Source organism: Thermobia domestica, chromosome 15 (assembly GCF_964235325.1).
Source record: "Thermobia domestica chromosome 15, izTheDome1.hap1.1, whole genome shotgun sequence".
Lineage (NCBI taxonomy): Eukaryota > Metazoa > Arthropoda > Insecta > Zygentoma > Lepismatidae > Thermobia > Thermobia domestica.
Genome location: NC_137468.1, coordinates 168208469 through 168330364, shown reverse-complemented (window position 1 = coordinate 168330364; position 121896 = coordinate 168208469). Strand labels below are relative to the sequence as shown.

General features: G+C 35.4%; 2 protein-coding genes across 5 annotated transcripts; both read right to left on the bottom strand.

Annotated features, from left to right (window-relative positions):
* Positions 1-4831: 4831 nt before the first annotated feature.
* LOC145671346 (uncharacterized) lies at positions 4832-67348 on the bottom strand. Of its 4 annotated transcripts, none has more exons than XM_081740385.1 (3): positions 67279-67348; positions 41823-42274; positions 4832-6443 (listed from the first exon to the last, which is right to left on the bottom strand). In XM_081740385.1, the coding sequence occupies exons 2-3, from the start codon at positions 42194-42196 to the stop codon at positions 5699-5701; spliced, it is 1119 nt and encodes a 372-aa protein (XP_081596511.1). In that variant the 5' UTR covers positions 42197-42274; positions 67279-67348; the 3' UTR covers positions 4832-5698. The 4 variants fall into 4 exon arrangements, with proteins under 4 accessions (XP_081596511.1, XP_081596509.1, XP_081596510.1 ...); XM_081740383.1 differs by lacking the exon at positions 67279-67348 and adding an exon at positions 66843-67256; XM_081740384.1 differs by lacking the exon at positions 67279-67348 and adding an exon at positions 66858-67256.
* Positions 67349-111678: 44330 nt separating this feature from the next.
* LOC145671709 (uncharacterized) lies at positions 111679-112089 on the bottom strand. The gene has a single exon (XM_081740910.1). It carries the CDS (start codon positions 112087-112089, stop codon positions 111679-111681), a length of 411 nt encoding a protein of 136 aa, XP_081597036.1.
* Between the last annotated feature and the right edge of the window lie 9807 nt (positions 112090-121896).

Below are 121896 nucleotides of genomic sequence, written 5' to 3'. Positions count from 1 at the left end.
TCCCAAAGAAAGTTTGGAATAGGTAAAATTGGAACTGTGGACGCAAAGAAAATAAAAGATTACCCAAAGACATGAAAGGAAGTTGGTTGAATATAAAAGAACTAAGTCCATATCCCACTTCTAGGTCCATATTTTGATGGAAGGAAGGATGAAGCTCTCGTGATTGAGAAAGTAAAGTAAAAGCAGTTTCAAAGAACTATAAGAAAAGGAATATTATTGAATTTTACAAAAAACATAATTCTATGTTCGTTGGTCATGTTTCATTCTCTTCTGGGTCTGCTGAAAACGTTGCCAATAGCATTCTTTCTTATTTGAGTGAAACTGACATTCAGTTTATGAACTGGACGTAATTGTATGTGATGGCACAGTTGTCAATACAGGGTGGAAAACATACCAAATTGTCAAACAAATTAAAAGGCCACTATATTGGGGTGTGTGCCTCTTACACTTTAATGAATTGCCATTCTATCATCTGTTTCTTCATTTAAATGGTAAAACAACTGGGCTAAAATCATTTACTGGTCCGATTGGCACACAGATCAATAAATGTGAGAAACTACCAGTGGTAATTTTTGATGGTGTTGAGTGTGAGATTGTCCGAAAAATTTTTAACCAAAAATCAATAGCACCTGTTAGAAATAAGCTCCGCTATAAATTCAGGAAGCTGTCCTGAAGATTTATGTGCTCGTGAACCTGGCCCACTTTCCCATTCAAAATGGTTAACAACGATGAACAGAGTCCTCCGATTGTATTTAGATATCGTAAGCCCAAGAGATGAACACTAGAACTTAGTCTATTTTATCCTAAATTCTTTTATGATGCATTTCAAGCGAAACAAGTTAATTTTGAAAAAAGTTGTAGTTTCACTATATTCGATTTTGCTCGTGTTTTGCTATCTTATGGGGTATCAAGAGATGTGTTGAAATACAAAGTGGCAGATGCTGATGGTTCACTGTTTCCAAGATAGAGGGCACTAAACAAGTAAAAAATGCTCCAAACATACATATATTAAAATATTTGTAGTTACAGTTTTGAGAATGTGAAGAACATGAAACTTTATCGTAGTACACATAGTAATACAGGGGACAGGCAGATAGTGCAGGGGGGTCCGGGGATACGTACCCTCCTTCGAAATCAGAAACGAAGAAAAATTAAGGAAGAATTAAGCAAAAAGAAACAAAAGAAACAAGAATCAGCGTTAAAAAAAAGCTACAGCAAGCTTTTGGTTACTCTTACGAGAAAATTTGTATTACTTGAAATAGAAGGTGGCGAATGAGCGGGATATCCAGGAAAAGTCAAGGAATTTGAAATTTCTAGAAAAGTTGCGGAATTATTTAGAATTTCTTCTACTAGTCAGTGAAATTACAAACTTTGGAAAACATAATGCCGTTTCGTAACAGTGTGGACGTTCTTTTATCATGATTTTTTGTCATCGGTTCTCTGTAGTAGCAAATATGTTACTTCAGAAACAGTTTTCTACTGCTCCTTTAACTTGTCATTTAGAAGAGACAGTAGTTGAAGAAATAATAAAAACAAAAATGTTATATGGAAAAAAAAGTTCTGTTAACCTTTGATTCAACAGAGAAAGGAACACAGATGTTGTAAAATATTTTACAAGACATTATTGATTACGTAATTTTTATAATAGTAGATACCTAATTTTTACAATAGTGGATATGTACTTTTTTTTATAATAGTTGAGGTCATAATGAAAGGAAAATTAGTATACAATAAAACCTGCCTTCAACGGACCCTTCATTAAACGGAAAACTGTCTCAAACGGAAAAATTTCACCGTCCTATGAACTTTAGAGTATAAAACGTGTAAAAGTCCCTTCATTAAGCGAAAACTGTGTTATGCAGACAACGGAAAGAAAAATAAACCTTTCACGAAAAATTTTGATTTCCGAACTACAGCGTGTAAAAAATGTTTAGACATTCTCTGAGAGGGTAAACATATACATTACGCTGTCTGCGATAAAATGTTCGTTCTTTTGTTATAACTTTCTGGACAGTGCTGAACTTTCCCAACCACTACTCATATTCAACTCCCACAATTTGTCCTTAATCCCCGCAACTTAACAGGTTGACTGACATGAGCATCATATGTGGTGCTCACCTTATTTTTCTGTGGGGCCATGAGCACCATATATGATGCTCATGCCCCATATCACAAATTACTAACTTATTCAGGTTCTTGAGCATCATATATGATGCTCATTGTCACAAATTACTGTGAGACGATGAGAATGACATGGTGCTTGGCTCCTATCGGTACATTTTCGGGAGAAGCAAAATATCGCGACAAAAATGTGACATGACTATTCATAATTGAGCCAAAGGTAAGAAGAAATTTATGGTCTCCTGGGAGCAGTATCCTCAAATCACCTTGGCAGTCAACCTGTTAATCATACGGAAAGTCTGAAAGGAGAAGACGAGAAATACGGTACCGAGTTCGAAGAAGAGTGTAGAAATAAATGTATCAAGATGCGCTCAGAACTTTAAAAGAACTGCTACTACTTGCCGTACGGAAAAATTATTCTTATTTACTTAGTGTAGTTTCTCAGGCTAAAATATGTGCGAAACGTCGGGCAGCTAAGTAGCTATGTATACAGAAAATCTTGCTTGACTATTGAAAAAGAAAGAAAACATGTGCATATCTTGAATTTATTTATTCATTTCAGTGTGTGTGTGTATTAACACATACAAGAAAGAAGTACTGTAATTGAACAGGGTACGTACAACAATATATTTTCGCAAGCATGTATTTTTTTTTAAAAAAAAAAAAAGGTCTACCTCCATTATGCGGAAACCTGACTTCAACGGAAATTTTTGCGAGTCCCGCTCGATTCCGCTAAAGACAGGTTTCACTGCACAGTATCTGAATGAAGAGAGGAAGGAACATAGACATTGTAAAATATTTTTCAATACTTTCTTTTTATTCTTTTACTCGAGATTTCTACATAATTTATTATTAAAATATTACTAACATATCCTTATTTTACTATCCTAACAACAATATATATTGCTAGTAAAATAGTATATTGATTGAGCTCCTGGTGTCATAACCACATTATTTCATGTCACGCTCTCCCCATTACGAAATCCTGTCTAAACGACCCAATATTTTATGTTGCCAGTAAAATAGTTTAGAATAATCGAGCCCTTGGTGTGACGACCACATTATTTCACGTCACAGACCTTCCCCGTTTTACGAAATCCTGGTTACATGCCTGCAGGGGAACACATAGAAAAGTAAGAAACTAAGATCATCAATGTTGCCATCACTATGGCGGGTGCAAAATAAACGTCATTAACAGAAAAGTGAACTTAAGTTTGATAATCCTTTTGAAGTAGGAGAAAAAACCACTAACCTTTATTTTGTGACTGACGACCTTCTACCTTCCTCAGAACATCGGTGTATATTTCAGCTGGTGGTATGTTGCCCTTTCCTGTGTACGGATGTTATTGTAATTCAATGTTGTTAATATCGGCCATATTGCAAAAGGGCCCGGAGGATAATTGTTCAGCATGTGGGAAAATAACCTGCCGTTGCATTTCTCCTTGCACAAAAAATGTGATTTGGTGGTTCACAGTATGGTTCGAGTTTTCAAAGATGCAGTGTGGCTATGTTTCGATAGTGAAAAACATAGTCGAATAGTACATGTGTAATATAGATGTCTATGATAAAAACGCATATGTTCATCATGAAATACAAATGATCATACTAACAGATGAGTGATATACAAAATTAATGTTTACAATCTCATTAAAAGAAAAGCATGTTACTGATCCATATGCAGTAGTGGCAAAAATCAGTGTCAATCTGGGAAACCTGCCTGGTAGCTGAATTCATTTCAGAACATTGAATCTACGATGTTTATTTTATTTTATCGTCCTAGATGGAAAGTGTTGAGTCGTGTGTAAGTCGAACATTATTGTAACGGTAGCAGCTGCTGCTGACGACAAGAATGTCAGCAGACATTACAACTGTGTGTCAGCACCATAAGAAGATGAGTCTTCCAAAGTACCATCATTTGTATGGACGTACGTGCTGTAATTCCACACATGTTCATAAGGAGGTATTAGGAAAGAACCTAAAGGAAATCACTGTTGAGTTCGAGAAGAAACAGAATAAATAAGGAATAAATCTAATTCCTGGAAAATGAATATGCGCCACATGTCATAAAAGGTTATCCGTAGATGGCAAGTCAAGGGACTTGGTAACAAGACATATCAAATATGCTCAACATTTATCGGACGATGCGACATGTAGCAATGATGACATGTGTGGATGCAGACGAGCTGTATGATTTCTGACAATTGTCTTCAGTTACAAGTCCAACAAAACAGTGCATGATAATGATAGGACTACCACATTTCTGCAACAGAATACAAAACTACAGGTGCAATGGCATTGAGTTACACACCATTCAACACATTCAATCTAGTACGATACAATAAAACAAACGTGGCACCTACAATGTTCTGGAATGAGTTTTGCTACCAGGCAGGGTTGCCAGACTGACACTGGTTTTTGCTACTACTGCATATGGATAACTAACATGTTTTTTTTTAAATATAAGATTGTAAGCATTAATTTTGCATGTCATCCACCTATTGGTCTTATGTATTGTATGATGAACATATGAGTTGTAATCATAGACATCTATATTACTATTCGACTATATTTTTCACTATTTGAACATAGCCATAATGCATGTTTGATAACTCGAACCATACTGTGAACCACCAAATCACATTTTTTGTGCAAGGAGAAATGCAACGGCAGGTTATTTTCCCACATGTTGAACAATTTTCCTCCGGGCTCTTTTGCAATATGGCCGATACTGACAACATTGAGATAGAATAACATCCATACACAGGAAGGGGCAACATTCTACCAGCTGAAATATACACCGATGTTCTGAGGAAGGTAGAAGGTTGTCAGTCACAAAATAAACGTTAGTGGTTCTTTCCACTTCTACTCCAAAAAGATGATCAAACTTCGTTCACTTTTGCGTTAGTAACTTTTATATTTGACCCGCCATTGTGACGGCAACATTGGTGATATTGGTCTTTTACTTTTCTGTGTGTTAACACGTATTACTGTGTGTACTGTGTTAAAATTTCATGTTCCTCACATTCCTTTCATGTTGCACTCAATCATTGGAACGATGCACGAAGCTGGTAACTGAGGTGTGAATAAAGGTCGTGGGTTCCAATTCCAGGATGGTTTTATAAGAACTACACTTCTGTCAAGATCGTCAATGCCAAGTTTTTCAAGCAAATCTTTTTTTCAATCTAACGAAAGAAACTGAAGACAAGTAAAAGGGTGTATTTCAGTACAAACTAAAATTTTACACAATTGGAATTTTTTTTCTTTCAATTGACTTTTCAAGAAGTGTTTTTGTAGATGTAATACGCTACTACAAAACGTAAAATCTATTATTTTTATTTATCTATCTTGTCTATAGTTTTCCTACTAAGATATGCATATCTCTACTTGATCTTGAAGTTACTTGATTTTTTTCATTTACAACAAAACAAGAAAATTGTATATTTCCTATTAGTTTAGGGTCTTTGTGCTACCGCCAGACGTAAACAAAAAAATATATTTCTTTTGCATTTCATTTATCTGTCACAGAGACTAGTTTTCCGCAAAGCGTTTCAAACAAAAAATTTTTTTTCGGTCCACGCTAATGTTCATTGAGGTGCTTATTTAAAACGCATTTGTAAGTGAAAGCTTTGCCACACCATGGGCAGATATATGGACTTTCCATCGAATAATTAAACATGTGTTTCTTGAAGTTAGCGTTGAGAGTAAACGTCTTACCACACTGAGGACAGGTATATCGGCTGTATCCTGTATGTAAAATCCTGTGGCGTTCCAAGCTAGAAATGTGAGCAAAAGCTTTGTTACATAGAGGGCACTTATGTGGTTTTTCACCTTTATGAAGAGGCATGTGACTCTTCAAGTGACTTATCTTAGTAAACCCTTTACCACACCGAGAGCAAATATATGGATATTGTTTTGTATGAATAATCATGTGCCTCTCCACAGTACGTTTGTCAGTCATTTTGCCAAAGTAGCAGCAGGTCTGTAATCTTTCACTTGTATGAGAAAGTGTGTGTAATTGCAGTTTGCTGTTTCCAGTAAAACGTTTGTGAGTAACAAATTCAGAATTTGTAAGTAGTCTGCCACTTGTATTATTAACGATCTGTTTTTTTAACCTGAGTTTCCTAGTAAGCTTCTTACCATCCTCAGAATGCATTTGAGAAAAATCTGTTGTATCATTTGATATCTGAATGGATGAGACACGTTCTTGACCACAAGTGGTAATAGAAGTCTGATTTGAATCACTATTTAATGAAGCGGATTTTGTGAGGTCGTAATTTTGGTGACACGTTACTCCACATTCATACAAAAAGGATGATAAGGATCTGGAAAAATTGAAATACAGCGGTATGCAAGTTAGAAAAACATTGAGCGCAATGATAAAATTTCACTGACTAATTTCCACATTAAGTCTGTTATTTACTCCGGTTCATTTAATCTCAAGTATGCATATACTCTCTATTCAACAGAAGCAATGAAATATGTACTTCAGATAATGTAGGTTACTGATTCTTTAGTGTACTAAAAGAAATACAAATTTTTCTGCCATTTTACCTTTGTTGGAGATGGTAAAAAATTGTATTTATGTGAAGTTCATTAAAACCACACTTTACATTATATATATAAAGAGTGTTTCAAAACAACAGCAACAACGTTTAGAAGCTGGTTCCGGACACCAAGAGAAGAATAAAAGTACAGTCGGACTTAGGTGCAGAAATACTCCTTTGAGGGCTACGAGCAGCTGAAAATTTGTCTGGAAATGCAAAAACAGCTATAACTCGAAAACAAAAGATCGGATGAAGGTCAGACAAAAAGGAATGTCCATTATTTTTACTCATAGATTCTAATCATGCACAACTGCATGTGTAAGTGAGGTGCAAGGGTGACTGACAAAGAAACTACATTTCCTGGAGCATTTTACTAAACGTTGAATGAGGAAACTAAACAGCAATCAAATACATTATTTCAACGATCAAATACTATATGGTTATATTTAAACGAGCACCGTTAGAATTCGAAATAAGAATAGACGGGCATGTAGATCTACTTTCGTGCAGTTGAACATAACTCTCAGAGGAAGAACTGTTCACCCCATTGACACATCATGTTACTACCTGATTCCTCCTTTAGGAAAAATATTGAAATACATATAATGCATGTCACGTATGTTGATTACGTTTCGTAGGAATTCTCACCTTTGGTAATTAACATGAGTTTCCTGTACGAAAAATCCATTACTTTAATTTCTTTCAACTAGTTCTTGTTTTATAGTAGAATACATCTTTGGTATTCACTAGCTTAATTAATGTACTATTCTAATTGTGCGACATTTTTAACTTCCTTTTTATGTGTTACTTATGTTTTCCAAGTTTTTAATTTTTACTTCGAGATGTTTCATAGCCGCGTTTTGTTAGTGTTGCACTTCAAGTTTTTATGCCTTAATATTTTACCAGTGCTTTGAATCAGTGTTGTAAATATTAAAATTTCATTACTCGTATAAGTTTTCATGCCCTTATCGAATATTTCAATATTGGCGTATTTGTTTTCAATACTAGAACTACTGTTAGAATAATGAATATCCCTGTAATATTTCAATAAGGAATATTCGAGAATTCCATTAGTAGAAACATTCAAATATTAAATTATTTAACAGCATTACTCTGAATAGGTAAAAGTTAAGAACCATTGGCCACATTAGGCATGGAACAGGAGAAACAGTATAGTGTCCGTTCCTGACACAATGATTCCCCGTTCTGGACATGTTATTGTAATGTATACACGACTCTAAAAGTGCATTACCACCTGCCATTTCTCCCTTTCCTGCAATAGCAGGCAACCCAAAAAGCTCGGCGGTTGGGCTGGTTGCGAATTCGATAGGCGTTGAACCAAACATCAATTTTGTAACAAATATATCTGTGTGGCAAACTGCAAATAAGAGAATAAAACAAATTGTTAAAAATGACAATTTTATGATCGTGACGGAGTTGGATGACATCAAAAGTTACAAAATGATCTTACTTAAGCAGTTCAAACAAGATGAATGGTAAGAAACAGATATCAGTGCAAAGCATTTCTCTCCTCTCCCCCCAAAAACGAATCTCATAAAAAAGAAAGAAGTTACATAGTGTAAAGGTTTAATATGAAAGCTCCACCCAAAAGTTTGAAAGTTGACACCCGAAATGCAAGAACAACTAAACCGAAGTGAATGAAATTGTGCACAGATTTTGTAGACACAAAATGAGGAAATACGGGTTTCGTATTTTCCTGGAAAAGAAGCTTAGGTGGGGCACGGACCCTACAAACCTTTGATCACACTATATCAAAAGTGCTAGTAACAATATGTCAGATATGTGTAAAGACATGAAGAATTGCATCATAACTTTGTGTATGGACAATATGCAAAAATAAAGGAATACTGTTTGTTTTATTTTCTGCGGAAAATCGGTTTCAGGGGCAAAAGAACGCACCCCATACTTTTGAAATTTTACGCCCGAAGGGTAAGAAGTGAAACGAAGTGAATGAATTTGTGCACAGATATTGTAGACACAAAATAAAGTAATACGGATTCCGTATTTTCCTGAAAAAGACGTATAGGTGGACCACGGACCCATCCAAACCTTTGATCACGAAATATCAAAGGTCCTAAAACTATATGTCAGATGTGTGTAAAGAACATGACGAATTGCAACAAAACTTTGTGTATGGACAACATTCAAAAAATAAACGAATACGGGATTCTTATTTTCTGCAAAAAACGGTTTAAGAGGGCAAAATCTCCCATCCAAAATTTTGAAAGTTGAGCCCGAAAGGCAAAACGAAATGAACCGAAGTGAATTAAATGTGCACGAATATTGCAGAGGTAAGATGAGGGAATACGTGTTTCGTATTTTCCTGAAAAAAAAAATAACTGTTGAGTGGACCGAAGCGTTGAGTGGCGGGAGAAGTGGACCGAAGAGAATGAAATTGTATGTAGATATTGGATATGTAAAATATGGCTTTTCATGTTTCACAAGTGCCGTGTCTCCATCCGATTTCTTCAAAATTGGCAATATCAAGTAGAGCACAAAAAAGTATAGCGTATTTTATAGTATTTCAGGAGGCATCTTTAACCCTTACAATGTTTTTGCAGATAAACAAAAACACGTGTTGATTTATTTCCAGTTTGCTGTTGATCTTCGACACTTGAGACCTTATTTTACATAGAGTCTATATAATACCTACACACAATTTAATTTGCTTCGGTCCACTCCTTCCTGAGCTATTACGGTAATGTTTATTTTTTTGGGATAGGGCCTAGGCCCCAACACTGTTTTTCCGCAAATAATTTCAAAACACGTTTCATTTATTGTTTTGCAAATTGTCCCTATACGAAGTTTGTTTGCAATTCTCCATATTCTTTACGAACTTTTAACGCACGCTTATTTACACTTTTGATATTTCGTAATCAACGGTTTAGAAGGTCCGTGCCTCTCTCAACCGTTTTTTTTTAAAAAAATACGAAACACAATTATCTCGTTTTACATCTACAATATCTTTGCACAATGTCATTCAGTTCCGTGCACTTCTTCTTGCCTTTCGGGCCTCAAATTCAAAATTCTGGGTGGAGGCTTTTCCCTTAAAACCGTCTTTCCGCAAAAAAAATGTATTCGTTTATTTTTTGCGTATTGTCCCTACACAATGTGTCGTACTAATTCTTCATGTTCTTTACACACATCTGACATACTGTTATTATCACTTTTAATATTTTGTGATGAATGTTTTGGAGGGGTCCCTGCCCCACCTGTTTTTTCCAGGGAAATACAAAGCCCGTATTCTTTCATTTTACGTTTTCAATATCTGTGCACAATTTCGTTCACTTCGTCTGTTTGTTTTTGCCTTGCGGGCGTCAACTTTCGAATTTTGGGGTGGGATTTTTTGCCCTCTAAAACAGTTTTTCCGGAGAAAATTTTAAAAAACACGTATTCGGTTATTTTATATCTAGTATCTACCTGCCAAATTTTATCAAAATCCGAGTGTTACACTTAGGAAATGTTACTTGTCAGTCATTGTAGAATTATCTTCTCTGTTCCTCCATCAATAAGAAATTGTCTGACAAATAAGGGGTTTAAATGGATGAATCGAGTTGCGGGATGAGACGTAGTGCTACTGATAGAGGATGAAAAAATATGTATATGTCCAAAGTTATAAGGGCTGAACGTGATAAGAAACGGAGGGGGTCAAAATTGATGAGAGAAGGGCTATGCTATGTTATTGAAATAAATCAAATAGACTATTGTATCGTAAAAAATAGTGAAAGATTGACAATGCAAACAGTGGTAATTTCACAAAAGAATGGGCAGAGTAGATCACGAACCTCTGGCGCCATTTTGAAATCTGTGATAATTTTGTTAATGAAAGGTAGTGATGTGATATATCAGTTAGGGCCAGCATGTTCTCAAAATTCAATTATGAACTTTAGTGATCCTTATCTGTTCTTACTTGGAAGATTTAGGATAATCTTCATAGTTATTTACAAAAATCTAGAGACTGATACTCATATCTTGAAAGTTTGGAGTATCACGAAAACACATGTAAGTTGAACATAACCAAAGCCAAGAAAACTAACCGCGATATTTGATATCCAAGTTGTATATTATTACATTTCACTGTCGAATATCAAATTTCACTGTTATTGTAGTTTTCTTTGTTTATAGTTATGTGAGCTATTTCTTGTCCATAATACGACTAATAATAATAAAAGACTCACAAATCAAATTTAGTTCGTACCTTTAGCATTTCTTACAATCAATTTACAATTCTAGTTCTGTCTTTTGAAAATTATGAGCCCCATAGACTTCTTCTACCTTACAAATAGCAGTATCAGTAACAACCTATTAAAAAGGGTATCATAACGGTAACCCATTAACAAACTGTAAGCAACCCCTGTCAAATGAAATGAAGTATTTCATTTTAACGAACCACGATTATGCTCTTTAAGCTAAGGAAGACAATGATTAAGGTAAGTGAATGTTGATGGAAGATATGATGGAATGAGAATGTAGAAGAAAATTGGAGTACTCCGAGGAAACCCACCCAGGATTCGATGGTGTCCACCACAAAGTTTCTTGGCTGAGAATCGAATTAGAGGCCCCACGTACCAGAGGCAAGCTGTTTACCACTGAGTCACCGTGTTTTCCTCCAATCCCTAAGAGACGCGGGTATTCTTCAATTTCTTTGGGGTGGCCTTTGTGCTGCCCCGGCACCATATCGAGTTGTGCATTAATGGAAGCTATGGCTATAAATAATATACATTTCCTTTCCCCCGACTTCGATCCCACATTTTGTTCACGAGTTACGGCTGTTTTGGGCATTTTTCCGACAGGTTATTGGCTGGTCATACCGCCGAAAGGAAGCATTTGTGAACACAGGTTATCTTACCTTGGTGTCAGGAATCAGCTCCCAAACATTGTCGATATTGTTTTGAAACACTCTGTATATTTCTATCCTGTTTCTGATTAGCTCCTGTTTACCAATTAATTTCCAGTATTTCCAAAACAAAGCAAATGTGAACTAAATTCACTAAATCGCCTTTCTCCTATGCTTTCTTCTTGTATAGTACTTATATATTTATATTGTAGTTGACAAAGATTACCAATATTGATTGAAATATCTGGTTAAAATGCTACTAGAAAAATTCCCCCTTTAGTAGAGAAATTCCCTCCTTACATCCTACCGCAATATTAGGCGACATGGGATTAGGCAACACGAGAATTCCCATCTCGCCTAAAATGGCGGACATTTTTATCTTGGAAATATAAGTGGCTGATAAATCGTTTGGCGATGTGGGATTAGATGAGATGGGATGGAATCATCTGAAAAGGTAGGGGACGGTAGGTAGTGGCATGACATCACGCCGTCTCCCATGCCTATCTTTGCCCATTGTAATTTCTTAGGAACTGGGGCATGCCGTATACATTTTTTGGAGGTGGGGGACGGTGTCTCCCGCGTTCCCAAGCACTGATATTCCTACTGCTAAATATTAATTGCTGTGAGGACAGGAATATATTGTGATAATAATAATAATATCAATACTACTACTACTAATATTAATAATAATAATAATAATAATAATAAAGGATCTGAATGATAAAGATATTTTTTCAACTTTCCATTAGAATTCATGTGGGCTTTGTAATTCTCGATATATAGTTTTTTATAAGGAATAAGGCGGCTTCAAACAACAATTTAGGAAATATGATTTGTGTAACAGAAAAAAGCCTTATCAATTGTTTTACAATGAACTAAGCAACTGACCACTGACCTTGTATCTGTTTTTTAACAATGTTACAATGCACAGAAGCCACGCTTGCGGGCGGCTTGCTTTTTTGCCTGAGGGAAGCTTCAGGACTAAAATTAAGACTCATTCTGTCAATTAATGTGTAGCTATCAGAAAATCTGACAGGTCCGTTGCAATGCTGAATTTTACAAGAAAGGTTTCGTTCATCGGGTAGGAAGCAATAATACGTTGTAATTCCTTCCCCTATTTTGCACACTCTGATATTTAATTTGTATACTGTAGTGAGTTACAGAAACGAGAATGCTATTTTTAAGTGGCATTATCAAGAGATCTGACCATTATCACAATATATTCAAGATGAAAAATATTCATTTAACAGTCGTCGTACTTAGTTGTCTTCACTGAAATTCCCATAATGTGCTTTCTTTACTAATATGAGCTCCGACCTTCTTCGTGGCTAAGTGGTTAGCGTACGCGCCTTTTGTGAGACACGGGTTCGACTCCGGGCGAGAGCTCATGTGGTTCGCATTTCACGATTAATCAGTAGGTCCCGTCTCATATAGCCTCGCTGCTGAAAGGGACGATAAAATCAACTCAATTCATGTTGAGCACCATAGGAGATATAACTCCGAGGGGAATTTTGTCCCTGGAAAACCTCCCAAAATCATCAACGGTACCCACCTAGCAGCCAAAAGAAAGAATACAGGCTATCTTCCAGAAAATTGCGTTCGAGGGTAGGGGTTACACAGGCCCATATCCACGGGGAGTCTAGGGAGCGGGCTCACCCTAGATTTTTACATGAGAATGAAATAACGGATTGCATTATAATTCCACTTACCTTTCATAGCATTAAGAGCCGACTCGCTGGAATATCCAATGCACGATTGGGACATTGAAAGGTTTGAACATGAACCACAGAGAAACCGCGACGTGATTATACTTTGCGCATGCGAGGTTCGGTTCGGGTTATGAACCACTAACCTAATGTTCTTTATATTCCAGTGTTCCTTTCTTGGGTATTGTAGAGTTCGGATTCTAGGACTTACGTCATTGTACTCCTTAATTATTGTTCAATTGTTATTGCGCAAGTATTGTTTAAAATTATTCATTGTTCTTACTTGTTACTCTGTATAACTTAAATTACTACTGCTCTCTTTCCAAAGGGATTAACTTGTTAATCCTTTGCAAAGGGATTAAGATTAACAACTATGACATATTAACTATGGAATTAATATGAGCTCCGCAGAAGTGCGCTAGTGTTGTACTGTTGCAAGAAATAAGAAAATCTTTATTTGTAAAATCCTCGTGTAAGGATTCTCTAGATTGTTTTATGACTTTGTAAAACTGATTACATACCAACCTTTAATATGTATAACCCTTTGATTAAGTGTTTGTGAAGAGTTAACAGTTTAGTACTAGCTACTCATATAATCACTAGGATATGTACTTTTACTGTACATAGGGAACCCATTGCTACTATCTTAGGGTTGCAGAAGGAAGTAATAATTTAACAACCTGGTCTGAAATTAGGCAGATACATTTTTATTTTGTTTTCGTTTTCCCTTCTTTCCTCTGTGGTAATAATAATGTTCACTGTTGGTAACAATGTTATTAATACATTTAATACTCATAACGGGTAACAATACCTTTGTTACATAATACTCGATTTAATGTAATGATATAAACGGGAACACTCCCGTCAATACCAGAATGGATAGCCAGAGAACAGGGACATCCAGTAATAAATTATCATAATTCGCTGTTTGTAAGTTTGCTGTCTATATGTTCTTGTCCCTGACTGTTTTTTCAAAAAGGTGTTGTGTTGAAAGGCCACCTTATGATAAAAACAATGATTGTTGCATGTTGTGTTTCTATCTAGATATTCTATTTAGATTTGATGGTAATTCGTTACCGATTGTAAGTGGAGCACATATAGCGCAATCGTTTTGGTCTTGTTATAATGATTTACATGGCACGTCTTAATAAGGGGACGTAAGCCTACTATATGTAGTGAATTTGTTGATGATCAGTTAATGTGCAATATGAGCTCAGTGCTCCAGCAAGGTATTGGTTTATACATCATATATATTGTTGTTGTCCCGATCATCTTATAACTACTGTGAATGCATGAAATAAGTGTAAAAAGCCAAGAGTTGTAAGAATTTAGTATCTGTTTCATTCTGTTTTCCCACTTGTACTCGTTCTGTATACTATCCTATCATTGTAATAAACTCTACTATTCTGAAATTTCTCTCTTTTTTGAACTTCTCCTAAAGTAGAATAGATACTGGGTAGATTCAGGTACCGACAACGAATTAACTGAGCTACATTTTCGATGCGTTTTCTCTTTCAGCCTTACTTCATAGGACTATCCGAGATTAAATGCGGGATGTGATTTCTTTACAGCCCCGTCTCACAGTGGAGCAAAAACGCAAAAAGCTGGCCAAAATATAACTATATTCAAATTGAATAAAATTTAGTATTAAGGGGTTATTGACGTTGCTGATTACGATTCTGCAACTAAAGTTGAAAAACACAAAATGGCGGAATAAAATTTGCAAAAGTCGAAAAAGCCGTAGAAATGTTCTCAAAACTGGCGATAAAGGGGGTTATTGAGGTTGCTGATTACGATTCTGCAACTAAAGCTAAAGAAAACGAAATGGCGGAATAAAAGGAATGTCAACATACTTCGTAATTTTCACAATGTATCTTTAGCAACATTAACTTTTTTTCACATATTTTGATGAACAATTACTTGTTACTTACATTCTTATTTATTAGAAATGTATTATTACTTAAATGACACAAATTATTGGTATTTGATTCCGTTATAACTTCAACGGATTGTCACTGTAACATTAAATGAACAATAATTAACATCAACACGCTTCGTAATTGGCATGTTTTGGCAGCTACGTTTTTGTCGACAGCATTAATTAATATTCAGACTACCATTCTACAAAATATGAACGTGGTGTACCAGGTGTACATAATGTTTTCAACGCTTTAAGTTAATAAAATATATAAAAAATGTGAAAATTTTGCCTCACTTGCGATTCAAATTATAAATTATTACATCATTATTATTAATTCTTCACTTCATATACTTATTCTACTTACCAGTACGATATAGGAAAACTTTACAGATTTAAAAACTATGAACGCGTTCGAAAGTTACAACCGTTTCAACGGACGCGTCACAATTTTTCTATTGTTCTCTACACATTTGACCAGCTGAAGGGTCTATTTAAGAGTGGCTCACGTAGTCGGAATAAAGGAAAAACCCTATTCTATTTATGGATTTGGGCCCTTCTAACATCACTCTAGCCAACTAACTAAAAAAAATTCCTATATTACTAACTTTCGTTTTTTTACTTTTGGCCAGCTTTTTGCGTTTTCGCCCCACTGTGCGTCTGGTTGGGCGAAGAAAAAGAGAGAAGCGATTCCTAACTCCGTATAAGGCAATGAAACTTGGATTAAGCGGAATAGTATGTGCTCACGCTTAGTCACGAACACACACTGTGAGTTTCTATCACACGGTTTAGTTATGGTGGAACTCCAGAAATGTTAGTGTTCGGCCACCGGTACACAACCGGTGGCACGCTTTACAGCTAACCTCCACTAACCGTAACAGTTGGTGGAGTTTCGCCGGGCATGAACGGTGAGCTTTACCGCTACACCCCCAAGAACCCGTAACAATATATATATATATATATATATACAGACTGTCCCATAATTCGTGTGTAAACTTTAATTTCATAGTACTCAGAACTGGTAAAAGCTAGAACTGTGAAATTTGCAGGCAATTTAGACGAACGTCAGAAGATTTGTTTGAAAGCAAAACGAGATCGCGGGTGTTATTGTTTGCGGAGTTACAGGGTCAAAGGTTAAAATGCGATTTTTTCCTTATGGGATTTCAATGTTAAATAGTAGTCTCACATGTCATTTTTTTGAATATCCATCTCCGGTAGCAAAAATTGGTATATCGACATAAATTCTGATCCGAACCAATGTGATAACGAGAAATGTGGGACATATGCACAAACGATCTACCGAACGTCGTTTTTAGCAAAACGAAGAAATCAGCAATATCATCAGAGGTCAAAGGTCACGTAGTTCAAATGTCATATTTGATGTGTTAACAAACAAGAAACTGTAACATTGGAAATAATGCTTTGAAGTGCCATAGAACACATGCATAAAGATCCTTCCAACGAGTGTGCATGGGCATAGGGAAAAGGTCATCATAAGAGGTCAGGTCACACTTTTAAAATTTCATGTTGGATGTGTTAGCAACTATGAAACTGTGACGTTTGAAAAATGATTTGAGGTACCATGGAACACATGCATAAAGGTGCTTCGAATTGGTGTGTATGGGCATAGCAAAAAGGTCAACAATGTCATAAAAGGTCAAAGGTCACGCAGTTAAAATCTCATGTTTTTAAGTGTTAACAAGTATGAAACTGCGATGTTGGAAATAAGGATTTGAGCTGCCACTGGACATGCAGAAAGGATCTTCCAATTGGTGTGTGTGTGTGGTCAACAATATTGTAAGGGGTCAAAGGTCACGCAGGTAAAATTTCATGTTTGATGTGTTAGCAAGTATAAAACTGTGACGTTTTAATTACGGATTTGAGCTTGCATAGAGCACATGCAGAAAGGTCCTTCCAAGGTGTGCACCTGACCACAATGTAAAGGTCAATATTGCCATAAGGTGAAAAAGCCTAATTTTGTAATTCAGATCCTGCAGGCAACGGTAGGTATCTTTCTGTGATGTTTAAAACAATGAATTGAACATAGTATGAGTCCCACCTTTTGTTAATTATTTAGCTTTGCAAAACTGCATTCAAAATGTTTTTTTTTTCTTCTTTCTTATTGAAACATATTAATAGTACTTTGCAATTTACTCCACGTGATCTCCGTGATGTGCTAAACTTAAGTTCACTCTGTGTATAAGAGTCTTTGTGAAGATTTTTTCAAGAGTGTCTGGAGTTATCTGTTCAACGGCACGCTGTATAGATCGTCAAAGTTTAAGTGTTATTGAAGGAGTTTCATAAACTTGTTGCTTAAGAAAGCCCCATAGAAAGAAGTCGCATGGGGTTAGATCAGGACTTCTAGCTGGCCACTCAACATCAGTAACTATACTTATTAAACGGTTTCCAAACCTTCCTCTTAAAATTTGTAATGTTGCCCTAGTACGATGTGCTGGAGCACCATCCTTTTCAAACCACATATCATTGTGTGGATCAAGATTTAAGCGATCAAGTTCAGGGAAAAGAAATTCTCGCAAAATATTTTGGTATATAAGTTGATTAACGTTTCCTTCCAAGAAAAACGGCCCTATTACACCAGTTGCTGTTAGTTACATCCACACCATAATACCCCTTTGATCTGCACAGCGTTCAATTCATTCCGCCGGTGGACTGGGTTCCAAGAATCGTTCACGTGACGAAAACATCGTTCCATTAAAAAAAGCTTCATCTGACATTATAAGTTGAAATAAAAACATGGGATTTTCAGTTAATCTGTCTATCAACCAGTTACAGAATAAAATTCTGGCACCGAAATCATCATCATATTATTTATATACAATCTTCATACTGTACGTCTTACGTGTTAACCTCAAGCACACGCAATATCCTACTCAGTGAACTTTTTTTAACGTTGAGTGCAAACGCTCCGGCGACGGGTTGATTTACTTGGGGAACTAAGCACAGAACGAACCACTTTACGTTAGTAAGTGGTATCCTCAGTACCACTATACGTATCCTCGGTAGAGATCCTTACAGGTGGTCCTGCATTTCGTTGTCGCTGAGAAAGATGTTCCTTGCTAAAACAGTTGTTCCGAAACTGTAAAGATGAAGAATTTGGGTATTGCTTATTTTCATACCCCACAGTGCAAACGCCTTTCTCCGCGTCTGTGTAACCTAATTTCTACTAACAACTGTAGGCAAATCGGCACGTTGTTCCTTTGTTAGAGTATCCATTGTGACTTACACAATTACACACGCACACACCCACATACTTCCAAACACGTAGGTCTATGAGTATAGGGAAAATAAGAAATGCAACAGTTTTTATTTTCTTACACACTCACAAGACACACAAGATTCACAACACACTCACAAAACACACATTCATTTAATTCACATTTCACAAACTCATTTAATTTTAAGCTCAACTCCACACTCCACTGCCTCACTGTCTCTGTCCGACCAGATTATCATTCGACTAAGACCAAACCATCCTTGTGAACGAAACAGACTAATTATTTGACATGAGTCCAAAACATAAACAGATCGCGTTTATGCTTCATTCACGAATGGGGAAGCAATTTATTTCCAGTGGAATTATTTTTATTTTTTCTTCTCAATTTCCTAGGTAAGCATCTAGGCAATATTAAAGCTTCCATATTTATTTTTCATGAGAATACGGGACATCTTTTTCTTCCCTCAAATTTCACAACACAATGCATTGGTTGGAAACAGTTTATTTTCAATGCATTATCCTATTTGATATGGATACAAAGAAATAACGAACAATCTGTAGTACAGTCTGTTCTCAGGATTTTTTTTTTTTTTTGGAGAACTCCTGAGTGATTTGCATTTAAATGTGATATTTTCATTGGAAAATGCTACTCAAATAATATGTTTTTTTAGAATCTATTAGACGAAACAATATCGTGCACCCACTATGATCTAGAATGTCCTGCACACAATAGTGCGCATTCTATAATGACTTCCTAAAATAAAATATTCTTGTTATTTAAAAGAAAATATTTCCGAGAGCCCAAATAAACATTCTTAATTTTATGTACCATACCAACTAAATTAGTTCTAAAACATTGCCGTCTCATGCTTGCCAATATACGAACTATAAACTTCTTATTTCCTGACCTTTTATGACATTGTTGACCATTAATTTTGCATGTATTCCATGGCCACCTTTTTGCATGTATTCTATGGCAGGTCAAACCACTTTTCAAACATCACACTTTCATATCTGCTAACACTTAAAAACATGACATTTTAACTGCGTGACCTTTGACCTTTTATGACATTGTTGACCTTTTTGCTATGGCCAAACACACCAATTGGAAAGACCTTTATGCATATTTTCTATGGCAGCTCAAATCCTTATTTCCAACATCACAGTTTCACACTTGCTAATACATCAAACATGAAATTTTAACTGCATGACCTTTGACCTTGAAGGACATTCTTGGTCTTTTTCCTGTGCCCATACAAATCCGTTGGAAGGACCTTTCTGTATGTATTCTATGGCACGTCAAATCATTTTTCAAACGTCGCCGTTCCATATTTTCTAACACATCAAATGTGATATTTTAACTACGTGACCTTTGAACTTTTATGACATTGTTGACCTTTTTCCTATCCCCATACACACCAATTGGAAGGACCTGTGTCCTGTGCAGCATGCATGCGTCCTGTGGCAGCTCAAATCATTCTTTCTAACGTCACAGTTTCATACTTGTTAACACTTAAAAACATGACATTTTAACTGCGTGACCTTTGACCTTTTATGACATTGTTGACCTTTTTGCTATGTCCATACACACCAATTCGAAGCACCTTTATGCATGTGTTCCATGGTACCTCAAATCATTTTTCAAACGTCACAGTTTCATAGTTGCTAACACATCCAACATGAAATTTTAAAAGTGTGACCTTTGACCTCTTATGATGACCTTTTCCCTATGCCCATACACACTCGTTGGAAGGATCTTTATGCATGTGTTCTATGGCACTTCAAAGCATTATTTCCAATGTTACAGTTTCTTGTTTGTTAACACATCAAATATGACATTTGAACTACGTGACCTTTGACCTCTGATGATATTGCTGACCTCTTCGTTTTGCTAAAAACGATGTTCGGTAGATCCTTTGTGCATATGTTTCTTTCACATTATCTTCAACTGAATTAGTTGTGTACAATAAGCTGTTGAAAAGGGAGCTTTTTCCTCCAGGGTCACAGATGACCTGTTTGAGGTCACCGGGTCACGATTGCCCACATTTCTCGTTATCATGTTGTTTCGGATCAGAATTTATGTCGATATACCAATTTTTGCTACCGGAGATGGATATTCAAAAAAAAATGACAGTGAGACTACTATTTAACATTGAAATTCCATAAGGAAAAAATCGCATTTTGACCTTTGACCCTGTAACTCCGCAAACACTAACACCCGCGATCTCGTTTTGCTATCAAACAAATCTTCTGACGTTCCTCTAAATTGCCTGCAAATTTCACAGTTCTAGCTTTTACCAGTTCTGAGTACTATGAAATTGAAGTTTACACACGAATTATGGGACAGTCTATATATATATATATATATATATATATATATATATATATATATATATATATATATATATATAATTATTTTTCTTCATGTTACTTTTAATGTAACATCTGTTTATAAGAGGAAACGAAATTTTTAAATTTCAGGTTTTACCAAGGTTGCCAACAGTCCTGATTGTACCGATTTTTCACTTATTCGTCCCGCGTCCCGACCAGACACTCGTCCGGGCGCATATTGCCTCGATTTATCACCAAGCTAATTAATATTTTACAGAGCCATTTTTTACAAAATAATAACTTATTGTTTTACACACATAGTTTTGTGTATAGAACCAATGTAAAAAATTTGTCTTTTAGTTTGTCTCGTGAAAAAAATATCAGCTCGTCTTTAATTTACAGTTATTCCCTAATTGTTTTGAGTTGAAAATCCAGTCGATTATCATAGTATATTCCATGCAGCGCTAAAAATGTTGTTTTTGCAATTTCTACATAACAGTGACTGCTACCGTAGTGGCAGTAACACTAGCGCTCATTTCAGAGGGTGGCCGCCGCGCTAACTGTAAAAGATACTGTCCGTCTGCCAAATCTCATACCACTGTCGGCGTCTTCTGATTCACGTTTCGTTTGCCGCTCAATCGTATTGTTTACCTTAATCTGTACTGTGCAGTATTATTCTGTTCTTCGACGTTAGTTTTTAGCGTACATACAATGATCGTTGATGATGAAGGCAACATCAATAACGGAACCAACCACATGGAGATTTCGGAGAAGGGGGCTCCAACACCGATTGTACCGTCCCCGGTGTTGCGGTTTTTATTATTTTCTGTGGAAAAAGGGTTTTAGGGGGCAAAAGCTCCCACCCAAAATTTTGAAATTTGAGTCCCGAAAGGTAAGAAGAAGTGCACCGAATTGAACAACATTGTGCACATACTGTAGACGTAAAATGAGATAATTGGCTTTCGTATTTTCTTTGAAAAAAGCGGTTGAGCGAGGCACGGATCTTCTAAACCGTTGATTACGAAATATCGAGAGTACAAATAAGCATACGTAAGAAGTTCCTAAAGAATATGGAGAATTGCAACGAAACTTCGTATAGGCACAATTTGCAAAACAATAAATGAAATCGTGTTTTAATTTTTGCGGAAAGACTGTTGAGGCCAAGGCCTCAACCGAAAAAAGTAAAGATTACCGTAATAGCGCAGGAAGGAATGGGCCGAAGCAAATAAATTGTATGTAGATATATAGACCAGGGATGCAAATAAGCAACGAAATTTTACTCGCCTAAGGAATAATCTACTAGCCCACATATCCAAGGGCGCCGATTTCTCTGCAAATCTGGAGGGCCCATTCAGATGCAGAAGATATATATGAGGATTTTAGGACAAATTGCATTCAAATTATGCCAAATATTGTATATTCATAAATACAGTAGGGGCCCGCATGAGCTTTGAGGGGCCCGCCCCCGGCATCCCCAGTATCGGCGCCCTTGCACATCTCACAATAGAAATCATTTACTTACTTTCGGTATGATATTAAATACTCGCCCGCACCGGTGAACCACTCGCAGGGCGAATGGGCGAGTAGTTATTTCCATCCCTGATAATAGAACCTATGTAAAATAAGGCCTTTCGTTTTTCTCAAGTGTCTATCCGTTTTGCTTCAAATTTGGCAGATCAACAGCAAACTGAAAATAAATCGACAAGTGTTTTTGTTTATGCACAACAACATCGTAAGGGTTAAAGATACTTCCTGAAATACTATAAAATACGCTATACTGTTTATGCTTGTAGTTGATCTAATCTGAAGAAATCGGATGGATACACGACACTTGTGAAACACGAAAGCCATATTTTACATATCCAATATCTACATACAATTTCATTCGCTTCGGTCCACTTCTCCCGCCACTCAAGGCCTCACTGCACTCAAAAGTTTTTTTCTTTCAGGAAAATACGAAACACGTATTCCCTGATCTTACCTCTACAACAGTTGTGCACATTTCATTCACTTTGATCCACTACTTGTTGCCTTTCTTGGTCAAGTTCCAAAAGGTTGGACGGGGGCTTTTGCCCCGAAAACAAAAAAACGTATTCGTTTATTTTTTCCCTATAGTTCATACACGAAGTTTCGTTGCAATTCGTCATTCCTTTACACACATCTGACATACTGTTACTAGCACTTTTGATATTTTTTGAACAAAGGTTTAGAGGGGTCCGTGCCCCACCCAACCGTTTTTTCCATGAAACTACGATACCCGGATCCTCATTTTACGTCTCCAATATGTGCAGTTTCATTCGTTTCGGTTCACTTCTTTCCTTCCGGGCGCCAACTCTCAACATTTTGGGGTGGATTTTTTGCCCCTTAAGACCATTTTTACACAAAAAATAAAAACCGTATTCTTTTAGTTTTTTGCGTACTGTCCATACAAAAAGTTTCGTTGCAATTCTTCATGTCCTTTACACACATCTGACATACTTTTATTAACATTTTTGATATTTCGTGATCAAAGTTTGGATGGGTCCGTGCCTCAAACAGCCACTTTTCCAGGAAAATATGAAACCCATATTCCCTCACATTATGTCTACAATATCTGAGCACAATTTCATTCCCTTCGGTAAATTCCTTCCTGCCTTTCGTACGTCAACTTTCAAAATTTTTGAGTGGGAGCTTTTGCCCCTAAAACCTCTTCTCCACAGAACATAAAAACCCGTATCCTTTATTTCTTTGCGTATTGTCCACACAGAAAGTTTTGTTGCAATTCTTCCTCCTCTTTATAAATATCTAACATTCTGTTACTAGCTCCACCTGCCCCACCCAACCATTTTCTCCAGGAAAACACGAAGCCCATATTCTCGTTTTACGTCTGCAATATCTGTACAAAATTTCATGCACTTCGGTTCACTTCTTTTACCTTTCGGGCGTGGCTTTCAAAATTTTGGTGTGGGTTCTTCTGCCAACTAAAACTGTTTATCCGAGGAAAATACAGGACCCGTATTCCTTTATTTTTTGTGCATTGTCTATACAAAAAGTTTCGTTGCAATTCATGTCTTTTATACACATCTGACATACAGTTACCAGCAATTGTGATTTTTCGTGCTCAAATGTTTGGAAGGATCCCTGCCCCACCCAACCGTTTTCTCCAGGAAAACACGAAGCCCATATTCTCGTTTTACGTCTGCAATATCTCCAAAATTTTATGCACTTCGGTTCACTTCTTACCTTCTGGGCGTCACTTTCAGAATTTTGGTGTGGGTTCTTTTGCTTCCTAAAACTGTTTCTCCGCAGAATATTAAAAAAACCGTATTCCTTTATTTTTGTGTATTGTCCATACAAAGAGTTCCGTTCCAATTCTTCATGTCCTTTACACACATCCGACATACTGTTACTAGCACTTTTGATTTTTCGTGATCAAAGTTTGGAGCGGTCCGTGCCCCACCCAACCTTTTTCTCCCAGGAAAATCCCAAGCCCGTGTTCCCTCATTTTACGTCTACAATATCTGTGCACACTTTCATTTACTTCGGTTCATTTCTTCTTGCCTTTCGGGTGTTAAATTTCAAAATTTTGGTGGGAGCTTTGCCACCTAAAACAGTTTTCAGCAGAAAATGAAAAGCTCATTTTCGTTTATTTTTTGCGTATGGCCCATCCAAAAAATTATGTTACAATTCTTCATGTTCTTTACACACATGTGACACAGTTACTAGCACTTTAGATATTTCATGATCAATTGTTTGGAGATGTTCGTGCCCCACCCAACCCTTTTTTCCAGGAAAATACGAAATCCGTATTTCCTCATTTTGCGTCTACAATATCTGTGCACAGTTTCATCGGTTCAATTCTTTGTGGCTTTCGGGTGTCAACTTTCAAATTTTTTGTGGTGGCTTTTGCCCCCTAAAACTATTTTCTGCAGAAAATAAAAAACCCGTATTGGTTTATTTTTGCGTATTGTTCATACGTAAAGTTTCGCTGTAATTCTTCACGTCCTTTACACACAGCTGATATACTGTTACTAGCACTTTTGATATTTCGTGATCAAAGGTTGGGTTCGTGCCCTATCCAACCGTTTTTTCAAGAAAGTACGATACCCGTATTCCCTCATTTTACGTCTGCAATACCTGTGCACAGTTTCATTCACTTCGGTTCAGATGTTCTTGCCTTTCGGGTCTCAACTTTCAAAATTTGAGTGGGGATTTTATATTAAATCTTTATATTATGTAACTTTTTTCTTTTTTACGAGGTTCTTTTTTTGGGGGGGTTGGAAGGAGAGAAATGTTTTCCTCTGATATCTGTTTCTTGCTATTCATCTTGTTTGAGCTGCTTAAGTAGGATCATTTTGTAACTTTTGATGTCATTCAACTCCGTCACAATAATAAAATCGTCATTCTTAACAATTTGTTTTATTCTTTTATTTACAGTTTGCCACATTGATATATTTGTTACAAAATTGATGTTTGGTCCAATGCTTTTCGAATTCGCAACCAACCCAACCGTCGAGCTTTTTGTGTTACCTGCTATTGCAGGAAAGGGAGAATTGCATGTGGTATTGCACTTTTGGAGTCGTGTATACATCAAACAATAAGAAACTATTCTTTTTTGCAGTACAAAGATATACTGCTCCGAAAATGTATCTGTCCCTCCGCTAGCTTCTCTTCTCAAAGAATTTTCGTATTTGCTGTTATGAACCCTCCGAATTTAAAATCCTCTTTAACTTTTTTTCGTAATATATCGGCAACTAGGATCAGCAATAGTCTACTTCGGCTTCCAAATACTCCTTTCGTCCTTCTGAATAGACTCGCTTTTCAATTCTAGATGTGTGACAATTCAATTGCGTTCTTTCGCTGAACATTTTACAGGTTAAGAAATACGTAGGTAGTCGACTCAATGATACAACTTACAGAAATTTGTAAACTTTCGTTGATTGCGTATACCTTGTAGAATTGGTCGTAAATAACTGTTCAATACTCTACAGCATAAAGGAAATTCACTTATACAAAATGCGCTAAGTAAATATCCTCATATATCAATTTGTAGATAAAAGATGAGTTCAAATTACTTGTACTATTCCTCGAGACCTTCCTCTCGCACATATTTTACCATGTGTATTTGAGCTTCTTTGCTTTGGTATCGGAAGCTCGTGGTTATTAGTGAACGTACGCACTCTCGGTGTTGGAGGTTATATGGTGCGGGTCCCACATTAAGATGTAAGTTCACGTTTCACATAGCCTTGATGCTGAAAGGGACGCCAAACTCTAAATCAATCTACTTGTGCATGATAGAAACGAATTTGCCTGCCTCCCTATCATTGCAAAACTGCTTGAATCACTTTCTTATCCTAAGTACGATTAATAATACTGAAGAAACAAAAATCGGATTTAATATAGTCTTTGTACACTATTCATGCAATTTGCGTCTTACAATTAAACTACAACAGTATTTCTCAGTCTCTTCTACGATTTCCTTTTTGGTCGCCCTGTACGCCTCCTTTTTCGTTAATAATAACAATATTAAAATGTATTAAAAACTTATATCTTAAAGACGATCCACTGATAATCTGTCCGTGAAGTATGGATGAATGCGACGCACCACTTCAGAATAACTGATCTAAGAAGACGTACTTACCGTTTCTGAACGAAAAAAATTCTGAATTTCATATTTTGAGCGTCAGTAATTTTGGTAGTTTATCACAATATTTCCTTAACCGATACACCTATCGAAAGCATCGTTTTTTCTCAAAGGTTGGGACGTTTTAGCTCAGCGATAGAGCGCTTACTTCTGAACTAACGAGTCACTCGTTGGGTCCAAGACGATGAAAGCTTATGGTGAACAACATCGTATCCGTGAGTTTTCTCAGGGTTTCCTGTTTTCTCTTTTACTATTATTCGAAGAAATCTTTCGAAATAATTATCTTGAATTTAACATGTTAATAAATAGACAAGCTTCGTATACGTGTTCAGGCCCTCAATACAAGAGAAAATACTTATCTGCGAGTAATCGAACACTTTTAGTTAGAGATGGAATCAATCCTAATAATTTGTGGAGTTCATGATAGGCTCTCTACTTTGTAAAATTTTAGCGTAGTTGGATGGTATACTATCCAGAATAATCTGAATTAATTCGTGGTCACTTACTTCAGTTTTTATGGATTGACATTTTTCTACCAAGGTCTACACGGAATCTGTAAGAGAAGGGAATTCATTTGTCTCATACTTCATATTTCGCAATTTTCGTTATTGTGCCCTTTCCAGCCGTGAAGAAAAATACTGCCATTTAAAGCAATCGATGAAATCCTGAATAGCTATGAAACGCAGGTAGTTCACTTCTGAACCAGGCTCCAGTTCCTTTGTTCACATCGTTGGGTGACAACTAATTTCTGTCTTTCCCTCAAACTAAACAAATCGATAGTTTGGGAAAGCTCTTGCAAAAAGGCTTTCCCTGAATCTTTATACTGACCCTCAAACTTCGGGAAGTGACATACGTCATTGAGAGTTATGCGTTCTATCGTGCTTAACGTTTCTGTTGAGGAAGGATAATACCAGTGTTGCCTAGGAAATTAGGATTAATACCAGAACTTTGACTTGCACATATGGACTGATTTATTGCTATTGATATCAAGCTTGATCGATAAGTACTTGGTAAGCTATCATTACTGTATATGTTACCTTGATTACTCGTAACTATCGTAACAGTCGTATTAGATACAGTAGCTGAGCTTAATAATACGGGCACCAATGACGGTTTATCATTTCCAAATTCTTGGATATTCTGGTCTACTATTTCATTAGGCAACGGCTGTATTATAGATTCTCGTTCAATTTTAAAAAGGCGCGTTTTAATTTCAACCTCCAGACTTTCGAGTCGCCTTGTATTATCTGTGATTTTCTTAGTATTATCTTTTTGTTGGTTTTGTAGTGTTGCTATACTTATATTAACATCGCAGATTTTTATTAATGCAACAATTGAACTCTCCGCCTTATACATTCGTTTTTTTCTTTTTTCTCTAAGTCTACTAACTCTTTGTTCAGATCACTAATGGCAGAATTCAGAACTTCCATCCTGAATTGTGTTAGTTCCTGCATAATGAGCTTGAATATCTCGTTATTATTAGTTTCTGATGAAAGCGTCGATTGACCACTCTGTTCTTCAGTTATAATCGATTCCATCATGATACGCAGATCATTACTCTTGTTCTTATCGAAATTTTTTTCTCTCTCCACTTTGGTTATCTTCCCCTACCTTTTGCGTTTTCTTCTTTTTACTCTCTTCCTCGCTGTTGATGACATCTCTCTGATTGCCAGTATTTGATTCTGTTTCAATATCTTCCGATTTATGTTGCCTCACATCCTTGGTTATTCTATCTCATAATTGACATTCTTTACATATCCAAATCGGAATGTTGTCGCTTCGATCCTCTGGAATTTCCACGCATCGATGATGAAAAAGGTTATTAAATTTCTCACAAATGATACTTTCTCCCGTGCATTGAATTTCTTTTTCGCCACTCTCTTGGCAGAAAGCAATTATCCACAGCACTTAAATAAGTCTTTATTTATTTTATTAGTAGTAATCAGTGGCGTATTTAGGGGAGCTTAAGCCACCCCGAAATCTTACTTACTATAGTAAAGTATATGAAATATCTTGCAGAATTTTCACATTTTCAGGCAAATCCTCCCCCCGAAAGTTAGCAAAGGCCCCAGAAACAAAATCGTAAATACGCCACTGCTAGTCACTATTTTCATAATATTTTCTAGGACCTTTAGATCCTTTCTCTTTTTTCTCATTACACTAACCAAATACTTTTTTATTTAAATTAATTCAATAAAATTACTTTATAACTACATTAACTAATAATCGTCACAGCAATTTCATTATCGTTACTATCACTAAAAATTCTGGCTGATTGGTTGCCAACAACTGAAATGCACCAGGCACAATAGTAAGTGAACGCGCTGATTCTATATGATATTTTTCATAACGTCAATTAAGAGTCGCCACTATATTTACTAGAAATGTGGAAAGAATTTCGTTTCAGAAGATTCCGGGTCTTCCTGACAGTAATAACAGAAGCACAACGATGAAACTTATTCACAATGCACGTTACCAGAGTAGCAAGCAAACCGTGACTCACTGTAGTTCGGAATATGACATAAAGTATCTTATTGAACTAACTGATTTACAGTACCTAACAAAATCAATAATTCGATTTGGAAGAAGCAACTATTCTGTATTATATAAGTACTGAACAAATACATAACATTAAAACACATTGCAAAGATCATACATAAATAAATGAAATAGTACAGCTACACATATTTTTACGTTTGATTATTTTCTGGAGCAGATCAAATTAACATCTTTCCGCTGAACTATTATCCTCTAGACGGTATGTTATCTCAAGTAACCAAAGTTGTGGCTAAATATGATTCTACAGATTATCCAAACTTTACTACCTCATAATAGTCTTATTCCAATTACAGCATCGAATGACAAATCCCAGGTATGCAGTATTATCCTTCATTATCGTATTTACATTGTGTAATATCCGCCATAGCAACAAACTTATAATCCAGCAAAGACCAAGTAACTTATGTATATATGTATTTTATTATATTTTATACTAACATTTATTAAATACATAATATTCATTTATCTTCATTAAATTATCCTTATTAAATTCATTTGATCCTTTGACTGAAACTTGGATAATTACTAGACGGTATGTTGTTGCACAATCACAGTAAGAAGTAAAATAGATAAAACCTATTTCCAAAATAATTATATTGTCTTCGAAGCATCGTGATCATAATTCCTTCAAGATCTTCAACGTTGGTTTTAGTCACATAAAGTAGTAATCTTAATTGCTCAAACATCGGTGCCAGTTATTTTACAGTAAATAGACTTCCAAATATATTATTTTCCATTCCAATTTGATGGGCAAATTACAAGAATTATAGGGTTAAATTCCAAAGTTGGGCGTCCGTTTCCAGCAAAATTTTTAAAATTCACAAGAAAGATATGAATAATTTGATCGTTTGTGTGCTTGATAATGTATAAGAGTCTCGAAAAATCTGTTTATTTGTTATATATAAGCGGTTATAAACATGGGACTATACGGCATGCGGAGGGAACTACTTGGCGCAAGGTAACCGAACAGATACATTGTGGGAAAGAAACGAGCATTTACGTTATCAACATGGCGAATGTACAAGGGCAATGAACTGACACCTTTAACATTTATGAAGCAATACGTTGATAACGAGCAAAATCTTTTAAGTTTGTGAAGAGCACGGATTAATGAACCTAATAACAAATTGCAGAAAGTGTGGAAAGGAGATAACAGCGAAAAAAACGTGGCGAAAGCGGACGCCCAACTTTGGAATAAATGCCGAATTATATTTTAATTATATTTGGGTTTTTCACAGCATTAATCTGGATAAAAGTCCTAATTCTACGTGCAGTGATATCGAGGAAGAAGGACCTATGCCCCAGGATTGATTTGCTTAGCTGCTCATTTTCTTTTTATATTACCACAAGTTAAACTGTTTTATTAACATAATTAATTATTTACATAATTATTAATTATATTTATTTGTTATCCAATTTTAGTATTAGTCGTCCTTTAGATGTTTAATACCACTTTCAAATGATAACTATTATTATCTAATTAATTTTATATGTAGTAACCTAGCTTGTTTTTTCCGATGATTGTATATATATTACCTATTTACTTTCTCTACGTTAATTTAATCATTTTTAAAATTATCTTCTTCTTCCTTTAATACAAAATAAATTATGAAGTTAAATGAAAACTAAATTATAGGTGCACATCTGGAATACGGTAACATTTCCATAGATTAACATAATTTTATTCTCTTAATTAAACATAAACAAGCAATAATGAACTTGTTAGCAGTGGGGCAAAACAACGTTTACACGAAGAGTTGTATGATTAATGGAAAAGGAGACGCCTATATAGATAACTTATAAATATTAATAAAAAAGGAAAAGTATAAAATATTTATTTGATAAATATAAAAGTAATATACAATTATACAAAAGAAAAGTTGGTGATCATGAGCATTTAAGGGGACAACTTAGTGCACATGCGTATTCTAATTGCAGCTTGAAACATATGAATGCAGAATCTGTTCTAGTTATATCCATTACTTGTCCGGATATGATACACATTTATTAAAAAAAAAAAAAGCTTACGAAACAACATTGTTCCGCAAACAAGTGTAGCATTTGGCTCCCAATTTGTATGAGTAACAGTGTCCAACTTCAACTTACCCTCTGATAACTTAGATCCATCGACTATGTTGTCACCGGAGGTAACGACTACGTGTTGTTACCCACATTTATAACCATCTGGCCTTTCTAGCTAACTTTCAGACTAATGTTTTGCCACACTTGTAGCTACCGGAATGCTTCCCACCTCAAGATGTATTTACGTACTATTTTAAAAACGTTTGTGAGGAAACAACTTGGATTTCACAAAGTAAATACCTGCGCTTACTTGTATGAATAATCATCGGCTATTTCAAACTGTTTATAAACGTTACGCAGCGCTATACAAACTGAAAGAAACTATGTAATATGTTATTTCTATACGTAAGCATTTACAATCTTGAAGAACCTATCAGTCTTAACGCATTTCATGTTCAACTGAAGTACACAGATTGCCACATTCATGACCACCCATGTGTTATTGCAAACTACCATTCTTGGAGCATCCTTTGACACATGAAATGCAAGAATATGTACTGCAATCTCTAAAATAATCACGTATTTATTTAATATCTACTTTTCTCAGTAAATGTGGTTCCACTGCAAATATGTAATTTGTCATTTCCCTCCTTAGAAAATGCAATTAACTTTTCTCGGCAAACGCTCTGCTTTTCCACGCCCAAAGTACGCACGCATTTAAATCTATATATAATCACTGCTTTTCGAATTTAATTTTCGGGCTCCCTTCCCAGGATGTCAGCAACATCGTACTATATACAAATAGTGTAGGTGCAGGAACCCGTGTGGGAACACTGGATTTTAACACTAATGATATCATTATATAGCTGATTGAGAAAAATTCTTAGGCGCCTCGTTTTCACATGCTTCCTAATATAAACTTTCGCTTGTTAAGAGCTGGTATACGCCGAGAGTTAGTCATCTCTTACAATAATTCAGGAAAGTTCTGGAGATCTGTCGCATCCGCCGGAGCCCATTTCATTTTGCTACGCTCGCGGTCCCAGCCTTTCTTGTTTACCGTTATTTGGAGCTCGTTTCTTTGTGAAGAAGAGCCCGCATCGTCTGTGCAATGTACTCGTCGTGGAAGTGTCAAGTGTGATAGGAGACCGAAATGTATTATAAAGCGTGCAAAAAATTCATATATAGTCTCTAATAAATGGAATTTGGGTATTAGGCATAATGTGTTCCAGGGCCTTCTATCTTTTCATTCTGGAATTGGCGCATTCGACAAACCATTTTATTTTTTTTAACACACGATACTAGTTGACTTCCATTGTTGTAGTTGCTTCTGAGCTTTTGGAAGTAAGCACGGCATATGACTATGGAATCCGAGGTCTTCCAGTAGCTGCAGTGAATCTTTAAACTTCGTTCTACGACGAATAAATCGTCTTCATTTAACCAGGCACGCATCTCTTCAACATCAGCATGTAGTATTTTGTCCGTAATAGCTGCATCAGAATCTTTAGTCCAGTAAGAAACCAAAGAGAGCACATACCCGTCAGTGTTGATGATCATGAGATAGACAAGAGGATGATGTTTGTGCATACTAAACAAGCGGCTCTGGAACGCATAGTTCGAGCTATTTTTGATGTGTAAGTTCTATCAACCATAATAACTGACACATTTCCTCCGTCCGCCATGATGCGTTTCGCCAATCGTGTGGTGTGCTCTCAAATGAAGTTGTCCCGTGTCATATGTTTGAATCCAGGATGTAAAGGAACAAAATACGTCATTAGAGCTTTCCTTCCTGTGTGAATTGCTCGTGAGGACTGTTGCTTTGTGATTGCGATAATAGTTCCAATGACTCCCAACAACAGTCCTGTTCTCAGTTTCACCGAAAAAATCTTAGCACCGTTTTGGAAGTTGCGTATTTCGTCTCTGACGTAAACAATCAGTTCACTGACGTAAGCAGACTTTAAACCTGTGACATTGTAGCAGTCGGCATCGGCCATTTTGGGATTCTTTGGCATCTTCTCGGAACAGCGAAGGCACACGAATTTTTTCGTTTCACATTCCGTTGTACATGTTCGCGAAACATGTCTCCTTAGTTTTGCGTTCTTCAAATATTTACTGAACTGTACACATTTCACTGTCCAGTGGTAAAGCGATCACATCTGGTGCTTGGGATTCCGGGTTCGATCCCAGCCCCGCCAAGTGAACTTTGTGGTGGACAAACACCGTATGCCTGGGTTTCCACGGGGTTCTCCCGTTTTCTCCCACTTCTTCATTCCACCATTTCATTCATTTCTCATCATCACAGTCTCCTTCAGCCTTGCTGGCATAACCGTGGGACGTAAAACTCAAAAGATTTCACTTCACTTAAATTTCACTGTGCTGAAGTGAAAAGGATAAATTGAGGTTGGTCTGGCAACACTAGTTCACAGAGGACAAATGGCGGAGTTACAAGAGAGACATAGTTTGTGTTGCTGTTAATGCTTCCTGTGTTCCATATAATATTTTGTAGAGGTTTTCTTTATAGCATATATTACGTAAAATATATTGAACATCATACACTGCTATTTTTCACTGCATCAAACACGCTCTGCGATCTTAAATGGTATAAAAGGTTATGGGCCCAGACCCATATAAGAGACTGAAATCGTAAAATTAAAAGCTTGCAATAAAACGCAGTGGTGGCTTAAAAAGGAAGTTTGGGTTGTAAGGAAAAGGAGGAAGCAGAAGTATTGATCTTTTTATCCAGAGCATCAGATAAGAAGATTCAGTGTGAAGAGAAACTTCGAATTCTTCTAGTGAATCTGTGCCGGACATTTCCTCTCGAGAGTGTAAAAGTAGCAACATGGCAGAACTCAAAGTGAAAATTGATAAACTCAGTGGACCCGAAACATGGAATAAATGGAAGTGGGAACTCAAAATGATGTTTACCCAATACAATTTAACGAAATATATAGACGGTACGTGTCCTTGTGCTGAACTGAAAAGTGATAGTAGTGCAATTGAAAAACAAAGGCACGCGGAATGGTGTCGGAAAAATGAAAAGCAGCTTCGTTAATTGCGAGTACATTAACACCACAAGTGGCGAACTATGTTTTAACTTACACTAATGCAAAAGACATCTGGGACAAGCTAGTCAGTGTTTACGAACAATCAAGTGTTCAAAGATTAAGTCTTCTGATGTCAGAATTTTTCAACATTAGGCGGGAACCTCATGTTTCAATTGCCGTCTATGCAGCCAAAGTTGAAAAGCTGTTTGCAGATATGAATACCGAGTTGCGCGCGTGAGGTTCACATGATATTTCGGTTAAGTTGTTACACGGACAGTTGCTATCAACGGTGGGATCGGAATTTCAAGAATTTATAAATGTGTGGGAGGCCATGGACGGAACTAAACGAACCACACAGTGTTTAGTGGAAAAACTTTGCACTATAGAAAAACGTTTACAAAGTAATGATGCAAATTCGGACTTAAGTGCTTTTTCAGCCAAAACTCAAAACGGAACTAAAAATACCTGGAAAGTGAAACCGGTATCGAATGCAAATTCGGTAGAAAACCGTGGAAAATCAAGAAAGGACCAAGTACAGTGTTATAAATGTGGAATGTACGGGCATTATAAGTCTCAGTGTTTAAGTAAGAAAAACGTTAAATTCAAAAGTGATTCGAAATCTAGTGATTCACCTCAAGCAAGCACAGCAGTGAATAAAAGTTCAGCATTTACTGTTTCAAGTGAGTGCAGTACAGACGATTTTATTTGTGATTCAGGTGCTAGTTGGCATATGACGAATAATAAACATTATTTTGTCACATACACTCCTTTTGAAAACCCTATACCAGTTGCGGTAGCAGACAATAAGAAAATATAAGCATTAGGGTCCGGTCGCATTAACATCAAAGCGTATGTGAATGGAAAATGGACAGATGCTCATATGAATAATGTATGGTATGTACCAGCATTGGCAAGAAACTTGTTCTCAGTGCACAGCGCAGTAAAACATAAAAATAGTGTCTGTATTAAATATGACAGTATCATCATTCGTAAGAACAATGAAATTGTAGCAACGGATAAGTGGAAATCCGAAGCTTACATAATGAACTTCCGTGTCGTGAAGCAAGCAATCCCAGGAGTTGTAAATGTTGCAACTTCCGAAAATAGCTTGCAATTATGGCATGAGAGACTAGGACACCAAAATAAACGTCATGTCTAGGAAATACTCCAAAGTATGAATATACCTGTAAAGTGGTCAGAGAAAGAAGACTGTTGTGATGGTTTCGCGTTAGGAAAATCACATAGAAAGTCATATAAATCTAGGGTTGACAGACCAAACGTAGTCGGCGAAGTGATAAACGCTGATGTAAATGAACCTATGTCTCAGTTGTCGTGCAATGGTGAAAGGTACTTTGTGTGTTTTAAAGACGATTTCAGTAAATTTAAAAGAATTTTCTACATTAAACACAAAAGTGATGTCAGTAAATGCCTTAAAATATTTCTGAACGAAGCAGAAAAGGCAGGTCACAAAGTTAGATTCTTGCGTTGTGATGGTGAAACAGAATTTAATAACAGTGAAGTGAGAAATACAGTTCAAGATAAAGGTATTTCGCTTGTCATATCTGCACCGTATTCACCCGAGCAGAACGGCAGTGCGAGAGAGAAAATCGGTCTGTTGTTGAACTTGCCAGATCAATGTTATCGTGTAGCGGATTGAGTAAAATGGTATGGCCCCAAGCTTGTGATACGGCTGTTTACTTGTTGAATTACACAGGTTCAACACCTATCACTGGTAAATCACCAAGTGAGTTATGGAATAATACTAAGTTACATAGCTTGAAACATCTAAAAGTGTTCAGAACAAAATGTTTTGTTCACATTCCGAAACAATTTCGTAAGAAATCTGACAATAAAAGTGTCTTTAGTTATATGGTCGGATATTTGAACCGGTATGATGGATATCAAGTGTATGTGCCTTCTTTAAATAAAGTCATAAAATCCCATGACGTGTTGTTTAAAGCAGAGCAGCTGAGTGATGTAGAACGCGTGGGGAAAGAAACACAACACGCTAACTTCCCAGAAGTACAGATGCCACTTAAGGAGGAAGACGAAGAGAAGCCAATCTCCAGTGCGAGTGACCTTCAAGGCGAAGTTGTACGTGACAGCAACGTGAGTACACAAGTGAAGGCCAGGCAAATGAATCAACAGACAATACGTCATATCAGCGAATTCAAAGAGAAACAGCCCAGTTGGATGACAAGTGGTGATTTTTTTTATTGGTGCTGCATATTCTGCATTAAGTACCGCTGATGATCCTGTTACTTATGAGCAAGCGATTAATTCGGAAAATAAAGCTGAATGGATTTCAGCTATGAAAGAAGAGATAGATGCCCTTAATGAAAATAAAACGTGGGATTTAGTTGAACGTCCTAACAATGTGAAAATAATTGATAATCGGTGGGTTTTTCGCACAAAGCTAAATAATGATGGGACAGTAGCTCGTTTTCGTGCAAGACTTGTTGCAAGGGGTCATGTTCAAGAAAAAGGTATTGATTTCGATGAAGCATTTAGTCCAGTGGTGCGTTATGAAATTGTAAGAACTCTCTTCGGTTGCAGCTAAAGAAAATTTGCTTGTTTACAATTTTGATGTAAAGATTGCGTTCTTATATAATGACATTGAAGACGAGGTTTACATGTCGCAGCCAAAAGGTTTTGAAGACGGTACTGACAAAGTGTGTAAACTGAATCGTAGCTTGTACGGTTTAAAACAGGCCCCAAGATGCTGGAATAAGAAATTCACGGATTTTTTTAAAAAACAAGGATTATTAGTGAGCACATCTGACCCGTGTTTGTTTATTCGAAACAAAAGTGGTCGAAAGTTATTTGTTACTTTGTTCGTAGATGATGGACTAATTGTAGGTTCAGATAAAGAAGAAATTTAAACATTTCTAAACGAATTACAGAAGAATTTTAAAATCACAGCCGGTATTCCAAACTCCTATTTAGGAATACAAATCGAAAGAAGAGATGAAGGAATTTTTATTCACCAATCAGCGTACATAAGAAGAATTCTTTAACGTTTCAAGATGGAAGAAGCAAATCCCGTTGGTATACCGTGTGATCGCAATCAAGCTAGTGATAGTAAACTTTTGGAAAACCCACCCAAATATAGAGAAGTCTTAGGTTCTCTAATGTATTTGATGGTGACTACCCGACCTGATATAGCATTTTCAGTTTCAAAAGCTGCTAGAGTGATGCAAAAACCCAGCGAAGCGGATTGGAAAGCAATAAAGAAGATTTTACGATATCTAAAGGGAACATTGAACTATGGCATTTTATACAAAAGAAGCAATGAGAAAGATACAACTCTGTATGGATACAGTGACGCTGATTACGCAGGTGATGTTTAAAGCAGATCTACCAGTGGCGTACTGATTATTTTTGCTGCAGCAGCAATTTCGTGGAAAAGCAAGCTTCAATCAACTGTAACACTATCAATAACTAAAGCTGAATTTGTAGCCTCATCAGAGACAGCAAAAGAAATTTTGTGGTTATCAAGATTATTAAGTGAGTTAAGAGCAATCAGAAAAGATGATATACCTGTAATTAGAGTGGATAACGTTAGTGCCATAAAACTCGCAAAAAATCCCGAATTTGTTAAGCGAAGCAAGCACATTGAAATCAAACAGTGTTTTGTGCGTCAGTGTTGTGAAGAAAAGAAAGTGCAAGTGTTATATATTGAATCTGAAAAGCAAATTGCTGATATATTAACAAAACCGCTTGAAAAGTCCAGATTTATCATACTCCGTCAGAGTATGGGTGTTTGTATGTAAAAAAAAAATCAATTTATTCTTTTGGAGGAAGTGTTGAAGTGAAAAGAATAGATTGATGTTTGGTCTGGCAACACTAGTTCACAGAGGACAAATGGCGGAGTTACAAGAGAGACATAGTTTGTGTTGCTGTTAATGCTTCCTGTGTTCCATATAATATTTTGTAGAGGTTTTCTTTATAGCATATATTACGTAAAATATATTGAACATCATACACTGCTATTTTTTCACTGCATCAAACACGCTCTGCGATCTTAAATGGTATAAAACGCTGTCTTCGATTTTGATGGCATTATGCCTAACAGACACACCTTGGATGACAACGTGCTAGTTCCACTATCGAAGAGTTTCGTCGTTATTACGACATTGGAATTGTAAAAATGCGCAATTTGCTAAATACTTTACACATCATTTTTTTCCTCTTGCTTCTCAGTGATGTCTTATACTAGCAACTTAAGCGTCGACTCCATACGTTTGAAGTTCTAGGTTCGATTTCCGCTGAGTTAATTAAGGAAACTTTTATCTGCAATACTGATACATTCTTCATCATTTGCAATATAATAGCATGAAAAAATATGGTTTATCTCAGCCTTAGAGTTGAGACGACTTTCTTTCCTGCACATGCTATAGAAAGGTGAAATACCAACAACACGTTTACAAAATGAGGTCATCTGTATCAGCCTTGATAAGTTCTGCCTGTAAACGTAATGTGTTCAGCAAACAATTGATGATCACATACAGTACATTTTTAGTATGGTTCAAAAATATGAGGGATGAAAACAAACATTATTATTTCCTAGTAATTGTATAAATGTTCATAATTTTCTCCTCCTCCTCCTACTACTACTGCCAGAAATAATAAAAATTATATATATTTATATATATATATTTGCAATTTCCAATACGCTCCACGTGTCCGTTCAACCAAAATTTGTAAATCTGAACAATTCTTTACTGTATTCGTATGCATATTTTGTTAAAATGTTGATCTGATGCATACATGATTCTAATTCTTTTACCCAAAGAAAGTGCTTACTATGTATCGTGATCAAGACGAAAACCTTAAGCACGAAGGTGGATCAACAAGTATTTGGCCTGATACCCTTAAAAGTAAGATCCACCCTTGGAAATTTAACATATTGTGTTGTAGTCTTTAGCCGGCTTACATGTGAAATCTCTAGTATCTATCCCACTTTCTTTTCTAATTACAGGTATGTGAATGAACCATTTTGTGCTACTTGCTGAAAATGAAGCCTTCTGAATACCCTGGAGTGATAAAATTCCTATTGATAAAACAACTAAACACAAAGCAAATCTATGAAGAATTGGTAAGCATGTTCCATAATTCTTCACCATTATATTTAATGTGAAGAGATGGTGTCACGATATCGAGCTTGCCAGAGAGTCATGATAGACGTAACACGTGCCAGTCGCCTATGCATATTGACGAATGAAGAAAACGTAATCAAGACCAATGATATTGTTATGGCTGATCGAAGAGTGATTATATGCAAAATCGTGGAGGAGACTAACGTATCATATGGCAAAATATTGGTCGATGTTCTATGCATGAAAAAAAATCTTCTCGATGGGTGCCAAGAATGCTGTCTGTATATCAGAAGAGGCAGGCGAGTGATTTGTTCCCGAGAAATTTTGACCAGGATAAAGAGTAATTCAGAAAAGTTTTACAAGCAATTTCGAATCATGGATGAGATTTGGGTCCATCATTTACATTCTGAAGCAGAGAGGACAGTCTATACAGTGAAAAAAAAAAAAAAAAAAAAAAAAAAAAAAAAAACATGGTTCGTCATGCAGTTGAAATTCCATGTTGTATCCAGTGCCGGGAAGATAATGGCGTCAGTATTCTGGGATACAGAAGAGATCTTATTCATTGACTATTTGTTAGGTGGACAGAGCACACAGGTGTCTATTACAACTTAATACGAAGCTTGCGCAACACCATCAAGCAAAGACGAAGAGGAAAGTTGTCAGGCAAAGTGCTCTTTCATCAGGACAATGCTGAGGTTCACAATTCAACAATTGCAATGGCAGTCATTCATGACGCTCGCTTCGAGCTGACACAGCACCCACGTTATTTACCGTACTTGGCCCCAAGTGATTTTTATCAATTTCTTAATTTGAAGGAGTAACTGCGGGGAAAGAGATTTGACAGTGATAACAATGTCATGTGTGCGATACAGGAGTATTTTGAGTCTCGACGAAAGTTTTTTTAAGGGTATGCAAATCTCGGAACATGGATTGGCCAAGTGTATTGAAGTCCAGGGAGAATACGTTGAGGAATAAAGAAATGAACATTGTATCTCTTTTTCTTTCTACTCTAGTTCGAAACCTTATTGATCCTAACTTGTATATTATTATGGACACGACTTTAACCCTACTATTATTATCAGTGTTCTGCCACATTGACAGATCCTTGCACCAAATCAGTCTTTCTCCATTCATTTAAATTCTTACAATTAGTTTTGTGGTGGGCCCGCGTAGCGTAGTCATTAACGCTCTTACCTTAGATGCGAGTGATCTTGCGCTCTACCTCAGATGAGGACACTGGGTCGTATAATTGTAAAAGCCTTTACAAGCCTATCATCCTGAGTGAGTTTTCCTGGATTCTTCTCGTTCGCACCAGGCAAATGCCGGAATGGTACCAAACATATAGGTCCCAAGCCGTTCCTTTTCTTCCGGAATCCTTTCACTCTTCCCTTTTCTCGGATAGTGTGATCGCCCAGAGATGTCATCCCTCAGACGTGACGGTCCAACTTGGTCATAAATGCCGAAAGCCAGAAATCTACATCGTAATCCTAATCCTAATTAGTTTTTGTTAATGTATCAGAATTTCGATCTTCATATCGACCAGGACCTATATGTTTGGCCCGTTATATATATTATTTGGAAGGTATATATCGACCTATAAACCTTCCTCCCTTCATTGTCCTTCCAGAAACTAATCCTTCTAAAGTATTTCTTCTCAGTCAACTCATTTTTAGAAAGTTTCCTAACCAATGTAATTTCATTTTTGCTCTCAACTTCGGTATTATTCGTTCTTAATTCATTCTTCTCAGAACTTTATTTCTTATTTTATATTTCCAGGTAATTTTTCTATCCTTATCCATTTTTCATCTCGACCTTTATTATAATGGATATAACTCTAGTAAAAAAAAAATGCAGTGAAAGTGCCTTGTTAGTGAGGGAAATTAAGCATCGATACTCCGGTTACCGATGTCTGTTATTGTTGTGTTATATGTAATTAATAGTAATAGTAAAACAATTTCGTCAACATTCCTACTGAATTTCCTATGTTTGGTCTCAAAATTCATATATGGTAAGTCTTATGGTCCTGGTAAATTTTTCAATGTTGTCGAAATTAAACGTTGTACGTTAACATTTATGTTTATAGATTTCATATATCATAATTTTAATAACGTTCTGCTTTCAGCGTTGTCAGATCGCTGAGCTGCTTTAGCTCTTGATTCATGGAAGGTATGACACCGGGTGGGCAATAGTTTATTTGTTGCAAGAATGCTATTTAGTTTCAGTTCTAAGTACATCTCTCTAATTTATTAATAAAAAATCTGAAACATACCTTCACGTCTAGAATCATATCGTTGTATTTTTATTACTAACCGTTCCTTCTCTATCATAAGAAGCTAAAGGATAAAAACATCCTTAAAACTGTATTCAATGAATATTCGATAGAAACGGCTGGTTGGCAGGGAAGAACGATAAGAAGGAAAGTACATATTTATGTATTTCACCCCAGTTACATTTTAAAAGTTTAAGTAATTTATATTTCTCTACTGTAAACGTAGCGCGAAACAGTTATCCTTCTCGCTTGTTACTGTATATTAATTATGTGTTGCGCGCATTGCATTACAAAATATAATCTATTTTGTTAGTTTAGTAAGATTCACAAACTTATAAGTTTTAATAAAGTCGAGAAAATAAGAGTCAAATTACATTGTGTGTTTCTCACACCTTCCAATGCTGCATAGGACAGAGGATGCAAACCCACAAAAGAAAAGTTAAAAATTCTTTGTGACAAATAATAAGCGAAACAAAAAGTAGAAGTAAAATAATACCTTTGGAATTCACGTCCATCAATTCCATGTGCTATTCTGTTAGTTAGTAACGATATAGATGATTCTGCAGGGCTGTCACCATTTTCAAATTTTAATTGTTCATCGCCACTAGTTAAATTAATTTCCTCATCCTTCATTTCAGGTTCTTGCTTTATCATGGAAAGCGGTTTCGAAGTTGAAGAAGTAACAGTTTCACACATTTTCGGTTTATCTTTTTGGTCCACTGGCAACTTGCGTTCCTTGATATTCGTTAATCCTGTATGCTTTTCTTCAACTTGTGTTCCCTCAAGATATTTCTCTTCCTCAGCTTTGCCGACAATTTCAGATAACATAGAAATTAATTCACAAGTAATTTTATATTCATCTCCCATCATGGTAATTATAATATCTACTAGGTAACAATTTATCCAAACGACTTCATTCCAAATAACAAACCATCACTCTTTCAAAACCTGAAAAAAAAAAAATACGGGTGAGTATTACTAACTCAGAAGAAAATTAGCAAATTGAAACTTACATAAACCAATTGATAAGTTAAAAATTATATATCAGTGCCAATTATTGTGCAACATCAATACAGGCTTATTTATACATAATACAATTATTTAGTGTTAATTTACAAGTAGTATCTACAGCAGTGTTAGGATTGTAAGGATCACCCCTAGGAGCAATGTGTCACTGTAGAGACTGTATGGCATAGCAAGGAGTATGTGTGTGTCTCTGATAGCAAACGTCAAACTGTAACGGATTTAATATGCTAGTTAAAATTGCAAACTTTTCATGTAAAATACGTAAAGAAATATGTTATCTATTCTAGCAGAATAATCACCCACATCCTTTAGCCTAAAAAGCATAATTTCTGAAACGTGAATCTAAAAGTCATTTAATTATTTTAGAATTTTACAAACCGAAACAATTATTTATGAGAAGGATGAAAGTAGCTTGAATGTTTAGATTATCTCTTGGCATAATTAATGTACTATAAGTTATTAGTTTTATTTAGCGGAAGCATTTTTATCAGCGCGGTTAATATTCCTTAAGTCAACTATTTGGATGCGACTTAAATATTGAAAGCTACTTGGCTTACACTAAGTGATAAAATAACGTTGGTGTAGTTGACTCATGATATATTGAATACTCTGATTTATACATATATATATATATATATATATATATATATATATATATATATATTTGTACATAAACAAGATAACATATAATCTTAGTATAATAATTAGTCGAACTAGTATTGGTTTCATTATAGATATTCGAGTCAGCAAAATTTTGACGATTATAACTGCCTAATAGAGGTCACGCGGTCTTAAGCCCGCGCGAAATTCAAAATTAGCCCCGCCCTCCACATCACGTGCTATGATGTCATGGGAACATATTGTCTTAGCCTCCACCCTCACGGGTAATTTGAAATTCGTCCCTCACCCTCTTTTATGACCAGAATTTTTGAAATAGGGGTGCTGTGGGTGTCTATTTCGTTCCTTTTATAGGTATAAAATTTGGAGATGATTATCCGCTTTGATGAATGCTTTCTTACGTTATATTGTTATATGATGGAGTATAGAAGTACATCAATGTCCCAGGATGGATATGTATAGCCTACCTTAACCCCTTGCTTGTGTAATTTTCGGAGTAATTGTCCTTACTAGTGATGGGCAGTGGGAAAATTCTCGGTGGGAAGGAAAATGAAAAATGGGAATATTCCTGGGTTTTTCCCTGGCATATAAATTTCCGGACAGGAATTTATTCCCATTTCTTTACTTTGTTTTCCATATTATAAGAGCCATATGACTAATTACTTTACTTGAATTTATTATCATTTACATCTGGGTTTTATATAATTTGGAGGTTTAAAAAAATTAAATTCGTTGACTGTAGTTTAAAAAACTAATGAAATTATTTTTTAAAAAATTTCCATTTGCATTTGCACTAGAAAGTAGAAAAGTACTAATTTATAAAAGATGAAAAGGAACCAGTTTGTAAAGTAATCTAGTGATTCTGTAGAGATAAAGTACTATCAATACACCCCGAACCATCGTCAGTAATAGATGTCGGTCTGTCTGTTGTGTCTGATTCGAATTTCGTTCTTTGAGAAAAAATCAGATATCAGATATTTCTTTGAATAAAGAAATCTGTGTAGTAGTAAATACATATACTTTTAAAATGTAATGTTTAGATATCAAAATTAGAATTGCTTCTCAGAATGTTTCATTAGTACCGGTGTTTCCGGATCTGTGTTAATTAGGATTTCATTGCTTCTTTTTACGAGTGTATTCATGCACCAAGCTTTGTTGGCATGTAACACGGAGTACAATGTTCGATTTTTTTTCTTTTTCTTTTTTCATTCGCTCAGCCGCGTTACTGTCAGCTGGTACCTTGAGCATTCAAAATCGGCGAAGTATCATCATTGCCAATGATTTCTCTCTTTTGGGTTTATTTATTTCATAATTTTGAAGAAGGGAGTGGATGGGAAAAAGGACGTTAAACCAAAACAAGGATTGGACAAAATATAAATAAATAGGAACAAAAAAGAAATAAAAATATCTAAACTTAATATTTGCTTAACTCTACTCTCATTTCTAGTCTTGTGAGATTTTGTGTGTTTTTAGTTTTATTGAGCTTATTGCTTGTGTGTTGTGTTTTGGTATTTATCTTTTGGTCATCTTCTTCTTTCTCCTTTTCTATAGGTTTTGACTCTGTATGTTTAGTTTATTTGGCTTCTGCTTACATTTCTCTCCTGTGTGTTCTATTTCACATTTGCACTATTTACACTGGCTTTTCACCTGTGTATTTTATTTCTTTTCACTATCCTACATCAACACTACACTAGTGATGTGTAAATTCCCGGGAAATCAAAAAGAAAATTGCATTATATTACTACATTATGATTTCAAAGTTAAATTCGTTTTTTATCACAGTATATTATTTCAGTTGTCTCCAGAGGATTCTTTAAAATGTATATTCTGAACGGTACTATGTTACTTTATCAATATTTTATTATATTTAGAGAGTACGCATAAATGTATATTTACTTACAATATGTTCTATGAAAGTAAATATGTGGAAAAAATCGCATAGTAAGTCACATATGTTTACACCGCTAAACAGTTTAAATTTATAAGTAAGTGGATTTTCTAAACTTTGCGCATACATATTTATGGTCACAATATGTGCAAGATACTGACTTATCTTTAGAATTTATCATTGCCACACATTTAGCGTAACATTGCCACACAAAACATTTTTTCCTACCTATTCTTCGAAATTTCATGCATTAATTTACATGTAAGAGAAGTTCGAGTACCTCTTCAGAAATTCGAGTCAGAGACGGGAGACAGACCGATTTGTATTACTAACGATAGTTCGGGGTGCATTAATTGTACTTCATCTCTATTTCTACATAATTTCTACATTACTTTACAAGCTGGTTCCCTTTCATTATTTGTAAATTATTACTTTGCTACTTTTTAGTGCAAATGGAAATAGAACTAATAAATCATATGATTAGTTGTACAAAATACAGTCACCGAATTTTATTTTTTTCACCTCCAAATCATTTAAAGCCTAGAAGTAAATCAAAATAAATGAAAATAAAGCAATTGTTTATACGATTCTTATAATTTGGAAGACAAAATAAAGAAATTGAAATAAATTCCTGCCCGGGAAATTCTATGACAGGGAAAAACCGGGAATATTCCCATTTTTTATTTTCCTTCCCACCGGCAATATTCCCATTTCTCATTCCTTCACTACACTACACTCACTACAGACACTGACACTGACTGCTTCTGATGAAATCACTAACCTTCATTAACTAATACTTACACTAAAAAACAAACTCTACACTTGTTTTTATCTAAATTTTCACATTTTTGAAGTTTTAATTTTCTTATGCTTCTATATAAGCATTTCGTGTTACTTTTGCTTTAATGCTTTAGTGTTCTCAGTTGCGTATCAATGCCGTTTCCACCCATTTGTGCTGGCTTGAGGTCCAGGTCTCACTCAGAGCACTTACGAGGAAGGTCCATAAACCGTGAGAGTTGAATTTTGATGAAAATTACTGACAAGATTCAGTTCGAGTTGCTAAGTAACGCAGTAATAGTCACTCGATACGCAAATGCTTCATTCAGCTGGTACACCGACGCCATCTTGAAATCCAGTAGGCAATGTCCAAGAATACGGGTGAAAGCAACGTGACGTACGTAACATGTTGACTTCCTTTTCTGACTTTCTTTGAGTGTAGCGGCCTTCATAATGAAGATATCGCTTTACTTCTTTTTATATTGGACAGATAGGAAATGCAGTTTTAAGGTGGTATAAAATACACATCAATCAATTAACAAAAACAAATTACATCAATGTGCAAAACGTCGTGACGTACACACAATGAAATGGACATTGAAGTCAGACATCGAGAAGAAAACGATAAATTTTTCTCTGCTGTTGCATGTGTATGCTCGAAGAAAATTGAGTGTATAGGTGACTACTGCTATGCTATTTCTGCATTGTAACCGAAGTTTTCGATGCATCGGTATCTTAGCAAAAAAATTATAACTAGCGTGACGTACGCACATATTTCGTGACGTACGTAACAGCGTGCACTTTGACTAGAAGATACAATTGTGGAGTGGAGACTCAAAATTGAAAGTCTCGAAGAGAGATTGATTGGAAAACCACAGAACAAATATAAGTTACTGATATTTGTTGATGATAACGCACAGTCGTTTGGAAGTAGCAGACATCGCAAAATTCAACATAGTATGAAAAATATAAAAATGTGCATAGAAATGTACAGTGTGCATTTTAATTAGTAATGTTCAAGTCCTTCAGGTACTCGTGAGCAAAAGTGTAGCGATCTCGTTTCTCACGGCGTTTTGGAAGAACTTTCTGGATGCGATTTCGTTCCACAGAATCAGTCATCTACACGTGGATAACAAAAGAATGTGTCTTTTCCCTGATCACTTTCACGCATGTATTTCACTCGGTGCATTCCATCACTTTCAACAGCAGTTACGTGTCCCACATGTTTTGTCTCGGTCCGACTACATACACCACTGCAACATAACTTCCGATTTTGATGTCAAACTTTTGGGAGGGAAGCTATTTGTCTCTGACATTTTGCGAAATATTTTTCTCAGGTTCATGTCGATCTGAATATGTATCACTTCCACTGGTGCTGTAAATTGCAATGTGCAATTGGTACGAGTTTTTCAAGATCGGCACTTGTGTTTCATATATCATAGCAACAAACCTTTTAGCAGAGCAACGTTTCTTGCGGACTTGATTGTTTTTAGTTGCTGTAAGTTCACGTCCATGAAGTGTATAACAAAGGGAAAGTCGTAGTTGGCTGTGTCTTGATGCAATATAAAAAGGTATTCAATTTGCTTGGTATTTTTGAGAGCGACGGAATGGAAATCACTAGCGTTTTTCATTATTATTTTACCTTGAAGAATACGGAACCAAACTTCTCTTTTCATCTTTGCTCCAACTCCATCATGTGCCCATCTTCCTTGATAGTTTTCGTGAAAGTTTCACTCTGTTGGTACAATTTCATTTAGTAGCTTTAGATAGACAATGAATTTCCGGTTTTTAAAATGTTGACTCGCTCTGTCGGTTCACAGGTGTATTTTTTAATGGGCAATTCCAGCAAAATCTTGAATCATTGAAGACGGCTACTTGCAAAGTACCATGGTTTTTCGTGTCAGATATAACTCTGTAACTTCGCTCTCCGTTGCTGAAGTATGCTACTGTGATGTAAATAGTGACAGTAGGATCGGCTGCGTTTGACCAGTGGGCGGCCATAACTTCGTATTGATGCTTAATTGCGTAATTTTCTGCGAAGTCTGTCTTCAAAACCACTTCATCTATATTTTCATTTCTTCTTTGAAGGTGCTCAGCTCCTGGTTTTGTCTTCTTATGTTGTATATGTGACACCGATACAGTAGTAACTGTTTCTCCAGTGAAAATGAACAATTTCTAGGGTGCCTCTCTTCAACTGATAAACTTCAACCAATTCCTCACGATTTTCCGGTTCACACAACACACCCTGGATGTATGTTTTACGTTCGTACATGTCATGCACTTATTCTTCATACATATCTCACTCTCTGTATCGCATACACTTTTCTCAACAAGCACGTTCTTTGTCATTGGCAGCTGGTTCCATTTCACTTTGGCGCCAATCATTTTTTGAATGTTCTCACAGTATGGACAAGCAAGACAAGTTATCCAGTTAGATACAGTAATGCATTCTTTGGGGCGAAGGTTTAGGAAACTAGTTTAACTAATAGGTATATTTTTGCAAATTCGTTAATGAAGAGCTTATGTGTCTCGCTGATGTAAAACATAATGCATCTTTCCTTTTTCCCATCATTGCTGTACATGAAAACGGTATCCTTTTCCCAGGGAGCATTTGGAATATATTGTCACTCTTGTAGAAATTAATTACGGTTGCTTTTGCCTTGCTTCTTAGTCCGATGCTTTTACATTGTTGTGTTTTCTTTTGTGCCACGCCAAACAGATCCACTATTTTTTAACCACTCTGAGTTTTCTTCTAGGGCTATGCTAACGATGCAGCATTCTGATACCCCATACTCGATCCAGATAGAACAGATCCTTCTCGGTTCTTTTCGCTGCGGACTTCTGCATGCGTATTTTTGTCTGTCGACGCACTTTTTGCCTTCGATGCTGACATTGTCTTTCAGTACTGCTGCATTCCATGCTTTTCTTTCTCACGATTTGCTGCTTTTTCTTCTTCACTTGACTTCTCTAGCGTTTTCCGTTGTGGACTTCTGGGGCTAACTCTTGCCATATTTATATATGGAAGTTGCAGAAAAGAAATGACAATGGTGCACTTTAACACACACCATAACTGAAATCAACGCTAAGACAATCCTGTCTCTAATGAACACGTAGCAGTCGATGCAGTGTTGCCATTTGTACTAACAATACTACTCGACTCAGGAACAATTAATATATATTGTTTCCACTGCTAAAGACGGCTAGTATCAGGCATGACTAGACATTATTTGCCGTTACGTACGTAACAAATACCGTTATGTTACGTACGTCACGCATTCAGTTCGTTGGTCACGTACTTTATTGGCTAACCAGATGTCACAAACGTTTGCGGTAAATTCCTACTGTTAGAAGGTATGATCTATTTGAATAATTTAACGAATGAAAGTTGTCCATGCGCTTTTCATTGTACAGGATAAACTTAACCCCCTTTTCCGTGCCGTACGTAACATACCACCACGGGTCTTCTCGATTTCACTGTTACTAGCGATGCCTACCCACATAAGGCGGATAATTTCTGTTTTTGCGTGGAAGGTAACGTTCCATAGACGACATTTCTATGAAGAATGGTGAAAGTATTGCACAGATGCTCAGTGGAACAATAACTAAGCTATGCATTTCCCTTTCATTTCAATACAGCACATTAATACACTTTCTGTTACAAAGAAGCTGATTACTTTACAATAAACAACAATTTCATAACAAATTCTGCAAACCATGTAACTATACTTCATTCTCTCTCGATTGATGTATAGCATGTTACGGTGGAAATATTATGGTTTTTGCCCTTCAATGTCCTGAATTGTTTGCTTTTACCCATACCCTTTCAGCACAAAAATGAAAAAGCTTTTGGTAGATGTGATTTAAGTATTGTAAACCGAAAAAGAGCGTCTAAATGTGGAAGTACTTTCACTGCATGATCGCCATCTTGAAAGGCACCATATTGAATCGCGATCAAATATGATAAATAGCAAGGGGATCATGTGGGGTATCAAATAGCACTGGAATTTACTCCTGAATCCATTTCCGTAACCAAAGTTTACATATCTGTTTTTACTTCAGAGTTAAGAGCTCTCTCACCCACAGGTACATGTAAAAGCTATCAAAGTTAGATTTGTGTTATGAAATGCGGTCGTGCGAGCACTTGCTGGATTTTAACTAAGGGTGTAGTAGTCACTTGATATCCTTCAATATTAAATAATTAAATATCTGCATCTTACCATCTTTAACGAAAAAACACTCACTTATAATAAGGGCAAGACTAGTTTGAATATCAAAACTGTGATAAATAATTGTAGCAGGTGTTCCTTAAATTCGAGGATTTATTAATTATTTAAATCACATATTTGACAATTCAAGAAATAAATTTTAGGACTTGTTTGTTCATTTGCGCTAACACTTGCCATGATATATTTGGCTCTTTTTTGTGTTTGAAATATTCTATGGGAATGTGGTGAATTTCCCCCAATATTCTACTCCGTGTTATTAAAAACTGACAAAATAGACTTACTAGTTCTCTTTACTTTAAACTATTGTGTACGGTTTTAAGACACACCACACATAATGTAGAGTGCTTTACTACAGGCAATTGCAACGTAGGTGTGCAGTGAAGTGTATGATGTCTGTCTTCGAAAGACAAACAGCCGTACTACAGCAATTTTGGAGAAGGCGGGAGTGTGACGTTCGGTACGAAAGCATTTGCTGGACCAGTAAAACATTCGTTCCGTGCATAAAATGCGAACAATTAATCCGATAAACGTAGTCACAATTTTAAATCAACCAGTGGTGGAAAATATAGTGTCATAAGTGAGAATGGGGTAGAGGATAAGACATTTGCAGGTACATTGCTTGCAATGATAGCAAGCAAATATGATGGTGACGTTTCTCTAACCGTTAGTGACACATTAGATGTAGACACTGACACAGAGGGTGGGAATCAAGATTCGACAAACGAAATGTATCTGGAACAGCTAACTAATGACAGTGAGCAAGTATGAGATGCCATCTTTAAGCCGGACTAAATCTGTCCATGTAACAGAAGCTGTCGTTAACAAATACAAACAAATTCAGGAGCACGTTGCAATATTGAAAAGGAATGGGAAACATAACGCTGTTGCAACTACAACGAAGAAATTCAAACATGGGAAAAGCATTGGTGCTGAAGTTATACCCCCAAAGACCACGAAATTTATTCAGCCTCTTGATATATACTTTTCTCAGCAATATAAGCTGGTAATTCGGAGATTTGAGGCTTATTTTCCACATAAATTCATTGTCTGTGGTACACCGAACAAGTGATATGACAGAATTTTCATAATGAAAATGCATTCTGTTGTGTATCATCAATTTTGTGCGCCAGTTCTGAAGGACATGCTTGCATATACATGTCAGAAATGTTGGTACGTCGCAAGAACAATAGTTGGTTCATTTACAAATGTTTTGGAGACTATGTTGCAAGTAGAAAATAGTCTCTGTGGTCATGAAGACTGTGTCGAAAGTGCATTTGTTATGTGTTTGTACTGCTGCACGATGCTGTGTGTTAATCACTTCTTATGGATCTCCATCATCACAACTGAAGAGCAAAAGGTTAGTAGGTTAATATCTGCTTATGTGCTCCAGTTTATATTATTTTTCCAATAACTTCAAGACATATCCTTGTAAAGTCATACGTGCCGTTGCATCTAACTTATATTACAGCATTTAAGTGCTATGACAATTGCAACACACATATACTCATATATATATATATATAGCGCGTATCGAAATACGTATAATTTGTTACAGAGCTGCTATTCCATTTTTACTACAGCCATTTCAGTTTAATTAACGATTTATCTCACTAGGCTCAAGATCTGATTGGTATAGTGGTTATTGTACATCAAGTGAGTACTACCGCTTCAATTAAAATCCTGCAAGTGCTCGCACGATTGCATTTCATAATACAAATCTAACTCGCATAGTTTACCATATTCCTGTGAGTGAGAGAGCTCGTAACTCTGAAGTGAAAACAGATATGTAAATTTTGCTTACATAAATGGATTTAGGAGTAAATTCCAGTACTATCTGATACCTCATATGACCCCCTTGCTGTTTATCATATTTGACCGCGATTCAATATGGCGCCTTTCAAGATGGCGATCATGCACTGGAAGTACTCACACATATAGGTGCTTTATCTCGGTTTACAATACTGAAGTCACATCTACCAAAAGCTTTTTCATTTTTGTGCAAAAAGGATATTCGTGGACATTGCCTACTAAATTTCAAGATGGCGTCGGTGTAGCAGCTGAACGAAGCATTTGGGCATCGAGTGACTATTACTACGTTACTTAGCAACTCAAACTGAATCTTGTCAGTAATTTTCATCAAAATTCAACTCTCACGGTTTATGGACCTTCCTCGTTAGTGCAGGCCCTGGCCCGTTTTATCCTTCGGCAGGCACGCCCGGGATGGGCCGTCTTATTGGCGAGAGTTGCTCTATGTTTTGTTTTTGAGACACTATCCTCGCTTCACCTCTACTCGTGCACTCACGCAACATTCACTCTTTCACCGGTGTCTTTTTCCAAACCGAGAGGCTGGAGGTGCAGCACGCATTCTCGTCCTCAGCGAAGCACAAAAATCGTGCTTGGGTTCCAGGAGTCTTTTCTCCGGTCCGAGGACTTGATCACACAATCTTCCTCTTGCGCTCATCCTTCTATTCTTCTTCTGTAAGTTTTTCGTCTTAGTTCGGAGTATTCATTTGTCAAATTTTCCAATATTTTGCAGTCTTCCTCTACTTCTATTATTTCTTCTATTATTAACTCGTGCTAGCGGTTTGTCTTTTATCTGAGTTCTTACTTCTAAAATTTCTTCTAATAATGGACACCACATGACATGGTGCTCAGTTCCTTCTTCTAACCATTCACATATTGGGCTGGCTTTTAACTTCTGTGAAGGTGTTGTTCGTATGGTCCATGGCCTGGTAGGTAATGAACCAATCCATATGTTGGATTTAAGTGATTTATTTTTAGTCTGTCGATGATGCTAGGAAAGATTCTATGTAATCGTTGCGCTCCACAGTATCCCTGGCATTCTTTATCCCATAGTTGTATTATGTTGTCATTAGTTTCTTTCTCATCTTTTAGATCTCTGTTCAAAGTTTCTCTAATTTTCCTTTTCTCTTCTTTTCTTAACCAGGAATCAGTTACCCTTTGAAATAACATAGTTCATTGGTTGAATATCAAGGATTATACAGAGTGCGCTATGCGAAGTAGTGTTAAAAGCTCCAGATATTCTGATCAATAGGTTTACTTGTGGTCTATTGCTTTGGTTTTCGTAGGTCTTATTTCTTAATAGTCTATCAATCCAAACGCTGGATGCGTACGCCATGATAGCTGACAAAATAGTTTCTTGGTATAGTCTTAGTAGTTTTAGTGATACCCTGCATCTGTTTCTTGCAATACTGGTCAATATATTCGCTACACTGTTTCCCCTTTTTACTATATATTTCAGATGTTCATCAAATTTTAATCTACCGTCTAGCATTATGCTAAGTTATTTTATGTTTTGAACTCGTGAAACTCCTACTCCATTTAATTTTATGGTCTATTTCTTTGTAGTTTTGTGCCGAAAGTCAGATACAGTGAAACCCGTCTATGTTGGCCACCATTGGTTCCATTGGAAAGGGGCTAAGGTAGACAGGTGGCCAACTTACAGAAAATAACTGCGCTTGGTGTATTTTTAGAATAAGGTTTCTAGTATTACTTGACTGTAAAATTTTAGTAAGCAATAGCATGACAGCTACTTATAAATAATGTATATAATCATGACAATATACAGTACTAGAAAAAATTACTACAGTATGTTTAATATACGAGTGTTCCTTCCTCTTCCTGAAAACTAATCTGGTATAATGAATTATTCGGATTGAAAACACAATAATACAAATAACCATAGAATAGAAATATATGTACGCAGTTTATTGAAATTGATACTGCAGCACAGTCAGTTATTCAGATTGAAAACAAGAAAAGCAAAAGTATAGATTGAACAGTTTATAAAAATTTTTCCAGTGACAAATATTTTCTGTAGAAACCTTTCGAAAAATAGCCAGTCAGTTATTAATAACAAATGTATTCATGTTGGTTCATTCTAGAGGTACTTTTCCTTCTTTTTGCATATTTGCAAATTCTAATTTTGTAGTTAACTACCTCTTGTTAAAGTTGTAGCACTAAATGGGTTTCCCTTGGAGCATAAGACGTGGAGAGAATCTTAAGGGAATCCGTAACCCTCTGCCTTTCGGCAAACCGTCAAGTAAAAAGAGTTAACAATTGAGATGATTAGCTTTAACCTTGACACTTTTCCGGAATTACTGAAGCTCCTCACCGATGAAAGGAGCCGATATAGCTAATGGTTTTACCAAAACAGACAGAGTAAACGAATACGTAAAACCATTTCCTGAATTCCTGTACATGCTTTTTCTTATTCACATCTTCCTTCACCACGCTTTTATCATTGACCACTCTGGCCATTGACCTCCAAAAACAAAACGTGGGAATCTATGCTTCTCTGTCTGCAGCCACAAATATAGAACACCTCCCTCTCATATGGGAATACGAAAGAGTTAAGAAAAATAACAAAACAGTATTTTAGGTGGCCAAGATACGCAGCTAAATTTATCATCATCATAGGGTAAACGTTGCTTCAATGCGGCCAACTTCCAAGCTAGACAGGTGGCAAACTTACAGAGTAATAAGTAACGAATGTCTTATTGGTAAATGCAGGTTCAAGACGAATCAGGCCAGTTTTTTATATACATACATTTTCAATCAAGGATGGAAACCATAAATTATAAAATACTCCTTCTATGTCAATGAAGAGCGTTAATACATATTTCTTTTCGTATATCTCTTCTTTGATATTATCTAGAAGACTATTTATTGCATCTTCAGTTGATTTTCCTACTCTGAATTTAAATTGTAGTTTGTCTTCACTTACGTTTCTTTATTTTTGGATTCTGTTTAATATAACTCTCAAAAATTTTAGACATATTTTTAAATAAACATATGGGTCTATATGAGTTTACTTTTTATGGAAATAAATCTGAGTTTTACGTCCCACGGTTATGCCGGTTACGCTAAAGGAGACGTGATGATGAGTAATGAATGAAATGGTGCAATGAAGTGGGAAAACCCCGAAAAAACCCATGCACACGGTGTTTGTCCACCACAAAGTTCACTTGGCGGGAGCTGGGATCGAACCCGGAACCCCAAGCACCAGAGGTGAACGCTCTACCACTGAGCTACCGCGGCCCCTATTTACTTTTTATGCATCCCTTTCTGGTCCCTTTGAGAGAATAAATAATTTTGATGTTTTCCACGGCTTAAGAATTTCTTGTTTCTTTATTAGTAGGTTGAAAAGCTTCGTTAGGTAGGGGACCCATAAATCTTTAGTGTTCTTCTATACTTCGTTTTTCATGCCATCTATACCCGGAGATTTCTTCTTTTTAAGTTTTCTAAAGATCTTTTCTATTTCTTCGTTAGTGACTTTGTCCGATTCCTGTATGTACATTTCCTGTATGTTGCTCACCCATTTTGTTTTTAAGTACTATGTTTCCTTTGTGCCAATATTGTTTTCACCTCTGGGAAAAAATTTGTTCGCTAAAATTTTGGAGTTCCTTCTCTGTTTGAGGTGTATGATCCATCTAATTTCTTGACTGTATGTAATAGTAATGGGTTTATTCTTTGTGTTATGAGTTTGTGTGGTACACCCCATGGATCTATTTCAACATTTTTCTTGAGATAAAGATCCAAACTTATTTTCTTAGCCTCTAATATTGCTTCTTTATATTTATTCTTTGCGTTTCTATATCTTTCTAAACTTTTTTCCTTTAGTATTGGGTTATAAGTTGCTTGATAACTTTTCCGGGCTGACGTTGCAAGTCTTTTTAATTTTTGTAGTTTAGGTGTCCAAAGGTCTTCATTTACTCTTCCTTCTTGACTTTCCGGAGTAGCCTCTTTTAAAGCTTTTTTTTTTGTTTGTTTGTTTGTTCAGTTTCATTATTTCCGTCAAGCTTTCATCTTTATTTATTTAAAGTAGATTTGTTCTTGAAAGTAATCCAGTTTGTCTTATCTATATTTAAAAAAAAATGTTCTTTTCCATTTTTTTCAAATTTTCATATCAAATAGTATTATTTCGTAGTGGCTGAGTGAGTTTATCTCCAATCTGCCAATTTTCAACTTTACTTGTTATTTTAAATGTTCCGCATGTCACATCAATATGAGAACTGCCTCTATCCCATACAAAAGTTCATCTGTTTCCGATGCTTGAGATTACAAGTCCATTTTGCATTACAAAATCTTCAACTAATTATCCTATCATCTGTATCCGGGGCACCCCATAAGATTGATTTTGCATTTGTATCGGCAAGGATTAATATTTCCGTATTATTCCTCTGCCATATTATCTCTTGATTTTTGTCTATGAAGCCACGTGTTTGAAAGCTGTATTGAAAATACGCATTTATTAGCCAGAATTTCATGTTTCCACACTTAACTTCAGCTATTGTTATCCAATTGTTAGTATATTGGGTTAGTTTTAGTACTTCAATTTCTCTATTGAAAACTATAACTGTCCTCCGTACATTTTTTTGAGCTTGCTGGAAAGGTTCTTAATTCCCCTTTTAGTAAATATGGTTCTTGTATTGCTACGATATCAATCTTTTCGATTTCTGTTAGTATTTTAAGTTCCATTGTGGCTATTTAACTTTCTTCTGCGTTATTCTGCATAATTTTCAAGTACTACTGATTTTTATCCATCCCTCGTACATGTGTAGGCATCCGTTCCTGATTTCGTTGGGTCGAAGTATACTCTACCATGCGCACGCACCAGTTGTTGGTAAAAGTTTTCTAGCGTAAAGTATATCCCTCGTCTCTCAATCTCATTCACTAGATCAAGTAACTCTCATCCGTTTGCTGGGAGATCGTAAGTTCCCAGTTCAATTCTGTCGGCTTCCTTCAAGATTGGAAATGTTACAGTTTTTCCATTTATATGAATATCTCTTACTATCTGTCTTAGTGCAGTCATTAAGATTTGTTTTTCTTCCAATTTTGCTAGCCTATACATATGGTTTATGTTTTCATATAATTGTATATTATTTAATAAGATTTCTTCATTTAATGGTTTTAGTGGAGTATTTTCTGTACTTGAAACTTCCGAATCTTGGATTTGTTCTATATGTTCTTCTTGATTTACAAAAATATATTTTTTTCACCGTAGACAAATGAATTATTAATGTTCGAGATCTGTTGCATACATTTATAATTCTCTTTGTCAATTTTTTTTTCTTATTTTCTAGAACAGTTTCCACTTTTCTTTTTTTTTACCTTGCTGTTTTTGCTAACTTCTCCATTACGTTTTCTTCAGTTTCTATTTTCGATTTTTCATTTTCTTTTGTATCATATGTTTGTGTTTCTTTATCTCTTTTTCCTTCTAGAAAATTTTATAATCTTTGTTTGTTCCTACGTTACTTACTTGGGCTTTTTCTCTTTGTATTTACTAATTCTTTCTTTTTATTCTCCATAGTTTATTTTAGAAATTATCTTTTCACTGGCTACTTTGTATGACAGGTTCTTCCGTTTGTGGGTTTTGACATACTTTGTCTCTTAGTTTACATGGTACACATATCTTTTTTCCTTTGTCTTCACATTCGTCGCTTTTATGTTGCAATGAGCCACAATATCTGCATCTCATTTTTCCTTTATTGTCGCAAATATTACGTAACATGACCGAATTCTTGGCAGATAAAACATTGTGGAACGACCAGGAAATCTTTTATTCTATGTGCCTCATAATCGATGTAGTCTTTTTCTTTTTCAACTAACAGTTTCCTTATCTTCGGTTCAACTTCTATCACCAAGTGGCACAGTTTTTCTTGTTTCTTTGTGCTCGAAACCTTGCTTTACTCTTTTTGGCTTCTTCCATTTCGTTTTCATCGAAATTCTGTTCGATGAAAGCTTGGAGTAGTTCTTCATCGTTTAATTTAGACAGTACCCCATATATGATCATCAGCGGGTTTTTCTTTTTAGTATCCTCGCACTAGAAGTTATTCCTTATTTCTTCTTTAGTCATTATTTTCCTAATGTCTTCTTTCGTTGCGGTTTCAAGTATTACCATATGTCTGGTAGTTCTTTAAAAAGTTGTTTAACTTCTCTTTTCGTGGATCAATAACTCCTGTTAATCTTTCCGCTAATTGCTTTGATGTCTGTTCTTGATTCGGTTTTATTATCAAGGCCGGTTTTGTTTTTGCTTGCATCTCCTGTATCTTCAGTTCTTTTTCAGGAGGTTTACTTCATATAGATAGAACAAATATCATATCTTATTAAATTAGAAACTTAATAGTACAAGTAAGAAAGACAGTTTGCCTTAAATCAACATTCAGTATATATGCCATCCCATACCGTGGCAACCTTACGAAATTTTCAACACTTTACGTATGTTTTCTGGCAGTTACCAAACTAATAACGTTTATAACGTTTAAAAATTTAATTAGGAAATAATATTAGTAATAGGATTAAGTTTAGAAAACCCACTTACATATAAATTCAAGCTATTTTAGCGGTCTAAAGTTATGTGGACCTTCTACACTAAGTGTTTTTCTATGTATTTACTCAATAAAACATATTGTAAGTAAACATACATTCACGCGTAGTCTCTGAATAGAATAAAATAACATAATCCCGTTCAAGATATACATTTTAAAGAATCCTCTGGAGACAAGAGTAATCAATGTACTGTGATAAAAACAAATTTTATTTTAAAACCATAATAAAGTAATATAATGGAATTATCTTTGTGTTTGTACATAAATTCCCGGAATAATCTCATTTTTGGGAATATTCTCGAAAATAATTTTCCCGTGAATTTACTTATTACTAGTCCTTACCTCTGTAATTTCTTTTAGAAAAATTCAGTTTTAAACAGAAATGTTTCAGAACAACTCTGGAACGCCTCGAGCAATTTTAACCAAACTTTGTACGCTGATGACCTAAGACATGCACATGAAATTTATGTGGACATGACACCCCTTGTACTAGGGGGAATGGTGGGGTGGAAGGGTGAAATGAAAAATAATTGAAAATCAATACTAGTGTCAAATCCATAGTTTTCGAGATCGCTTAGATGAATAGGGACACAGCTCATGCCGTGTAAGTCCATTCCAATCCTTCAGCGGGATGGATCTGTCAAAATATTTTCTGCAAATATATTCGCTTCAAGCACTATGAGGTAAATAATATCGTCTGTAATAAAGTTTCAAAAATTCCAAGGTATTACCCTCATCGTTTACATTAACTTTAAAACCACATTTTCACAAAACACCAGGAAAAGATTGCGTGTCCAGATTTTCCATTATTACTATTTGGCTGTTCGTTTTCAGAAATTTCTATATCCGAAGGTGATACATCAGAGAATGAATAACCTGAATCACTATCGCTAGACTTCATCAGATAAGAAGCAATATCTTATTCTACTAGGTTGTGTTTACTTGCCCTTCTTATTTACTTTTGTCACCAGAACAGGATAATTGCGAAAACGACCAACTAATTTCTTGTCTTGTCTTGAATCTCTTGCGAGGTATTATGATTGTCACGTTCGAAGATGGCCGAAATTTCCTGTTTCAAGTAAAATTGTTTTTTCATACTGTTACTGTAAATAAGAGGGCGAAGCAGCGCGTGTACATGTTAAAAATGTAAAACAGTTAAGCTGTCAAAAGTAATTGTAAATAGTAAAAACTGAAGAAAATAGTGAGAGCAAAGTTCCCAATATTTATCGTTTACAGCACAATCTCACTCCCCCCAAACTAATTTCTCCACGGAAACATACAAAAATATTTCTGCAGTGACACTTTTCCAATGAATTTTTCTTTCTTTCTCCTTCTTCTTCATGTACTACAAAATCTACCACAGAATAACTAGTCCAGAACATAAAAACTTTTGCCATAGAATTAAAAAAAAATCATGCTTTTCGCAAATGCCGGACTATTCAAACAAACACAGGTCAGTATACGCACACATTTCTCACAACGTAATATTAGGACAAACACAGAATGTATAAGAAGTAGTCCTCACGGATTATCCCGACAAACACAGGGCAGAGGTTAAGAACTAGATTATTCATAGGCCAACTTTAAAATTCTCTAGTTTCCTTCTACGGGTATGAATTTTGGGGATAGTTATCCTCTTTGATGAGCGTTTTTATACGTTATATTGTTATATGATGGAGTACAGGTTCTTGGAAAATTGTATGTTTAGCCCACTTTAAAATTTCTTTTTCCCTTTTACGGGTATAGAATTTCGGTGGTTTTTATCTTTTTTGTTGACGTGATAGTTGTATATAGGTTCAGGACATGAGTACCTTAATGCATCCTTCTCAAATTAGGGATCGTCCCTTAAATTTAGGCATGAGTACCTATTTAGCAGAACCATGGTTATGGTCCAGAATTACTTTCAGTATTTTGATAAGTTTTTGTTTCCTTTAAAGTGTAAAAAATGCCAAAAGATAGGAAACTTAGGGAAAAATAAACTAGCAAAACATTTCAAAAACGTTTGTGTTGTGAACGTAAGTATGCTAGATAGGAATTTACGCACTTCACACGAACTACACCTAAATACGTTTGGTAAGAAATATGTTTGTGTCAAAATAATAAAGGCTGGGTGTGAAATGGGGTGTAGTAAAGATAACAATGTTATACCGTTGTACTGGGATACATTGGTACACACCAAGGAAACTAAAGTAGGAAACGATCATTTTTTACCGTTGAACACAGGAATAACCTTGGAAACATAAAACCCGGTACAGATATCAATACAATGAAACACTCTAAACTAAATCAGCTTAAAGTATTCCATCACAATGTGCAGGGTCTTGGCAATAAGCTGGATTTTATGGATGTGTTAGTTGAGACAGTGTTATAAACTGCACATGTTATTTGCATCACGGAGCATTGGTTAAACTGTACTTATATTAAATCTGTAAAATTAAAAGGATTTGATTTGGTAAGTCATTATTCAAGAGTTAACTTGATTCATGGAGGAGTTTGTACATTCGTTCATAACAAGTTAAATGCTGATGAAATTGATGTATTGGTGTTTAATCTGGAACTTTACTTTGAAGTATTTGCAATAAGTCTCACTGATGAAGTGCCTATATGGAGTATTTATAGGTCTAATTCGGGTAACTTACGGGTATTTTTTAGAAATCTTGAACTTCTTGGCCATCTGTGTAAAAGATAAAGTATTATCATTTTGTGTGGCGACATAAATATAAATTACATGGTTAACAATAGTTAAAACTGATTTACAAAACCTATTAACTTCATTTAATCTCAAAGCTATTATTAATACACCTACCTGATTTGGGGAATCAGCACTTGAGCTAGTAATAGTAACCAGAGTGTGTCGTAACCACAAACTTGAAATATTCAACCCAGGTTATTCTGATCACGATGCAAAATTAGTTAGCTTATCACTTCCATCAACTAAATTACCGGTGTTGCAAAATACTACCAGAATTAAAAAAAGGTTATTTTCAACAAGTAACATTAGTTACTTTTGTTATTTGTTCGCTCTTGAGACATGGGATGGAATCTATTCAGCTTCCACTATGGACGAGAAATTTAACTCCTTCTTAGATCCATACTTGCACTGTTTTAATGTAGCTTTTCTTCTCATGCCAATTAGTAAATGTAATAAAATTAAGAAAAATTGGAGTACAACTGGTATTCGTAATTTCAAACGAAATTTAATTAAGTATGCTAAATTGCTTAATGATACAATTGTTTCTGATGTATTCAGAAATTACGTTAAAAGGTATAAGCAAACATATAAGAAAGTTATTAAGACAGCAGAGGTAATGCATAATTCGAAAATGATTAATAATTTTAGCAATAAAATTAAAACTATGTGAAATATTATTCACCAGTCGGTACATACAAAGAAAGGTGATACTTAAATTTGGAATCACGTCATTTTTGGCAATAAAAGAATTACAAACCCTGCTGAAATTTCAAATAAATTTAATAATTATTTTATAAGTTCTCCTCAGGTAGCTCTTGGTGCTCTACCCCACCAGCCTGGTACAAGTGGTTCTTCAAACATGCCTTTTTATCCAAAATGTATTTTTGTTACCCCAGTAACTATTGATGAAATATTAGCAATTATAACAAAAATGAGAAATAGCAGTTCTGTAAGTCTTGATGAAGTACCGTCCACTAATATAAAATAATCTGCTTCAATAATTGATCCCCACCTAACTCATGTAATAAATTTTTCCCATCAATCAGGTATTTTCCCACAACGGTCATCAGTGATTCCCTTGTTCAAAAAAGCCAGTCGTTACAATGTTAAGAATTATCGCCCAATCTCAATTTTGTCTGTATTTTCAAAAATTTTTGAGACGGTAATGTCAAATAGGATAAGGAATTACTTACATTCCAATAATCTAATATCATTATCACAACATAGGGCTTTAACTGGCAAATCAGCTGATTCTGCAATTTTGGATTCTTTTTAGTACCGTACTGTTATGCATGAAATAAATAATAAAAAAAATGAGCAATTGGACTCTTTGTTGATCTTACTAAAGCATTGGACACTGTAAATCATGATCTCTTACTTAAAAAATTATGTTTTTATGGTATAAGAGGGACTGCCAATAAATGGATCGAGTCTTACTTGAAGGATAAGTATCAGATACTTCAAATTACGAACGAAAATCATGACAAAATGCATAACTTTAGTAGTTATAAAGGTACAATACTAACTGGTGTACCTCTAGGATTAGTGCTTGGTCCACTGCTCTTTCTTATTAATGATTTGACACATGAAATGTTGCCTAATAAATGTGTTTTATTTACTGATGACACCAATGTTATTATTACAGGTAACTCACATGATATTGAATATATTCTAAACACTGCGTTTTCACGATTAAGTAACTGGTTAAGTAGCAATAAATTAATTTTAAACAACGATAATACTTCCTTGCTAAATTGTTACTATCGTCTTCAAAATAAATTTATTCCTTACGTAATGGTATATAACATAAAAGTCGACCTTCCTATTTCAACTAAATCTCTTGGTGTCACCATTAGTTCGAAACTAACTTGGAATGAACATATTTCTCAACTCAACAAAAAATTAAGTAGTATTTGTTTTGGCTTCCGTAGACTAAGAGGTAATGTCATAACAGAGGCTTGTTTCGGTGTACTATGCAAAATTCCATTCTTTAATAACTTACGGTATTATTTTTTGGGGTTATTCTACTCAATGTATTAGCACGTTTCGCTTACAAAAGAAAGCACTAAAGGTTGTGTCTGGATTGTCACCAAAATCTTCTTGCAAGCCCATCTTTCGAGCACAAAAAATATTACCATTACCTTGTGTGTATCTATATAAATTTTCTGGTTTATCGTAACACTTATTTATTGAAAATAGTAACGTCCATAAATACAATACTCAATTCGTTATTAATTTGCATGTCATCCCCCAAAATTTCTCGTTTTTTCAAAAAAGCGTGTATATTAACTGTACAAAAATTTTTAATAAGTTACCTGACTTTCTAAAGCAAAACAAATCATATTCTATGTTAAATTATGATCTCCACAAGTTCCTACTAGATAAATGTTACTACTTGGTAAATAAGTTTTTTGAAGACAGTGTATATTTTTTTTTTGTTAATTATGTTATGAATGTTAAAGCTTATAAAAGTCATAGTTATGTATGTATTACTCTATCTGTAAGTTTTTTATAGCATATATGTAATTATTTTCAATTTTGACAATTGTATGCGTACTCGAGAATACTCTCATTTGTATGCAAAACAGGCATGTAAATAATACCTAACTTTTAGTTTCAAGATGTAAAAGTTTATTTTTGATTCGTGAATCTCGAACCATAGTGTTTCAACGTCAAATAGTGTGTAATGTATCACCATACGGCAGAACCATAGCTATGGCCCAGGACTAATTTCGAAGTGTATAAAATTGCCAAAAAATTGAAAATGTTGCGAAGGGATAAGTAACTTCTACTGATCAAGGTTCAGTTTTGATTGATGAGCCCTGAAGCCAAGTGATTGTCAGTACTGTGTCCATGAAAAGATACATTCATTCATACTTTCTCTCGTTATATCGGTTCCTGTAGCAGAACCAAGAAAGTAATACAAGAATTTTTATTTAATTGAGGTGAGCAGCAACTCCATATAACCACCCAACACCAAATATTACTCTATGTAAAACTTACAAAAATACATTAAACAAAAATAACTACATAACTTAAAAATTATATAGATACAAGCGTCACAAATATTATATACTCCTCATTAACAGTGGGGTCACTACAAAAATTTTTTTCATTCGTAATATTTACTTCACTATCCTGCATTCAGAAATATATGTCTAACTTCAAATAAAGAGACATTCCTGAGAAAATAACTCACCTAACATAACATTAGCTATTAAAATTATTCTTCAAATCTCAAATACGGCATTCAACTGCGCACCAGAATATAGTCTCATCATACACAGAGCGAGTAATAATTAATAATCTTACTTAATTTCAGTATCCCCACACTAAAACAAAATCGAATATAACATTTGCCATCAAAAGTATTCATCAAATTTCAAACAGAACATTCAACTGCGCGCCACGTTTCAGTCACCACACGCCGCCCGAAAACGACCAGCAAGTACAAGCAGGCAGAAAAACGTGACATCCCTACTCCGTGCTATACAAGTCACTCTGAAGTAGCGAATGGTTCGTTCAAAAATCAGGACTGAACTGAACTATATCATTGAATCGAATTATTGAAAGAATTACCTAAAGGGAAGACTTGCCGGAAATTAATTGCAAATTGAACGTAAGTGGTGTGGAAATTTATTGCAATTCAGTTGACTGGAAATTCCATTCGGTTACAACTGAATTACTGGATTTAATTGCAATTGCTTTCCATACCAATTACTTTCAACAGACTGATTTATTGCAATTAATTTTCAATGATTAATGGAAAACTATAATGAACATTTGACAATTAGTTATTTCAACTGTAATTGGAACTCAAAATTAAATAATTCAATAACGAAAACCCACATGTTTAACTAATATCGTTTAGGTGACAACCACAATCGCGGAAACGCCTGTTTTCTTCAGACGCACATTGTTCTATATAAACGGCCTACCAGCTTCGATACGCCTTACACAGTTAGACAGTATTACTGCCTTTCAGTGGTATCTAGCATTGGTTAATTTTTGTCTTTTGTACTGTGATGTTTTGTGGCATTTCTCAGAAAGCTATTTTTACACGCTAATCGTAAAAGAATTGAAAATTTTCAAAAATTACATTCGGTGTCCTTTTTATATATGCTAGGTGGGGTATTGTAGTGTAGCGACCCTCAAATATTCTGAAATCAATGAAAGAATTACTTCTAAGAGTTACTTCGAGTGGTGTACCTAACTTGACCTGCACGACTAATATTACAAATATCTTGTATAGTTTCTTTGTTGGAATTCTGAGAGACACTATTACGAAAGTAGCTAAGTGATACTGGTGTTTTATTATTATTATTTTTTAATTAGTTAACAATGGTAAGGCTTATATACTTATTAATAAGTAACACTATATTATTTTGTTTGTATCTAGGAGTTACGCGGACTTACCCCTTAATGTCTACTTGGTTTTTAATTACTTCTTGTCTTACCTTCTTATCGAAACCTATTATTTTCTTTGCTTCCCCTGTTTTATGGGAGTATCATCTTTGTCAAAGAATACACACTTCTCGACAGTAACATTTTAATTTGCTCTTTGTCAACTTGTTCTTGACAAGCTCAATATAAAGGTTAATTTTCCATCACACCAGTGATAATCCCTTACTAATACATATTTTGAACACTGTAACAGTCGGATGGTCGTGTTAGCACGCTTCTGTGATAATAAAGTTTTCAGCACTGTTATAAGTTGCAGGCTAATGCATTCTAGGAACTGTATGGCGTGTACTCTGTCTGATCTCCTAGGCCGCGAGATACATTTAGCAGTTTTTTAGGGTTAAGTTCCAAAGTTTGGCGTCCGTTTCCAGCAAAATTTTGAAAATTTACCGGAAAAAAATTAATAATTTGCTTCTTTGTGTGTTTGAAAATGTATAAGGAGAGCGAAAGTTGTTTACTTTTTGATATAAGCGGTTCTATACATGGAACTATTTGGCAAGCGGAGGGGAACTTCTTGGTGCCAGATTAGTGCATGGTAGAATTGTGAGAATGTAAGGAGCATTTGTTTTGTAAACATGGCTGCAGGTATTTCACACACGCAGCCCTGCATATGAGGTAACATTATTACTATTAAAAGTAAGTAAAAGTCATGTCTTAATAAATCTAAATATAAATTGTAGAAAATATGGTAAGCAAATAACTATACAGAAGCGTGGAGAAAGTTACAATTTTCAATGTCGCTGTAAGCAACACAATCTACATGGCGGCAAGGTTTTAGAACACAGGTACCCCTTTTTATTTATCTGTAATAAAGACAGAAAACAACGTGCCCTGCGGGGCTCTAACCCGCCTTCACTCGCTGGCAATACTATGTATATTAAATATTAAACTTTCGTACAGAAAAGTACTGATAATTACGCTTCTAGCCATAAACTAGGCGAACGACCAACTTTGGAATAAATGTCGTTTTTAATTTTTTCTCCGAAGTGGATGTTAGAACAGTAGGAGTATTTTTAAAACTATAAATTTGTTGTTTTATTTATACGGTCTATAACTTTCAATTGACTGTTTCAATATTGCAGCGGCATTTTAATTGTATTTGCTAAACGACATAGATGAAAATAGAAGCAGAAAGGATTGAATAATTGCCGTGTTACAAATTAAGCATCAGCTATTTGGAACTAGCCTTTTTTCTTTTAAAAAAAAATTCTTTCTGCTTCAACTTTTGCCGATTTTCTTTCAGAAATATAATTAAATCATTACTGTATCGCTATTTATTTATGCTGGAGTTTTCTTTATTTCGACGGGATATCAAGTAACAAGCTCACCTCAAATGTAAATTTTAAAAATATGAGGATCCATATTCTCAATAGGCAATAAATTCTTAATCACAGTATATTACATGCATGCAATGTGATTAATATTTTTAATTCATTTTAAAAACACCAATTTTAATATTTATTTAATTATTATTTACCTGGCCAGACGTTACCTTATGATCTTCCATTTCTTTAAATTAAGTATGCTGGTTTGCCCACAATCCTGTGACAGATTGAGGAAAATCATCATTCATGTCTAAACATTCTACCGTATTCTACTGTAGTAGTACATAATTTGAAACTAATTTGACGCATGGAAAATATTTCTAATTTACAGCAAGTTTTCAATGTACAATAATACATAATATACTTCCATAGATTACGTTCTTCTAATCATATCTATTTTATTCCCTTTTATTCACTGTTACCAGCTTTTGAGTTACCAGTTACCACTGTTACCAGGTTACACAAGCTTTTGAAAATAGGTTTTTTGCTCATGTTACATTTTGAGATCTGAACAAAGCTTTTGACTGCGTAGACCAGTCTACTGTTGAACAAATTAACTAGTTATTGCATAAATGGCACTGGACTGACCTTAATTAAAACATATTTGGAAGACCGAAAGCAAGTTGTCTTTACAAACGGTATACAGTCTCACACAGTGTTGCCACAGTCCTAGCTCTGGAGTGAGTTGAAAAATAGTACCAAATTGAAAAAAAAAAGGCTGAATTCATTATTTTATACCAGTGTAATATATTGCTCTATAACACGAAACTAAAAGAGGGAAAGTTCTAGAACACTCTTCCCCCCTCTTCCAAGAGTCCAAATCAAGAAAGTGCTCTTTTTTAAAAAAAAATTAAAAAAACATCCAAATAGGAGGACCGGGAACAACCGTGCAAGTAGATGAAACTTTTCTCGCACGTAGGATGTATAACAGAGGCCGCAAATTAAAAGAGAAAACAGTTATCGTCTTCGGTATGTATTGTAGGGAAACCAATTACGCCTCTACTTCAAAGTACCACTAAACCAAAACGCTATTATGACCATATATGAAAAAATATATAAAACGAAGGACAAATCAATCACCTCCAAATTCGTGTATAAACAGTACATTATTATAAAATATTAAAATATAAGTTATTGCACCGCTTACTTCACGACCGAAGGAGGATAACAAACTGTAAGAAGCATATAAGGTGAGTAAACTGACATCTGTAACGTGAAATGTAGGAAAAGTCTTAATGACACTTTTGAAAATGTGAGAAGTATTTGTTAAATGGTGCTGAATTGGGTAGGATTGTACCAACTTTTCCACAAAAGGGGCTGAAAATGCCAGTGTGTTACCAACGGGCCGATGGATGACAAAAAGGGGTGAATTTCGTACGATTGTACCAAGTGTGGCAACACTGGTCTCAAATGAAAAGTCTAAAGTGTGGCGTTCCTCAAGGGTCGGTGCATGGTCCACTGTTGTTTACCATAATGATCAATGATCTACCAAGTTGTGTACAAGCTCAATCAGTATTGTATGCTGATGACTCCACTTTTGTGAACATAAACCACGATGTAGATAACCTTGTACATTTGACTAATAGCGTTTTAACTGTAGCAAGTAAGTGGTTGGAAGCTAATTGTTTTCATCTCAATAGATGTAAAACACAACACATGTTATTCGGCTTGAGAGAAGTTCCAAATATTAACATTACAAATAGTGTAAAATTTCTGGGTATTTATGTCGATAGTAGGTTATCATGGGAACCACATATTCAGTATATGGCTGGTAAAATATCTAGAGTTGTCTATCATCTGAAAAGACTGAAACCCTATGTATCGGATGGTTACGTAAGAACTGCATATTTTGCATTCTTTCAAAGTATTCTCTCATACGGTATACTCTTTTGGGAAAATGCTTCACGTATCAATGATATCCTATTAATACAGAAAAACGTAATTAGAATTATGACAAATTCACAACAAACAGCGCATTGTAAACCTTTATTTAGAAATTTGAGAATATTAACTGTGACAAATTTAAATATATATATATATATATATATATATATATAGCTATTTTGTTTGTGAAAAACAGACTACCTGAATTACAGTGCAGATACAACTTGCATTCGTACAATACAAGGTACAATAAACTCATAGATGTACCATATAAGAGACTCAATAAGTCGAAGAATAACTATGATGTACTAGGCATAAAATTGTATAATGGGTTACCAAGTGAATTATCTTCAAGTCCCATGAATGTGTTTAAACATAAATTATACAATTGGTTATTAGAAAGACCGTTTTATTCATTAGATGAATACTTTACGCAAATTAAATGTGAAAGTTAACATATTGTAATTTTGACGTTGTCTGTTGCCATAATTGGTTCAAGGACAATAAAACTATTATTATTATTATTATTATTATTATTATTATTATTATTATTATTATTATTATTATTATTATTATTATCAAAATATAGGTAAATTTTGCTCCGAAAGTCGCTAAAACTGGTATTTCTCGATTTTAAGCCTGAAAACGATGTGTCTTAGGTCGCGCCTCCATTGCTTCCGAATGCGATTGCGAATTCATGTGCCTCTACTAGGTACGAAGATTTGCGAATGCGAATCAAGTTGCAATATCTCTTTCAAAGCTTCAAGGTAAAATATTTTTGACTTGTTCTTTCTTTAAAAAAAAAAAGTTCTTTGGGGCCTATTAATTTCCTTTATGTGTAAAATAGAGTAAATGTCGCTCCCGTTATTATTATACTTCCGTGGTAGCCTGTACTATTTTCACTTTAAAATAAATTAACAAAATAAAATTAGAGATTACAAAATCAACCTACTTCTAAGAAAATTTTCTCCATGAGTTAAGAAACCCGTTTTTGCTATTTCAAACATATTTGTCAATAATTGAATCGTTACTTTCTTTTTTTCTTTCTTTTTTTCTTTCTTTCTTTCTTTTCTTTTCTTTTTTTTTTTTTTTTTTTTTTTTTTTGAAACGACACATGTCAGGGAAATTAAGTTTTGAGAAAAATGAGAAAAACTATTCTAAACCCTATTTTTCAAAGCATGAGGTTCGCAAACTACCGAATATTACAAAATGTGCCGATTCAAGTATATTAGAAGCATAATAACTTTTTTCCGATGTGTTATGTTAACACTGTGGTAATTTTCTCATCTTGACATGTGCTGTTTTACAAACAAACTAGGATTAATGTAAATTCTTTAACTCATAATAATCTCTATTGTACATCATTACAATACAATTCCTTGTACAATGTTATTGGGAGGTCACTTTGCAGGCCAGTTGACAAGTTCATCATAAAATTGAAGGTACTCGTGTGGTATGTATTGCAATACCTTCTTGATATCGTTTATTTTCTCAGTACTGATGGGAAATTTCGTCTCTGGGTACACTGAATGTATTGGTAGGATAACATGCAGTAGGTGTCTAGGTCCAAGTCGAAATGTATGCTTTACCAAGCTGTCGATGAACCCACTAGCAACGATAGCGTCGGGTACATATGCTGAATATACAAAATGCGAAAATTGTGAAATTTGGAAGGACTATTTTTCAGGCCTACTTGATTCTACAGACAAAGTATTTTCTTGAATAACGAAGGCCACCAAGACTTATAATCTATGATATCAGATACATGAGTCATTTTGACAACAGAACTTCGCTCTTTGTTCGAACAGATTATTATCTCCGCATTCTCTTTTGGCACATAAAGTCCATCATTTCTTTTCAAGACTCTTTTAACCATTGCAAACAGTCGATCATTCGGCAAGTATAAGTGTCCTCGCTGCGGAAAATACTGATTTGTTGACTGAAATCGACCTAGGTGAACTAACGCTAACAGAAACCTGATCACTGTATGATTCTTGTTTTGACCTATACAACTATCTGAGAAACCATGAAGATGTTTTACTGTGTTAGGGACGTTGTCATTGATAAAATCTAACACAAAAGATACAACTTCATTAGGTCCTTTGCGTCCTTGTCCTTCGTGGTACGTATAAAAGGTAGTTTTGTCTGTTCCCAAGGAAGTTACACAGAAAACATTCACAGTTAGTTGTCGCAGATAAAAAATATCTTGAACGGGTATTTCAGGTAAATACACGTTTTGCATAAAGTCAAATGAGATGGCTGCCACTGAACTATCTTGAGGGCACTGCCCTGTAACCTCTTGCATTTTCCTGTAGAGTTTGTTGGCACGTCTCTTGTACACCTCCAGCTCAGCACTTGCAGCTCGTTTTGCATTATCGTTGAGTGTTTTATTCTTTATCTTTACAGAGAGTTCTTCACAGCGAGAACAAGTGTCCACTTGACGGCGACCAAAAAACAGTTTAAATCTCTCCTTAAAGACAGTACGATACAAACTGTATGAAACTTTTATATCAGAATGTTTTTCAAGGAACAACTATGCATTAATTTTAAACTAAGCTTCGCACTTAAATACTGCACATTTTGGTTGGTGTAATGACCTTGCTTTGTAGGGAAACTACTTATGTGATTCATAATGGCTTCTATTATTTCATCTGGCTTTGCATTTGAAGGAGTAGATTTACCTCTCTTATCAATAACGGGCTTGTTCACTGCGGCAAGGTGACAAATACGACGTAGCCTACCTGCAGACAAGCCTAAAATGCTGGTAAATGCTTTCTTACATACAGTGGTTCTGCCGCTACTTCTACACAAACGTATTGTCCTTCGGTTTTTCATTTTCACCATGACAAGGGCGCCTAGTCTTGACTTGCTTTCGTGACACCAAGCCCTAAAAAAACTCATCTTGGTCGTCTGTAGTGCAAAAATTTCGAAACTGACGAAGAACATCTTCCCTGTCCCTTGCACTCACACGTTGAAAGCAATGGCTGTGACACTGACAGTCTCTCCCTGCTATTATTTGCGGTACAAGTTTCCCCTTGTAATTGGTATACGCTTCACCTTTCAGTCTCGCCTTTTTAATCTTTTCTCGCTTAGATAAAGGACGGGGTTCTGCAACGTTTTCCTGCATACCTGCAGTCATACACACTACTTCCGACATGTTAGCTAAAACTACAACAGTTAACAGTCTACAGCGCATTTTTCCGTCAGTACAACGTTTCAAGGAGAAAGTGCACATGTCGATGACATGTGACTTTCACCTAAAAACGAAAATTTTAATACCAATATAACAAGACAAAGAAAGTCTTGACATGTGCACTTATCTCACAAACTATTTGCCTACGTATAGCAAACATAGTGATGGTATTAATCAATTTCGGTCAAAACTTGACATGTGTCGTTTCAAAAAAAAAAACGATTCAATTACATGTATTCGTAAAATCATTATTTGAGGGACAAAAAGGAATTATAAATTGAATAAAAAGTGGCTGTTTGTGTATTAAATCTTCATATTTTAAAGACAAAATAAAAAATATACATACCTTCCACTCCACGTTCCTTGCTTAATACATCTGCGATTTGCCCTTAATTTGTTCACGACGCACAGTGTGACATTTTGATGATGCAGGAGGACAAAATCCATTTTTCAAGTTATTAATATACATATAACAGTTGGTTATTCGAATAATAAAATAACTACAGTTTATCAAAACAACATTTGTTTCCAATTCTGTTATCTAATCTAGACCATAGATATGCCCAAACTTGTCGGAACACTTGCTCAGTGGTTTTGCAATGCGCGTTCAAAATTCTGTGATGCGATTTCGCTTGCCCAGTATGGATCACACGAGTCGTGTAACAGGAAAAGGAAAGTGGGCATGTATTTGGTGGTAATATTAGGTCTGTTCTGAATTGTAGTGTTTCTTGGCTATTGGCAGATTTAGTGAACGAAAAACCGGGACACCAACCTTAGGCTATATATAAGGTCAGGGTTCCTACTCATTTGGTCAGAATCAATTAATTACATGTCTTTTCCAGGGTACTGCTCACAATTTTCCTGTTCATTCTACACACAGTTAACAGATCATTCTATACAAATGATCACTGGCGAGGCTTGAGGGGAGACAGGGGAGACAGCGTCTACCCGTTACAATTTCATGTGCATTAAGTTTAGGTCTTTTTCTAACCCAAAATTTCCTATGATTTCTTTTTCTTTCTTTTTCTTTTTTTTCAAGTTGAAACTAGATCTTTATGCTCAGAGACAGATCTTTTACCGTCTCGCGGAACCGTGAGCATTATCCCTGGGTTAGATCCATATTTCTTGCGTCAACCTATAGAAGCGTAGGAGTATGAGCTGTGAGCGAGGGCCAAGTAAATACTCGCCTTTAGAATCTTTCAGTAGACACTGGCCTCTCCTTCTTTTCAGGGTTTAAAGTTAGATGTTGCATTGGCAAATCTACCAAATTGTGTATTTCACCTTCACGAGAGTGAGAAGTAGAAGTGAGGTGATTACGGCGTTCTCTCTCTCTCTGGATGTGTTTACTTACACTCTATTATGAAATTCCATACGTATAGGCCTAATGCTTCGAAAATTTCTATAAAGTTTAGCGTCCCTTTTAGCAAAAGGTTTATATAACATGCGGAGTTACAGATTACGATGGAATTGGAACCACCATAATGCGTTGGAATTTTCAACGGTCTCCGAATAGGAATAGAACCCAGAACTAAGTGCGTTAATGGCCCACGCATTAGCCACTATACCAATGGAAAGAGCTGTTTCGAAAATGTTGGTTAACAGGTCATTTAAAGAAATTATTCTCACTTGTGTGCAAGTCACTGAATGGATTTTAATATGGTACCTTATAGTTATTTTCAGCGAATTTTGATGCTTGCAAACGACATTCTTTTCCATATTATTGCCTCCACGCTAAAGCAAGTTGAACTAGATTTTGGAAAATAAAATTAATGTTCTAGTTTTATGTCGCTATGCCGCTGCAGAAAACTGTCGCTTAGAAAATACAATTTGAATTTTACAACCGTATTAATTTACCTACACGGATATTACAGGATAAATTGAAGGACAACTAGACTCACTAATACACTGAATATATACGTAGATGGAGAGCAATGGTTGATTTAGGTATTTTGCGGAGTAGGTAACTTACGGTCGATGCCCCCCCATCCCGTCGTGTGACATTGCACTGCCTCCTGATAGGCTATCCACTAATGAAATTGTTTCAAAGATTGATTTTTTCTTCTACGGACCTTCTGAGGTTAGCGACCCTAGACAACTTGTCTAGTCGCAGATCCCACGCTGGTGGAAAGAATAATGGAAAGAAATTTATTCATGTGGCATTTTCTGGTGTCCTGCAGATTGGCTACTTATAAAACTGTGATCGAATCGATTAGGACTATGTAAACTTCGTAATTTTATTGGATGACGCACTTGAAAATACATATATCCTCTATAGTAGTAATGGCCTGACCTGAGGACACTTTTGGCCCCTGGGTCCCTGCCTCAGGACCCATGGTCCGTGGCCCGAGGTCAATGACCTAGGGGTACTTATTTCCACCCCCACTAAATTTTGGCAGGGGTACCTTGATCAACCCCCTAAATTTTGGCAGGGGTACATAAGACCACCCCCTTAAATTTTGGAAATTGTCAAATCTAAAAATTGGCTATGGTAGCCTAGGAACATAATATGTACATTCATGTCCAAAATGTTTGTCGCATATCTATAATTGTCTTTCTGTAAGAATATAATTTGATAGTGATTTTGCAGGGTACTCTTAATACTGATACTATGTGTATAATCGGGAAATTTATATTTGTGGTAAATTTCATAGCAAAAGAATAGTAAATATGAAAATTAGAATGAGTAAAACAAAATGTTGCTAAATGGACAAGAAAGTCCTATTTTCGTTTTATTGTTCTTATTTACTGCTCTTTTGACATAAAATTTGCCACATACATGTCTTTCCCAATTATACACATACTAACATTAAAAGAAATACTGGGCGAATTCGTTATCAAATTATATTCCTACAACAACATATTTATAGACATGCGACAATAATTTTGGACATGAGTGTACCTCTATTAGTGGGGCTTTTTGACCTAATTTATACTCCTTGATGAGGTGTTATTACCTTATATAGTTATATGGGCGTATACAGGGGACCATTTCCTTTCATAATACATGGGTATATTAATGCACCCCTTTAAAAATTTGGGAGGGGTACCTTGGCCCACACCTTAAATTTTGGAAATTGTTAAATTTAAACATTTGGTATAATAATATAGGACACTAGTATGTATTAGGGATGGCCAAAAATTTTCGGATCCGGATATCCCGGATCCAGTGAGATCCGGATCCGGACCTAGATCCGGATCTCGGATCTGGATCCGAAATTCGAATCTCAGATCTTAATTCGTATTCAAACCTACATCTGCAATTCTGATGATAAAATTGAATATCTAAAATTCGTTAAAACTTTTTTTAGGATTCATTGATATAGTAGGTTGCTATGCTTTTAAATGTTTCCATAACACGTTTGTGTTACCTTTGTTTATTTTATTTTAACCTTGCAATATTTACATGTTGCACTTTCTGTCGAAGTCTCTTTAGTAAAATGTTTCCAAGTTTGATTTCTTCCCATTTCAGAGTATAGTGAACTGTCTGAAAACTGATGTAAATGGTAACAAATTCTTCTGTTTAGCTCCTCTTCGAAACTTAATGTTAGCTTCACATTGAAAATATTTATTTTATTCTTAGAAAATAAACTTTCTTCTTTTCTCATATACAAATGAAATATCTTTTAGGTAAGGCTCTTCTAATCGCAGGGATAGTAGACAAAACAAACTCTTTATTAATAGTAGTTTCTGACTCACTAGAGTCCAACCATCAACAAATGTAATAATGAATATCTTTCACTTCGAAGGTATATACAACAAAAAATATAGATTGGTTGGCGTGGAACAACAGTAGATTTTTAAACATACACACGAGAATTTCAGGAGAGCGATATGGTTGTGTTCGTTGTATGACTTTATTACCTAACTTATGGCTTGCCCTTCTGAGGTCGGGAGTTTGTTGAAGGAGTAAATATAAAAGAGATTTCAGTTATTTTTTCTTCACCCTCGAGGCTTCTTTAATCATACATTGCAGGACGTAACCAAAACATATCCATGCATCGTATCATTGAAGCGTTTTGTGTTTTGTATATTAAAGTGTTCAAAAATATTTAACATTCGCATTTGTTCATGTGATCTCAGGTTCAATTCTCGGTGGGAACATACATGAGAAAATTGAAAGCTGAAACAATATGAAAATAGTATATAAAAGTCAGGAAATTGATATTAAAACTTTAGCTATCTTTTGGGACTGTAAGGCTAACCCACACGTTTCGTGAAGATATATTACGTCGTTATTGTTTATTTACTATAAGCTACCAGATACATCCTCAGAAGCCACTTTACACTGTAGAATCAACAGATGAAAACATTGGAAAAGGAATGAAAGGAAGGTCTCCAGAGCCTTAGAGCAAGGTACTAACCTAGCATTTGCCCAGTATAACTGAGGAACAATCCTGGAAAACCCTCAACCAGGGTGGCTGGTCTCCGAATTCGAACCCGGTATTATCCAATTGCGAAGCAAGAATCCTAACAAGTGGCCTGAGCTCGCTCCGTATTATTATTATTTAATTAACGTAATGTTTTAAAATTAGTGCAAATTAAACAGTACTTTCTTTATTGCTGATGTTATAGTTAATAAGCCTACATGAGACATCAGTCCCCCATCAAGAAAGAATACTAGAACTGGAATTCAGGAAGCGGGGATGAGGAGATTAATAACGATGAAGACACTATGTACGATGCAAAAACTGAGTAATTATGACTTCGTCACAGATATATTCACTTACATACGTCAATTAATATTTCTCTGATACAGTGCACTCTTACTTTCTATAGTGGCAGGAAAATGGCCCGCTTTTGTAAACGAACACACTAAGCACATGCGTATAAGCGCAATGTCCGTGCAAAGAAACAGGTAAAACTACAAAAAAAAATAGGGAAAGCGAGGGGAAAATGATAAACCGCCCATCAACTTTTTTAAAAAAACTAAAAGTAACTAAACTTAGAGCTACGAAAGACGCGAGACGAATTGAATTGAAAAGATTGTTTTTCCTTAGTGATTAGTTGTGCTAACTATGAACATAGATTAAAAAGAAAACAAGTAGCTAGCTCTGAGTTTCGCAAACTAGTTGAAAAGGAAATATTGGATAAAATTTAATAATAAAGAAGGTATTTATGATAATTAAAACAAACTAAATTCTTGGCACGACAGTCCTTTGGTTCCTACCAGCGGGCTTACGTTGAAAGTCCACTGTAGTCAACACACCGACAACCGAAGTCCCTAATGCCGGCTTTCTAGACTGTAGTCCGCTACCTCTTACTTAAGATAACTCCCCAATTGTCCTCACGATGCTGGGTCAACATCGAAATTGTTGAGTGCCTCTCCGGAAATTGAACCCATGACCACGGGCACCGAAGGCACGCTCTCTGTCTTCTATAGATTAAAAGCTATAGTTACCCACATTATATAATACAGAAATAAGTTCTGATTCTCGAATGGCTGCTGATGGTGATAGTCAAGGTTCACCGAAGCATGATCCCAAACCCAAACTGAGATATTGATGTCACTGGAATGCCTGAAAAGTCATTGTGGGTAAGTGAATTGAACACTTGTCAGGATGAAGGGCGATGGTAATGTGAAATGCGAGGCTGTCAGAGGTACTACTTATGATAATTGGATTTACAAAATTCTATGTTGCCATAAACCCTCTTCAAGAACAAAACTGTTAATCTTATCTTTGAAAATGTTACATACGGAGTTTTATTGCTATCATTAGCTTGCATTAGGAATTATCGGATTTATTTTAACGCTTAACTTTTACATCTCTTCTGATTTACGAATATTTAAATCGCGATTATCTCCTTAATGTCAATTAGTGATATTTTTAATCATTTCGAACCAACTTTATATATGGTTAGTCTTGTTATATGGGAATAATTGAAACAGAAACAGTCTATAGGCTAAGTCCAAAAGAATCTTGGCCGACCTCCGGATAAACCACGTCTTTCAGCAAGGTGAATTGTGACAATCCAATACCCACATGAGGAAATCTTCGGTTCAGTGTGAAAGCTTCCATAAGAACCAGCACTCTAATTAGTGAAATGTGCTTTGCTAATTTTTATTCAATGTGAAAGTACCTAACTTTATTGCTAAAAAAGAAAAGGCATTTATTTCAAACAAGTCGCCATTACAGTTTTCGTATTTGAACACAACACTCATGAAAAGTCATTTAGGCGCGACTTGCCCCTGGAAAACAATATTTATCTGTTTTTAGTTTCTCGTGTTCCCCAAAGTACCGGTACATGCGGAATTAGTGCAAGTGCCTTCCGCTCGCATTACCTAGGTAAAACGGCTACGATCTTGGTACTAGCACTTATTTCGGTTTCCAGATCTCAAATATTTGTCTTTCAGCCTGATTCTAGGTATGAATCCGAAATTTCAAATCTAGATAAGGGGCACCAAAGTTCATAGTTTATTCTAGGTGCTCATATTGTGATTTACTAAATAATTGACATCATGACATCTTTGAGGTTTACGTCCCACGCTTATGCCGGTTAGACTAAAGGAGACGGTGATGATCAGAGATGAGTGAAATGGTGGAATGAAGAAAGTGGGAGGAAACGGGAGAACCCCGAGAAAACTCACAAGCACGGTGTTTGTCCACCACAAAGTTCACATGGCGCGAACTGGGATCGAACCAGAGACCCCAAGCACCGGAGGTGAACGCTTACTAAATAATTATTAAATCTAATTGTAAGGTGTACATTTGATATTTTGAGCAGACTGAGAAACATAAATATACGTAAAAACTAGTCAATACTTGTCTTAACTATTTATGTTTTCTTAACTGTCAATGAAATAGGTGTATTGAGGAATTTTAAATATTCGAGTTTCGTATTCCGGTTTCAAAATAAATATGTGTGTATTTCATCTCGGTCCTGCAACCGGGTGGACCTACATTCGACATTCGAACTGTCATCCGGGTCAAATCAGATTTAATTTTTAATAAGGCAAGCATTTGATCTTTAGTGTAGAATGAAGGAGACAAATAGACTTGTCAATATTCGTCTTAATTTTCTGTTTTCTTTTTCACTGTCAGGACTTCAAGAAATTACTTTCGGCGAATTTTTGATATTCAAGTTTATCACAATTTGGGTGGGATGTGGGTTTGGATAAAAATCAAAATCTGAGATCTGGATTTCGGATGCAGATCCGAATTTCGAACCCAGATCCGAGATTCGAGATCCGGACCCAGATCCGGATCCGGCCATCCCTAGTATGTATCACTATAAATTTGGGTAATCCACCTCGTTCCCTTTTAAGGGTACAAAATTGCCAAAATTTAAACGTAAGCAATACGTTGTACTCTACCACGTGTTTGGTTTTTGGCCCAGTTTATCCCCTTGGATGAGGTCCTATTCCCTTATATGGTTATATGGTCATGCATAGACGTTCATTCCCTATCATAAGACACAGGTACATTTGTACCCCCCTTTAAAAATTTTGGCAGGTGTACATTGACCCACCCCTTTAATTTTGGAAATTGCCCAATAAAAACATTTGGTATTATAGTATAGAATCCTAGTATAGATCACTATAAATTTGGGTGGTCCACCTTGTTCACTTTTAGGGGTACAAAATTGCCAAATTTTAGTACAACCACGTGTTTGGTTTTTCGCCCAACTTATCCCCTTTGATGAGGTCTTATTACCTTATATAGTTATATGGTCATATAGGTGTCCATTCTCTATCACAAAACATAGGTGCATTGATGCACCCTTTAAATTTTTTGGAAGTGTACCTTGGCCCACCCCTTAAATTTTGGAAATTCTCCAATATAAGCATTCGGTATTATAGTACAGAACCTCAAAATGTATCATGAAAAAATTTGGATGGTCTATCTTGTTCCTTTCATGGGTAAAAGATTGTTGAAAATTAGTATGACAACGTGTTTGGTTTTAACCTAAGTTATCCCCCTTTGATGAGATCCTATTATCTTATATGATTATATGGGTATGTATAGGGGTCAATTATCTTACATAAGACATAGGTATATTAGTTCACCCTTTTAAAATTTCGGAACGGTACCTTGGCCCACCCCTTAAATTTTGGAAATTGTTTAATATAAGCATTTGGTATTATAGTATAGGACATCAATATGTACAACTATAAATTTGGGTGATCCATCACGTTTGCTTTCATGGGTAAAGAAATAGCAAAAATCAAATTTCGGAGGTTATTGACCCATTTTATTGTATTTGAAGAGATCTGATTACCTTATATGATTATATGGGCCTGTATAGGGATCTATTCTGTTTTTTAACATATAGATACATTGGTGCATCCGTTGAAAAATTTGAAGGAGTACATTGGTCCGCCACCTTAAATTTTAGAAATTGCCAAATGTAAACACTTAATATAGTACTATAGGATCCTAATATGTATTGGTATAAATTTAGGTGGTCCATTTTTCTTCCCTTTTATGGATAAAAATGTTAAAAATTCAAATTTCGGAGGTTATTGACCCCCTTTGATACGGTTTTATTACCTTATATCAATATATGAATTGTGTTCAGGGCTCTATTTTCTTTTATAAGGCATGAGAACATTGACGCTTCCATTTTAAAATTTGGCAGAGGTACGTTGGCTCACCCTTAAAGTTAGGAAATTGCCCAATTTGGTATAATAATTTAGATTCTTAATATATACCATTAAAATTTTCGTTTCCTTTCATGGGTAAAAGATTGTCAAAAATGTAAATTTTGGAAATGATTATTTCCATTGATAAGGACGAATGAGTACAGAGGTTTATTCCTTTATATTTTTATATTCCCTTTTAAATTTTGGTGTGGTACATAGAACCATTTCTTAAATTTTGGAATTATCAAATAATCAGTAAGTGTCCGTCTTATGGACAAATATTCAAATTTTAAAGGTTATTGACCTATTTTATCTTCTTTGATACGGCTTTATTATTGAATGAGTACAGGATTTATTACTTTTTCATAAGACACAAATGTATTTGTGTACCAATCTTAAATTTTGGGAGGGGTACATTTCTTATTGTTAAATCAATAATTGTTAATTGTTCTTAAAATTGGATAGTATCTCATTCTTTGGGTAATCATTGTCAAATATTAGTATGATCACGTGGTCAGTTATTGACCTATGATGGGATTAGGAGTCCAGAACATTGGTACATTGAAACTTTATAGGATAATTTGAGAATTGTCAAAATGAAATTACGTCTTTAGTTTTGATTGTTGCCGCCTCCGGACCAAATATAAAGGTAAGCAATACGATGTACCACGTGATTGACCTTGAAGAGGTAGTGTACAGGGGTTCATTCCCTTTGTTGTGGTACTTCTGATTACACACTTCTTGGAAACAGTTGGTTCTACTAAGGTAAACAATTGACAGACATTATTGACCTTATTGAACATATAATGATATGGTTAATTTTAAGACAGGTATATCGAGGGAAGTATTTTTAAATTTTGGGATTTGTGATAAACAGAATTTTAACATAAGGCTCGAAATTTGAAACAATGCTTTGAACTTTAGTCACAGCACATAGTCTAAGATCTTTGGTGATGGTTGATTTGCCCTTGAGCTTTAGATATCTGATAGCTAACCTTATGGAATCTTATGACTCATAGTCTAAAAGCTTACAACACTGAAATTTAGTCACAAAGTGATGTAATCTGACACTGGCAAAGTTATTGTTGATGCAATTTGATTGGATGATCACTATCTTTCGTGCAGTCTGATTGGTTGATCACTATCTTTCACGCAATCTGATTGGCTGATGATTTTCAAATCTTTGCTGGATTCAGTTTTAAGTTTTGTTTAACATTTTATCGATTACTGTTTAAAAATCTTAGTTTGAACATTTTCGTTCAACATTTTGCACTCACTGAGAAATATGAGCAAGACCGTTTATTTGTTAATCGAATAGTTAAAAACTGGATAAAGTTTGACGGTTAACCGTGAAACGTAAAATTATTTGTTTGAAAATTTTTAGTTTGAAAATTTTTGTTTAAAATTCTTCATGAAAAGTTTTTCCTTTCGAAATTTTTTGTTAGAAATTTTTGTTTGTTAAACTATTTTGTTTCAAATTTTGTTTGAAAATTTTGTTTCGAAATTTTTAGTTTCAAACTTTTTCGTTTCAAAATTTTGTTTGAAAAATCTTGTTTGAATTTTTTTCGTTTCCGAATTTTTAGTTTAAATAATTTTGTTTGAAATTTATGTTAAAATTTTTTTTTTCAAAATTTTTGTTTTAAATTTTTTTGTTTGAAATTTTTGTTTGGAAAATTTTTGTTTGAAATTTTTGTTTGGAAAATTTTGGTTTCAAATTTTTAAGTTTGTGCACTCATTGATAAAGAACCGGTACTGTTTAGAATTAAAACATCTGGCCACATTGTTTATCATGATGCAATAGTACACGTCAGAACAATAGTAATGCAACGTGATCAGTTTTGCATCGTTGTTGGAGATAGTATTCTTCATGGTTACTTGTCTGCAGTTTCTAAACTCACGTGATGTGATGAAATTATTTACCGATTTACAACATAATATACCTTATAGAATCTTAGTTAGCCAAATGATCCCTACAAAGTTTGGATTAAGAATCGTACTGAAGCTTGAAAATGATAAGGATATTATTTTACCAGCAAGATATTTATCCATGGAAGCTTCAAAACAAGAATAACTATTACGTTTTTAAGCACTGGATCTGTATCTTTATACTATAAAAGACTCGTTGGACGGAGTCATCAATTTGAATTTCGTACACAGCATGATCTGTGAATTTGGTTTCGTCAGCAAATGTGATGAAATCATGAATTCAAAGGTCAGAACATTCCTTTTGAATAACGTCAGCCGTAGCTGTATGCTGAAATCTTCAATCACAGAACACGGTCTATGAATTTGGTTTGGTTAGCATGACGTCACCAATAACTATGAAATCAGCAACTACCGCGTCAGCCCATGAAATCATTCGAACAAGTGCATTTCAGAAGGAAAGATGTGTACTTCTAATAATAAAGAATTCCTCTTCGCATCCTATTATCCAATAAACATATTTAAAACAAAACATGTTATGGTTGCTATCTGAGCTACAACGTTTGAACCTGTGATTCGATTGGGCAAAGCAGAACAATTTGGTGTACTACTGAACTCTAAAGAATGGCAAATATTATGTTCACGAATCAACCAAATGACTGATTATTTTCATGATGAGCTAAATGTGACAATAGTCAAATCATTAGTCTCAAATCATGAAGTTGTGCTACGTACAGTCATCGAGAAGAAGATGGTGCTGTTACGTTAAAAGAGTACATTCCATGATGTACCTAACACAAACGGAATGGAACAAATTCATCAATGTATTACAGTGTGTTACACATGCAGTGGAAGTGTGCAACAAAACAAGTATATTCCTGAAAAAGTACTATTTTGAGAAATGTGTCATGCATATTGTACAACATGTATCTAGATGTTGTGACGGTTGTCAACATCGTTCGTAAGTGCATATCTGTATTGATAAACAGTTTATTTGTGATCAAATGGACATTGGGTTTCCACCAATTGACATTGGAATAGACCTTAAAAGACTTCAGTTGGAATTAAAAGTATACGCTAAAGACAAACTAGTGCAAGAAGTTCAAAATACATTGTATCGACAATATCCAGATCCATTATCTGGTATGGATGTATGTGATTAACCAGTGCAGTGTAATAAAATGATCCATTTCAATGATTTGTGTTTTTTTCATTTCACGTACAACTCCATGTTCTGACCTGTACTATTGATAACCGCATCATGATGCATCATGATAATCATGCAACATGACAGACGCATCATGATAAACAATGTTGCCAGAGGTTTTTGTTCTAAACAGTTACGAAACGGCTCTTTACTAATGAGTGCACAAATTTAAAATTTTGAAACCAAAATTTTCGAAACAAAAAGTTTTTAAACAAAAATTTCAAACAAAAATTAAACAAAAGAATTCAATCAAATTTTTTTAAACTAAAAATTTGGAAACGAAAAATTTCAAACAAAGGTTTTTCAAAAGTATGAAACAAAGTATGAAACAAAAAAATTTCGAAACAAAATTTTCAAACAAAATTTTGAAACAAAATATTTTAACAAACAAAAATTTCTAACGAAAGATTTTGAAAGGAAAAATTTTCATAAAGAATTTTAAACAAAAATTCTCAAACTAAAAATTTTCAAACAAATAATTTTACGTTTCACGGTTAACCGTCAAACTTTATCCAGTTTTTAACTATTCGATTAACAAATAAACGGTCTTGCTCATATTTCTCAGTGAGTGCAAAATGTTGAACGAAAATGTTCAAACTAAGATTTTTAAACAGTAATCGATAAAATGTTAAACAAAACTTAAAACTGAATCCAGCAAAGATTTGAAAATCATCAGCCAATCAGATTGCGTGAAAGATAGTGATCAACCAATCAGACTGCACGAAAGATAGTGATCATCCAATCAAATTGCATCAACAATAACTTTGCCAGTGTCAGATTACATCACTTTGTGACTAAATTTCAGTGTTGTAAGCTTTTAGACTATGAGTCATAAGATTCCATAGAGTTAGCTATCAGATTTCTAAACCTCAAGGGCAAATCAACCATCACCAAAGATCTTAGACTATGTGCTGTGACTAAAGTTCAAAGCATTGTTCCAAATGTGGAGCCTTATGTTAAAATTCTGTTTGTCACAATTCACAAAATTTAAAAATACTTCTCTCGATATACCTGTCTTAAAATTAACCATATCATTATATGTTCAATAAGGTCAATAACGTCTGTCAATTGTTTACCTTAGTAGAACCAACTGTTTCCAAGAAGTGTGTACTCAGACGTACCACAACAAAGGGAATGAACCCCTGTACACTACCTCTTCAAGGTCAATCACGTGGTACATCGTATTGCTTACCTTTATATTTGGTCCGGAGGCGGCAACAATCAAAACTAAAGACGTAATTTCTTTTTGACAATTCTCAAATTATCCTACAAAGTTTCAATGTACCAATGTCCTGGACTCCTAATCCCATCATAGGTCAATAACTGACCACGTGATCATACTAATATTTGACAATGATTACCCAAAGAATGAGATACTATCCAACTTTAAGAACAATTAACAATTATTGATTTAACAATAAGAAATGTATCCCTCCCAAAATTTAAGATTGGTACACAAATACACCTGTGTCTTATGAAAAAAGCAATAAATCCTGTACTCATTCAATAATAAAGCCGTATCAAAGAAGATAAAATAGGTCAATAACCTTTAAAATTTGAATATTTGTCCATAAGACGGACACTTACTGATTGTTTGATAATTCCAAAATTTAAGAAATGGTTCTATGTATCACAACAAAATTTAAAAGGGAATATAAAAATATAAAGGAATAAACCTCTGTACTCATTCATCCTTATCAATGGAAATAATCACCTCCAAAATTTACATTTTTGACAATCTTTTACCCATGAAAGGAAACGAAATTTATAATGGTATATATTAAGAACCTATATTGTTATACCAAATTGGGCAATTTCCTAACTTTAAGGGTGAGCCAATGTATCTCTGCCAAATTTTAAAATGGAAACATCGATATTTTCATGCCTTATAAAAGAAAATAGAGCCCTGAACACATTCATATATTCATATAAGGTAATAAAACCGTATCAAAGGGGGTCAGTAACCTCCGAAATTTGAATTTTTAATATTTTTATCCATAAAAGGGAACAAAAATGGACCACACAAATTTATACTAATACATATTATGGTCCTGTAGTACTATTTTAAATGTTAACATTTGGCAATTTCCACAATTTTAGGTGGCGGGCCAATGTACTCCTTTAAATTTTTGAACGGATGCACCAATCTATCTACATCTTTAAAAATAGAATAGACCCCTATACATGCCCATATAATCATATAAGGTAATAAGACCTCATCAAATAAAATAAAATGGGTCAATAACCTCCGAAATTTGATTTGATTGGGCAATTTCCAAAATTTGTTCTTTACCCATGAAAGGAAACGTGATGGATCACCCAATACCAAATGCTTATATTAAACAATTTCCAAAATTAAAAGGGTCGGCCAAGGTACCCCTCCCAAAAATTTAAAGGGTGCATCAATGCACCTATGTTTTGTGATAGGGAATGGCCATATAACTATATAAGGTAATAGGACCTCATCAAGGGGGATAAATTGCGCCAAAAACCGAACACGTAGTTGTACTAAATTTTGGCAATTTTGCACCCCTAAAAGGGAACAAGGTGGACCACCCATATTTATAGTGATCTATATTAGGGTTCTATACTATAATACCAAATGTTTAGATTGGGCAATTTCCAAAATTAAGGGATGGGTCAATGTACCCCTGCCAAAATTTTTAAAGGGAAGCACAAATGTACCTATGTCTTATGATAGGGAATGGACGTCTATACATGACCATATAACCATATAAGGTAATAGGACCTCATCCAAGGGAATAAACCGGGCCAAAAACCAAACACGTGGTACAACGTATTGCTTTCGTTTATATTTTGGCAATTTTGTACCCCTAAAAGGGAACGAGGTGGATTACCCAAATTTATAGTGATACATACTAGGGTTCTGTACTATTATACCAAATGTTTATATTTGACAATTTCCAGAATTTAAGGGATGGACCATGGTACCCCTCCCAAATTTTTAAAGGGGTGCATTAATATACCCATGTATTATGAAAGGAAATGGACCCCTGTATACGCCCATATAACTATATAAGGTAATAACACCTCATCAAAGGGGATAAATTAGGTCCAAAAAACCCGAAATTTAACGTTTTGGCAATTTTTTACCCACGAAAGGGAACGAGATAGACCGCCAATACTGATAGAGGTAAATACTATGGTCGTAGGCTACCACACCCAATTTTTAAATTTGACAATTTCCAAAATTTAAAGGTGGTGGTCTTATGTACCCCTGCCAAAATTTAGGGGGTGGACCAAGGTGCCCCTGCCAAACTTTAGAGGGGGTAGTCCCAAAAACCCCTAGGTCATTGATCCCGGGCCAGGGACCATGGGTCCTGAGGCAGGGACCCAGGGGCCAAAAGTGTTCTCAAGTCAGGCCATTACTACTTCTATAATCAAGGGCAGTGCTCTGAAGTGCGGTATCTCAGGCAGGTGTTCGGGTCACCCTATGTAAAAGCTGTCGCTGATGATCCCCGACCATTCATAATTTTATGTTTTGGGTTTTCAGTATAGTTTGCTACATATCTATTTACTATTTTTCTTTGAGTATAAAATATAAAATTTCATAATTGGTTGATTTTATAAATGTAGTGTGTTATTCCTTCGAAGTCAAGATTTTCCGAATGGCACCATATTTCCTAGAAATGAGGGGCATCATTTTTCCATACCCTCTGTAAGAATGAACATAGAGAACACACACACACATTATATATATACATGTATATATATATATATATATATATATATATATATATATATATATATATATATATATATATATATATATATATATATATATATATATATAGAAAGAGAGAGAGAGAGGTGTATGTGTGTCTGGTGTTGTGTCTACTCAATTCTTCATGACATGTTTCACCACTGCAAATGATGCCCCCCAAGGGAAGTTAAAAAGAAGATCTGTCTTTCGTCCTTCATTCCAAATTCCGATTTATTGTGTTTAACAAGTCCTAAATATTGCGCCAATTACGACACACGCTCCTATTTATGATTGAAGAGATACTTTTTCTTTGTTGCGTCATCACACTCAGAAACACTATCCTAAAAGAAATACAAATTTATCATTTGTAAAGAAAAAAATACATTTACGCTAAATTTAGAATAAACAAAAAAGTAAATCTTTTCAAACACATGCAGGCTCTCTATAGGTTTGGCAGAAAAAGTTCAATATCAAAATCAAACAAGATATATACCTTTTTGTGTTTAACTGCCACTCCTTGTGCTAGAGTAAGTTGTTACGGAATTTTAACCTGAAAGTTACTGAAAATCTGACTCCATTCTATGCCGACAAAGAAATTCATTCACTTCACTTCATTTGCAAAGATATGTATAATATAGCAGGCACTGGATTGGATAAGACGCTTGATTGTAAAATTGTCCCTCAGAAGACGTAGACAGGACGAAATAAACAGTTTAAATGCGATTAACATGCAGCATTTAAACTGAGAACAATATCGCCATTGCTGATTAAAGTTGCAATAATGAAGTAGTAGAATCATTGAACTATAATATAACTAGTAGTTGAACCTCTCATGGGGAAAAATACATTCTTTTCTATTGAAAGCGATATTCAAGAAATGATATGCCCCTCTTGAATATTTTTAAAATCCTATTTTCCCTGAAAGCTAAAGAACCCATAGAACGAAAGAATGGATGTGATTTTCAAACTCCTTTGTCTCTTTGTTTGTTTAGTAAAATTAATTGGCTACACAAATCTTCCAAAAACCTTCCGTTTTAAGGTGAGACATACTAGTTCTTGCACGTTGATTTTTCAATCTGAAGAACGAAAACCGGGAGCAACAGGTGTCCCGAAAGCCTTTTTTGGGATAGTTAATTCTATCATTGAATACCGGGACGTCTGGCAACCCTAAGTGTTTCGTTTGAAAACATTTTGTTCGTTCTGAAAAAAAAAAGGTACGGAAACCTATAAGTATTAAACACACATTTACACTGAAGTGTAAAAAAAGGCTTTGAGTTTTTTTTATATTATTCCGCATTATTCCAGCGTTAAATTGTATGTAAGTTATTGTTGAGAATTCAGATTTTTCAAAAGTGAAAAGTATTGTTGCACAAATTTGCACACTTAAAGGATTTTGGTTTTTAATTACAATGGCGCTACAAATTCCCTATCACACTTTATTTGAGATATTGGTATAGAAAATCAAGTTCGATGAGATTTGATGCCTTACTGACGCATGTTAAGCGATAAGTTGGTTACTCTCCATTATTTAATAATGATTTGTCATCTATTAAGGCGACACTTAGGACTTTCAGTCACAAACTTGAAGTGAAGTAAAAGACAGCATCAAGACATCGCGAACGTTTTCTGCAAAATAATTTCTTATGGCTTGAAGGAAGTTCAATTCCCTGACCGCATGACATTGCAGCCTAGTACATCCCAAGGTCATGTTGGAAGACCACACAAAGTCTTCAGTGACTGCACCCGAAAGTCAAAGAAACGTAGAATGAAGATTCTCATTGAAGAAACAAGCCATGAGGAACTGTCGTTGGCCATTTAACTAAAACTTAGACAAGAAGGAAAGAGGGATTCTGCTTCAATTGTGAGTGAACTTTGAAGTGCCTCTCCCCAGAGAGGAACTAGGATGAAGAAATCTCGTCTTGTATTCTTCCTATTGAGGAGCTTTCGGAGGAAGAACAAGAAACCAGAAATAAGCACCACAGGTAATACACAGAATTCTTTAGGAGGAATACATCAAGAGCTAACACAAATAGTGATCTTAATGAACAAACTCCATGGCTCTGGATAAGTAGAGTAACAAATAAAACACAGTTCTGACCAGAGCAGAATGAAATATATTAAAAACTATACTTACAATTTGTTACAGTTTCAAGGACCTAACGTCCTCTTCATCAGACACAAACACTCTGATGAAGAGGACGTTAGGTCCTTGAAACTGTAACAAATTGTAAGTATAGTTTTTAATATATTTCATTCTGCTCTGGTCAGAACTGTGTTTTATTTGTTAAATAGTGATCTGCTCCATAGACTTCTCATTATTTCTGACCCAGACATTGGAAGTTACCGATATCCTCCAAAACCAAAACACAGTCGTCGAAGGAGAGGTACTTGACTTATTGGATAAGCCTTCTTTGAACACTTCTAACGAACATCGATCATCAGATGACTCATCGGCCAACGAACTCAGCAGTAACCGTTCAGAGAGTGATATGTGAAGAATTTATAAGTCAACATATGTTTGACTTCCAAATAGTTTTATAGTCCAAATTATGTTGTATTTTGTGTTATATTTATATAAAGTGGAATATGTGATGAATTAAAACACAGGGGAGAAACAATTAATAAATATTAAACAAAAATGGCGAGAAACAGGAAATGAAAAAGTAGTCAGCATACTAAATAATTGTTTTCTTTTTGTTTGTTTGTTTATTTTTATTCTTTGTTCTATTCTCAGCCTATTTCTTTTTTATTCTCAATTATGCGAGTCCAGTTTGCATGACGAACTTTGTTTTTCCTTTTCTTTTGTAATAAGAAAATCATAATTTTTAAATTAATAAAATAAGAAAATAAATGGCATGGCTTAAACTAATAAGGTATCATGCCAACAAAATAGCAGCCTCGCCTCATCCTGTTGAGGTTTCAAAACCAGAAAAAAGATAGAAAGAAACGAAATAAAAGAAAAAGTAGCAGAGAGAGAACAAATTGGTAACAAGCAGTTGCGTCTGCCATGAATAAGACCAAAAGACCTTGGCCAAAGCAGGGGGAAGCAGAGGCTAAAAGAAATCATGTTTCCATGCTAATTTTCTATAACTAATGGTCATTACTGTCTTTTACAATCAACTTTCCTTTAATTGTCGTTTTTCTCAATGTAAACAGCCCTTTCTTCCTTTTTATTTAATGTGTGTCTACGAAAGTTGTTATTGTTGCCGTGGATTTGTTACTACTACATTTTAAATATATATATATATAGGGTTCAACAGCACGGGTTCAGTTATTTCTACTACTGTACCCCAGAAACATACCTTACGTCACTTTAATGAGACAGATTCTTGATATAATAATATTGTCCTCGTAGATTGGCAAAATGTCACACTGTGCGACATGTCGATTGTGGCAATCTGGATGCAAGGGCGCCATTTAGGGGAGCAGAGAGGGGCATTTCTCCCCCTGAGTTTGAGATTTATATAGATTTTATCAATAGAATAGTAGTAAAGCAGTGTAAAACGCAAAATTTTACTTATATCAAGGAGTCTTCCCCCTCCCCAAGCAACATCTGAAATGACGCTCCTGTCTGGATGAGCTTGATTCAACAATGGAACTTTATCAAAAACACAATTTATTAAAGCATCATATATTTCCACCTTTATTTTTATTTTATTTTATTTATTTATGAATTTATTTATTTATTTATTATCTCCGCACCTCCTAACGTAGTCTGCTTTCACAAAAAAAAAACTTTCTTTCCCCACGTAGCACTCAATTCCTCAGTAAACGACTGTCCATTCGAACGAATTTGGTCAAACAATCCCAGGAAGTTGGGATCGTTCGCATTCCCATCTTTTCGTCCGTTTTCGCAATTTGCAGGTCGAAATTAGTCGAGGCACCCCAATTTATTTACTCGTGCTGGGAAATTCGCATTCGGAAGCAATGCAGGCGCGTCCTTATGTAGTCATTCTGACGCGTGATTAGTGCCACATTAAAAGGTTCGACTAACATATGTTTCCTTCAGTAGTCACAGTTTAGTATGACGCTAATCAAATGTCAAAACAACTCTGCACAAGGCCGGGTTTTTGTGTGTGTGTGTGTGTGTGTGTGTGCGGGTCGCATAATTTAAACATGAATATGTAAGCTTAATTTGTTCAAGTCAAGTTGAGTTTCACCACTTGAAAAAAATGTTGAAAAATATAATTCTTTCACTAATAAAAGTCTTATTGACCTCCAAAGGACTTGCACTGAGTGACATAGAATCAGGCCCGTAGCCAGCCGAAAATGTAGGGGTGCCCGGTGGAAGTTAGGGGGACGATCGAAAAATATTAGTTCGTCCCATATTATAGTTCATTTGCAAGCATACCGTGAAAATTTTAGACGGGCCAGTAAAAATTTAGGGGGCCGCCCCCTAGACTAGTGATGAGTAAATTCCCGGGAAGATTCCCAAAAATGGGAATTTTCCGGGAATTTATGTACAATCACAAAGAAAATTGCATTCTATTACTATATTATAATTTCAAAGTTAAATTCGTTTTTATATCACATTATATTATTACTGTTGTCCCCAAAGGAGTCTTTAAAATGTATATTCTGAACGATGTTATTTTATGATATTTAGAGAGTACGCGTAAATGGATATTTATTTACAATATGTTCTATGAAAATAAATATATTTCAAAAATGGTATAGTAAGTCCACATACTTTTAAACCGCTAAACAGTTTAAATTTACATGTAAGTGGATTTTCTATACTTGACTCTACTACTGATATAAACATTTTAAATTTTTAAATGTTATAAACAAATTAGGTTCAGTAACTGCCAGAAGACACATGTCCCACCGTTTTGTCAACATTTGCGCATAAATATGTATGTTCACAATATTTGCAAGACACTTTTCTATCTTTATAATTTTGGATGTAACATTACCACACACGACCATTCTTCCTCCCCATTTCTTGAAATTTCATGCGTTAATTCACATGTAAAAGAAGTCCGAGTACCTCTTCAGAAATTCGAGTCAGACAGAGGAGACAGACTGGCGTCTATTACTAACGGTGGTTCGGGGTTTATTATATTAATAGTAGTTCATATCTATTTCTACATAATTCTACATTACATTAAAAAAATGGATTCTTTTCACCATTTGTAAATTAGTACTCTGCTACTTTTGGCTATTGTTTAGCTTTGAGGGACCAGATTTTGCACCTACTTTTTTGCGAAATTATATTCCGATGCGGCTGCAGTGTTGGGTAAGTTACTTGTAAAAATGTAACGCGTTACAAGTTACTTTACTTTCTCTTAAAATGTAACGCGTTAGTAACGCGTTACTTGCCTCAAAAAAGTAACTGTTACTTTACTTCGAAAGTAACGCGTTACTTTTAGGTCCGAAACTTTAAATATGTGAAAAAAATACTTCAATTTTCCGTACTACTATTACTACCGCAATTATTATTATTATTATTATTATTATTATTATTATTATTATTATTATTATTATTATTATTATTGTACGTTCTGAATCACTTTATGTAAATACAAGGACAAATTTTTACTTGGTTATGAACGTTATCATATAATGTAACATTGATAAAATGCCATACTGCGTTCTCGTAGGGATGGAAACGAGCGAGTTTTCTTTGAAACTCGATTCGACTAGAAAGAGACATCTTTGAGCTCGACCCGAGAACTCTGCTCGAAAAATTTCCTCCAACTCGAATTGGGGTCGTGTTTCGAGTTGAGTCAAGCCAAATCCGGTGGGTAGTTTCGAATACATTCTTCAAGTATATTACAAAACATGAAAGATAGGCGGTTTGTATTTGAATTCTAAAAAACTAGTTGATTGCCAACCTCGGTAGTCGTAAAGTCTAGAAGTCAAGGCCATTGTTCACGAGCTTCTGAATTTGGGTTAAGGGTCTAGGGCTTGGGCTTGAGCCAAACACTGTTTAAAGTTATAGGGCACTGGCCAAATATCTTCAAAACTGCTCGGCCCGTGTTTAGAATTGTCAACGACTCGAGCAGCTCGGCTCACAGCTCATTCACTATCGACCCGAACCGAGAAGTGAGCCGAGCTAACGGCTCACTCAACCGACTCGGCTACAGCCCTCGGCTCAGTTGAGCCGAACCGAGCAGATGGCTCATCCCTACAAAGTCAGCTCGAGCCGATGGTTCAACCCAAGAAAGCCGGCTTGAGCCACCTTCTCAGTTGAGCCGAGCCCAGCTGAGCTTGTTATAAAAAATCTCTTGCGGTCTCGCTATCGAGACGAGATGCGAGCAGTGTCCCCTCTCGTGAGCAACACTAAAGTATTCCATAATTATTACTGTTTAGCTTACATGGCTTTCGCTTTCCAGTGTAATCAAGCCATAATTTCAAAACGAGTTAAAAACGAACGAGCCATTTATCAAACTCAACTGGACTCGATGCTCGACGCGAGAAACTGAATCGGCTCGGAACTCGACTCGAGAATATTATCTTTGAGTTGACTCGAAACTCGACTTGAATTCGAGTCCAGTCGAGTTTTAGCTTGACTCGTGCTCATCCCTATGCGTTAGAAAAAAATGTTTCTTATTACTATTCTGCTAAACTAATTATATAATAATAACAATGTTATGTAAAATTAAAAATACAGAATATAGAGAAACATTACACTACAACTAATAAAATGAGAACACATGAACTGGGGGTGAATCAAAACTTGCCAGTAACTCTAAAATCGATACACGCTTTTTAAAGCTATTTTCTAACTCTATAATCAACGGGACTCTAGGATAAGCAAACTGATCTGAAAGAAGTCTAATATTACATACCATCAGCAAATTATTTTCTAGTAATAAAGTAGGTCTGCTCATCAGAATACAGTTTATTCATATTAACCCCTTATTGTATATCGTTAATTATGACATCCTAGTTGTTGATAAATATTTTCCGCCGGGCGAGTTCAGACATTTTACTTTTAAATTCTGTCCACCATCATCCTCAGCTCTTAAGAAAAAAATATTCTTTCAAATGTTTGAACGGTAAAATATTTTCGTTCTCCATCTTTATAAAAACAACACCAATAAAGCAGGGGTGTATCCAAGGGGGGCCTATCGGGGCCAGGCCCACCCAAATGGTTTCCTGGGCCCCTCAAATGACCAGCTTTTAAAACATGATAGTAAAATTATCTCACTTCATTCATTTAAAGGTAACAAAGTTTATTGACAATTAATAATTTACGGCAAAATAGTATGGAGAAATATTGTTTTTCCATACCGATCGAAAAATAGTATAGTATCTCTTCCTTATACCAATCGAAAAATAGGATACTTTTTTGTGACAGCAGAATACAAAATTTACTGCGATTTATATTTGACAGTTTGAAGACAAACGTTTTAACAAGGTACTATAAATACAGCCATAAACAAAGGTACTAAACTGATTTGTAAGTACAGTATATTTTTATATGCTTTAACAAGTATTTTAAAAGACACAGAGGATGGAAAATTTGGTGAGCAACAATGTTTTTATTCAGTTTGGATTTCATTCGCTCTCTCCTTTATTTCTACTCAGTGTAATAAAATAATTACAGTAGAGCGTCGATTATCCGAAGTAATTGGGGGACATGGGTGTTCGGAAAACTGGTTTGTTCGGATAATCGAACTGTACTGTACTGTACTGGACTGGACTGTACTTCTACAGCCAGTGCCAAACCGACAGAAGTGTGCTGATTGTTGAAACACAGCGACTGGCGGCTTGGCCGATCTGCAGCGCCTTATGAAAGCCCCATTAGAAGCAATGTTCCGCCAGCGGTGGCTCAATGCGGCGACTACTGTGGGAAACTTGGTTTGGGAGTGAGGGGGATGATGGACGGTAGGGTGGGAGAGTAACAGGTGCGAGCGAGTACACAGTTCGGTTAAGCGGTTGTTCGGTTGACCGACGTTCGGATAATCGACGCTCTACTGTATGTTTTTTTTTTTTTTTTTTTTTTTTTAGTCACGAATAATAAATATTTTTGTCAGGAAACCGTAAAGAAATTAAGTGAAATTTCAAAGAAAATCAATGTTGTGTAGATAGGTTCTGTATACAAGGTCTTAAATTGAAATATAAAGGTATCCAAGAGAAGTTTTGTTGCTTTTTCACCCACCACCTTCGAACATCGATATGTCACCTAACCTGGAAGATCAAAAATAGTCTCCATCAGCATCGACGACCTTCTGAAAATGTTCTGGAAGGCCATGGAATCCATCGCGGTAGAACTTGGTGGGCCGTGAAACGAAAAAGGTATCAGGTGCATTTTGGACTTTTACTAGGGATTTGAACTGGCGTCCTCTAAGGTGATTGTGCAAAGAATGGAACACGTGATAATCGGACGGTGCAACACCTGGAGAATATAATGGTTGCAATATTGTTTCCCATCCAAGGCGGAGAATGGTGTCCTGAGTCATCCTAGCCACGTGGGACTTAGCGTTGTCCCGTAAACGAGGACCCATTTGTAATTCAGAAGTGATGGCTCCAGGGTTTTGAGTTTTTCTCTTGAGCACAGCTCAACTGCTGACACTACACATTTGCATTGATACTCTGACAAGCTGGTAGCAGTTCCCGATGCACGATGCACCAAACACACAGAAGGATCTTCTTCTGGTACAGTGCTGCTTTCGGCTCTTTTCAAATCAGTTCATGGGATGCTAACCAATGACGACGGCGCCGTGGAGCTTCGTATAGGACCCACTTTTTATCGCATGTCAACGCCCTGTCCAGAAATGGCTCCGAAACAGTAAATAAACACAGGCGACTGCCGCGTTGTCTTCTGGGCCGGAGTCAAAACATGTGGGACCCATCGACCCAACTTGTAGTGCTTCCCAAGTTGATGGATGTGCTGCCGAATGGTTTCTCCACACACTGAATTGTAGTCCCAGTTCCTCTTTGTACATGTGTTGGTCTTCTGGCACGTGGTGTTTTCGGGTGTTTCGTCATCGTCCTTAAACTTGTTAAACCATCGCTGCACTGTCCGCGTCGTCACGACACCCTCACCAAAGGCCTGGCATATCTTCTGTACCGCTACAGCGGCGTTTGACCTCCATTTGAACTCGTTCAGCATACATGCTCTTATGACGCTCTGTGGATGTCCCATGTTCCCTCTGTCTTTACGCAAGTTAACGGTGTATCTGAAACGCCACAACCAGGCAGTATGTTGGATATACCAACACCAACAACAGACGTTTGCCTTATCTCCACTCGCATTGAACTCACGGTGTGAGGTCCAATTGAACACAGACCTCCACGAAAAGGGACAGAACTTTCTTGGTTACCTTTATAGTTATGCACAAAAGTATAGTGTTTGGTCCCGGACAGTAGTTCTTGATTAAGCATAATAAAAGCTATCTTGAATATAATTTATGGAGAATAATAATAATAATAATAATAATAATAATAATAATAATAATAATAATAATAATAATAATAATAATAATAATAATAAGAAGAAGAAGAAGAAGAAGAAGAAGAATCTAAAATAGTGTTTTTAGTTTTCCAGAAGGAAACCAAAATTTTCCTTCCTTTCAGGCCTCAAAAACACTAGCAGCAACACTTTTTTTTTTGGCTTTGTACATTGTAGCTGGCCCCCCTCAAAAACGATGGGCCCCTCCTACACAAATCTGCTGGCTACACCCCTGCAATAAAGGTAAAATAGACTACCGGCATCAATGCGCTCCTAGTTCACTCACTAAATGTATTGATTTGGAGCTGTCAAAATCTACGACAAAATCTTCCAGGTGCTTGCCATCAGTACACGTGATTAAGGCTGTCCTCATTTTCCAAAAACAGCTAGTGGCACTACGAACTTATCTGTTTCTCTGTGTGTCGGTGATTGTCGGTCACTGACATATGTAGTTCATGCTCGATTGTTTCATTCTGAGAAATTCACTGACAGGAAATAAACATTTGTTTTCGAAAAAAAAATATATATACATATATTGTAGTTACTCATCCGAAATGTAACGCGAAAAAAGTAACACAAACTAGGTACGTTACTTAAAAATTTGTAACGCGTTACTGTTACAGTTACTTTGGAAAAAATGTAACGCGTTACTAGGAAACGTTACTTAAAAAGTAACGCGTTACGTTACTTCCCAAGACTGTGCGACTGTTTTATGGCTTCATACTTTAAATTACGTTACCAACATTAAATTCAGACAGCATTACCGAGCGAGCTTTAGCGAGTGAAGGTGAGTTAGAACCCCGCAGGGCAAGTTGTTTTCTATCTTCGTTACCAATAATTCACGTTCTCTTCTCACATAAATCACTTCCATTTACCTTTAGGGTTTGCACAAATTCGCTACTGCCCTAAAAAGAAAAAAAAAAGTGTTCGATACTTTCTTGACTACTTGAATACCACTATCAGTGGCGTATTTAGGGGGGGGGGCTTCCGGGCTTAAGCCCCCCCCGAAATCTTACTTACTATAGTAAAGTATATGAAATATCTTGCAGAATTTTCACATTTTCAGGCAAAGCCCTCCCCGAAAGTTAGCAAAGCCCCCCCGAAAGAAAATCGTAAATACGCCACTGACCACTATCAACTCATTTCTTCCGTAAATCATCCTGCTTTTTGCTAATTTTGGCCCCTCAATACTAAACAATTACCCTACTTTTTAGTGTAAATGGAAATTGGTTTAGACGTATTGTGTAGGTCTAAACCAATTAATATTTTTGAAGAAAAAAAATAGAAAAAGATACCTGTCTTAAACCAGAAACCCTGCACAAAATAGTTTCGTCGGCGCTCGTTTAATCACTGCAAGTTTATTAGATTGGTGCAGAGAACACGATATCCACTAATTAAGCATTATTTCACAAAACGTCTGTGTAGTGAGGCAACATTATATGCGTATTAATTTCCATTTAGTTTTAAAAGATATAGTTGGAAAAACTTTTAAAATATAGTCTTGGAAACTAGTGTTATTTAAATATTTGTCTTTCAACTGAGGTTTCAGTTCATTATTCATCGTTACTCACAGGTGTTACATTATTACTAGTAAAACTAATCTCTTACTTGCTAAACTAATCTGCAAAAAATTCTGTGTACCTGCGGTTAGTGGCAAATTTAGAGTAATAGTTTTAAAGCATTTTTTCGTAAGAATAGTTTGTCTTTCTTTTTAGAAATCCCGAAATTATTTTCGGGGTAGGGAGGCTTGAAGTTTATGGTCACACGAATATCTTACTAGTTAGTTCATATTTTTTTAATGGTGATCCGAGAATTTTGAGGTGCTTCAGCATCGTATAGATATAAACATAGATCATAAAATAATAAACAGTACCCTATTTAATTTTAAAGATGAAAGTTTGTTTTTAATTGTTGCAACTTTATATAAATATGACAGCAATTGCCAATCGGATACGTTTACAAATTATATAATGCCTATGTTTTAACAATTTAAAATTCATATAGGGCAAAGAGCTCGTTCGTGGGCATTGTTTTATTTGTTTATATATTGTACGATGTTTTTCGTAACCAAAATCACAATGGAGACCAATGGCGGATTTACGAAGGGAGCTTACTAACTGAAGCCTCCTTAAGATCCTGCGATTTAAAAGAAGTATGAAGTAATTGTTAGTGATTTCATGAACTTCAGGCCTCCCTCCCAAAAATAATTTCAGGATTTCAAAAAGAAAGTATTTTAAGAAAACCAGCTTCTAAATTATTACTCTACATTCACCACTGAATTGCAGATTCGCAGAATGTTTGCTGATTTAACAATTAACAGATTACCTGTGCTATTTCTAACAATGAGTCTGTATTCCATTCTTTCTTTCTTTTGCATTCTGTTACATTTGATAACAAATATTGATAACCACTTCATGAACAAAACGAAAAAACTTGGAGAATTGTATATATATGTATTAAGATATATATATATACTGTACGTTTTAAAAAAATATACGTTGGAAGTACATTCTATTTTTATACACGTTTCTAATTTACAGAGAGCAATACAAGTGTGTTGTTGACTATTGTAAATATTCATTTTTATGTCTGTGTTTGTAGTAATAAAGCAAATCGTTTTTACCCCAACTCAGGAGATCTGAAAGCATTACTATCAGGTGTAATAAACAGTGCACACAGTATACACACAAATATATTTATTTCTCTAGAAAGAACAAAGCGATTTTTACGAAACTTTTAGGGTTTATTAAATATAAATCAAGGTATAATTTCTATGTTACTATATGTAAGGGGACAGGAGCTAGGGGAATAAAATATCTGAAAAAGGGAAATTTTTGAGGGAATTTCCCGAAAATCCCTCTGTTACGGGAAAACTGTACGTGATGGAGAGAAACCGAGTGCATATTCGAATTCAGCGCAAAAAGTTCCTTTAAGATCAGGTGATTTTTCTCATGTAACAAACAAAAAGTTTAAATTTGTTAACTAGTGTTATCTCAGATACAACTTTTTCAACAGCTTTAATTGTGGACATACCATTCAGAAACCCATATTGTGCACAGTTAATGAGATTGTAATTTTCAAAGTACAGAGTTAGTTGTTCTTTCATGCAATGTTCAATAATTTTTGATACAATTGGTACGAGAGATATTGGTGTATAGTTGCTAGGACAGTTTTTGTCCCCTTTTTATGTATGGGAATAGTAACCGCAATTTTGAGACAATCTGGGAATACTCCTTCTACTAGTATCCAATTAATTAAGTGTGTAAGGGGTTCCACTATTACGTCTATAATGTTTTTAATTGTACTATTAGTAAACCCATAATAATCCTCGCTACCAGATGTCTTAAACTTACGAACCACTGACAAAATTGCTTCAGGTGTTACGTTTGTCCATTTAAATGTCAAGTTAGTAGTTTGGTTTCTACATGAACTTAGAATACTTTTGAAGTCTATAACACCGTTTTTTTGCGGACTTAGAGATATTGCTTGTATTACCATTTACATACTAGCACTATTTACAAAGAATTCATTAAAAGTGTCAGGGCATATTGATATTGAATCATTTTCTTTTCGTATCCCTATTTCCCTGTTTATAATTGTCCACCCTGCTTTACATTTATTTGTATGGTTTACAATAAAATTGTCGTTTGCCTTAATTTTTGCCGCACTTATTTCCTTTCTGTACCGTCTTTTAACTCTGATGCATTTTTCTTTTCCCACAGGACAGCCCCATTTAGCCCTATTATACCAAGCAATGACAACCTTACGAAGCTCTGCTAGTTGCGGAGTGTACCAGTTACTAACAGTTTGCTGTAATTTCTTTGCAGATAATTTATAGCATTTAAATTTTCTTCGTTTAGGCATCGTGTTAAATTATACATAAAAAAATCACACGCATCTATTACATTTTTGCATCTGAAGAATATTTGCTGACAGTCAATTTCTTTTATGTCTTAAACTACAGATATTATCTAAACTAAGCACTCAAAAACTCTTGGTCACCATCCTAGTATTATTGTGTTTGACAAAGGGGTATAACACCCATAGGCCATCGTGATCTGACAATGAGCACTGTACTACACCACACGATAAATCATTTCTATATACATTTGTAATAATGTTATCTAAACAAGCTTCCTTTCTTGTTGGCTGATCATTTAGAAAATGAAAGTTATATGATCTAAGTATATCAGAAAAATAATTCTTGGTAGGAATATCAACTAAAACATTGATATTTACATCCCCCAGATATAATATTTTATATTTATCATGCTTACTTAAGTAGTTAATAAGGTCTTCCCAGCGTGCAAGAAAGACATTGACATCCGTATCTGGTGTTCGATAAATTGATACCACAATTGTTTTCGCGCTAAAGTGATTCAAAAAAAAACTTTTCTTACACCAGGAACAGCGAATACATGCAAGTGTCTCACAATTACAACAAGTGCCGATTGCAAAATGGAAAGAAAATGCGCTCGGAGAACCGAAATGAGGATGTACAGTCATGTACAAAATGATTGTCGCATGTCTATAAATATGTTGTAACAATATAATTTGATAACGATTTTGGCCGGCTTTTCTTATAATCTTGATATGTGTATAATCTGCAGTCATATATTTGGTAAATTTCATGTCAAAAGAGCAGTAAATAAGAATAATATAACGAAAAACAACCTTTCTTGTCCATTTAGTAATATTTTGTTTTCTTCATTCTAATTTTTGTATTTGTAATTCTTTTCCTATAAAATTTACCTGAAATATACATTTCCCGATTATACACATAGCAACAGTATTAAAAGTATCCTGCAAAATCATTATCAAATTAAATTTCCACAAGACAGTTATAGATATGCGACAATAATTTTGGACATGACTGTACATTCTGACCGGCCGCCATTTTGCACAGGGTAATTTTAGAGAGTCGAGACTTGTTCTGTCTTCTTTCATTTCTCAACACCTTTCCAACGATATGTTACTTGATCCCCTTACCATTTATAATTTTTTAGTTGGATCCCGCCTGGGACCTTGTGGGTGACCCTGGGACAACATTCTTTACTTTGATGCGTTGTACTTTTGAAATAATGACAAACGTGTTTTCCTGTTTTGGCATCTCTCTCACCGTTTGCGATTTCTACGGCTGGCAACGGACTTTCTGGACATCCTGTATATTCATATAACTCGTACTGTATATGTATTCGGAAAATTTTTATTACAGTTTCGTAATAGGTGTCATTAGTGCTTTCGATTGTTGTATAAACCATCTTCCCCTCTCTTCCCTTGTGAGACAGATACTAGGGAGGTGAGACATAGTATGTTATGGATAATAGAAACTTTATTTGAGTATATCAATATAAATTTGGAATTTATTCAAGTTGTATAATACATCATATATCAAATGCTATTTTATCGGAACCTAGTAAGAAAACTGAAACACGGCATTTTAATTTGTTTAAAAATTATAGTAGGAAGAAGCACAAGTAAAGTCAATTTATATCTTCATCGTATGATGAAAGTTTAACCTAATGTCTAATCTGCATATATCCCAATTAAACACAAGACGTAATATCATAAGATAGATTTTAGAATAAAAAGGAAACTTCGAAGACAATGCTTCCATACAATAAAAGTAGAGAAAATTGGAGAAAGTCCAGATAACCTTAACGAAAATGAACATAGTTAAAAGATACAGAAAATCTGTGTTTTTTTTTTTTTTCAACCGACTAGTTCTGAATTCAGAGGAAGTGGCAATATGCATGTAATACCTCGAAATGAAATACTGCAATGTCAGAAACATCAGGATAACAAAATTTATTCCAGTTTTACAGCGTAGGAAACGTAACTCTACTTCTTCATTTCCAGGGAAAATTTGATAGACACATTCAACATAATTCACCAATGAACTAAAGAATTTTAAAAGAATAATATACAGAAATGCCCAATGGTTGGAGTTTATGACTGGTATGAGGTGGAAAGATTAATGAAATGATTCCATTAGCGTGTGGTGTGAGTTGCACTCGTTGGAAAATGAAGAAAAGATGTATAGTATTTCCAGTAGCGTTTACTCCAAAACATAAAATGACCAAAGAGCCTCTTTCAGTGATGGTGGCTTTTCCGACTTGTTTACTTCCTCTTTTATCAATAATTTTTACTTTGTTGACAAGTTGTTTTTTATCACCGACCCGAAGCTCACTTTTTCGAATTTAAAAAGAGATTGGAAAAGACAGACTTAATATCAAACTTTATTAACCAACCCTCGTGTATAAAAGGAACAATCTCGAAGCGTTTTGACCCGTTTGGTATTCTGTGCATTTGTGTTAGTAAGCCTCACTTTGATTTTATGGCTATATATGGTTGAGAAACAGAACCTTTGTCCACGTGATGGTAACATGTTTAGTGACTGTTCCATTTTACCTAACTTTCGGGACAATCACTTTCCACTTACGCACTCTTATAACCAAAAGCTAATTGAACGATAATTCTGGTCCCGACGCAAGGAGTAAAAATCGGGATTTTTCCGGCTGATCATATACAAGCTTTGGTTTGCTAAATAGAACGCTCAGTGCTTCGCACACACACCTGTTTGTCACTTCGAAGAGCACCCACCAAGACGAGTGGGGTGCATTGTTCTAAAGATAATACGTAAGCGCTCTCCTTGTACGAGTAGAGCTTCGCACGCCGAATCGTCGTTTGCATATGTGAGAGTCAATTTTTATAGTTTATCATCAGTGATAAACTATAGGAGATACTCTCCATATTGTAAGTCAAAACAGGCTAAATAAATAAATAGATATTTTACGCATCCGTATAAAATAATTATTCCAACAGTGTGTAGAAATCTCACGTGAAGTGACTCGTATATACGTGTTAGCACTTTAACATTCGTTTGTGGTCTCAGTTGTTATGCGGAGTACTCTGGGTTCAAACCATTGAGCAGCAGGAAATAATTGCAGCAGCTTGAGTAATCGCTTATCCCTATCAGTGGGGAACTATATTGAGTCTTCGAGATTAATCGACGCAGCTCCAAGCTTATTCCGCCTCCAGTACAGAAACTTTCCTGTGGATCCTTTTTTACGTCCAGTGGATTCGACGCCTGGACCCGAATGGTATCAGCTGACAGGTCGAAGATTAATTGTGAGTAAGTGAAACTTTAATTTGTTAATAAAGCCACCTAGCCACTTCTCATCGAGAGAAAATAACTAAAAGAAAGAATGAAATAAGAGGTCAATATAATCATAAAAGATATTTGTCTATTTGTTGCTATCTGTTCATTTGTAATCTCGTAATGTCCTTTCAATTTGTGTAAATTGTATTCAACAACATTATATTTTTTCGCACAGTTTAATTAGGTTTTGTGATTTATATCGTAGGATAATTTTTATTCGTTAATATTTGTGCTGAAACTAATTATTTAAACATGTTTATATTTTTATGGTACTTATGTTTTATCAACCGTATTTGCCCAGCTTCGGTTTCCGATAAAAAATAAGTGCGGATGGAACTGTGATTTGTCGTAGTAAAGCTAGGATGAATGCAAATGAATTACATGACAGAGAGTTACGCTTAGATTTATAAAATTTTAACAACGGCAGAAAACACGATTACATATTTCTGTTTCATCTGCGTTCGAAAATTGATGTGATTGAAGCCTTTCTTTCTACAGAGCTTGTTCTAGATTTACATAAAAATTTACCTCCTCCTCTTCATTAAAAGCCGAAGAACGTGCAACACTTATTCCTGTCGCAGTCCTTAAAGAAAGATTCTGATGTCTGTGCATCAATCCCAAATACCAATCATACCCTGCTATTTTCCCTTGGTCCCACTGCTGAGAGATGGTTTTCTAGTTAGCTTTTGCATATTCATATGCCAGTTGACATGCTGCTGAGACTGAAAGGCCATAATTTGTCTTTCATGCTGTTAGTAGGTAATCTTGCAAAAATCGCTCTTCCCGATCAGAGAAAATGTGTGATGCTTTCCGATCAGGGAGAAACGAAACACTTATCTTCGTTTCCCTCATATAACATATTCGTTTGTCAATTGAATACTTTCGTGCAGTTTTGCGGAAATCTACTCCAAAAATAAGCTCGCGTACTGCCATTCCCACAATATGCGATCAGTATACAAATGATGCACTGCAAACAGAGAAAAATGATCGAAAATATTTAGACTTTTGCCAACTATCTTCAAATATATTTTGGGGAGGCTCGAGACACACTGAACCGGGAGGAATGAGACGTCTCAAAGCTCCCCCTACCTTAATGTCTTAAATTGCCCTTTCCTACCCATTCCTTAGAAACCTTTGTGTACAAACACAATCTCAATGGCAAAACGACTTTATGTCTACCCAATTAACAATGAAACGTCCATTTTAATGGTCATGCAGAAACGGAAAATAAATTCTAATACACTACTTGTAGAAAGCGTTTTATTTGCTACACAGGAAAAAAACAAATAACTCCAAATTGTTTCTTCTGTTTTCTTCAAAGACAACATGGTCCTCTCCTAATCAACATAGTTCAGCAAGTGAGGCACTAAATACTCTCTTACTCAGCTTAAGAAGAATGTTAGTGTTGCAAACAACACAGAATAAGGACAAATATATCACTCCTCCCTTGTCTCATACCTCCCTAGTCTCCTCTAACGTATACTATCAATACACCCCGAACCACCGTTAGTAATAGCACAGTGGTCTGTTTGGTGGGTCTGATCGAATTTTGCTCTCTGAGGAAGAATCAGATATTGAATAAAGGAATCTCTGTTGTTCTAAATACACATGCGTTTAAAGTGTAATGTTTATATATAAAAATTTATGAAGTTTACGAGGGTTGCTTCTCAGGATGTTTCATTAATACCGGTGTTTCCGGACCTGTGTTAATTAGGATTTGTTTGCTTCTTTTTACGTCTGTATGCATGTACCAAGCGTTGTTGAATTTTTGTAACACTGTAAATATTGTTCGAAATAGTCTATTTTCGTAAATTAGAGATTTAATAGTACACAGAAGAACACAGTAACAAAGCAAAGTGTACCTCAAATCAACAATCTGTATATATGCCATTCCATACACTGGCAACCTTACGAATTTTTCGACAAACTACGTATATTTCTGGCAGTTACTTAAACTAATTTCTTAATAACATTTAAATAATTAATGTGTTTATCAGTATAGGATCAAGTTTAGAAAATTCACTAACATATAAACTGTTTAGCGGTGTAACAGTATGTGGACATTCTATACCAAATGTTTTTCCAACATATTTACTTACACAAAACATATAGTAGGAAATATACAGTTAGGATATGCGTACTCTCTAAATACGAAATATAAATATAAAAAAATATAAAAATATAAAAAATATAAAAAATATAAATAAATAAAATATCGTTCAGCATATACATTTTAAATAATTTTCTTGAGACAACAGTAATAAATATACCTTGATAAAAAAACTAACCTTATTGTTAAATCATAATATAGTAACAGAATGCATTTTTCTTTGTTCATAAATTCCCGGAATATTTCCATTTTTGGGAAAGTTCCCAGGAAATATTTCCGGGAATTCGCCCATCACTAGACCTAACGTTGTTACTAGTTGGTCTGCTTCGAGCTCGTGGTCTGTGCTATGTGTTAGTCGGGAAGGTTCTAGTGCTGTTTTTGTGCTATTTTCGTTTTATTCTCTTTTTTAGTGCAACATCATCTTCGGTATTACTACTTTTCTACCCTTATTTCTTTTTACTCCCCATCTGATTAACACGGACAATTTCGGTTATCTGAGCTGCGGCATTTTGGTCATGCTGTATCATGCCCATGCTCTTACTTCAGTGTAAATTATCTCACGTTTAACACAATTTTCGCAACTTCTAACAATTTTTCAATGTAATAGAGAACATTGCTACAATTTCTGCTTCGTGCTGAATCTTAAGCATTTAATTTCTTAGATGAAACTCAAAAAAGAGGTGCCGACAGTCAATAACGGTTGACTGAAAGGTGAATGACACTCAGGATACACTAACAATTGGACAATTAAGTTTCAATTTGAAAACTCCTACTTGGAAGCAGTGGCGTAGGGAAGGGGGGGGGCGGAGGGGCCGGGCCCCCCCCAAAGAGGTCCGACAATGTACTTTGGTACTTTGATGTTTGTAATTTTTTATATATGTTTATGCTTATATATTTTTTTGTTTGTAATTTTTCTATATGTACCTATAACAGCACTTGCCCCCCCCCCCCAAACACATATCCTGGCTACGCTACTGCTTGGAAGGTATACACAAAAGAATTTTACATTTATTGCCTTTAGGATAGATGTTATACATTTCTTTACCTGTTAGTGATTCTGGAGAAAAAAAGAAACTACGCCAGCGTATACTGCATATATATACAGAGAGGGAAGCCTTATTTGCACACCGCCTGGTGTATGTATCGACATCGAATAGAATCGATCTTCGTCAACACTAAAATTTGCGATGTTGCCAAGTGCCCATTTTCCGTGAGTGATCTATATACTTAATGAAAGAAGCATACCGGTATTCCAATATACAAAACAAAATAATTAATTTCCCCGAAATAACCGAGAAGATGCTTGGGCCATGGCAGTTAAAATACTATATTTCAAAAGGTGCTTGGTAAGTGATTTCAATAATTTTAATTGGAAAAGGATCTACAAATTTTGATGTGAATTGTAGTAAACAATCTCATAGCATGTCATTTATGTCTTCAGGTTGAGAATTTTCTTTAATGCACTTTAGCATTATCCCATATATTAATTTATTGAAGACATTATGAGACAAGCGCTATTATTATTACATATTTATATTATTATTAGACTATTAAAAAGCGCTTTTACACCAATTTAAAATTACAAGAGTAAAATGTACTAAAGGGGTTGTGCAGTGTTGGACAAAAAACAGGGGACACCCGCTCTTATTCTCCCCGGGATTATTAGAATTTTTTGTGGAGTATTGAGTCATTGACATTTATATTAATTGTAGTACTAGCCCTTCTTCAACTGAATGTCATTGTTTTCCTCTTAGATTTCCTTGTTCTTGGTGGGCATCGATCAAAAATTGCGGGTGTCCCGTTTTTTTGTCCAAGACTGTACTATTTAGAAAATTACCAAGTCTATACTTCATAAATCCGTCTTAAGTGAGACAGAATACCCTGTTCGTATAAACGTTCTTTTTTATAACAAGGATGTAGATAACTGACCCACCATACCTGGAACATTGAAAATTTTATTACAAGTGCCAAAAATTGAACAAAATACCAATCCTAAGTTAACATCGGGGCAAAGGTTCCGCAGATGTGAATCAGGAAAATACTGACTTAGGTTACGTATGTAAAGTTCGGTTATTTCCTTTCGAAGTAGTAGACGCTTATACTTAAGAAAAACACTAAATTCCGTCTGCTCCGATACCGTTTTACACTCATTCAATTTGCTCTTGCCAGTCAATAGGATAGCCCAGAATTGGACAATAAAAGATATGATATTAAACAATCAAGTGATTTTTTAGTAAAGGCAACTATTTTTCACGGATGTTCTTGTAGGCCTGTAAAAAAAACGTTTAACTACGGTATTTTCGTTTAACTACGACATTTTTTTTTTTACTTTTGATTAGTTTCGGCTCACAATTGCGATACCTTTACCAATGTCGGTGTTGGACCAGTCATCTACACCCTTGCCATAATAAGCGATTGTATAACCGGAATCTCACATTAAACTCCCCCTTGTATTTAAGGGCAATGCTCAAACAAACCATTTATAGATTTTACTTTAAGTAAAACATTGTCAAGATACTGACTTCGGGTTAGGTAAACTTAAACCAGTTTCCTTCAGAAATAGTAAATTAAAAACACTTATGATACGAGACGTTCCACGCACGGTTTTGACCCTCGATGCTTATCTCAACACGTCCATTCAAAACAGATCTATATAAAAGGTCCATCTTGTGGTGAAAATTAAAGCTCTATAGAAATACGTTACGTTAAGCCGAGTTCATTTTTTTTAATTTTCTGGCGATGTTTTTGTCCTATTTGTCACAACCAATAGCCCACAATCCCCGAAGTACGTTTACACAAGTAGAAAACTCTTACAGGACAAAAAACTCAATATAATTAGCTTTTAATAGAAATTATCTCGTTTATTTCTACATTTTTGCCCCTTTAGAGGGCGGTTTCATTCCCTCCCCCTTGTTCGATTTTATTGCCCAACGAACCTGACTTGTACTTTGAACCAATAAGCAATCTGTGAAAGTTCCATTTGAAACGGTTAAGGCGTTCGAAAGTTATCGTGAGACATACAGACAGACAACACACATGCCGAGTAAGTCGGATCTGGATCTCCTCTTTGCTTCGGTCAAAAAGCAGCAAGCAAACCCTTGCATTGTGAAATCTTAATTCTAAGGGTCAATGGTTGATATTTAGAGCGATAATGAATTTTGTTAGTTTCTTATATTGTATTTACGAGTCACCATCACGCATTATACATATGAACGTGGTTAAGAAATAAACAGAAGATATACTTTTGATATAAAATATAAGGATATACTCGTAAATCAAAGCATATACAAAATGGAAGATATTCACAGATTTTTGAATAGAATAACCTAAATTGCACTATTCAAGAATTCTTCCACAGAATAAAAGCACCCGTTAGATAATATTTTTTTGATAGCTTTCATAAACATTTTATGGTCATCCACGTTTCTAACCTCAACGGGAAGCTTATTATAAAAACTTACTGTGTTGTAGACCAAACGTCATCAGGGGCCTATTTCACAAACGTTACAAGTCTTGTAATACTAGTGTACGGCTTATAAGTTTTATTGTAAACTACAACATTACTTTTCACGAAACTACAATGGTAGGCGACAATTAACAACTAAGTAAATCTCTGCTTACCAGTGCTTTTTACAGATTATTAGCCTTTCCGTTTCATAGAAATTGGAACTTGTAAGAAATGCTTGTAGACTTGTAAGTTTTGTGAAATAGGCCCCAGGAAGATTTCCTGAGTCCCGATACATAGATGCCGCCCCATTTTACTGTCCAATATTCCAAAGTCCAGGCCCGACTTTAGATTAGGGTTATTTGCTGAAGAAATAGAAAATTAAATAAATTCATTGTATGAGAAATGGTGTGTATTTAGTAGCCATAAGATCTTTAGTATGACTTGCACACTATTTGTAACGAGTGAGTTTTAAGTACAAGGGTCATTATGTTACTGATCTTATATAAGCAAGACGATTTTAGCATTAATAAAGCAAAGTAGCTTAACATAACATAGAATAAAAGTTACTTTTTGTGTCTACGTCCTACCTACCACAATACTGTACTGCCAAATAACTCTTACCGCAATACTGTACTGTCTTTGTAGTAAACAAATTGCAGGAATTCAGGCTACACTCATGGAGGACATTTTCGTAACGAAGTTTTACATTCTTGAGGGTTCAGGCTTAGAAAACATCTGCTGTCGCTAACAAAAATTATGAAAATTTAGCGGAGAATATGGAAAAATGAGTCTGTTTAGGTAAAGTTAGGTTTCATCGCTTTAGGAAGTGAAATAAACTACTTATAATGTGGGAAATTGTATTTAAAACCAATCTGGTCCTTGTACGTGAGAAAATATCAGAATTCTTAACTTATAATGTGGGAAATTGTATTTAAAACTAATCTGGTCCTTGTATGTAAGAAAATACCAGAATTCTTAATGTCACCCTTATGGAAGACCAGTTTTCGTAACGCTTCCCCCTACCTTTTCGACACTTTTCTGCCACCATAACTTCTAACAAAAAAAAAAAAACATAATCAAGTCGTAAGTTGTGAGAATACCATGGAGTACATAAACCCGAATTTGTCAAAGCCTTTTTCCCACGTACCTCTATGATTCTTCTTCGAATCTCTTACAGCATATGAGAAGCCAAACGCCTTTAATCTGTTGAAAAATGTATCGTATGCTTTTTCACTCAAGTACCCGATGTAAAAGTTCTTGCAGTCTTTAATATCTTCTATACCTTCTAAGTAAGGAGGTATCGGTACTTGAAGGTCCTTCTCCATAATTCAAGTTTACGTCGTTGCGATGGTATTAACAGTACACTTGGCAACATCGCAAATTTCAGTGTCGACGAAGATCGATTCTTTTCGATTTCGATACATACACCAGGCGGTGTGCAAATAAGGCTTCCCATACAGGGATACAGAGACTCACTTTAATATTCGGCTACCACATTGTATGGCGTTTTATCTTATTTTATGAACTACAGTGAAGTAGAGTGATAATATTGTTTATGCTATGTGAAACTCCTATATTTTTTGCAATGTTTTACAGAAACTAAAGTATAAAATTTTAACTCAAACGTACAAAAAACAGAACATTTCTTCTCAAACACAAAAATTATAATCACTTTAATATTCGGCCACCACATAATGTGGAAATTTCTCGTTCCCTTCTTCAATGCAAGAAAAAGATTTTAATACCTAGTTGGATACACCTTATTGTGTATTACCTCCTTCTAGCGATTTTGCACATTTCCAGTTATTTTTGCGGTATATTCAGATGCAATATTGGCCCATTCTACTGTCAACCTTCTCTTCTGTTCCTCCTTTGATGTTACCGGCACTTTCCGGACTCTAGCGTCGAGTTCATCCCACAAATTTTCAATGGGATTGAGGTCCGGACTTTGTGAAGGGGTTTCGAGAACTTTGGGGGAGCTGTACAGAAGCCACTCACGCACAACATACGCCTTGTGTTTTACGTCGTTGTCTTGGTAAAAGTTAAAAATTCGCGGATTCCAAGTTTGTCAGCACTCTTGTGTAAAGTCTCCTTTAGAATGCCCAGGTATTGTTCCTTTGTCATTCTATCACTTATAAACCTAAGTTTGCCCACACCGCCAGCAGATATGCACACCCAAACCATTATGTTACCACCATCATGTCTAACTGTTGCTTGTAAATTCACTTTCCTTGGTTCTTTATTTGCCTTTCACCACACTTGAAGAGTGCCATCTGACTTTAAATGTTGAATTTGCTTTCGTCAGCAAAAGTAACGTATATTTCACCATTGTGGTTCCTTTTGTGCATAGATTTTAGCGAACTGAAGCCATTTCTTTCTTTTCACTTTGTTGACAAATGTTTTCTCTAGCTACCCTTCCGTGGTATCCTTCATTTCTCAGTACTTTCCGAACAGTCTGCTGGTGTACATCCTTTCCACACTCTTGCAACAATTGCGCTGCAATTTTGAATGCACTTAATTTTGGGTTTTTCTTCAGTTTTCTTACAATCACACGTTTGTCTCGTTCATTTAGCTTGCTAGGCCGATGCTTATGCTTCACGGATTCTATCCTGTCTTCATTCTTATAAAGTCGTACGATATAACCAACTGTACTACGTGGTATATTCAAGAGAAGGGCAATATACCTATTGGAATTCCCCTTTTCATGACGAAAAATGACCAGCTTGTGCTGCTCAAACGTTGTGTTACACCTTTCTTGCCCCATTGGAAGTGTTAAGCGATAAGGCCGATACCCATTAACACTCTGTAACACGAAGACAGAAATGAGTTATACATGCGATGTTCCTTTCCCCAATCATATTGTTCTGTAAACAGGACATACAGCAATAAGATCGTCAAGTCACTTTTGTGGCCGAATATTAAAGTGGCATGATGTGAAGGCACTTTATAGAAACATAACTGTTAGTTAGGCATAGTTTGCATTCACAACTTTTACACATTACGAAATAGTACACGAGACATGATAGTTGTTTCATGTTATCATTTACTAATTCCTATGTATTTACATAAATGCGTCGTTTGACATAAACGAAAACAATATGGGGTGACCGAATATTAAAATGAGTCTGTGTGTATATATAAAATCAGATTTGTGTTTCACCCAAAGGTCGTTATCCTACAGAATATTTTTCCCTGTGCCAAAGACAATTTCTATCACTGTATGCTCCTACTAACACAGCACAGATGAAATTCACTGGCACCATCAGAAACACTGTTATAAAAAAATCACGCCTCGCGGGTTAATACTGGATTCGGTAATATAAGAGCTATAATGTAAAATGAACTTGCGCTATGTCAGGCAAGGGGAATTCGGTTTAACCGCGCGTCAGGTCCAATGTGAGTCTGTAGGAGTAACGTCATTAGTGACTCCATTTACGCATAAGCGGTAGGCTTAAATTGTTCATACGAGACAGAGTCATTCGTTAAAACGCTAGCCTTCTTTCTTGGACTGATGTTCAAGTGGTGGTCGCCAAGCATTTTGGAGAATCGGAAAAAGTTATGGTGCTGGTATAGTTTCGGCGCACCACCTTTTGGAATATTTACAGGTAGAATTGAATACTTTGCAAGAAAAGACATATTTATAAGGAGTACATTGTATCAGGCTACAAAATTAAATCCAATGCTATGCAGCTGTATTTCAGATTTACAAGTGTTACGGTTACTAGTGTAAGATCATAACGAGTGCTTTACGAAGGATAAAATAAGAGAGTACATATAAAAGGTGACTATTAGGTGCTATTTTCCACCTGGGGTGTATTACTGCACAATGTACAGAAGATGTATTTTATCTATACAAGTGGAACGTTACAATTCTGAAATTATGACAATTGCTATTGAAACTCATATTATTGCCTAAACCCACTTCTCGTCATTACTCTCGTTTATGCGTATACCCACCATTACAGATGCGTCTGTCCATTTCGGACGCGCTGCCGCGTGGGCCTCCCAGTTACGCCTGACTTGACTCGGTTAGATTCCATTTATGCTTTTTAGTGACCATCTACCACATGTTAGTTCAGTTTTCTGCAGTGTTGTTTTTATACTTTATTCGATAAGTTCTTTTAGTAAAAGGTCAGGTTAGATATTAACATTTTTCACCATCATCTAACCAAAAGCGTTTTCCTGTATTAAAACAATTAAATGTTTCAACTTAGGAATTGGAAGATTATGTAATATATATCACTGGAAAGTTTTCCTTTTCCTCTTTATTTCGGTATATCATATAATAGATTGGAATAATATGGCAATATCGGAAAGTGCATTACATATTACATAAAATTCACAATAGAAAAAAATTGAAAGGCTTACGACAAATACATGCAAAAATTAAGTGCACAATATTACTTAATGTATTTATTTTATAGTATGTTTTTAACATTTTAACTCCACTACATTGTACCGATTTATGATGTGAAGTTGTTTCATAAATGAAACAATTGGAAGGAATTACAATTCTTTACAAATCACAACTTTGTGGTGTAATTTTGTGTAAAATATGTTTTCCTGACATCAGTGAAAGTTTCCCGCATGGGTCTCCTCTTTTGTGCAATCAGTCGCTCACAAATAATTTTCTTAAATTCAAAAGAAATAATTTGCTGTTTTCAGTTTCGTTTTGCACTATGCATAAATTGAATAAAAATTTGAAGCATATTAATATTAGTATCAAGTTGGCCCCACCACTTTTGGACGGAGAAAAATAAATAATGCTATTCGTTTGTGCTGGTTAGTGCCAAAATTTCAGCGTTTGTGATATCAAAAGAACAAAGTTATGAATAATTTAAATTTCGGGGCCAACTTGACGTCAAGTTGGCCCCATTCTTTTCCTAATTGCGATAAAATGGATTTTCTAATGTCAAACGTTTGTGCTACATTAGTGCTGGTTAGTGCCCAAATTTCACCGTTAGTGCTGTTCAAATAACGCAGTTATAACGAATTAATTAGCGTCAAGTTGGCCCCGCCTTTTTTCCCTAATTACGATACAATGGACTTCCTAATGCCAAACGTTAGTGCTTGTGAGTGCCCAAATTTCATCGTTACTGCTGTTCAAATAAAGCCGTTATAACGAATTATTCAGCGTCAAGTTGGCCCCGCCTTTTTTTCCTAATTGAGATAAAATGAATTTTCTAACGCCAAACGTTAATCCTTGTTAGTGCCCAAATTTCACCGTTAGTACTGTTCAAATAACGCCGTTATAACGAATTAATTAGCGTCAAGTTTGCCCCGCCTTTTCCCCTAATTACTCTAGAATGGATTTCCTAATGCCAAACGTTAGTGCTTGTGAGTGCCCAAATTTCACCGTTAGTGCTGTTCAAATAACGCCGTTACAACGAATTAATTAGCGTCAAGTTGGTCCCGCCTTTATTCTCTAATTAAGATAGAATGGATTTTCTAATACGAAACGTTACTGCTACGTTAGTGCTGGTCAGTGCAGTTCAAATAACGCCGATATATGGAATTAATTAGCGTCAAGTTGGTCCTGCTTTTTCCCTAATTGAAATAAAAATTGATTTTCTAATGTCAAACGTTAGTGTTACGTTAGTGCTGGTTAGTCCCCAAATTTCACCGTTAGTGCTGTTCAAATAACGCCGTTATAACGAATTAATTAGCGTCAAGTTGGCTCCGCCTTTTTTTCCTAATTGCGATAGAATTGATTTTCTAATGCCAAACGTTAGTGCTTGTGAGTGCCTAAATTTAACCGTTAGTGTTCTTCAAATAACGCCGTTATAAGGAATTAATTAGCGTCAAGTACGTCCCGCCTTTTTCCCTAGTTGAGATAAAAAATGATTTTCTAATGTCAAACGTTAGTGTTACGTTAGTGCCGGTTAGTCCCCAAATTTCACTGTTAGTGCTGTTCAAATAACTCCGTTATAACGAATTAATTAGCGTTAAGTTGGCTCCGCCTTTTTTCGCTAATTGCGATAGAATTGATTTTCTAATGCCAAACGTTAGTGCTACGTTAGTGCTTGTAAATGCCCAAATTTCACCGTTAGTGCTGTTCAAATAACGCCGTTATAACGAAAATAATTAGCGTCAAGTTGGCCCCGCTTTTCTTCCCTAATTGAGATAAAATTGATTTTGTAATGTCAAACATTAGTGCTGGTTAATGCCGAAATTTAAGTGTTAGTTCTGTTCAAAAAACGCCGTTATATGAAATAATTTGCGTCAAGTTGGCCCCGCTTTTTCCGTAATTGAGATAGAATGAATTTTCTAACGCCAAACGTTTGTGCTACGTTAGTGCTGGTCAGTACCCCAATATAATCGTTAGTGCTGTTCAAATAACGCCGTTATGAGGAAATTAATTAGCGTCAAGTTGGCCCCACTTGTTTCCTCTTTGAGATAGAATTGATTTTCTAATGACAGACGTTTGTGCTACGTTAATGCTGGTTACTGCCCAAATGTAATCCTTAGTGCTGCTCAAACAACGCCGTTATAATGAAATTATTTAGCGTTGAGTTGGCCCGGCTTTTTCGTTATTTGAGGTAGAATTTTTATAATGCTTTAGTCTTGCCTCCATTTGTTCTATAGTTGCGTTGAAATTTCACGTCAGTGAACTTGGATCCCATATGAGGCATTAATAATAAAATTAGTGTCAATTGTTGGTTTATCTTAGTGCACAACCCCTAACATTAGTTCTTCATTAGTGTACATGCTACAAGTAAATGAAAACCTTAATGACTTCAACTTCATGCTGGCCTCCACTTCAAACACTAACTGAATAATTAGTCATTCGTTAGTGCATCATCAGTGCTTGTAGAAAATACTAATAGTTTCGTTAGTGTTTCAATATTGGTGTAGTTATGGGAATCACATTTCAGGAAACTTCCCTAAAGCAATACATGAGTAATTTTTCATTGCGTCAAATGCCCGGTAAATTCAAAAGCACTTACGATCTATTCTAGTGCAGTCGTTAGTGCTTCTTAGTGTACCAACCCCTAATGTTAGTTCTTCATTAGTGTAGGTTGTACAAGTAAAGCACCTTTGGAGAGCTGGCGTGAACTTGGCCCTCATTTTAGGAACTAACGAAGAAGTTAATGACACTCGTTAGTGCATCGTTAGTGCTTCTAGAAAACTCTAATATTTTCGTTAGTGGTCATTATTAATAAGGTTATGGCTAACTGCATGTCACGAAACTTATATAAGAAATACATGGGTAATTTCTGTTTGCGTCAAACTCCCTCCAAATTCGAGAACACTAATGCTCTGTTCTAGTGCGATCATTAGTACATCATTGGTGCGTTTTGGTGCATCAACACCTAACGTTAGTTGTTCATTAGTGTAGGTGCTACAAGTAAAACATATTTGGAGAGCCAGTATAAACTTAGCACTCCATTTAAGCACTAGCGACTAATTATTGTCATTCGTTAGTGCACCGTTAGTGTTTTTTGAAATCTCGGATAGTTTCGTTAGTACTGCATTATTACCGTAGTTATGGATAATTTCTGATTGTAACAAATTCCCGCTAAATTCAAGAGCGCTAATGATCTCTTTTTGTGCAATCGTTAGTACTTCTTTGTACAGCAACCTCTAACGTTAGTGCTCATTAGTGTATGTAGGTGCTACAAGTAAAAACCCTTTGGGAATCAAGTTGACACTGCCTCACTTCAAGCACTAACGAAAACACCGCCGTTTTGTAGTGCATCGTTAGTGCTTATTAATACACCAACCACTAACGTAAGTGCTTATGAGTAAGCTCTAGGGCCAAAACAATAGTAGGGATTAGCGGGGCCAAAACATTCTGTCCCCACTTCTAGCACTAACAAAAAGTAGTGTCATTCGTTAGTAGACTTTTCCTGCTTTTTAGTGCACAAACTCCTAACGTTAGTGCTTCATTAGTGGAGGCTCTAAAGCCAAAACATGATAGTATGTAATTGCACTCTGGTCGCCACTTCAAACAGTAACGAAAAAATTAGCGCCATTCGTTATTGCATCGTTGGTGCTTCTAGGAAAAACTAATAGTTTTGCTAGTACTTCACTATTAGTGTATATGTGGCCAATTGCGTGTCACGAAACTCTCATAAGAAATGCATGGGCAATTTTTCATTTTCTCAAACTTCCACCAAATTCAAATATATTAATAATCTCTTCTAGTAAGTCCTTAGGGCTTCGTTAGTACTTCATGGAGCATTAACTCCTAACATTAACGGTTCATTAGTTTGAATACAAGAAGGAAAAGGTTTGGGAGGTCTACACCCTCCATTCCAAAAGAAACCGAACGTTTTTTAAAAAAAACTAAAAAGCAATGTACATTTTGGAACAAATCATTTTTATTAATCAATGTATTCCCCTTCTGCATCGATACACATATTTGCACGCTCCAACAAGTTGTCAAACGACTTCTCCATGTCCTTTATTGGAATGGTCTTTAGGACGGCGGTCGTCGCCTTCTCAATGGCATCAATCGATGCGTGCCACTTTCCTTTCATCGCCAAATGCAGTTTCGGGAACAGATAGAAATCGCACGGAGCGAGATCTGGTGAATAGGGCGAATGATGCAACCGAATAATGTGATTTTTGACCAAAAATTCAGTTACAAGTCGCGAACGATGTGATGGTGCATTATCGTCCAAAAGAGTCCAACTGCCGATTTGGCGATATTCGGGCCGAATACGACGAATTCTTGCCAGCAAACGCTTCATGACGCCCAAGTAAAACTCTCCAGTGACTGTCTGGCCGGGCTGAACAAATTCTTTGTGGATAATTCCTTTTGAATCGTAAAAACAAATCAGCATCACCTTAACTTTTGACTTCACCAAGCGACTTTTTTTGGGGTGTTCCTTCATCCAGCGCTCTCCATTCAGCACTTTGCCGTTTTGTTTCGGGCTCATATTCAAAACACCACGTCTCGTCACCAGTTACAATCGATTTCAAGAAGTTTCGATCCTGCCGAGCACTTTTAACGATGTCTTTGCAATGCGCAATTCGATCAACTTTTTGGTCTTCGGTGAGTTTGTGTGGTACAAACCGCGAATTAACCTTCTTAAGGCCTAAAACTTCGATCAAAATGCGGTATGCGGTTGTTTGAGGAATGCCTAATTCCATTTCAATATCTTTCACCGACGATTTTTTGTTATGTTTGATGAATTCACGCACTTTTTCGATGTTTTCTTCCGATAATCCGGTTTTGGGACGGCCTGATCTTTCGTCATCATCCAGCGTCTCTCTACCCGATTTGAATCGCCTGAACCACTCGTAAACTTGCGTACGGGATAGACACTCATCACCATATGCATTTTGTAGCATTTGGTGCGTTTCACTAAAAGTTTTATCCAGTTTAACACAAAACTCAATTGCAGCTCGTTGTTTGAAACTCATTTTCCGACCGATGTACACAACACACTGACAGTTGAAACGCAATAACTTTGTTACCGTACATCCAAATGTCATGACATTTATACCAGTTGTCAATGAGGGACTACGCCATCTACCAGTAAAATATTACAACAGATGGTACTAGTGGTACTATTTGTTTTCAAAAGTTCGGTTTCTTTTGGAATGGAGGGTGTAAATGCATGTTAGTTTCCCGAGAAAGAAAAAATGAAATGAAATCTTTGAGTTTTACGTCCCACGGTTATGCCGGTTAGGCTAAAGGAGACGGTGATGATGAGTAATGAATGAAATGGTGGAATGAAGAAAGTGGGAGGAAACGGGAGAACCCCGAGAAAACCCACGCACACGGTGTTTGTCCACCACAAAGTTCACTTGGCGGGGGCTGGTATCGAACCCGGGACCCCAAGCACCAGAGGTGAACGCTCTACCACTGAGCCACCGCGGCCCTTCCCGAGAAAGCACTAACGATGAAACCCAGTGCATCGGTCGTGCTTCTAGAAGACATTAATAGTTTCGTTAGTGCTTCACTAGTAGCTAGTGTAGATATGGCAAATTATATCATGAAACTCCCATAAAAAATACATCGGGAATTTTTCATTGAGTCAAATTATCACCAAATTCAAAAGTAGTAATGATATCTTCTAGTGTAATCGTTTGTGTTTGCTAGTGCACCTATTCCGAACACTAGTGATTCTTGTCGTGGATGCTTTTGTGCGGAGAGCTAGCCCTAGCGTGTAGTTAGCTTCCCCTAAGTTTCACCTTTTAGCATCCATACAATTGAAGCACTAATATTAGGAGTTCTGCAATAAAACCTCCTAATGTAATAGTTACCATTACACTATATGTTCATTAGTGTTTTTAAATTTGGTGGGAATTTTACAAACTGGAAAATGCCACTTGTCTAAATCTAGATTCGCACGCATCTGAATTACTACCAAAACCCCACACAGCAAGGAATATTTTCTCAACCAAAAGAAAATATTTTCCTTGGTTTCCAAAAGGTTTTCCTTCTCTGGAGATTTCCATGCTGGTTTCCCTAATGTATTCTGAATATTTCCGGAAAATATTTTCCCAAAAATGTTTAGAAAACATTTTAGAAATTACCGAAAGTACATTTTGAGAATGTTAGCCGGAAAGTATATCCAGGAAAATATTCACAAAATGTATTAGAAATATTTTATTGGATGTAATCTAATATGTTTTCACTGTTGAGAAGGAAAATATTTTCGAAATGATAGTAAAAATGTTTTTAATATATGATATGGGAAACAATGAAAGGAAATATACTATTCCATATATTTGAAAAATGTTTTCTAATAGGTTATTTGCAATATTTTCTATTTTTACAAGAAAAAATATTGAACATATATTTTTAAAACGTTTAGAATGTTTTAAAAATAAATTCTTTCGTAATATAGGAAATATTTTTCAGAAATGTTTTAAAAAGGTTTACTTAATTTTAACAAAAGTATTTTGGTAACCTTCTGTTATAACTTAAACGGAATATTTTCGTACAATATTTTAGTCTTATTTCCAGAATATTTTATCAAATTTTGAATATAAAACTTTAAAACAAGGAAAAGAAAACATATTAAAAGTGAATAGAAAATGTTTTCCGTTATGTTTTAGAAAATATTTTGTGTTTTTAGTGAACAACATTTTCTGATGTATTATAGAAATATTTTTACATTGTTTTCAGAATCTACTCTTCCGTTACTGGAGAAAATATATTACTTGTTATATCTGAGAAATATCCCAAATATTTACCGAAAATATTTTTTAAAAGTGTTTGGAAAACATTTTATGAAGTACACTAAGTATATTTTTAGAACATTAGAAGGAAAATAATCTAAGGAAAATTTTCACAAATTCTACTATTCTGTTGAATGTAATGTAATATGTTTTCAATGTTGAGAGAGAAAATGTTTTCAAAGTAATACTGAAAATGTTTTACATACATGATATTTAAAAAAATAGGAAATATATTCCATAGATTTTACAAATGTTGTCCAACGTGTTACTTGCAGTCTTTTCTATTGTTACGAGAAAACGTATGAAATATAATTTTAAAAATGTTTCGAATATTTTAAAAATAAATTCGTTCGTAATATGAGAAATATTTTCCAGAAATATTTTTAAAACACCTATTAATTTTGTATGGAAATGTTTTTGTTACCTTCTCCTGTAACTTAACCCTAGGAAGTCCAAGAATGTTTTTTGTCTCAAGTAGGTCCAAGGGGAGGCTCCTCGAACCCACAGTATAACATACTATAATTCACATAATACCATTTAACAACAAATGAATATAAAATAAGCATTCAGAACTTACTCGTGGCTGAAAGAAATACTTTTACATTATTCTCATAATATATGATTCAGTTACAATAAAAGTACATATTCCTTGTTATACCTAAAATGAATTTTACCGGAAATGTTTCTGAAACATTTTTCTAATTTAAATATGTTGGAGATTATACATGCATACGTACATACATACACACACACACACACACACACACATATATATATATATATATATATATATATATATATATATATAGAGAGAGAGAGAGAGAGAGAGAGAGGAAAGTTACCAATATCAGACCCCCTATCCCTAATCCGTCGCCCCAGTCTCTAGCGTCTCTGTGAAGCGTAAACGGCCAAGTGTTGTGCTGGGCACATTACTTACTCCGATTAAGAAAAGGCGCTGATATTAGAAACTAATCCTACACAGTTTGGGGGCTGAGAATCAGTAGGCATTGTGATTTGAGTGACTTGCAAGTTTTGGTAGTGTCAGAGAAATCTGAAGTTTCACGATAAATGAGTATGAGTAGGCAAAATTTTCATTATAGTAGCTAATTAAGGAACTACAAAATAAGTAAATACGTGTTTAATAATGCATTATAAGCTTTAATTGCGAAACTATTACGTTTGTTTCCGCCATGTGCTGAAATCCTAATCTGGCACCCCTTTTGGAGTCCTAAACCAGCACCCTCTTTAATGGCATATATGTCATTAGTAGACCCTATAGCTTCTAATCTTTATAGGCTATAGTCCTATATAAAATGAAATAGAGTTGCTCGAGTTCTGAGGGAGTTTTTCATTGTTGCAGCGCCGAAAAGAAGCCGCCTTAATTAGGGAAACGGAAAGAAAACGGCCATAACTGCTGTGAGATCGAAGGAAA

What these genes read in the sequence shown, in the direction of transcription:
- LOC145671346 (XM_081740385.1), bottom strand. Translation starts at nt 42,196, where the DNA reads ATGATGGGAGATGAATATAAAATTACTTGTGAATTAATTTCTATGTTA. An exon ending in GATGGACGTGAATTCCAAAG is followed by an intron (nt 6,444 to 41,822) that starts GTATTATTTTAC and finishes CAATTTTTCCAG; the next exon opens with ATCCTTATCATCCTTTTTGT.
- LOC145671709 (XM_081740910.1), bottom strand. Translation starts at nt 112,089, where the DNA reads ATGGGGCAAGAAAGGTGTAACACAACGTTTGAGCAGCACAAGCTGGTC.